At 40.1% G+C, this 144,179-nt stretch overlaps 2 protein-coding genes across 2 annotated transcripts; one reads left to right on the plus strand and one right to left on the minus strand.

The window, feature by feature from the left end:
- Positions 1 to 12,632: 12,632 nt before the first annotated feature.
- On the minus strand, positions 12,633 to 25,844 carry FANCB (FA complementation group B). Its single transcript, XM_009821995.2, has 8 exons — positions 24,909 to 25,844; positions 23,913 to 24,065; positions 23,319 to 23,411; positions 18,663 to 18,791; positions 17,627 to 17,793; positions 15,041 to 15,495; positions 13,954 to 14,191; positions 12,633 to 13,053 (listed from the first exon to the last, which is right to left on the minus strand). The coding sequence occupies exons 1-8, from the start codon at positions 25,842 to 25,844 to the stop codon at positions 12,633 to 12,635; spliced, it is 2,592 nt and encodes an 863-aa protein (XP_009820297.2).
- Positions 25,845 to 27,271: 1,427 nt separating this feature from the next.
- On the plus strand, positions 27,272 to 62,435 carry MOSPD2 (motile sperm domain containing 2). The gene is made up of 15 exons (XM_059815757.1): positions 27,272 to 27,320; positions 27,535 to 27,601; positions 37,402 to 37,557; positions 38,316 to 38,402; positions 41,007 to 41,161; positions 44,944 to 45,004; positions 46,218 to 46,256; positions 46,981 to 47,105; positions 49,542 to 49,712; positions 52,523 to 52,635; positions 56,168 to 56,264; positions 57,093 to 57,189; positions 57,838 to 57,967; positions 59,798 to 59,900; positions 60,419 to 62,435. Exons 1-15 carry the CDS (start codon positions 27,312 to 27,314, stop codon positions 60,563 to 60,565), a joined length of 1,557 nt encoding a protein of 518 aa, XP_059671740.1. The 5' UTR covers positions 27,272 to 27,311; the 3' UTR covers positions 60,566 to 62,435.
- Positions 62,436 to 144,179: the final 81,744 nt, after the last annotated feature.

The following is a 144,179-nucleotide window of genomic DNA, read 5'->3' on the forward strand; positions in this document are numbered from 1 at the left end:
TTTTGATTCAGGTTTGAATCACAAAGTCTCTTATCTGGGTCATTCCCAGCCCGGCAACAGCTTCAAAGCATGACCATGCCAGGGCTACCCAGGTTTGTGCGTCCTGGTCCTCCGTGTGCAAAGAGATGAATACTCAGCTTTTACCCTGGGCCATCAGTAAAGTACTCCCAAACTAGGATCTGCCGGTTAATTTGGCAAACTTTTTTTGGTAGCTATTACTGCAGGCAAGAAACTGAGACTGATAGAGAAAACCAAGGATTTTTATGAATCGGATTGTGTCGAGGGGAAAAAGAATCAAAATAACTCACAACACAAACCTGATGCTTTGTTACCAAGCTCAATGATGCTTCCAGAGATATAAATAAACCAGCGGTATAATACCCTGCCACTGTCACTTTAGCAGTACGCGGAGCTATTTATATGCACGGGAGCACTATTTCTGCCACCACATACCCCAGAGTGTTACCTCTGGCTGTGACATTGCAGCCACAGTGAAAGGCACCTCCCTGCAGGCTGGGGACATGGGGCACTCGAGGCCAGTGCAGCCCATGGCAGCTGCTGGTGGGGGGCAGAGCATCCCCAGTGCCACCGAGTCCAAAATCACGGTGAGCCTCTCCCAAGGAAGAGAGGATGCAAAAAGGCTTGGGCTAACAAAGCTCCAGTTCAACAAGCCCCAGGCAGACCCCTTCACCCTGATTTCTGCTATTATCAGTCCATAATGACTTTTCTCTCCTTGACCTTTTAGGTCGGGGCTGGGAGGGTGCAGACAAGCGACTGAGAATTCAGCAGTCGAAACTCCCAGCCCTGTCGCACCCTCCAGCTCCAGCCTGATGGAGAGGCACTCCAGAAACCCCACTTGCTCGGGGCAGAAATCTCAACTGGCCAGCATTGCACTTGTTTTTTTTGGAGCCATCCTGCCTGTTCCTCTGGTGGGTTGCAAAACACTTACTGGGCAAAGCAAACAGGAACTACAGCGAGAGGTCACCCTGAGGTCTGCCAGTCACTGAAAGTGCTTTTGGGGTTTGGTTTCATGCCACGCAAGGCCGTGCCATGCCACCACCTCCAACAACATAGACTGTGTCAGTGCTAACCAAAACAGGACCACAGGTCAGGTGCTCCCTCTTGCTTCTGCATCGGTAAGGCCTCTTCCTCCCAGACTGGTGGAGCCGCAGGTAAACTGCCTCCCAGGACTGGCCCTCGGTCCCCCCGACCTGTGCCCTGGGACCATGGGCGAGGAGCGCCCGCTGGCCTCAGCCAAAACTGTGCTGGGAAGCGCAGCGCTGACGCATGCTCGACCCTGGACAAGCACCATCCCCATGGCCAGGGATCGCCGGGGATCCCTGAGGAGCAACTGCAAGGCTGCTCCCAGCAGTGCCCACCTCCTCCATAGCAGAGCGCAGGCTCCGCAGGGGAGCACAGCGAGACCGGACTGGCAAGGCGGGACGTGGAAAGTGGTTTTGTGGTCACCTGAAACTTCCTGCCTGCGCAGCCACAAAAGGTCGTATTAAAAATTCTCTGTGCAGTTTTAAGAAAGACATCCACTGTACATAGGCACAAACAACCCCACTTAAGGCACCGTCTTATGTACCCACAGAGGCCAACTGCAGACGGATGCGGTTCAGCAAACAGCATCTTAGCCTACCGTTGATTATTAATCAGCAGATATGCTGTAGGCTAAATTCAAGTAAACATCACAGGGAGATTTAAAAACAATTTTATTTCTTCCAAGAGTATTTGAAGGGCGATATTTTGCCAACTTCAAATAATATAATGAAATCACTTTTTCTTTTGGAAATAATATTTCATTTTTCAGGTATCAAATGAACTTCTCTATTCTTTCTTCAGTGATACAGTCTTGTTTTTAAGAGCATACAAACTCAACTCAGTTTTTTTTTCCTTTGGAAAACACAAATTTCCAAATGGTTTTGTAATTGCAGTATGTTACAAATGGAGAAGCTCAGCACAGTTTACCGAGGTAGGATTTGCTCTGATTCGGAATAGATTGATAAGGAGTTCCAGCACGAAGGTGAGGTAAATCAATGCACATCACCTGCAATAAAGTTAAGACTTGTAAACGAATAAGGGAAAAGATAAACCCTGTTTAAAAGTATAAGAAACAGCTGAGGAATTTATATGCTGCTTCTTTTTTCAGTAAGTGATATAAGGTAACAATGCTGTTTAGCACCGACAGATGTCTTTGAAGCATTTTATCAGGATCAGCCATCTTGTAGAAGCTTCTTAAGATAAATAACAGGTTCTGTACTAACATCACTATCTACACAAGACCACAGAAGTATACAAAGAATGCCCCAAAGCAAGCAAGCTGATTCTCAAACTGCTGCCTCACAAATCACCAAAATCACCTCAGAGTACACTACAACTAGGTCGCTGGTGGCCTAATGCTTGTGTTCTTCATCTTTCAAATTCATGAGAGAAATAGCTTAACTACATTAATTATTTCAATATCACTTTTTCACTTAATAGTACCTGTCACAGAGAAGTTGTGTAACTTTTGACTAGGAGGGTAATGGCCAGAAAACTCCTTATGTTTTGGTTGGCACACTCAAAACAATTTGGTAATTCCTTCTGGAGATGTTAGGTCGAGTATCAGCAAGGACTATTTAGCTTTTGAGTTACTCTTTGTGTCTCTAAAACTTTATGTTAGAAGTTGGAAACATGAACTCCTCAGCCTTTCTTTATTCCTTTGCTATAATATTAAAAGAACTTCAACCTAAAAGAAAAAAAAATACACATAGTATTTCTACTATATCTTGAAAAAGGAATGGTGTTTCCTTGCCCTGAAATTATATGTAACTTTAATGATTTCTTATAGTTCACGACTGAAATCTGAGGTTTTTTTCCAGCACACCTTTGGCATCCAAAGCACATATATTACATATATTTTAGTATTTGTTCATTCAATCCTCAAAATGCGCAGTTTGCCATGAAGATTTACAACCTGAAATATCATTATCAATGACTACAACAAGCTGTATTGTTACCGTGTTGAATATGGGCACATTATTGGCCAGCTTTATTGCAAACAATTTCAAATAAAATTGAAGCATCACATCTGTTGCCAGTGTAAATAAAAAATAAGTAAGAACAGAGACTCAAATAAACAGTGACTAACTGCAAAATAAATGCAAGTCTAAATTTATTGTTGTGATTATAATTTATTAGCTCTCTGCCTTTAACTTTGGAAATTCAGCCAAGTTGTATCTACTAAAAAATTACACTAACTCCTGATAAAAGCCTGGGCAAAGGGGTAGAATATTTTTGAATCTGGGTCTGTGAAACCCATTAAGCCCCACTGCTGAGACGAAAAGCAGGTTCTGAATCATGACGAGAATGTCCAGACCTCGGGAGCTCTCAGAAAGCTTTGCCACTGTCTTAGGTGAGGCCAGGATTTAACCCAGGGAGCGTGCGAGGTCTAAAAAGGAGTTCAGGATAGGGAAAGGGGAGGCAGTGGAGAACAGGAGCATTGTGTTGCATCCCAAGAAGTGTAAAAGTTGACATTCAGAGGGGAAGGACAGTTATAGCTGTACACAGATGAATTGCCACCTCCCAGACATATGAAAACAAAATGCTGACTTGTCAAAGGTTTTGTGATTTTAAAAGCAAAGATTGTTAGTTTTTAGGCATGAAGAAAAAAATAAATTCCACAGCTGCAATACTAGCATGGGAGGTACGTGTGGTGGGTTGGACAACCCATGTTAAGAGGGCATTAAAAATAGTACTGGGCAAGGTGATAGCACATGAACGGCACATGGCAGTGTGAGAAGTGAGTTCTCCCCAGATTAGCTGGTACAATTACATGTGTATGAGCTGTCTAATATGCCACAAATTCCAGTAAGTTAAAAAAAAAATAATGCACTGCAGATGGTGTTGAAGTAATCGTTATTATAACCTCAGGCTATCCACAGTCACTTAAAACTTTCAAATCCTGGATCATTGATACTGTAAATGTGATATTGTTCAGACATGCTACTAATTTAGAGAAGGTTAATGTGGATTTTTAAAGAATCCAATTCTCTCCAAGTGTTTTCAACAGCCACTAAGAAAGTACTTCGTGTAGAAGGACGCCATTTCAAAATGACAGGACTCCTCTGTTCTTCATCCTCTTTTTGCCTACGTGTCAATTTATCAAGGAAATACACACTAGTTTGCACAAATTCCTACCTCTTTGGTGGGAAAATAGAGTAGGGATTTATTCTTTCCCCAAGCCTTTTCAGTATTTTTTTTTTTTTCAGAGAAGATTATACAGTTTGTGTTATTTCAGTGGATTATCTAGTTATAACTTCAGAAGACAATATATTCATGTTTGGGGAAATGCAATAAGCAGGGATCATTTATTCATCTTCTTTGATTATTTCTGCCAAGTCTATTTCATTGTCTAATCCTAACAAAAGGGAAAAGTTTTAAAATTAGCAATGTCTTTCTGAAGTAAAACACCCCAGTAATAAAGTACCATATATTTTACAGACTCTAGGTGAAATGTATCAGTCATCAAGCAATAATATAGGCATTCAGAGCACGTTTTAAAAAAGTCACCTACTTTGAAAAGAATGAAACTGATATATTCTTTCCTTAAAATTACTAAAAGCTAACCTCTAGCTAAAAAAATACCACGTGTGTTGAAAAAGGTGGTGTGCACTACTGAGGTACTTTGCGTTGGAATATTTCACTTAGTTTTGCAGTGAGATGGAAACACTGAGCTATTACCTCAGGAATATAATTTTTTTCATTTCTGCATTTATACAGGCACTCCTCTGGCAAAGTGGCAGGTAAAATATACTGCATTGCACATGACTTGACACCACATGGAGTAAAATGAAATTATAAATTCTTGAGCATTTTAGTTAAATAATCACAACTGAAATGCTGTGTTTGAGTAACTAAATACAAATCATGTACTTTGAGAAAGTTAGGGACATCTTTAGGGAAAAATAATCCCAACAAAACCATCAGCATTAGGCAATCGGTGATTATCCCCCACTGGAACCTGTAATTTCAGCTCTGCTGAGGTGGCAATTACTGTTAGTCGTAGGATGCTGGTTGTATTTATCTTCCTGTCATTAATTCATGGACAGCCTTTGGATGGGACGGTGAAAGACAACCCCACTCCCACATACAACATGCCCTCTACACTGACTTTCCATCATGGGTAAGAATTCATAATCTAATGAATGTGATCACAAATGTGAATTAATTCTTACCCATGCTGCATATTCTAAGAAAGTTCATGGGATCTTCAAATCCAACAGCTGCTCTCAGTGATTATTTTAGACTATGCTGACAAACAAAAAAAGAAGCTGACAAACAGGGAAGAGTGCTGAACTGGTCTGACTGTCTCCTATCATTTCTTCTTACAGTTGTGTTGAAAAATATACATTCCTACAATGTTACATGATTTTCTCTGATTTCTCTGATGCAACTATCTTGTGCAACTGATTTGGGGGGATTAAAGAAGTTGGTACATGTTATCTGCATTTATCTGCACCTGGATGATTTGATGATTAAGAAATTTCATACTACTTTGGAAAAAGAAAGGAGAAAGATTCTGCCAAAACCCCCAGAAATTCACTTGCCTCTGGATTGCTACAAAGCTTGTGTATTAAAAATTCACATCCAAATATAGATTAAAAACTGCAGTAGTATACTAACACATCCAATGGGTGCTGGATTTTCTTAAATGAGGTTGAGAAGAGGCAAAATTAAAGCAAAGGTTTAGAATGTTGTAGGCAGGATTAAAATCCACTGCCAATAAGAATAGCTGAATTAAGAATAAGCCTTAACTGCAGAAAGCTTAGGAAAAAAAATCCATCAGCTCATTTTCATAAACAGTCATTAAATACTCAGCCGGGGAAGGGGGGCGGTGTCAGGGGTGTGGACAGGAAATGTTTTTTCTGTGTTACTCAATTAATTGCTTGAGTGCCCCAGGCACTTAAAAGCTTCATCAAGGTGCGCTTTGCATCAGGGACCTGACTTGCATTTGCAAATTATCTGATTTAGCAGAGTTATATCCCTTGGAAAAGAAAATGTACCTGTTTCCTATATGATAAAGCAAGGCAAAGTTAATTTTTGCATTTTAGAAGTGATTGTCTTTCTGGTCTTCAGCATCTGATCACTGGGGTGAGAGGGGGAGGGAAAGCGTGAAGGCTCTCAAAATACACCGTGGTAAAGCCTGTGCGGAGGGAATAGCACAGACTGTACAGAAACAGCAGACTCCCACCAACCCTGAATTTTAGAAGTTTTTGACAGCTTCTGCTTTTCCGCTCACTCTCAAGAACATTTCAAAGGCAGGATTACAAAAGAAGACATCACGTGCTCGGTTGAAAACTGTAACTGGGGCTCTGGGGAGAGGAAAGGGGGCAGGTACGGGGACAGCACACACTGTTTTGAAGGACTCATTACAAAGCACTTACCTTTATACCTCTCTGCGCAGGTAAGGATCGCAGCTGGGCAAATGATTCACCACCTCTCCATTTAGACAAGAAGGAGGAGGATTAGTTAACCTGAGACTGCTTTGCCAACCTGTGGATCTGACCTAAATACCACAGTTAAGCAACAGGGTTTTGTGAATGTAGGACTTCAGGCAGGAACCGGACTGATATAAACCTGACACTTTGGCAGTCTTTGCTCTAACCAAGTGATTTATAAACATGCAACTGCCATCTTGCACCTATGAATTATGAATTTCTCAATACATTCAAGCAGTAAGGTTGTCACATACCAGAAACCTGCAGTCACAGAAAAGACCAAAGTAGTATCACCTCCTTAAAGCAATAATTAATATGACTAAACAGCAGCATTAAACCTCCTACTCTTTTGCCTTTCCCCTGGGAGGATTTGTTACAGCTTTTCTGTTGGCTAGAAACTCCTACTACGTACTGATCAAGAAGATCACCTTGTTCCCACCCAGTGGCATACCTAGAGTGCAGAGAAGAGAGTACTGAAAAAAAACCAACCAAAAACCGAAAGAAACTCAAACCACCACCAACAAAATGCTCAAACCCATGCCTTTACATCTATTCAGAATTTTAAATCCTTGCATCGACAGTTACCTTCCACTTGTTTAAAACTTCATCTCTCCCAGGGAAGTAGAGAAGGGAGGAGAGGAAAACTACCACTATTTGGATACTCCTTTTGCTGACCCTATCATCTTTGTTAATAGTCTCTAATGAATAACTCACTCATGGATAAACATGCTAGCATTATTATTTTGTCTTAGCAGAGTCAGCATGATTCAGAAGAGAGCAGTCATAAGACTGTCACAGTTCCCAAATTGTCAAGAGCTGTGGGAAAACAAAAATTAGTAGCTGAGAGAGAAGGCTTAACTCTCACTACCATGAACAACCTGGCAGCCTGTTTGTTGATCTGAATATATACATACACACACACAAACTTAAAAAGGAAATATTGCCATCCAACAGAGACTAGAGCAGACAGGTTGCTCCTGCCTGAGAGGCCTGAGAACAACAGAGAAAAATCATTACAATAAGTAAATTTATTTATCATACCAACTTGACTGGAAAAACCGAGTCCTTTGACACACAATTCCTCTTCTTAGGGCCTTAAATAATGTTGACTTTAAAAGAGCTAAGATGGACGTAAGAGTGCACTTAGGCATGATAGCTCATGCTTCCTATGCCAGATTTCCCTTTTGCATCCCAGTCTTTTGAAATGGGTGGTTATAGAGCCATCGCAAGGTACACGTCTACACGCTGATCACTGCCCTGGGCCAGAAGACTGGAACCATTCTTACAAATACCTGCCAGAAACCACTGACATTTGCTGGTTTTCAGAAAGCAAAACTGTTTTCTTGACCCTTTGGGGTCAAGACAAGTTGGCTCTGGGCATAATTTTACTACCTTGTCAAAAGTATATATGTGATAAAGGCCCTTTCTGTGTGAGTTTGTGTGAAGGGGTTCTGCAGCTCTGGTTAGAGGAATGGTTACCAGCAAGCAGCGGACTGAGGAAAAGAAGATTACATGCTGAGGAGCAGCATGTGAAAGTCTCCCAGGATCTGGTAAGCTCTGGAAACCAGTTGTCCTGTTAAATCCACCAGAACTGATAAGTTCAGAACACCAGGAGCCTGGTGGCTGCTTACAAAGCCACTACCCACGTTAGTATCAACCATGGGTTGCATTAATGTGGATCATGTACAAGCAGGTAGCAGTTGCTATATGCAGACAAAAAAACTACAGGATTACATATACACACCTGATGAAGCAAAGGGTTCTTCGGGGGACTTTCTAAACTACTACAAATCGTGCCTGACAAATTTGGTGGCTTTCTACGATGGGGTTACTGCGTTGGTGGATAAGGGAAGAGCAACTGACATCACCTACCTGCACTTGTGCAAAGCATTTGACACTGTCCCACATGACATCCTTGTCTCTAAATTGGAGAGGCATGTATGTGATGGATGGACCACTCGGACAATAAGGAATTGGCTGGAAGGTCACACTCAAAGAGTTGCAGTCAACGGCTAGATGTCCAAGTAGTGACAAGTGGCGTTCCTCAGAGGTTGGTATCGGGACTAGGGCTGTTTAACATCTTTGTCAGCGACATGGACAGTGGGATCGAGTGCACCCTCAGCAAGTTTGCTGATGACACCAAGTGTGTGGTGCGGTCAACACGCTGGAGAGAAGGGATGTCACCCAGAGGGACCTTGACAGGCTGAAGAGGTGGGCCTGTGCAAACCTCATGAAGTTCAACAAGGCCAAGGGCAAGGTCCTGTACCTGGGTCGGGGCAATCCGAAGCACAAATAGAGGCTGGACAGAGAATGGATTGAGAGCAGCCCTGAGGAGAAGGACTTGGGGGTGTTGGTTGATGAGAAGCTCAACATGAGCCAGCAATGGGCACTTGCAGCCCAGAAAGCCAAACAAATCCTGGGCTGCATCAAAAGAAGCATGACCAGCAGGTCGAGGAAGGTGATTCTCCTCCTCTACTCTGCTCTGGTGAGACTCCACCTAGAGTACTGCATCCTGCTCTGGGGCCCCCAACATAAGAAGGACATGGACCTGTTGGAGAAGAGTCCAGAGGAAGGCCACAAAGATAATCAGAGGGCTGGAGCACCTCTCCTATGAGGACAGGCTGAGGGAGTTGAGGTTGTTCAGCCTGGAGAAGAGAAAGCTCCGGGGAGACCTTACAGCAGCCTTCCAGTGCCTGAAGAGGGCCTACAAGAAAGCTGGAGAGGGGCTTTTTACAAGGGCATGTAGGGATAGGACAAGGGGTAATGGCTTTAAGCTGAAAAAGAGGATTTAGATTAGATATAAGGAAGAAATTCTTCACCATGAGGGTGGTGATGCACTGGAACACGTTGCCCAGAGAAGTTGTGGATGCCCCAGCCCTGGAAGTGTTCAAGGCCAGGTTGGACGGGGCTTTGAGCAACCTGGTCTAGTGGAAACTGTCCCTGCCCATGGCAGGGGGTTTGGAACTAGGTAATCTTTAAGGTCCCTTCCAACCCAAACCATTCTGATTAATTCTGTGGTACCTACGTAGGAGCTAGAGGTCCCAGGGACTGGGATTGGCCTCCCAGTTGTTGCTCCAGCAGGGTAATTATGAGTGCGTGAGTAAGTGAATATGTTGTGTGAATAGTTATCTGCTGTTAGTAACGGCTTTAGTAACAAAAAGCCTTCTGTTGGTTGTGATCTGTAGCTCTCCCAGCTTGATCTGCTATCATGGAAAAGGGAATTTACAGAATCAAGCATCCAACTATTTTATCAGTTATTTCTTGTTAATACTAATACCCAGTAACTAGGACTGCTGCTGCCACTAACTAATTTCATTTCTCAAATGACTTGCTCAAAAAAGTGCTTGCAGAACTCACTCTATGCAAGAACTCATTTCCAAAACTTTCTTGGAAGTCCAGAAAATGGGACTCCAACTGTTCATGACAGAAACACAGTGAGCCAACTTAACCAGTTTTCCTAGTCGGTGCAATTTAGACTCTCCATTTGAACACCAGCGTGTGCTGACATAAATCATCACGATAGATCAAATAAACTGAAGGTTAACACCTTTAGCTGCTTTTACTTCAAAAGGAAAGTTTAGGAAAGCAAGTATCTCTAAACAAGATTTCTGCTGCTGCCACTTGAAGATGAGATTCTAGAGTCTGAACCTTTGTTCAAATCTGCTCCATTTTTCCATGATTCCTGGCCAAAAAAACCCCTGTACCAGCATAAACCTTCCAAGTATTTCCAGCAGACCTTTAGATTTTGGCACGTAAAAGTATCTCCCATGCACTTTCAATACACCTAGCAATTGCATCACTATCATTGATAATTTTGCCATGTCATTATGCATTACTAGTCAGTTGGAGAACTACTCCCAGGAATCTTAGAGCTGTGAGGAAAGCTTTTAATGATCTCATCTGATGATATGCAAACTAAGCATTCATGCCTTTGGAAAGACTCTTTAGTAGGAACATGTTGTTGTATGCGTTATTATTCTACTCTAATTTCACTTCTACACTTTGGTGATTTCAGTGTTTGCTGCTTCCAAGTAACAACTCCATGGAGTTAGAAACTGGCAACTTCTGTCCTTAGCAGCTTCTCTTCATTTGTCCCACTCTACTACTTCAATAAATGGATGCAAACACAAGTGGAAGTTTCTCTTTAAAGAGAGATAGACAGATGACGGTTAGTTACAACACGACACCAGGCAGCTGCAGTAGTGCTAATAAAAATCAACCGCTGGACTGTTTACACCACTTTGCATAAACTCCTTCAAGGGCCCTGAGCTGAAGAGTAGCTTTGTTGCTCTGACAGTTTCTGCTCAGCTGGTTTACCAAGGTCTTGCCCTTAGCTGCAATGCTACAGGATTGCACTTTTAGATTTTTCACTTCATTTAAGTGTTTATAATTCAGGAACTTTCTTCTGGAAATTCCAGTGACAACTGACTGCCAAGCCCTGACAATGAGCTCTTAAGCTGCGACTGTGGGCTGAACAGAACTGCAGCATAACAAAGAAAGTTGGTTTTTTTTAACAATTCTTTCTCATCCAGTAAATTCTGAGTTTCAAATACCCGTGACAATTTCTTAAGGCATTCTTAACATGTCAATGCAAAATTTCCCTTCTATATAGCCAAAAAAGGAGACATTTAATACTTTGAGTATCTCAAAAGTGAGACTACATCACTAAACTGGGGTGAGCTTATAAAGCAGAGTGTTCTCTCATTTACTGTTTTTCTAGCTAGCGTTTTGCATTTAGATGTGCATTGGTTTACTCCTGTTGCCAGTATGAGAAGACACCTTGGACTGAAAATCACCACTCCAATACTCCTGGAGGACATACGTACAGAAGTTGAACTTTCTGATGAAAAAAAGATACAGAATTATTCTGAAATGTCAGTGTTCCTTTGAGTCAATAAATATCTTCCATTCTTCCTGCCAAACTTTTATTGTCAGAGTGCATGCTGCAGATGTTACCTGTTAAAACTTTGTTTACAGGAAAAGTGAAAAGCAAAATTTTGACAACTTTAGAAAAATGGTGATAAACACTAGGAATGTCTTGCTTACATAAAGCAGAGATAAAAGGAAGAAAATTCTTGTGATTTGGGATTTTCTAAGCTTTCTGCCCCTCACAAAGCTGAAAAATGGTGGAAAAAAATAATTAAAAAGTAACTACCTCAGCAAGTAGTACCCACAAGATCACAGGCAGTTCTTTTCCCGGATGCATAGGCGGTGTCTTCTTCAAGCCAGAGAAGGGAGGAATAAAAGACAAAGAGTTGCCCATTGTTTAACATACTTGAGAGAGGCCAAAACCACTGAGCAGCTAGTATCAGCAGACAACCATTTATGACTCAGGGAATAAGCAAACAAATCTCCTGACATGGAAGCTAGGTTAATGTCCAAGGAAGGACAGTTTCCTCCAGGATTTACCAGCGAGACTAGCCCTACCACTAGATTCTGGGTGGGAATGGACCTCTCAAACCTAAAGGCATTTTATTACAGAATGAATCTTCATGAGTTCTTGAATTTTGTAAGAGGTCTGATCTGGTTCTCCAGGTCCAATAAATACTCCAAAATCTCTCAGATCTGAGGGTGGACTCTACAAGATAGGGCTGCGAGGTACAATCAGAGTTTTCTTCCTCAAGTGGTATCATTAAAGGTTATTTAAAAGGCTTGATATATCACAAAGATAATCTGCCTCTTCTGTGAATTTGTGAAACCCCATACTCAAATTATGAATTAAAATTGGTTGCTTAACTTAGATCCTTTCTATAGCTGTCTTAAGATTTCTAAAAAAACTTAAGTTTTACCTGTGTGAACTGTGTGATCTTTCAAGTTTAATAGGACTATTTTAAACAGTACTTGCTTGTTAATTTTTTTCTAATATAGTTCATTTATAGTTCAAGAATTATGATTTTGGAATAGGACTTATTAGAAAATACCTTAAAAATAATCTTTTCGAAATCTGTAACAAAACAATGGCTCAGCTATCTTTAATATTAAATTCTTGCCAAACCAGCTACAAGTCATGAAGCAAAATACTAATATTTACCTGCAGAAATAACTGAGCTATAGAATAAAAAGTAATATAAATACCCATGAAAATATAAATATTATTTAATAGCATAATTTTAATAAAACTTTATTCAAAATAAATTTAGTAAATAGTTTCTAGGACTTGCTCAGTCTCCACGCAATCATATCTGAACTGAGCTGAGCTTCTGCTATTTTCAAAGCAATTTCCTGGTATAGGGTACCATTCATTGTTTGATTCATACTTAGCACACTCTCTTCCCGTTCGTTCTGAAGCTTCTTTCTGAATTGCTGAACCCCTTCCTCACTGTCCAGTAAAGAAGCCACAGGAGCATCGCTGATTTTCTTGCCAGGCTTATTCCCCCATGTCAAACTGTTTTCAGCTTTACTTTCTTTTGAGAAGAAAGAACTCCTTGAGGTGATAATTTCTTTTTCCAAAGCCAATGCTAACTGTTCAGTAAGTACACCTTTGCTTCCAGATCTCAGGAGTTCTACATCACAGCTTGGTGGGAGAACTCTAGTAAGGCTATGGAGGCACTGGAACAAGACAGTCAGATTTCTGTAAAATAAGATTATTATTATTAAAGCTACATTATATCTTCAAAATTCTATAGTGGAAAATAAAACAAAGCTACTTCAAATCAAACTGGGAAAAACTTATGCTGATTATGGTTTTAAGTATTATGTGTACTGTACATACAAGAGTAAGCAAGGACTTTCTAATGGCATGCACACTAGCCACTGTACGTCAAAAGAACTGACACTAAGCAAACTTCAGCAACGTATATATTCTGTGCTAAAATACATGTCCATGATTAGGGTTACATGTGCATCACTTGTTTCTTTAAGAAGCAATTAATTGTATGTGAAGGCTACATATAATAGCACAAAGGAAATGTGTTGTCCGGTCTACATTTAAGGGCAGAAAAAAAGTCACTTATATTCATAGCATGTCATTGTCAATAGGTATGTACAACATGGCTATTAGGTGGCCCACAGCTTGTCTTTTTTTAAATGGTCACTGGAGAAGAAAAGTTGCATTTAAAATCAGACATTCAAAATTATTAAAAAAAAAAAAATCAAGATAAAATAGTGCTGGTAATCATCAGGGAACGTACTCTCCCGGATACCGGTGTAGCATATACGACAGAATGACACATTCCTCATTCTAAGAGGAATGTAGAGTTTGTCCAAAGTCTTATTTCCAGTGTTTGCCCAGACAAACTCCTTGGAGTTTGTAATTCAATGTTCTAGCCTAGACAAAATTAAGCAATGCAGTTCAGGTTCTGCCATAGTTCTGATTTGAAAATAATTCTGTTATTGCTGATGGTTATCATATTATTATATTGGAAGCCTATTGGTTATGATTTTGGCTGTTGCTTATGGTACCAGTAAGAAATAAAGATAAAAAAGTGTGTATGCAAGATGAATATACTCTACACTTTTTGAGCAATTTTACCTGCAAAATAACGTTAGAACTCCTTCAAATGGATTTTTCAGGGTCCAGTTAAAAACTGTACCATACACATTTCCTGCTTTATGACAGAATATGTTGTCATGGCATTCCTTAAATGGCGTGCACTCCATTTCTCCCAGTAACCATGAATTTACTGGAGTCAATGTGCAGTCAGAAGACACAATCTGAAAGGAGAATCTGACAGATACTGCAAGGACAGCAAGTATATCTTCCATGGAACCTGCAAGAAAACACAGCAAAAAGATATTTGACCTAAATATTTTGATCATGTTGCATGCATTAAATGTGCCTAGATTTTTGGTTCACACTCCCAGTTTTACGTGAAGAGTTTGCACCTGCATTCAGGCATTTTTTGGGAATTTTCTTCTTACCTAAATTCTTATACCTACTTCTGTCAAGCCAAACAGTTAGCTGACTAACAGACCCCCACCTATATAATGAAAGCTCTAAAGATAAATGTCACCTTGCAAAAGAAAACTATTACTAGCCTCCTGTGACAGTAAGATGACATGTTGGCTTTAGCCAATGATATAGCATTAAAGGAAGAAAGAAATTAAAATTAATCACAAATGATCAAAGGGATGTTTCACTACATGAGCGGAAGCCCAGTTCAAGATCAATTCAATCAGGAATATTAAAAGAAAGGAAAATAAATGACCTTAATAGATGTGTAGATGAGGAAAAGATTCAATTACTTTGGTATTATTTAAGAGGTAATATTATGTCAGAAAAAAACAATCTATGTATCTAATCAACAGTATCTTATTTATAGAAAAAACATAGGCTTCAGCATTCTGTACTCAGACTTATCTTCAAAATTAACCTTTCCAGATAGACTTCAGCACCAATGCTGGCACAAAACCTTACAGCAACTCACTTAACATTTTTTGCATTTTGAAAAATGTTCCATCTTGTATTTCACCCAGCTTTTAATTCCCAACAGGTCTATGCAGTTCGTATTCAAAGAGACAGATGTGATTACACCGTGAAAACTTAGCTTGGCATCACCTAGAGTAAACAGACGAATCAATCATATATTTATGAATCCATATTATATCAATCCATTTACCTGTACAGTAACTATTGTCCCTTAGCATCTTTACTGAATATTTTCCATTTGAAATATCTTCCAGACTTAATAAAATTTTCCCACAGGGTACAGTAATCTTTTTGCTCTCCTGTAGACTATCATTCTGATGTTTTCGTTTCTTCGCATGTAGAAGAACTATGCAACATACACGATGAAATGCCAATAATGGTGAAAGGCTGGTAACAGCAATGACTGTCTTTGCTCCATCCAGCTGAACCCCTGAATGTCTCTTAGGAAACTCTTTTTTCAAATCATTCTTGCTATGCAAGTCCAATTTCATCTTTTTTGGAGGAGGCTCAATTTGACACGAGGAGACAGCCAATGCTGAGAAGGCTTTGTTCAGCTTAATGATTTTATTTTGACACTCAATAATCGGAGAAATCGAAGAGAAGTCTTGATCCATCACTAAAGATAAACTGACATCACTCAGTGACCTGTGAAAATCCATATAAGATGACTGCACTCCCAGTTTGTATTTTGCCTTCTGACAAATAACGAGAACTTTGCAGATATATACAGACATTTAAGACTACCACAAACTTCAGTATCATTCCAAGTTAAGTCATAGACTGTGCAAAGAGTGTAAATCCTTCAAATGACTATTTCATCTAAGCTCAGTATAAAGATTTTCAAAATGTGGAGTGAATTTTCTAAGAGCTTCTAGTAGTTAGATGCCTCATTTCAACTGAAAGAATTTGGATGTCTAATTCACCCAGAAAATGTTGAGAATTCCATATAACCCACGTAGATACTCTATGACATTTATAATTTCTTAAGAAAGACTTAACTTTCTTTTAATAAAAAATTACAGAAGGCATCAATTCTGCCCTCTTGGACAACTAAAAGCTCTTCTGATGTTCTATAGTTTTATAAATATTCAAGCAAAATTGAATGTAGAGAGTAAAATAAAAGGTTTAAAATACTATTACCTTAAACATGCAATAATTTCCTGAAATGTATGAAGTACTTTATTTATTTAACACAGGGTTCTTTCAATGAAATCCTAATATTAGTGTTTCAGATCCTCTCTTAAAGAATATTTTATCCTGTCAATCAATTCAGTCTCAAGATGACAATGACATCTGAAAGTCTTACGAATGTCTATTTTTTTTTCACAGAGAAGTATCACCACCTCATAATTGAATCGAAAACATCACTGCAATCTTGCATTAGTAGGAAGCACAAAAATAATCAATAAAGACCTACAGTGTTGGGTGTGGAGAGAAAGAAAGCCTTTCTCCCCAAAAACACAGGTCGTTGTGTATAGTACTGAACGGGAGCCCAGAAGACCGAGGTTCTGCTGCTAGCCTACCAGGTAACCTTTGACAAATGACTTGATCTTCACAGATCTTTTCTCAATTGTAAAAATGGGGGAGAGGACGATATTGCTGCTGATTTTTAAAGAATGGTTCCAAATCTGAGGATTTCAGAAGCTATACAGGAATTAAGTATTTCATTTTCAGAAACAAAGTCATCATCATCAAAGCTAAAAGAATAAACACTGGAAAGGCAAAAACAATCTCTTGCCTCAGTGGCTCTTAACAGAGGCTGTCAAGAAGATGAGGTCAACTTTCTTGTAAAGTTATAGCAATCTGGCAGTTGAGAAATAATATACCCGCAGCTCCAGCAGAACGGCCAAAGGGCGTAACAGGTCAGCTCCTTCACAGCCACTTGAATGATTTTCAGTGGCATCAATAGTCTTTAAGCTTACCCTAACACAGTCTCAGCTACACTGCTTGTGGGAATATAGGTCAAAAGGTAAGTTCTGATTCCATCAAAGTTTACATTACACAATGCACATCGTAAATTTACATTTCATGTAATCCTGTTTTATGTAATCCTGTTTTTTTAAACTGTGTTCCAAATTAGTTCCCTCCCTGTAAGGGGGAAATTACATTAGTAGTATTTACAACTAGAACTGAGCAATTAAAATGAATAGAATAAAAAAATCATTTTAAAGACAATAATAAGAATAAACAAATCCTTTTGAAGGTTTAAGTATTGTATGGCTGATTGTTCCACATAATTTACACAACACATAAGCTTAGCAAATATTTTTTCTGATTGGATACTTGACTGTAGCATAGTTCAATTCAAAAGCTGAGTATTAAGTTGATCGGAGAATTTAAAATATTTTCTTCTGCACTTCTTTAAGCAAATCACTCTTTAGGAATGGCACGATGTTAACAGTAGGGCTTCAGGAACTGTATAACTAAGACAGAGCTTTATCTACACCACATACTGATGTCAGCATAGCTATGTCAACAAGTATTATAAAGAACCATAATTTTTGTCAAAGAAAACTGTTGTAAAAAGCCTCCAGTAATGATGTGATACAACTGATTTTTGGCTATACAACACATTTTTTTGCACATTGCTAGAGAGAGACAAACAGCAGCAACGATACTGACAAAGACACACACTTGAAACACTTTATATACAGATGTTCAAAATGAGAAAGTTCAAAGCTGAAAAAAATCACTCTTGCTATTGCAGATCTTAACCTGCAAATTCAGTTTCTATAAAATAACTCAATGAAATTATTAGATAAATTTATATACTTACAAGTAAAATGATTCAGTTAGTTTTACTCCAACTACCAAGCTGTCACCCACAACACGCTGCCACAATTTCTCTATGAAGTGCTCTGGGACTTTAGACGCCAATGATGTCTCTTTACTAAGAGAATGAGGAGGATTTTCTACATCATCCCAGAGAGACACAAGACCTTCCTTACAGAAAAACGTGGTTTTTTAGATAAGTGGAGACATTAGTTCTTTTTATACTGCATTACTTCGTGTTTTACTGCAAATGATGGCTGGAAGTGCTTTTAAGATACATAAAATAAATAGTTTATTGTCTACAATAGATTCAAAAGATAGAATTGCATTTTCTTAAAACACATGGTATCATAAAAAGCACAACTTATTCTCTCCTTGTAAACATCACATGTATAAATCTTGAACTGCCATACAATTAATTGTCCAAAGAAGATTCAAGGTATTAGAATTTATTTTATATTACTGCATTAATTGCTCGAAATTTTGTTGTTTAAACCTGGCTGACTTGAAAGGGACCACAACATTAAATGAAAGGGAGATCAACTCCATTTCAAGTCAATTAGGAGGCTTCTTCTGAGCAACATATTAAGACAACATTTTCCCAACCTCCATCACCTTCTCAGCCCACAGTTCATTCTGCCCCCATTATAAAATCAATTTTGCTTACACAGATCTATGACAGCTCATTTCTCGTAACACGTTAGATCACAGACAGATATTCAATATCTAGGCAACTGTGCCAATTAAGACTGTACACTCCCCCTACTGTTTGTCACTTACTCTTTGTTAGAGGTTACTCCTCCATACAATTGAGTTGTCAGGAGGTATTGTGCAAATCAATTTCAAGTAAAGACAACTAAATTTACTCTTATCTACATACATCGACAGGTTAAATTAATGAATCACACTTAAAAAGCAGATTAATGAGTTTTGATAGTGGCAATCCCTACTGGTGAAAGTAGCAAGTGGTTGAGGCAAACACCTTCTACAAATGGCTTGGCAGAATTCAGAAGTGATCTGTACCCTCTTCTGCATTTTACCTCTTTTGCAGTTGGTAGAATATGGGTTCTTTCTTCAACAAGATCTATTAATGCTCTGCAAGATTCAAGAATAACCCTCTTTTTGAGTCCTAAATGCTGCTGTAGCTCTCGAACAGAGGTGCAACCAGCCTGTAAAAGACAAAAATGATCATTAGACATATGCTTAGGTCTACTGCAAATAAGAACTGATATTGAAGCTACCAAGATATCTTTTCAGCTTTCCATTTTTATGCAAGTATCATAAGTCCAGATCCTGGCACTCCTCAAGTAATGCTTCTAAAAAATGTTCAAGTCACGTTACTCTGCTGCCAAAATATGAATTTAAGAATCTTGGCCTCTCAATATTAAACCTAGAGTTTAAGATAAACTTCTAAGGTAAGTTTTATCAAATTATGTAGATACTCAGCCCTTTCATTATTATTCCTGCTTCACTTTTCCATTGATACCAGTTTTGATTTATTCTCAAGACTTGTATTGATTATTGGTCAAGTAAATATACTGAAGAGTTGACAGTTTACAAACAGACATAGATGCAGGTTATGTCTCAGTTAAAAACAAAAGACAAAACAAAAAAAAGAAAGAAGCATGCCAGCACCAGCTTCTTAGATTTTAAGAAAGCTCCTCAAAAGCTGTTCTCTGGAGAGCAAGATCCTGAGAAGTCCAATGCCACGAAGGAGAGAACAAAGCTCACTATTGGAATGCAAAAACAAACTGCCCACCCCCCCAAAAAACCCCCAAAACAAAATCAGCATCAATCATAACCAACTGACAAGCCTGAATAAAAAGCAGTTGTGTAAGCGAAGTGATGCACTCTGCTCAAGCTGCAAGCTGCAATGGCAAAGGGCATTTAGAGCAAGTAGCACTCATGCTAAGTTCTGTAAAAAATTTATTTGCCACCTATCAAACCATGCATCCTAAGTACCAGATTCCAAGCAATTAATTAATTTTTCAAATTAATCCAGTGCCAGACTTGAGTCAGGAGAAGAAAAGGAAGAGTTAAGAACAAAGATGATTCTACAATGCCTTCCTAATCTAGGTCATCAGAATACCAAACCATTACTTACTCCCATTGGTGAGCAACTCCTGAATAAACTGAGAAACAGAAAGCAAATGGGGAAGCACAGACTGAGAAGCAGTCAAAATGGCCAAAGATTCACTGATGTATGCTTGCTGACCAATCTGACTTTTGCAAGCCCTTTTTCCTCATAAAGCAACACAAGAAAGAGACCTGAAATTTACCACATGGCAAACTCAAGGCTGGGTAGTGCCTCCCCTCAACCCTCTCTGGAACAAGTGACATGGACATCCTTTCTGCCATATGCCAAGATGTACTGCACAACAAACATCAGCAGAAGTCACAATCTTTGCACTGTGAAACTAAGAAAATAAAACTACATCACCTTAAAATAGAAAATAAACATCAACAAAAAAACAGGGCAGTCCAGAGCCAAACACAATAGAGCTGTGAGTAAATCCAGCATGAAGAGCAGAACAGATGAATCACTGTCAAAAGCAAAGCAAATTAAGGCAGAGGCTTAGTAGTAAGTAGAACAGCCAAGTGCTTTGACACATTGCAATTAAAGTTGCAGTATTCATAAGTAAATAATTTAATACTCATACATACAGAGCTAAAACTACTGAGCCAAGAACTGTGGCACTTTTACAAAGGAAGATTCATGATTGACAAGACTAAAAAATATTGGGAAAAGCAAAGGTCAAATGGAAAAAGTAGACGAAAAAGTCAGAGGGAAACATAACTCAGAAATCTATAAACTGAAGCTGCTCATATGGTAAATAATTGGTTCTATGTTTTTCAAGTGACTAAAATTGCTTATGAAAAAATATCGAAAAGAAAATGGGCCAATCCACAGCAACAGACGGAAAAATAAATACTTAAAACTTACACTAAAAATAGTACTGAAAATCAATTGTACAGAACATGTCTTAAATAACTTTCTACCCACCACCAAATCAGCATTATCAGAATGAGAACACAACAATTAGACATCGCGGCAATTCAATAAATCAGCAGTAAGGATTAAAAAAATACCTGCCCCAAAACAGGCAAACCAAGTCAAAGGAAGCAAATTAATCATAGGTAAAAGAATTTGGCATTATAATCCTTACAAAACTGTTAAATACTTGGGGGGAGAACAGGCCAGTGGACATAAAAAGAGACTTCTGACTCGAGGTATTTCTGCCAGGACAGCCTAAAACCGTGAGTAACCTCAGCTATTGTAATGTAACTGCAGTACTCTGCCAAAGGAAGTCTTCTTCAGAAGATACTAAAACAGGTGTTAAAGAAAAAAAATCTTCAGAGGAGAAAAGGCTGGATTCAGGCCCAAAACACTGTATACAAGATAAAAACAGAACAATTCAAAAATGCACAGAGTGATATATTTTTCAATTTTACTACCTGCAAAGTGCAACTTACATGTATTACTGTGTAAAACTTAAATGCAGCCTACTTATATGCAGGGAACCATAATTCAGTTGTGCCGAAGTTCTCACATGGCTAAAAAGCAGCTATACAGATGTGAAGTAAGAGGTAAGCAACAGAGGTATGAAAAAAAGCTGCATCCGCTATTTCATTTTGCCCTCCATAGAGACTGTCAAAACAGGATTTGATTGCAAATTTCTAGAATACCTGAATTTTGATGATAAATATCAAGAGGCACCACTCCAAGGCTAAATAACCTTTGGAAATTCCCAAGCTAAGCAGGATCCATGCACTATTGCATTAAAGCAATCATCAGATGACAAAAACCAGCAAGAGTACTTCACTGTTTAGCGAAACACACAGAACAATGGAGATCTCAACAAGGAAGCAACAGTAAGGTTAATAAGAAGTATCTGCACCTACTTCCAAATTCATCAGCATGACAATTTCAAAGATTTACAGCATTAAAACATAGGAAGATTTTCAACTTGCTTACAATGCTTGTGCTATTACGTGGCTTTGAAAAATCAGAGATCAAAAAGATCTTAAAATAAATAAATAAATAAATTAGGTCTTACAAAGAATTCCGTGTTTGTAAGAAGAACTTTATCAGCAGATGATTCATGAAATCTTCAGCCAGTGGCTTGTTTCCAGCAGAACCAGTAGAATTTGCAAAACAGACTATTAATTTGATCCTAACACAGATTCAGAGCTGTACAGCTGAAAGCCAGTTGGTGTATTAAAAGAACAAAGTCATAGAACATATGTCAATGGCAGGGTGGACAATCTTCATTACAACAGTGGAAGGAGCAGCCAACGAGAGAAATTGAAATTAGTTTCTGTTTTGTAGAGGAGGAAAGTAATGTAATGACTAGGGGAAGAATGCAGCAAAGAAATCAGTTTTAAAATATATGACTACCCAAAAGAATCCAGAAACAAAAAAAAAAAAGCATTTGGAAGGAAGCTTGCACTTCTGCATGTAAAAGCCAATAGGCCTCTAATGTACAAACTGAAGAACTGTAAAAATGCAGGGTTGGAAGGGACCTCAAGAGGTCCTCAAAATTAATCTGACTTCTACTTTCTTTTGCCTTCCAGGAAGGGAAAAAACCTATTGTCCAGTGTTCTCCAAACAACAGCTTTTATTTTTTGGAATATGTGTAATATCTCTTTAGACATCTCTTTTGTAATTAGAACTAGGAAAGTCGTAGTACTCCTTTTCTTCCAGTACTAAACTTTTGCTTCATTTTTAAAGGCTGGAGATAAAACTGCCACAATATCCTACTTAAGTTTTCACTAATTCTCAGCTGACAGCAATAATTACCTCCTATCTCATACTTAAAGCACTCTTGGCAAACTAACAATAGCCTCACATCATTGACTCAGTTTGAGATTTATGCCATCTCCTAAAGCTTTTTTTTTTTTTAAAATAATCTTCTTATTTTGTCAATTCTTACCCATTTGTTATAGGCCAGCGCACAACACCGCAAAAGAACATCTTGGAGAGTATTCTAGGTGTTTACTAACAGGATGAAAGGTAGAAAGAAAGACAATGATACACTCCCATTGATTACTTGGAGTCTGGCAAGTTCCTCCCAGCTTGTTTTATAAATGATGCTAATTAAAAGGATACATTTTAGCTTCACCTACTCTACTTTGCCAAATTATCCTTATAAAACTGCTAGTAACAGGAGGAAAAACATCAGCAGGTGGTGAAACAACCATGGTCACTAATTTGGGCAAAAGTAAAAGCCAACTTGACTGAAGTCTGTGGACAAAGAAATAGACCATAACACTCTTCTTTATTTTCAGGATTAACTGCTACTCATTGGCACTCACTGGGAACTTGGCACTACACTATCTCAAAGTATGTAATGTGGAGCAAAAGAAGTAAACATTCTAATTTTATTAAACTGGTATTTAAACATCTGTGAGTAAAATGACTGTTATGAACCTTTGATAGGATAGCTTCAACACTATCTCAAAAACGTAACCATAATTAAATTAGACCCTTCCAATTACCCAAATGCATTTCTAACAACTGAAAGAACTGAAATACAGACTACCACTGATTGAAGAATGGATACTTAACAATGTTGTCTTCTCCCTGAACAACTTCTCCAATAAAAACAGTAACATTAGCATCACCCTTTAGATAATGTAATGATACAGAAAAATAATTTGGAGAAAATTTGGATGCAGAACTGTTGAGTACAAACCTGTAATCTTGTTTCAAGGGCTTGGACAGTAAGCAAACCATTCTCTTGCAATCCTTCTGCAGCAGGAACATTTTGTTTATAGTTGATACCACTCTAAAAAACCAAAACAAAACGGTGAATTAATTCAAAAGCTGAAAGTAAGGTACAGGCTATTACACAGCATTATAAAAATCTGGGGGGAAATACAGAAAACCAGCAGAATCACAGGATGTGTTTTAAAAGAAAAATATTACCTTCTGAAAGTGATTAGAGTTTGATAGTACATAATGGAAAGACCCAATTATAAGCACTATGGCCTTAATTAAGAGTTCTTAGCCAAAAGGTAAGCATTGTAGCAAACCTGTTACATACGTGAAACATTTTCAACCACGAGTTTAATTTCCCAAAAGAATGTTGATGCTATCAAGGAAGTAGAATAATCTCTTCAGATAACTTATCTTATGATTACTGTGGGGAATATTGTGTTCAAACTTGAGGGCATTTCAACAGCACACATCCAATTTCACATTGCACCAATACTTTCATGATTTGTTGAGGTTTTCTTAATTTAGTAAGCACAGACTGAATAGCTGAGAAAAGGCAAGCTGAACTTACTGCATAGTTGACCTCTCCAAGATCCGTTATTTTGAATGTACTTAACACATCTGTATTGGAGTCATCCTTAAAAAGCAGTAACAGTTGCTCACTTCCAGAGCCAATAAAATCATCCACCAGAACAGACTTCACATTTTGCCATTTGGAAGACACCTACAGCAAAAGAGGTTTTAAAATACATATATTTGAATAAAACTTGTATTTGAGATTTCATTTTGGTGAAGCTTGCTTTTTATAAAAAGGCAGCTGATTCAGGTGTACGGAATACAGTATTTTAAGAAGTTTCAAGCTTTCACTCTTACTCCATCATTTAGAGTCTATGTAACTCTGGGAAAAATTAGCCATTTCTCTTTAAAGATCACTTTCCAGAATACAGGTTGCAGAGAAGATGACAACTTTTCAGTGTACTCAAACAGCTGAATAGCTAAATGCTGTAACACTTATTTAGAACCAGTAATACTTGCAGATCAGTTAAAGACATTATACCTTTGACATTCAGAAATATTTTTGTTGCATTGCACACTTAAATATGTTTGAGAGGAAAAACGAAATTTATACAAAAATGCTGATGACTAAATAGGACAAACTTTCATTTCCTGAGTTATGCAAGTCTTCTTGACAGAATATTACAAAGCCCTAGCAGTTAACTTTCTCTTTCCTGACTTTAGGAAACAAAAGTGAAGCCTCCTCTTGTCATTTTCATGAAACAATACTTTTTGTTACTAGGTAGTGAGACTCAAAAGGCTTTTAAATTCCAGTGAGAAGTTTATGCTTTGCAAAGTTATCAGTTTACTCTCACTTTAATACAAATTATGTAGACACACTCTTAACTGTACATTAGACAGGTTATTTTAACAGAAGCAACAATAACAAAAAACCCCCAAACTATAGAACTTAAACGCGTAGCTTTTCAGTTGCAGAAACTTACAATAAGACAATATATATTAAAAAAAAAAGATACAGGAGTAAAAGGGAGCTGTTTAAAGCCACAAATACCTGTAAGCTGTCTCTCTTCTGTATAACACAGATATTTCCAGAGGCAAAAGACACAATAAATAGTAAATCATTGCTACTGGTTACAGCTGTTTTTACTGAATATGGTTTCTCATAAGGAAGCTCACAAACACCTTTAGGGAGACCATCTTGGAACCAAATAAGCTGATTCTTGTGGGTTATGGCGACAAGTGATATTCGCAGCTGTTTTTTCAATATCTCATTCTTGCAGATGTAGACAGAAGATACCACTCTGCTGTAAGCATGAGGCATAAAGCATGTGCCAGTTAGCATTTTTTGCGTTTCAATTGCATATCCAAAGAACTCACTACCCCAGATGGCTCTGTCTGAAGTGGAAAAGTCATCCTCATCTTCACTCTCTGGCAGGCAAGCAGTTCTTATCCCTAAGACAACAGTGCCTTCATCCTCAATTTCACCTGTCCACACAACAGAAGAAAGCTGAACAGGAGCACTTAGAACCGTGCAGGTGTTGGCAGAGATGTAGAACAGCTTGTTGGCATGCCTCCACAAGACTGAAGGGCCAGTAAACAACCTGATGTCTTCTTTCAGCTCATAATCCAATTTAAAATGAAAGGACTGCTCAAATTGATTTGAGCTGTGAAGCAAGAATAAAAGGTATTCGACAACATTGTTCCGTTTTTTCTTTTTCATCAAAACGCAGGGAAGAATAATCCCTGTTCTGGAATCCTTTGCGCAGCTACAACAAATTATTTCAATTTTTAAGTGACTGGCACGCATGCTGAATATTCCAGAAGACTTCTGAACAAACAGCTTAGTGTCTCTGTTGAATGCCATTCTTCTGACACATAAGTTCATTGTTTTATCAGCGGCTCCCTCCACGTGTTTTGTTTTTGACAGCTGAAATACAAGGACTTCACCATTGTAGGACAAGAATTGTTCTTGTTCACCTAGAAGCATATTTATTTATCTTTATATGTATTCCTCTACAAGAAAACTGTATGCATCTCCATTTTTGTCAGGATTATTTCTCTGCGGAAATTTTATCTATCTGGATGTTTTCCGTCTACAAAAGCAAACAACAAAAGAAATTAAATTGCTTTGGGACTAGCTGAACTGATCCTTAAGAATACGAAAAACTATACATTGCAAAGCAATGACATAGACTAATTTGATAATATGAGACCAGTATGTGCTTTAATCTCACTGATTAAATTGAAGTTCAGCAACTTTGTACCGAGAGACTTAAGTAACAGAAACATTTCAGAAATGTATTCTAGCATTTATTTACCAAAGCATGAATTCGCTGCACATTAACAGCTACACGGCATAATACAAACTGAAAGAAACCAAACTAAACACGCGCTCTTTGTGTGATTGAATTGAAGGTGTCAGCTCCACAAATATACTGAGCGGACTGGAAAGCAACGGTGCTTTGAATTCTCAAATTTAAGAGCCTTCTCTCAGGTCTAGGGCTTTATTAATAAATATAATTAATTCTTGGTTAAAATTATAAAGCCTTTTTAAGGAGAAAGTTCTCTGAAAAAGAGTCCAGTCATATCCGCTAATATCTGCGGCTGCCTCCCGCCCCCAGACAAGACCCCGAGGACCCGGAGCGAATCGCAGCCGTCTCACCACGTTTCGCTCCGTTTTGGGGGCACGAAGCGACGCCCCTCGCCTGCCTCAGACGCCCCGGCGGGGCAGTCTCCCTCCGCCCTCTGAGGGGGCCCGGGCAGCTGAGGCGCCGCAGCAGCCGCCCCCGCGCCCCTCACAGCCTCGGCCGGGCCTCACCGCCCCCTTCCCCGCGCCGAGCGGCTGCCACGGCGCTGGCGGCCCAAGAGCTGAGGCGGCAGCGGGCCGCGGCCCGGCTTCCTCCCCGAGAGCCGCTGACAGCTGTTAACACCCTCCCGCCCAGCCCGGCCCGGCAGGGGCCACACAAGCTCCTGCGGAGAGAACCGGCCCAGAGAGGAACAGCGACAGCAGGCAAAGGCTTACCCAGCTCCCGAGGCCGCCCCGCTCCCGCCCCGGCTTCAGGACAGGTGAGGGGGGGGGGGGGGAGAGAGGGAGAAAGGAGGGAAGCGAGCGAAGCGCGCGCCCGCTCCGAAACTCCCGCCACACAGAGCATGACGGGAGGGGAAGCGGGGGGGGGGGGGGGGGGCGCGAACGAAACCGGCACGGGGGCGGGGTCAGGAACTAGGCCCCGGGAAAGGGGCGGGGCTGGCAGGGCGGGGCTTATGAGTGGTGGGCCGCGCCGACGCCTCCGCGCTTGCTGCGGGGGAAGCGGGCTGCCGAGAGGCCCCGCCCCCTCACCCTGCGCCCCGCCCCCTGCCGGGGTCACGCGACGCCTCCATCCCCATTTCTCTCTGCGCCTCGCGCTCGCGGGCCCTGCTGGGGCTGTGCGGCCGTTGTGGGTGGCTCCGCTGGACCATGGCTGAGGTGAGTCTCTGCCTGCCTGCCCTCTTCCCGCCCGCCTGCCTGCCCGCCCGCTCGTCGACCCTCCCCTCCCCAACCGCCGCCGCACACAGGCTTGCGGTTGGAGGTCGGGCGGTGGTGATGGCCGGGCCGGTCGTACAGGCGAGGGGCTGGGGCTGCCTCGGGTCCCGGCCTTTCCCTTCCTTTCACGCCCCTCCCGTTTCTTGTTTCCCCTCAGCAACGACAGGACAAGGCCGCGCTGATAAGCGAGATTAGGCGGCGTTTCGAGGCGGAGTACCTGCCAGGTGAGCGCCTCGGTGGTGGAGCCGCGGGTGGGCTGGGAGCCGTGGGCCTGGCTCCCTGGATGCGGTCTCTGGGGCTTGCCCGGTGTCGCTTTTCCCCTGTGGGCTTCCTGTATCCCCGCTTTCCCAGGTGGGTGTTTCTGCCTTTACTTCAGGTGGCCGAAGCTGCCGGCCGGGGATGGTGCACGAAGCATGATTTCTCTGTTGGCTTTGGGTGCTGTCTTCTGGGTTGCTCTCCTGGGCAGCAAGGCATGTTGAGGAAAAGGTCTGGGTCCTTCTGACCCACAGCTCTGTTTGGTTGGCTGTAGTGTGGGGTCTGGGACACTGCTGTGCTTGTTGCTTTTTGGACATAAAACATGGAAGAAAAAAAATAATAAATTTTGACCTCGACCAGTTTGTCAAGGAAAAAGTTGCTTTTCTAGAGTAACTTGCACTTTAAGTTCATGATGGCCTTAATTAAAATTATGCTGTGTGTCCAACTCAGTTCTTAAATGCAGATGCTTTTGAACTTGTAAATGAAGGCCAGGAGGTGCTGGGGGTGCCTAGGGGAAAGGGAATACCGGGGTAAGCCTGGAGGGGTTTCATTTCATTTCAAGGTTGATTTGCATTGCTTATGATAGAAGAATATACAGTAGTAGAGTATGCTAACAACTGCAGTAAGCAGTATGTTTTATCATCACTGTCTAAAGCCTTTCTATTAAAAACGTGCTCCTATCCAATTTTTAATGCAAATAGAGTAGAAGCCCAGTAGTTCAGGAGTTGCATGCATCTCCTTTAATATAAGCCTCAATCCTGCAAACACATGCCTTGCTTTGATGTTCCTGATCAGAATTATTGAGGTTACCTAGTTCCTGCTTTTATGTAAGGGTTGCATGCTTCTATGACTTCTTTGTGATTGGCTATAGCACTTTTCTTGAGGTTCTTGAGTGTAGTACAACTTTGTTTTATATGGTTGCCCTGCTAACTTGCATAAAAGAAATTACTTTGGCCTTGGTTAGAGATGATCTGTATTTCTGGCAAGATGACAAAATTATTAAAATAGTCTCTTGAAGAAGAGAAAGCTTATTTTGCCATTTGATATTTCTATGTGAATAAAGATGTCTTCGGCAGTCTTAAAGCTCAGGCTCAAGAGAGTGGAGGATCATCCTAAATTATAAATTCTTTTGGCTGTTAAATTTTTCAGTTAATGTGTATATTTTCCTACAATAGGTGATTCATCTTGCTTTGTATTCTATTATCCCAGAATCACACTCATAAAAAATAACTTTGGAAAACCTAGAACTACTTTGGGACAGTTGCTGCTGAAAGGGAGTATTACCTTTTTCAATTGAACTATCCCTTACAATCTTGGAATTCCACAGGTTGCTGTAGTTGTAATAAAGCCTCTGTTGGGCTGGTTGTTACAGCCATTAAAATAATTGAATACTGTTGCAAGGTAAGCTGTAATCCTGTTTGCAGTATTTTGAACATGTTTTGTCAGTAAGCCCATTTTTGGGTCTTGGTTTAGGTCTCCTAGCCCTTTCAAGAAAATAGGGTTAGGATTTTTTTGAGTTTACATTCTTAAGTGCCTCCCTTGAATTTAGGAACGCCACAAGCAAATTAATGTCATGCCCACTTCAAGTGTGAAAAACAGAGGGTTTTAGTTTTATTGTGGTCCTTCAGCCTTTACTGTGTATGTTCTAAAACGTATTTTTACGCTTCCTCTTAACTGAAAAGGGGTGTGGAGGTGCATGTGTGTATGCAGACACCCCCAAACATGTGACTTAGTGTTGTAAAGGTACAAATCATTACTTCATATCCAGCAATTTTAGTCTACTTTGAAAACTAAGGGCATTGTCAAGGCACATTAAGAAACTGATACTTTCTGTGCAAATTTAGTGTGGTCATAGAATTGTGGGCCTCTACAGAATGAACCTAATTCCATTTAGAGGTGAGCTGTGAGTGTTACAATTTGAGTGACATTTTTGGGCATTTTTTTTTTCTGGAGGGTGCAGCTGCCACTGTTTTATTTTCCCTCTGAGGAAAACAGTGTTCCTGATTATTTGAGAAGCTTGGTGTTTGTGTTATGAAGGGATTCTTCCATATTATGGAACTCATAGTTACATGGTTTTCCCCCCCTGCCCCATGCAGTAAGAATTGTTAATGTTTGCAAATGCTGTGATGGTCTTGCAGTAATGTTTATTTTTGCTGTGCAATGAAAACTTAAAGAGCCTTTGAAATCCTGGTTTTTAGTTAAAATTATCTATTGGCAGAATACAATTTTTAGATTACATAAGAATATACACAAATATATTAATATATAGCTGGTTCAGAAAAAATCTAATATTATCTGTGACATCTAATACATGGTGGAATATTTGACATAAAAGTTACAACCAAGTAATATAGTACAGTCTTGATAATTTTCAAGGTAGGATGGGAAAAGTTTTGTTCAGTGATTGGAAGCGCCAGAAATCTGTTTTCTGAATTACACAGTTGTTTCATTTATGAGATTAAGTCAAAGAATAGTTTTAATAGTCAGATACAGTTTGGGAAATACAGTGTCAGAGACCCTTACTGGCTCATTTGCCCAATGTTTGCATGAGAACTTTCTTGCTGAAGTTGTTGAGCAAATGTGGCCATTGAGGGGTTTTAGAAGGAAAGCTTGGGCAATGTGAGATCTTGTCTGCAAAGCAGTATTTAATGTTAACTGAGATCTTGTGGTGGTGTTTTTTTCTCCTCAGTAAATTTCTAACTGTATTTGAAAGACGGCTTCTGTTCTTGTGAGGAATGTATGTCCCTAGTAGTTAAACACCTTGCATTTCAGTATTGGAAATACGCCTTTTAAAAGATCCTGTTAGTCCAATAGACTAGCAAATGCTGTCTGATGGGATGGGCGGACAGCACTTTATCTCTGCGGTTTTGGGCCTAATTTCTGTTTTGTCTGTTAGGATTCTTTGTGAGAGTTGGTGATGTAAATGACTTGGGTCATGGCAGTAACAATGAAAACAAAGGATTATTTTCCAGTACTGACTGGTACTAACAATGTTTTCTAGCAAACAGCCTTGGTTTTTTCTTCAGTGCATTTTCATTCCTTAGAGGATTTCTAAAATTAGCTTTTATTTCTGGGCTATTACTTTCCATTTTAATGTTACAGTGGAAATCATTTGTAATCAAATCATGCTAGATTTTTTTTTCCAATCAACAAGTCGTTTCCACACTTCCTTTGCATATTTACTATTTCTTATTGCCTGTATTCCCTGCCCCTCCCCATTTGCATCTTCTTCCTTTCTCCTTTAGGCAAAGCTTAATTTTTCAGAAGAAGACTTTTGCAAGAGAGGTTTCCCACTCTGATTTAAAAGATTAAATTTCATCATGACTTTCTTTAAGCCAGTAACAAAACGTGTTTTATTAATAATATTGACCAATTGCAAATAAAATTTTAGACGTATGGGGCATCCTCAAAAAAACATAGTGATATGACTATTGTAGAAAACTCTTAAGGTAATGTTTTGAATACCTGCTTATGTCTGTTTATGCTCTGAAAAATCTATTTTCCCTGATTCTTGGCTTTCAGGCTGAGAAATGCTGGAAGGATAAGGTAGGAAGCCTATGGGTAAGGTAAAAAACATACTTTTATAGAAAGCTATGTGATATTGATGCTTGAGCTTTCTATTGAAAGTAGTTTTTATTGTCTCTGAGAGTGTTCAGTTTTGCTAAAAGTTTAAAATTATCACATCTTGCAGAGGCAGATATTTGTTTATTGCTGCTTGATTTTGTTGAAATAACTCCTTATTGGGGGGAAGGCTCTGCAGAGGGATCTGGACAGGCTGGATTGATGGGCCGAGGACAATTGATGAGGTTCAACAAGGCCAAGTGCCGGGTCCTGCACTTTGGTCACAACAACCGCATGCAACGCTACAGGCTTGGGGACGAGTGGCTGGAAAGCTCCCCCGCAGAAAAGGACCTGGGGGTGTTGATTGACAGCCGGCTGAAGATGAGCCAGCAGTGTGCCCAGGTGGCCAAGAAGGCCAACAGCATCCTGGCCTGTATCAGAAACAGTGTGGCCAGCAGGTGTAAGGAGGTGATCGTGCCCCTGTACTCGGCACTGGTGAGGCCGCGCCTCAAATCCTGTGTTCAGTTTTGGGCTCCTCACTACAAGAAGGACATTGAGGTGCTGGAGCGTGTCCAGAGAAGGGCAACAAAGCTGGTGAGGGGTCTGGAGCACAAGTCTTATGAGGAGCGGCTGAGGGAGCTGGGGTTGTTCAGTCTGGAGAAGAGGAGGCTGAGGGGAGACCTTATCGCTCTCTACAATTACCTGCAAGGAGGTTGCAGAGAGGTGGGTGTTGGTCTCTTCTCCCAAGTGACTAGTGACAGGACAAGAGGAAATGGCCTCAAGTTGCGCCAGGGGAGGTTCAGGCTGGATATTAGGAAAAATTTCTTTACTGAGAGAGTGGTGAGACACTGGAACAAGCTGCCCAGGGAAGTGGTGGAGTCACCGTCCCTGGAGGTGTTCAAGGAACGTGTGGACGAGGCATTGTGGGACATGGTTTAATGGGCATGGTGGTGTTAGTTGATGGTTGGACTTGATGATCTTACAGGTCTTTTCCAACCTTAGTGATTCTGTGAAATAACTTTGTTTTTTTCATCCTTGTCCCTGTATGGCTACTGACCTTCTTAAATTGTTTTCAGTCTTGAAGATTTCCCCGTACAACAATGCAAGGCACATACCTGAATAGTTATAGTACTTAGCTTAACATGTTAGGAATCAATGGCTGATTAAAATGGGTTTTCTCTTTCTAGCCAAGGCCAGAGGAAGAATTATGACCATTTCAGACCAAAGACTTCTTGGCTGAAATAGCTTAAGGCAGTAGTTAAACTGAGAGGCTTTGTGTTATGGAACACTTGACATACCTTGCCAAGTTCTTTTTTCCAATCTTTTGTATAATGAAGTGCTGTTTTTTTCTCTATTCAAAGGTATGTAGTTGCTATCCCTACTTAGCTTTGTGTATGACTTGTTCTGTAATATTTCTTTTTTACACAAGAGCTGTTCCTGAAGGGAGGAGCCATTCTTATAGGTTGTGAATTCTGAACTAATCTGGATTATTTTAGTGTGGGATTTAGCTGTGCTGCTTGTTTTCCAGTCCTGTCTGTCTTCTATATTCTTGTTGAATATTCTCAAATTTCTATTTTTCCTAAAGCATGAATGCCAGAAGAAAACAGCACTGTAGCATCGGTCTTCTGGTAATGTAGATGGTACTGAAAAAACCTGTGAAGAAGGGATGTTACAATTCGTGCATCAAAGAATTTGTGCATTCTTCCAGTGAAAGTGTTGCAGTGAAATTTGTGTTCGTTTAGTTTTGCATGATTCTGGAGTTCTTTCAGAGCTGTCGTCTTGTGATACAGGGTCCTCTACATGGGAAGATTGTAATTAAGTCATATAGTTTCACCATAAGTTTCTTAGCCTGAAGAAGACAACTATTATTAGGGCAGAATGTGGTCACAGAAAGAACAGAACTTCTCACTTAAGCAAGAAAAAAGGAAGGCGAGTAATAGGAAGAAGCTGCTGTTCAAACAGAACTTTTTCTGTCTTCTCCCTTGACTCCAAATGTTCAATGAGGAAATGAAAGTAACTTTAAGTAGCTACTTCTAAAATAAGGTTAAATAAAATTATGAACTTTGAAATCTTTGAAGTTCTGTCTGAGACCTGGTCAATCTTCTTGCTCACTTAAATTTTCCTGAAGGCCTTTTAGCTGAGGGATTGAAGAGAACCAATTTTGGCCTCTTCTCCTTGCTGTTGTCAATGTTACTCCCTCATATATAACTTAGAATTTGGTTTTAAGACTCTCTGGTAAATATCAAATTTGCTAAGCAGGTTATGCTTTCTCTCGCTTTTTGGGATATTAGTCTTGATTAGTGTCTACCAGTTCTAGACTAGTGTCTACAGCTTACCAGTTCAATAGAAAAGTCTTGCAGCATCCCAGTTTTGCCTCTTCCACTGGCTGTGGAGCTATTCTGGGATACAGTAAAGTTTGACTCTCTTGGACTGAGAGAGGAACCAGGTTTCCAAGCTTCTGGACAGCTGTTTCACAAAAGTCTGGCACTGCTGTTACATATGTGGCTTTCACTAGCTCTTTCTGAACAGAAGTAGTTGTGAATGCTGTTCCTTGTGTTACTTTCGTGGCAAGCAGGGAGTGTTCCAAAGACCTTATGAAATTCTGTTTGTTATGGACTTAATTATAGAGCTGTCCATTTCCCTGAGTGTAGAGGGTGACTAAACTTAGTGTCTCAGCATCTTAGTGGCAGTTCTGCAGGTGTGAAGAAACAGGGGCTTAATTTTCTAGTGAGAAAAGCATCAGTATATGTTTACAGGTATCTTAAGCTGCTAGGCTTCGAGATTGTCTGAGGTAAGATACTTCAGTTCATAGCTTTACCTGAATTTCTGTTTGCGTGCCCCTCAACTTCTGTTTCCTTTTGGCCTCTTAATTGTTGTGCAGGATGTGTTTAACTTGTGTTAGGAATCCCAAAGATCTATTTTCTTTCAACTAATTCTATTTTAACTCCAGAAATTTCTAATAATCAGTAACTACACTGAAGTGCTCTGAGTGATTTAAAATTAGAAACATTCGGATTATTTCACAGTATAGTTTGAAAACAAGTTTCCAGATGTCTGTAGAATTACGGGAAATGCACAAATTTGAAGAGGAAGTCCTTGTCTGAATTGACATACTTTCAGTGACTGGATTATTGGAAGGACTCCAGCAATTTTGTATCACTCTGCTTTATGTGTGAGAGAAAACACATTTCTTTTGGGTTCATAATCTCATTCTAAATTTTATTTATGTTGTAGCAAGAATTGGATAAATTGGGTAATGTTAAAACAATAATCAGTACTCCTGTTATTCTATCAGTCTTGTTAAGCTTACCTGATTGAAATACTGGCATTCTGCAAGTGCCTGTGGAGGCGAAATTTGACTAGTTGATCCTGGTTTAATGTGTGTTGTAGTATATACGTAAATTCAGATTACATCTGTCATCTTGTTGAGTTGCTGAAGAGAAGAAAAATATTTTAATTCTTTTTCAGCTGTCCCTATCTCTGAATCCAGCTGGCTTTTCATTGTGATGTTGAAAGTTTGGTTAAAATGTTTTCTACATTCCTCTCTCGCTTTCATTTTCTTAATAGAAATTTAACCTTATTTTTTCAATATTATCTAAGTTCAGAGTTTAGGAAATTAGTGGCCCAGAAATGTCTTCTGAGCATGTTCCAAATAATATGTGATTTTTTTCTTTTTAAATTATTGTTTTGATACCAGAGGCTATTTTGTTATTCTGATGGTTCTGCTCCGAAATAGCTACTGAGAGCAAGGAGAGCCTCAGAAAGCAGTGTGAAATGTTATCCTCTTTAGTTTTCACCTGGTGGTGTGTGGTTTTTTCTTTAATTACGCAGTACTGATATCCCTTATACAAATAGAATATACATGTGACTGATCTCAGAAGAATACTTGGCTGATTGATTAACTGCAGTCACTCTTAGCTGGAAGCCAGTGTATGTTAGAGATTATCAAACCAAGTTGAAGTAAGGTAGCTCAGGCACTAGAGACATGCAATACTGATGTTAAAGTAAATCTTTGCTCTTGCAAAGCCCTAGTTTGCTGTGGCTATGAGTAGTTATAAATGGCTTGAATAGACAGTATGTTGTATTGAATAATCCATACCCTAGAACAGCTAATACACAATGGCTAAGAGAAGCCAGTACTTCTCTTTAGCTGACTGTGGATGTGCTAGCTTAGTTACTGTACATGATAGTATCTCTGAATGGGATTTAGATTGGAATGCATGTTGCAAGAAGAGAGGCTGTGAAATCTTTCTACCTTTTTGAGGGTAGACAACTTGACTGAAAAAAGGTACTTGGCGACCTGTTTGAACTTGGAAGTTAGCCTTGCTGTGAGCAGCAGTTAGGACTGAGGTGACCTGCAGAAATCCTCTCCAATGTTATTTTTTATGATTCTAACTTGAAACTAGGTACTGTTATTGTTTCTCAGGCAAGACTGTCCAAATCATAAATCATTGGGGGAATAATCAAATTTCAAATGAGCAGTTGAGACTACAAAATTTAATACCCAAAATATTTGCAGCTTGTTTCCTCTGTGGTTGACCTAGAACCACAAAGAAGTTAAACAGTGTTTCAGTCGTATGCTGAGTGTTCACTTTACTGGACTTAGTCAGAATATAGGGAATGAGCTGTCTGGTGCAAGTATGGAAATGATGAGAGAAGGAACTGAAAGAGCAAGAGAGTTTTCGCTGGATTGGAGGCTTGTGGGCAGAGAGGAGCAAGTAGGGGACTAAGGTTATGGAAAGTGGAATTTGGCTGTAGGCTTGGCTAAGGAACAAGATAAGGTAGTGGGATGGGATCAAGGGAAGGAAAAATTTGAAACCTAATGAAGAAGGAACGGAGTAGATAATGCATGTGAGAAGCAGTTGGATGTAAAGAGATGCGTTGGAGGAGTGCAACTATAATTCTTAGTGAATGGGTGCATTAAAATGGGTATATTCTTACAGTTATAGACTAATTAGTGACAGGCATATAAATTGAAAGACAAGTAAAATAGGTCATATCTTTGCATGTAGGCCAGTAAAACTAAAAATATTAGCAGAATTTAATGGTGTATTTTTTTAACACCTACCTCAGAGTTGAGATGTGTGGTTGAAATACGCATCCCTAAACCATCCAGTCACAGTTCAAAATAGTTATTTTAATTATGATGGGCCTGAAAGTAGTTATTTTGAGTTTATTGCTTCTGACAGAGGAATAGTCTTTCCAGTACGGGAAAACTAACATCTATTTTATTAACAACCAGTCTTAATTTTTTTTCGTGATAAGCACAAATAAATTTAAGTGAAGAGTTTAAAAGCTTTTGTTTTTTTAGTAGTTAGCAAAGAGATGTGTGTCAATGTCTGTTGCTTTCAGAAGCTTGTTTCTATCATGGGCTTTTACTTGATTTAGATGCAGATTTCTCAGACAAAGAAGAACATTGATCTAAAAACGGAGCCTTTGTTTAATCATATCTACAGTGACAATAGGTCCACTTAAGTGTTTGTATTTTACAAACTTTCCTGTTTAAAAAATAAATAATTAAAAAATAATAAGGAGCAGCAACAACTCCTGTTTCATCTGAAGTACTTCCTAAAGCATGTTATCCTGTTGCTAACCTGATACAAGAAAAGTTTGAGGCTTGGGGGTTTTGTAAAGCTCTAGAGTTGCATGTAGTTTGTGTTCAGTAAGGTAACAATTTATAACAAGTGTAGAATGTGTAATCTTTTTAAAGAAAACAATTTTGTTTAATGCAATGATGTATAGTGCGTGGTCAAAAATAGTTATTTTAACATCTATTCTCTGACATTTCGTGGTCCGACATGCTGTTATCCAAGTTTGAGAACTCAAGCTTGAACTAGTGATGCTTAATATATACATTCATCAGTACACAGATTCTTAGGCTATATCCTAATTTATGTTAATTATAGAAACCTGTTTTTAGAAAAATTACACCTGCACTACACACACCTTGTTTTCTAATGTTCTTTCCTTGAGTAAGAATCACAGAAAATATTTTTCTAGTGAGAGTAATCTTGTAGTGTTCCTAAGTATCGTCACAGTAGATAGACTTTTTAACCAATTTCTCATGCGAAGCTTTGTATGCTTAAGTTTGAGACTGCAAAATAAATCTTATGTACCTAGTAGATGCTTATATTGAAACTTGACAAATCTCCTTTTCATGTTTTCATAGCAAGTGCTATATTCTTATAATAATTAATTTATTTGCTAGATAAATCAGATAAGTATGATTCTAGAGATGTGGAAAGACTTCAGCAAGATGATAAATGGGTTGAAAACTATCTGATTTGGCGTCACGATGTTGTGGATGATACGTTAAAGATGATTGATGACAGCTTTCAGTGGAGGAAAGAATATACAGTTAATGGTAAGCTATGTTTATATAATGATTTTGATGGTGTGTGTTGCTTTCCTATTGAACTACAACTGACTTTTATAGTTTCATTAAGCACCTTTTGAAGGTTTTGTTGGTACCACAGAGCTGAGCAAGAACTTTCTTACTCAGTTTAAAAAAACCAAACTATTGCTCTTTATGTTGACCAGTGCTGTCTCACTGTTTTGTTGTAGTTCCATATGTCTATTGAAAGGTTGTTTAAGAGGAAGGAAGGAGGGCAGCTATCTCTTGTTTTGTCTTTGTGCATTTGCTAGAATAGTCCTTAAAAAAACCAGAAAACAACAACAAAACCCCCTAAAAAACAGGGCTCTGTTCATCATAGCAGCATTGGTCTGACACATGAGGTAGAATAGATCTCTTTTTTTTTTGTGGCGTGAGAAATTTTGAAGGTGAGTTTTTATCTACAGGACTTCATTCTGGATTAAAGGATAGAGCAAGAGGGCTTGCAGATATGAGCAAAAATAAACATTTGCAGCACTTTTTCTCTTATATCAATTTCTTATTCTTGTTTCTTCCTAAATAGATCCTACTCTACAGCATGAGAGAAAGAAGATAGTAAAGTTTTCAAATGAGCTCAGTATTTGCAGTAGTTTACAAAGGCCTTGGAAGGTGGTTTATAAAGACACTTTTGTATTTTGTTGATAGACTTTGGCACTTTTAGTGACTTCTGTTAAGTTACAATGTGATTTATTAATATGATTACTGAAATAATCTTTCATTTGGCTTTGCAGACTTGACAGAATCTGTCCTTCCAAAATGGTTATTTGAAAATGGTTCTCTCTTTCTGCATGGATATGATAAAGAGGGCTATAAATTATGTAAGTTGCACAGAATATAATATTTTCAGTCATCAATCATTATTTCTTGTTTCCAGCCTTTTAGCATCTATTTTGAAAAATGAATGTTTTAAAAATAGAAGGTACATATTGGCAACTGTTTTAACTAAAAATGATGAGAAGTTAGTAACTTTATGTATCTCTTTGGATCACAGAAGTGGAGTGAAGAAACTTTATCAGGAGTTTTCAAAAATCATAAACCTTTATCCTAATTATAATGCAGTTTTTAGCTTTCCTGTTGAAGTGTTTTGTTACTGTATCTTAGTGTGGTGAGTATATGGCTAGTATAAATGTTCATTATTACAGTGCATTGTCATTGCTTTTTCTAGCAGCCCACATTCTTGCATGCTTGCAGTGGTTCACAGGAGGTCTGCAATGTTTTTCCTGTTTTGTTTTATCATTTTTTCTGATGTCATTGGAATGTTCAGTAACAGTGTGGACAGCTGAGAATTGTTGGAGAATGAACTCAAGTTGTGTGATTAACTTTTAGTAATTAAAGAATAGGATTTGTAGGGAAAGAGTAAATGTTGCCTGAAATACTCCTGAGGTTTTTTAATACTGTGTAATAAATAGGCAATGTTATTTTCTGTAAATGAACCTGTTGTAACATATCATATATTTACTTTTAATTAAGCTTAAATCCTGTGGGGCAAAAGAGGCTTTCAAAACAAATCACTCATGAGGCTTTCCAAGCAAAGATCTTGAACCTTGAAAAAACCAAAAATTTAAATCTGAAATTCTGCTTTTCCTTGGTTTACAAGGGCTAGTTTTTACTTCCAGAAGTATACTAACAATCCAATCTTTTATGGGAATGACTGTGTCTTAAACACTGTTGTACTAATTTTCAAAAAAAAAAAAAAACAAAGAAACCCCAAAAAACAACCAAACAAATAACATGAGCGGAAAACCTCAGCTTTTATTCTATGGCTGTGTTTGGTCAAACTGTCCCTTTTCTTATCACTGTAAGATATCAGTACTGTATGGAAAAAAATTGCTGCTTTGTTATGCTTCATGATTTTCTTTTAACCTCCAAGGTAAGTATTCAAGGATGAGTGGTGGTGATACCTTTTTATAGCCTTTAGAAAGCTGAGCATGATTATACTGGGTGGTTGAATTTGAGATTGGGGGGGTATAGATAGGGGAAAGAAGTAGAAAAAACATTACTTTCTTGCATCAGTGCTTGGACTGAGAAAATTATGCAATTGTTTCACAAGAATATCTAAGTTAGGTAAATAATGATTTCTGATTTTATTGTCACTGAAACATAACTAATGTCTCAATTTTCCATGCCTGAAGTGTTTCTTCTGTGAATGTTAATTGAGTCAGAATATCTGGCTTGGTATGCAAATTCAGATTGTATTATAGTTAAGAGTTCCTGGTTAGTCAACATCTGAGAAATGTATTTCTTGGGCCACACAGTCCATTCTCATTCTGTTATGTAAAATACACATTTTGAAGTATAAAGAAGTTTTCAAGAGTTGTTGGTTACTTTCACAAGAGTCCTGTGTTTGAATAGGGCTATCTTTTTTGAAATTCTGAACTTAGAGTATTTAGTTAATATGCTATGTTTGGAAAAAAAAGGTTTGTTTCTTTACATGAGCCATAAAATATTTTTTATTTGCAATTGGAAATAAAAGACATGGGGAAGTCTTTTATTTCCAATTTTCAGGGAGAAAAATATTAGAGTATATCTACAATTATTTTCAGGGCTCTTCCAATTTTGGTATTGTAGAGGTACCAGAAATGAAGGCTGCTCTTCACACTGCTGCCTGGGATACTTCTTTTCTCACTTCATTATATAATCAGTAATTTGGTTTCAGACTTTTTTACAAAGATTGTTACTTTGAAATATGCTACTTCTCATGGAAAAACTTGTCTCTGCATGACTACTTTCTTATTGCAGAAGGGTATACAAATCCAGATTATATCGTAGTTAAGAGTTCCTGGTTAGTCAACATCTGAGAAACGTATTTCTTGGGCCACATGGTCCTTTCTCATTCTGTTATGTAAAATAGACATAGATGGGCTTTCATTTATATAATGTTGCTCATCTGGATTTTTTTCACTTAATTTTAGAAGGGTCTGTTGCTTTTTATGTAGTTCATAGTGTGTGTATAACCAGTTTTTCAAAACATACCAACTACAATGCTGTAGAAAACTGAAGCAGAAGAAGAAACAAATTTCACAACCACAATACTTAAGATATTATGTTCTGCATATATTCTTTCTCAGGACCACATGATTTAATTAGAAATTATGAAATAATAATCTAGATAAGAAGTAGCCTTTAAATACATGAAAAGTATTTTTTCCGTGCTACTGTCTTCTGTGCTGTGATTCTTTATATTTTAAATTTTTAACCAGTTCCGCTATAAAAATATGAGCAGGGAAAGGGGTGTGTGTAGAAAGCTATGCAGTTGTTTTTCTGGCTGTTCAGTGGCCACAGTATCAGTAGAACTGTAGAATACAAACATCAGAGGTGTTAATAAATTTTAGTGCATCCTGTGTAGTTACTTGCATAGTGTTTTCTGTTAATTTGGATCTGTTGTTTCACTTTTGTGTGTGTTTTTTCTTTCTTCTCACAAGTTTGGTTCAGAGTGAAACATCACACAAGAGATCCTAAACAGCAACTTGAGAAAAAGAAACTGGTAGCTTTTTGGTTAGAACATTATGCCAAGAGAGATCATGGAAAGCCCTTAACAGTGGTATTTGACATGGCTGAAACTGGAATCAGTCACATAGTAAGTATTTTGATTGTTTTTTTCTGATTGCTTTCTGAATTGTTTAACCTATGTCCCCATAAAAACAGGAGTCCCTGTGCAGTCCTTGACACCTAAATAACTTAACAATTGCTCACATCAGAGATATATAGGGCTTCTTCCTGTGACATGAGTAGTTTCCAAAATCTTTTGTTACATATTAAATTGTCTTGTACAGAATACTGAAAACTTGCTTTTAGTTTGGTGACTGAGCCAAAGTGACTTGTCACTTGCCACCACAAAGTGTTTTGTCAGTTGTCATGGATGATAGTAGCAGAACTTAGTTTTTAAGCATCCAAAAGGCAATAGGCTGAGCCATCTTTTATTGTGAGTACAGTTGCTGCTGTTTCTTCAACAGCTCTATTTCCATTGTCATCATCTTTTTTGGACGAATCAGTAAGTCAAGGGTGAAGGATGGAAAAATGGGGTAATAGTGAAGCATTAAAACCTTAGATGCAGTGGCCAAGATCTTCGAGAATGATGATCTGTTCTGACAAGGCAGCATCTTCAGTTGACAATTCTGATCCTGGTCCTGCCTCTCCATCCTCCATGCTATGTCCCTGTATATTTAAATTGTGTTAATTTCTTAAGTGCCTGCATGCATCTCTTGCCACCCATTGAATTTTGTTGTGAAGAGAAGTTGCAAAAGAGCAATTCATCAAGTATGCATTGCTTTCAGTATTCATCTTAACCAAATATAGCCCAAGTCTGTTTTTTCTCTTACTAACAAAACTTGTTATTACAATGATGAGTCTTAATATGGTGAAGAAATGTACATGTTGTTGCTGTGTACAGATACAGAAAAAATGAGGGTGTCTGAATTTAAAACAGATGTGATGGACTTCTGAACTGTAGGCCTGTCTGTCAGACTCAAGTTTATACTTCAGGAAGAATGTCTTCACCCCCTTTTTCAGTTTCTTGTCCAAACTGTCAGGTTTACTGAAGACTGCTTCCTCCAAGCTTGACCTTATATAAATGAGAGATTCCAACTTTTCAGAAGAGGAGAAATTTCTTTTAGCAAAAGTTTCTATGCATTTCTAGATGTTCTTTAGGACTTACAAAACCAAGGAGGAGCAGTATAGCTCAGTCACTTCTGTAAAAGTGATGATTATTCAAAAGGTTGCCATTAGATAAGAAAATTCTAATGGTTTTAAGACTAGGATTTCACTTTGCCTTGGACATAATTGTAGAACTGAATTGTTAAAGATGACAAGAGGAATTACACTAGTTCTGGAAACTATTCCAGAAAACTATTTCCCATTTGTACAATAATTTACAAAATTCAAAGTTTTGTCAACTTTAAAAACATTTCGAAATTAGTACTTGAAAATCCATGTTCCTAGGTATTTGGAAAAAAGTATTAAAAAAAAAAACCTCCATACCAATTAGTCATATGTCAAGTCAGTGGTCTACTTTGGGAATTACTTAGACATTTATTGTAGTTATACATAGGATCAGGTAATTCCCTGCCTGAATTAAACTTCAGGGAATGTTCAAGTTTAGGTGCTCACTGGAATTAAGCAAATTATTCATGTATGTTACATGAAACTTAAATGTGTTTAAGAACTGTTCCTGAAGTGATGGTCTTAACTGTTCTTAAGCCCTGTGCCTATATAGAAAAGTGGAAGATACAGAAAAGTGAAAATATAGATGAAGAGAATGATAGAGAGCTTTCTGAGTTCAGTAGAGAAAAGTACAGTTTTAGTTAGCAACCACTTTCAGGAGCAGAATCTAAGCTGCTTTAGATTGCAAGATGGCGATCTTGCCTATCATTACGTATTTATATATTCACCCTAATAACAAAAAATCTCATAGATTGTCTATAGGTAAAAAAGAAATATCTTATTTCTATGAAGTATTGAAATTTTTCTTACCAAGTGCCATGCTGCATTGTTACTTTTACAGGAGTGGCTAAAACGTGTATCTTGTTCTTTCTGTTTTTGTTGATATGGCAGGAATGCAGTTAAATAGAAGCGGGAAAAAAAAGCTTTCTTTCTGCCTTTTGCAGGCAAGATGTTGCATTAGGACCTTGCAGCTGTGCAGTACAGGGCCACAAGCTTTTGAGCAGATACTTAGACAAATAAATATGGTGTAATTCAGTTTTGCAAGGCAGGATTGGTGCTCTTACCTGTATATCCATACTCCTAAAGCTAACACTGGAGCCACGGTTTTATATAAGAATAAAGGATTGTAATAATTTCCTTGATGTGAAAAAGCAATGTGATTTGGGGTTTATGGAGCATATCCTGAAGCAACTTCTTTCCAGTGTCTTTGAGACTCCCAGAGACACAATCTCAGCAAGTGCTGTCCATAAGTGTCCCATTGTACAGTCTTGCTTTGTGTAGTTAGTATGTTTATCACAGAATAGGAACACTTTCTTAACGGCTGTTTGTAGCCATGTAGAATAATTGATAAATTTTATCCTAAAAGAACTTGCATTTCTGATACCTTTTCCAGAACAGGCTTCATTTGTTTGTTCCGTTGCTATAGACATCTACTATGTCAGCCAGGTAATTCTGATAGCTCATGGCTTGTTGCACCAGTTCAGGTAACTAGAATAGATGCAGTTGTTAAATGATCTGCTGAAATCCGTAGTTCTAATTCCAGACTTTCATCAAAATAGTGAATGCATCCTCCTGATACTGATAGTGCCACTTCTGGATAGGCAGCGGCATAAAGAGCAGCATCCTTGTTAATGCACAGGAGATTCTAATTGCTTGGAAATCTATCACTGTGTTTATGCTATTAAATGAAAGATACTGCATTTGGTACAAGCAACAGCCAGTTGAGATAAATGCTTCTATTAAAGGCTACTTTCTGCCTACTGCCTGAAGATACCAAGCTTTCAGTTACTTTCCAAATACTGAAGCTACTAATAAAGCTTTCAGGTTGTGTGTAATCCTTTTACACAGGGTGTTGTTTTTTCTGTCTGCAAATGTTGTAATAGCATGTTTACATCACTTCAAGAGCCCGTTCCTCATAGCATTTTTACTGACAGGCTTTGGATCCTCCATCAGCAATATATTTTGTACTATTTCTGAAAGTCTCCTCTGTAGTGCTTTATTGTGGTAAGGCATCTCTTTATTATCTATACCTGTTTCATAAAATGCCTTTTTTGCCCTTTACTGTTAGTCAGTTCTATTATACCTGGATTTTGCAATGGAGACTTGGCTGTACTATTTCTGTGCGACTGCTCATTGGATGGAAGCACCCTGAAAATGGGTGGTATACAAGCAGTTCTTTTGAGTGCTACCTCTCCCCACAATTTCTCTCTGTATCACAAACTAATACTAAAACCAAAAATTCTCTTAAGAGGAAAACTTACTTTTTTTCTCTGGAAGGTCCTGAGTGTAGTAGTATATTGAACAATATACAATATAAGTTATTCAATGGAAATTTCAGTATGTTTAGTCCTCTCCCTTGTAAGGCCTTAAGATAATCTGTCAAGCTTTTCTAGTGCTAAAGGTTTTTTTTTTCCTGTATCTTTTCTACATAGCTTAAATCCTGTTGATACTCTGCCGTAGTTTGGATTCCTAACTTACTGCATTGATAACAAAACGAAGTTTGACCACAATCCTGTAGCAATCTAATGAAGTGAAAAGCATTGCATTGAGTTTGGGTGATGTTTCTAGTATGTGTAAAACTTGAATATAGATGATTACAACATAAGTGTCTTGTGCTGTTAAATAAATGCCTTAGATTAACTAAGCCTGTATTGTTAATGTTTTGATTTATTTTGTGTTTACCCTGTGCTTTTATTTTAGGACTTGGATTTTGTTCGGTTTATTGTCAACTGTTTTACAGATTATTACCCAAACTTCCTCAGTAAGTATTGTACATCTTAAGCACTGTAAACTTGTGTAATAAGAGCATTTCTTAATCTTGCAGATGATGGGAGACACTTAAGGCTTTTTGCATGTGCTTTATGTGGTAACTACATGGGAACAGATTCAGAATACTTTTGTGTCTGTAACTTTGTATTGTAAATAAACTTTACATTCATCGAAAATCAACTGGCTTTTCATGAAAGAAGAATCTTAAGACATGTTTTTACAGATTAAAAATTGATATAAGCATCTAGTAGAACTGAATTGGCTGGGTTTTTTCTTTTTGCTCCTTGTTACTTGGGTAGAAGCTTTGCAGGCTTGCATGACAGTTTGTATCCTTTAGGAGTCTTCAGGGGACAAAGAATGAATGGCTATAGAAAATTTTAGGGAGCAATAGTTTACTCTGAACAGCTTAAGGCATGTTTGTGTGAACACTTGGAAAAACCTGCATACTTGCCTGCTAATTTTTTTATGGATAGGCAAACACTGAATAGTTTTTGCCAGCTCATCTTCCATGAGTTATAAATTTTAGGTGAAAATGTGTCTGTGAGTATTGAAATTCTGTACAGCAACTGCTTAAACTCCAAATATGAGATTTCAGCTTGCTGATTAAAGTTCAAAACTTTGATCAAATATCAAACTTAAAGGCAAGTGCAACATTGTGTTTTGTTTTTTTGACATTCAAGAGAAAAATTTGGGGACATTCTGAGTCAAAGTACTAACTTTTCAGACTTCTCTGCTAAAACAAGGAAAGCTTGGAAAAAATGTGGGTTTACAAAGACTCTTGCTGTTTGCTTCTTTGGGAAGAAGAGGTGCTGAATATACCTGTTAAACTTTCTTTTCCATTCAATAGTTGCTTTTCTAGGTCAGATTGAGATCTTGCCTTTCTCTGCCTTATTTGGGGTGATTACTTACTAGTAACAGTAAGTCTGAAAAGTAGTATCCCAGAGAAGTATATAAACAGTGTATAACTTTGGATTTTATTAACTGTTTTCCAAGTAAACAGCCAATATCTTTATATAGTAATAGAAATAGGTTTATATGTGTTAAAAACAATTATACAAAATTGCTTCTACAAGGACGTGAACACGGAGGTTTCTAAAAATGAGTATTCACTTTTTACATGACCATTGTTGCTGTGCTTCCTCTTAAACAGAAAAATACATAGCAATTGGTATTCAGATTATTTCCTTTTCTTTTTGCCTTTTCAGCAAAGATAGTGATCTTTGAAATGCCATGGATAATGAATGGTGAGTTGTTGTTTGGTTTTGATTTTCTTTTTGTTCATGATTTAGGAATACTATCATCAACAAATGATTGACACTTATAACCAGCCAAAAACGAGAATACACAATTTAAGATAGATGCCTGACACTGGACACTGATATTGTTACATGTGTTTTGATGTGTGTACTTCAGTAATTATCTTATAATGTACAAGATAAACATGTTGTTCCTGTAGTTTTACTGTATGAATACATATTTGTATCATGGCTTTATATTTTTCTGTATATTCATGTTTTACAATCACTGAAATAACTATGGCTGTTTGAAAATACTCTGTAGATCTAAACAAGTGCCCTTTAAAGCAGCAAAACATTTCAACTAGGAAGAGTGTATACATATCTTTCCCAAACTCCCTCACTCAGATTTGGAAATACAATTGCTTTTACCCCCTTAGTATTTCCTGGGCTAAATTCCAAGACAACAAAATCGTCATTTGTTAAATCAAAGATACTCTTTCCATGAAAGTCTGTGGTCTTATCTGCATTCATCTATAGAAAAGTGTATGTCCGTAAAATACTTTCTCTGTAAATAATAGTATTTTCCTTGCATTGTTTATCCCCATTATAATAGGTACTTTCAGATCAGATCCTGCCATATGTAGCTCACTTGTTTTCCATAAGGTCTACCAATACACTGCAAAAAAACCCCTTCGTGACAACTTATGTATACTTTTTGGTTTTTTTAAAGCTGCTTTTAAAATTGTGAAGGGTTGGCTTGGCCCAGATGCAATAAGCATGTTAAAGTTCACGAACAAGAGTGATGTACAGGAATACATTAATGGAGAGTATCTGCCACCTCACATGGGTGGAACTGTAAGTATATTAACATTTCATGGTCCTTTTGTGATATTGAGACATGCCTGTATAAATTACATATGTGGGGTTGAGAGTTGGCACTTCATGGATGTGAAATTTCTTGAAATTGTTCTGCCAATGATAATTTGTAAATCACATTTATAAAATGGATTAACTTCATGAGAATTTGATATCTGGCAGTCTTAAGTACAGAAATAACTTTTCTGAATCATTCATCTACTTCCAAGTCACTGGAAACCGCTTAGTTTTTCAGACCTTTAAAAATAAAATTCCATTTTAAGTGTCATTCCTTCGTCTGCTCTTTCCTTTTTCCCCACCTGAAGAATTAGAGATTAGGTGTTAGTTTATGAAACAAGTTCTGTGAACAGAAAATTAGGTCTCATGGCCCTCTGAGATTTTTTTCATCCTGCTCCAAAGCTATGATTCAGTGAAGACAATCATACTGCAATTATTTTTCCTTTGTCTCTAGGGCTGCTTTTTAAGACATGGCTGTAGAAGATTCTTTTTTAAGAGTATATTAGAGTTCTAAAGAGCATGCTACAATCTGGTATTGCTTTGACAGAACCTGGATCCTATTCTAGTGCAATCTAAATAGCAAAGCACCACAAGCATCTTGAACAACAGGTTTCATTTTTCACAAAGCTGGTAAATCAGTTTGCATAATCTTTATAGTAGAATTTGCTGAAAGAGGATGTTTTTTCTTTAAAATTTTTGTAGACCATTTATGGTAATGGAATAAGCCCACTGTAGTGGAGTTATTTTTACTTGTTCTTTTCCATTTTTTCCTAAAGTGTTGTTGGAGTTATGGCTGTAACAATATGGAGAAAAGGAAGACTCTGCTTCAGCAACAGTAGGAGAGGCCATATTCCTTTGTATACAAACTCAGGGTAGAGTTCTGGTAGGCAGAACTTACGAAACTTATTTTGGGAACATGAAGACTAAGGGTACTTTGTTTTTTATTTGACTAAAGTAGCAGCCTTTAAAAAGTGCGTTTGCACAAGACTCTTGAAAAGAAGATGGTATCCTCTTTCTTCATGGTGAATTGCTGCCCAAACTCCCCAGTCTCATATAAGAACTTTCTCACGTTAGAGAAGGCTGAAGTTGCTGAACTTCAGGAGTGGGCATTGAGGGAAGGGCTGATGTCTGAAGTGGCTTCAGTAAGGATTTGAATAGGGTATAGCAGTGGTTCTGGGCCTCGCTCCCACAATGCTGTCCTAGTGTTGCAATAAAGAGGAAAGTTCTTTTCTTCCTCCTTAGAGCTGAGTAACTCCTGCCTGCTTTTTGACCATCTTACCTGATAGCTAAATATGTTTTTAAAGAAAGAAGCTTGTGGCTTTGCTAAATATCCTCCTGAAGTGTCTGGTTGAGCACACAATCTTAGTGGCCAAGTGAAATGTTCAGCAAAATTAGCATCTCTTTGTTAAGGTTGGTTTGTCATATGCCCTTCATCATATGCTGGAAGGGAGTGAAAAGGCTTTTTATCAGTTTGGCTAAGGATAAGCTGGCTATTTCTGCCTTGTATTTGCAAGTGGAGGACATCAATATTTTGTAAGCGTAGTGTTTCTAACAGTCTGGAGTCTTTTCTAATAGTGAATTAGTCTGTTCTTGATACTTAAAGCTTGTCCTTTAGGTCCTTAATAGGATATTGCTTGAGCCAGTTTCATTCACCTAAAGGTCTGTGACTATGGCTTCAGCCTGAAGAATAGGAGAGATTTAGGCCTTGATTATAGATTAGCAGGAAGTATGCTGTTTTGTTTGGAGTTTCATTGAATGGCCTCATCTAAGGTTTTTCCTTTGGTTTTTTTTCCTAACATCACGTTATTCTTTGATGTTTTGAGAAGATATACTTGCTTATGGAGAGCTCTCTTGAAACATTTTTTTTTCTCCCTGCTGGTAGCGTATTTTGGGTTAAATAGGTTAAACTTGAGGGATTGTTTGGGGTTGTTTTGTGGCTTTGGTTTTTGTTGCGGTTTTTTGTTTTGTTTTTTAACTGTGGCTATTATAAAACTAAAATACAAAGAACAACTGAAGTTTTTCATCACTTTTAGAACATTTTTTAGAAATAGCTGTTGTAAGTTTTATACCACGTTTCCTAGAACTTAGAACAAAACTTCAACATTAAGAGTCTGAGTGTTGATCCTTGATAGACCAGATTCTGCAGTTCTGCTGTGACTATAAATAACAACAGTAGTTACAACTTAGTGGTTTCATTGGGTGACTGTATTTATTTGTTTATTAATAATGATAAAATAAAAAGTACTGGTAGTGTCAGCTTTGTGCACAGGGGCCAACTTAAAATGGATAAATGAAGCATATGTCATGTGAAACAAAAAACCCTAATTGATAGTATTTCCATTTAAAAAAAAAATCGTAGAGAAGGCACTTCTCATCCTCCTAAATAACTGGTCCTTTAAAAATCTCCTTATGTCTTAGGATTCTTTCAAGTACAGCTATCCTCCATTGGTTGATGATGATTTTCAAACTCCTTTATGTGAAAATGGGCCCATTACTAGTGAAGATGAGCATGAAAGTAAAGAAGAGATAGAGGCGGACACCAAGGAGATTGGGGAGCTGAATGAAGAACAAAACCTTAATCAGAAAAAGGTATCTAACTCTGAAGGTTGAGGCAAGACTAGTTAAATGGTTACAAAGTGGGACAGGAGGCATGTAATTTTTCTTTCTTGTCAGGTTTTTACTTTATGTGCTGATTTTTACTTTTTTTTTCTGCCCTCCAGTTTGACAAAACACCCCAGTAAAACTGAAAATTATACTTGCAGTTTCAGCCTTGCTTCGTAGTCTATTAAGACCAGTTTCATGCTTCTGAATGAGTAAAATGTGGACCGAATATTTAGTGTATCTCTGGAATATAGTGAATTGTACAGTAAAATTTAAAAGGTTTCTGTGTTTTGTTTTCAAAGGTTATGTCTTTCTAGTTAGTTTATTTTTAATCTTGGGATGTCTAGTGGTGTACATATTAAAATACATTTAGTTTTCTCAGATGCTTAAGTCAGTATGTACATGAGGAAATGTTAACAGTTTAACATCCAGCAGAGTATAAATATTTATGTGTTTTCTTAATTTATGGATAAAATCTCAACATATAAAAGTTTTCATTTAGTCTCAGGAGAAATTGTATCCCTATCCATCAATCCTGTTTTACAATATAATCTTCCTGCAGTGGTGGTTATCCAGAAATATAAAGGCATTGTTTTACACAAGTCCATATGAAGTGATATTTAGAAATATGCAATGATAGTAAGTGGGGATATCACTCTTGAAAATAGCAGGAAAAATCCAAAATTCACCACTTTAGTGCCATAATTAATTTTGGAATATGAATTGCAAAATTCTGTTTGATAGAGTAGAATACTTTAATATTACACTTTCAGTTTCATTTACTGTTCTAAGTTTTTGTCAGAATAATTTGAAACACATAGAACTTTACGTAGTCTAGCTGTTCTCTGCAACTTGGCCAGCTAGTCAAAAAAAGATAATTTCGCTGACTTTAAGGTCAAAAGGAAGCATTACATAACCATGGTGACCTCCTGACCATAGACTCAGTAGCTTGTTTTGGTTGTAGCACATCTTCCAAGCTCTGATTCTCAGATACAGAAACATGGAGAATTCCTGTTCACTGTGTGACTTGGCTTTGGTGCTTAATAGCCTCCGTGTTTGTTTTTAATTTGCTTGGCTGACTTCAGCTTTCTACTTACAGTATGTTTTTTCACTTTTTTCCCACTCTTAAAAATAATGATTTGGATTATGGTATTTTCTCTTACATGGTGTAATCAAGCTGCTACTCAATCTGTTCAATGAACTAAGATTTACATTTATGCTCATCATGTATCAATTAATCTTAAGGCATGTTTAAGGCCTTACCTTTAACATACACCTAAAATTTCAGACCATATCTCATTGTTGTTGGTACTATTTCCGTAAAAAGTAAATTTTTTTGCTTCGACTCACTATTCTCTCTGTGCACATATTTAAGAATAATACTTGGTGTTTCTTCCACAGCAAGTACACCATTGTTTGCCACTTCAATGTTATGTCCTTTTCCAAAATGTGTTTTTTCAGAAATACTCCCTTATTGTCTCAGAATGGTTGGCATTTCTTATTTTTAAGTTAAATATTTTTAATGGACTGTATCTAAATAGAAATAGTTTTTAATAAAGCCAGCTTCCAAACTAACAAATTGCAAGTGATCTTTGAGATATCATTGTCTTCATTACTATTTACTGCACTCCCAATCTTTATATGGAGACTCTTGTCATCACTAAGAATTCCTCTGATTTATTTTATGCATGTATGCCTTCTCTTATCCTATAGAAGGGCCTATTTCTTTGCACAGAGTAGAGGAAGCCATAAGTGATAAACTTGGTTAGTAAGTGCCTGTCTTGTAGATGCCTGCATTTGGCAAGAAGGACTCCACCTTTAATGTGTACTATAGTAATATTTTCTCTGGTAATTTTAATTAGATTTATGTAGAATCATGTCCAACACATAACTAGTGCAGTGTATTTACACACTAAGCTTTTACTATAACTGTAATTATAAAAAATGAAATAAAATTGCTGTGTGGTTTCTATAAAATTTTGTATTCCTTTCATTCCCATACTTCAAATTTACATAAGCTGAATTCTTTGTTTTCTCTCTGTATTTTAAGTGGAATAAAACCAAGGCTAAGCAAACTGTTCAGCTAGCTGATCTTGAGTCATGGTGTCACTAATTCTGTCAGTCTTCTGTATCCTCTCCCCCCCTGTTTAGCACTTAATTCTAGAGTTCTTTCATTTTTTTATAACAACATATCCAGGCCTGCTGACATGTATTTTCTTAATGTAATTGAGGAAAACCCTCAGAAACTAAGTTATCTGCAGTTTTGGGTGCACCAATCCAATCAGAATTACTTCTTTTAAATTCTCCAATACTTCAGAGTTCCATCCAGAAGCAGTGAAGATATGTTTAGCAACTCTGCAATATTATGAAGTGTGAAATTGTTATTGTGTCTTCTGTTCAGTGTTGCAGTGATTGTATTGGGGTGTCTGTTTTAATTGAAAAGTTTTACAGTGGAAGAATAACATCAGTGCTTTATAATCTTAAATATTTGAGGTACTATAACTTTACATGTCTGCAGTTTTGAAAAATAATCAACTTGGATATCAGGAAATTACATGGAAAAAAACAAAGCAGAAGCTTTGTTTCATGCATGTTAATATATTGTGTAACTTCTATAAGAAACAATTTTATTCAGTGGACTTCAAGCAGCTTCAGGGAATGAATACATATTAAACTTGTTCTGTAATATATAAATTGTTGACATAAACTTCCTCATATTCTTTGAAACACCTGCATGATTCTGTAACGTGTGTAACCCAGGTTTCTAGTTAATCACTATAACTATCATTTTTACTCAGATGAATTCAATAGAACAAATTTCCAAATCAGAGGAAACTGACAAAACAGAGTTCAAACCAAAAAATGCAAAGAAAGCATTAACCACTTTTAAAGGATCTTTATTACATATCAGGTAATAATAATTTTCTTTAATTTTTTTTACAATATGCCTTGGACACTTGAGTACTGAACTAGCTCAGACTATTAGAGGAAAACAATAGTTATAAACATCCTTCTAAGAATGATTTTTACAAAGCTGAAACAGTTTTTCTAGTTTTACATGTTTTTAGTGAATCTTTGGTGTCGTTATTGGCATGCTTTTTGTACTAATTAGTAGGTGTATATTACATAAATTGTAGAAGTGTTTCATGGTTTCATTTATATTGAGAAACTGTCTGTCATTTGGTTTTAGTTAAGCCTGTGCTTATCTGTAATGAGAACAATGGTTTGACATTGTTTATGATTTCATTGGCTTAAAAACCAATGTGTTTACTAAGACAGCTTTCACTGTTGTATCTTGCTTAAATCCTTTTAACTTAAGATGGTCTAAGTGTCTACACTAGTAGTTTGTACCAATTAAACTTTATTTTGTGTGGGAAGTGCTTTGTATAAATGGCATCTACTCCGAAGATGTTGTCATCCAAGGTGCTTACATCTTGCAGTGTATCTGCTTTTATCATTAAACTATGAAAAAAATCAATTAGCCAATATATTTTTTTTACTGTGTTTCAGGTTAAGATGCTTGTTTAGAAATTGATTTAGATGTTAACTTTTATTTTCACTTCCAGTTTGCTATTAGATGAATGAAGAAAATACCTAATTTATAGGTAATTCCTTAGCTAATTTTGTAAGTGCTGTACTGAATTAGTTTTGGAATGAATTTCAATATTGACATGCTCATTAGCATAAAAAAATATTTTGTACATGTCATTTTCCTGGTTTTCAAATGAAAATTAGTCATTTATGTGCAAAACCCTCCTCTGTATAGACTTAATTTCTTGTGTGGTAGGACAAAGGCATAGACTGCAGAACTGATTTTTAAAAATGTCTTAAAATTTTCTGTCCCAAAGACAAAAGAAGTTGTGTTCTTCTGTCCACTTTTTTAAAAAAAAAAACAACCCACAAACAATCAAAAAAACCCCCAACCAAACAAAAAAAAATACACTGACCAAAAACCCCTCACAAACTGTACCTTTTTTTCTCTTAAAATATTTGAAGTTCTACCATTGGAATCGAAGTGTTGGAGTTCATGTAAATTACATGAAAGAATAAACTTAGTCAAGTATAGAGGTGTGCTAATACTTGTAGTCATGCTGTTGTGGAAAAATAAAACACTGGTGTGTCCATTGTCCTTGCTGTTTGTTTTGGTTTTTTAAGTAAACTCTTGAGAGTATGCAGAGTTGTTGCTCTTTGATTAATATTCTAACTCTGTAGAAGCTAGAACTAGTTTTTATTTCCCTGGAATCTTTCTCAGGACACTGAACAGAAATTTATTGAACTGGTAATATATAGTGCCACTTTGACCAGTCACAGGCACCTATCTCAAAGACTATAAGCTCTGCCAGTATAATTAGCTTGTATTCTTGCTGATACCAGCATTGCCTTGTGAGGGGAGCAGCCTGGAGCCTGACCAGGAAGCTGAGGCACAGCAGCTCAGGCACCATGAAATCGCCAAGGACCTGCAGCCTTTCTGTGCCTCTCTAACTGCTGCTGCAGAAGAATCAGTGAGGCCTCCTTAGACCCCCTGCAGGGGTATTCCTTACCTATCACTGTGTAGTACTTGTTGGCTTTGGCATGTGATCAATAGTGGGTTCCTGTGCTCTTCTGTTTCTCATATTTGTATTCATACATACTAGTCATCTGTCTCTTTGTGGTTTAGACTGTGGTTGCATTTGCCTTGCATACCCTACTATGAAAGACCGGTCTTTATTGGCCTATCCTCAATAAATTAATATATTTGGTAAGACAAAAAGCAGCAATTTACTTGCGCTGTCTGGCAGAAGGTTAACTTGTGTATTTTGAGATGAGAATTTCTAGTACAAGCTGGAATGATTACCCCACACACATCAGAGTAAAAGTGGTGTTTCTGTAAAAATTAAAAAGCTTGCATGTTAATTTAAAATAAAACACTCCACCCTCCCAACAACTACATGCCACCTACCCCTGACACTATGGAACTGGTTGATTTCACAGACAACAGGCATACAGCAGGGGCCCTCAAGCCCTGTTTCTATTTATTTATTTTTCAATAGCTGCAGTTAGTGAGCTCTTTTTGTGGCTTGTTTTGATGCTAGTTAATGGGTTTCCTGTTTCATTTATGGTTCATCTTGCAATTGCTGTAACGCACAGCTGCAATAGTACAGTATTAAGATAACCAAGATACTTTGTAACTACAATCCTTCCTTTCCCTACTGTTGTTAGTCACTTAAGTTGAGAATTTGGGAACAGGAAAAAAATGAGGAGAAAGGGATACAGTTACCCTATTGATCTGTTTTAAATCCATCAGTTTCTTGCTTTCTGCCTCACTTACACACTTCCTTCTTCCCCACCAAAAAGAAAAAGAAATTTCTTGTCATGTGGGCTGTCTAATGCATTGTAAAATGCGGCATACTCCCCCATCCCCAGTCATCAGTGGATTCCTAGCATGGGCGTTCAGGCTTGCCTTACAGCACCAAGGAGTTTTTCTTCTCAGCTAATATACTGGTTTGTTTAAGTGATAGGAGAAAGAAGGATTGGTACTATGAAAGGAGGTGTTTTTAGGAGGAGGTCAAACTAACATGAAATTAGCATTCTAAAAAGGGGGGGGGGAAAAGTAATGTTTCTTGAAAAAGGCTTTCTGTCCAAAGAATATGCAGTTCTGTAGTACTGCGTAGTATGGCAGTTCTTTGTGTACTCCCAATGTGACACACTGAAAGAAAACAGTTTTTCACTTGTTACTTGAGTTTCTTCTCAACTTGTAGTATACAAGCATGCTGTAATTTTTGCCTAGTAGTGTTCATTTCAATGCTTATTCTAAAATGAGTTGTGTTAGTTTGATATGGTTTAAAAGATTTCATGCATGACTCTCCTAATTGCTCAAGAATATTAAAAACAAGCAATAACTTTATTTATGCATGTGTCACTAGAAGTATGTGAAGACTGACTCATAAGTACAAGTGAATTTAGTTGTAGTGGTTAAAATGATTGGCACTCACAGATACTTCCCAGCTCCTCGTATGCGTGCGCTATACCCGTTACAAGGATAGATGTATGAGCTGGAAGTTACTCCCTGCCTGTGACACCTTATACTCTTTAATATTAGCATAAATTAAAATTAATGATGCTTTCCCTTAACATACCACTGTAAGATGTAGTGGCTGAAGTGACTGTATAAATCTGTTGGCTATTCCTCCTGTTGCAGATGGTTATGCTCTGCCAGATGGAAGAAGTCAAAGGCAGTAATCAGCTGAGGCAGCTAGGTCCACTTGTGGTCATGAGTCAACCCTAAGCTTCACTACAAAATTTCTGCATTTTGTTTTTTCAGCTTTTTGGATGAAAAACTGTTTATAGTGACTGTAGCTGCAGGGTTGAAAGTATTATATTTTCTTGTAGGTGTGGACAGATTTTTCTATGGTATATTGTAAAGATAATTTGAAGAAACTAATTCTTTTTAAACTTCTTACTAGCCCAGCAGAAGAACTGTATTTTGGATCCAAAGAAACTGGAGAGAAAAAATGTTTGATAGTTCTCACAAATGTCACTAAAAACGTAGTGGCTTTTAAGGTAAGTATGTTATGTGTGACCTGGTTTACTTTACTAAATGTGTAACTTGTTTTGAGTAAGAAGAAATACTATCAAACTCGCTTTTTAGTCTCAATTTTTTTAATCTGTTGTGATGTTTGAAGCAGATCAAAGAAATCTTCTGGCTGAATTTATGCCTATTATGTACCACCCCAAAGGGTCTAATCAGTAATACAGATCTTCTGGAGCACTGACTGAAAAAGAGCTATGGTGATGGTTCGTTCTTTTAGTGAGAGTCTAATACTTCCCAAAAAAGAAAGGCTTGAGGATTAAAAAGTGATCTTTTTAGATTTTTTTAAAATCCTTTAGATCTTTTTAAATCTTGGCTGGGAATAAGTCAATAATGCTCCAAAATGATGCAGCTCCATCTGCAAATCTCAACATCAAAGGAATGAATGCAGTTATATTTGCTTCAGAAATACTGAGTTGATTTGCATTGTGATTTGGTTTTTCACCACATCTTTTGTGTTCTCTGCACACACAAATAACTAAAGTTTCCATACTTTCATATTAAGAATTTTAACAGATAGTCTGTTTAATGTTCTTAGTTCTTTCTGTGTACGTATATAAGAGAGAAAAATAGCATATGCCAGAAAAGAAAGAATAGAAGTGGTTGAGAGAGAGGGAAAAAGTGAAATACCAGTGTCTGATTAATCCTACAGAATAAAGTATTTTAAAGACTATGTATTGCCATGTCTTAATATTTGAGCTTTTGGGGTTTTTAGTTATTACAGAATGAGGGAGGTTATGAAACAATCATAGCTTGTGCATGCATCTACTATATGCTTGCTTGATATTTCTTGTTTATAGGTGAGAACAACTGCTCCTGAAAAATACAGAGTTAAACCCAGTAACAGCAGCTGTGAACCTGGCACATCATTGGATATAATAGTCTCTCTTCATGGTGGTAAGTAAAATCTTACAGTAGAATTTTGAAGAAGCCTGGGCAAGTTTTATTAACAGGCTGACTGTTCTAGATACTAACCTTTGTATGTGCTTGTTGGGGCGTAAGGCTGACTGACACCTATGTCTGGTTGACTTTTGTATGAGAGTGTTACGATTTGTAAAAAAATGTGGATGTCGGACAGCATTTGAGTAACTGCTTGTACTGTTTTACTATTCCACTTAGGCATAAGCAACTGTTGTCTGCAGCCCGTTCTGTTTCTTGTCTTAAAAAAACAGTTGCAGTGACAGCTGTCTCACTTGTGCTCTATTACAGTGAGAGTTTATCTGCGATAAGTCAGTTTCCTAAATTGTTGCAAGGACAAGTGAATTTGTTGGAGAATGCATTCTTTACAAAATTCTGGGCTGTACTTGAATCGTTCAGATGAAACAATTCTGTTATAATGTAGAATTTTGGGAAAACTGTAATCAAAACTGTTGAACTTAAGAGAATGATTTCATCATTTTTATTTCCAGTAAGTCAGTGTCTGATGTCCTGCAATGAAACAAGCTCTTGTTTTAAAACACTTTAGTTGAAAAACATTTCTATGCATTTTGCTTGCATAAAATGACTATATTACATACCTTTGCTTTTTTTTTTCTTTGAGGGCAGGTTTTGCAGCTTCTCTGCAGGATCGTTTCCTTATAATGGCAGCAGAAATGGACCAGTCTTCTGGAGCGGGTGTACCAGAACTGGCTCAGTTTTGGAAAGAAGTCCCTAGGACCAAAGTGATGGAACATAGGTGAAGATACGGTTTTCTGTTGACACGGGTTTTCTTAGCCATTATCATTTAGCTGATTTATAGCACTTGCATTTCCTAATCAGTGAAGGATTCTCCAAATCAAATTATGTTCTTACTGACTGAAGTATATTGCTGAGACTTCCACTCTGTTTTAACTGATTAGAAGTGGTTTTAATGCATAAAATGTCATGGTATTCTGCACATGCTTTTCTTTTTATTGTTGTTGTTCTTGTGCTGATTAAGAGTTAAGTGGAAAAAATGTGAATGGCTGTGACAATACACATGGTCAGTAGATTTTTTTTTTTTAAATTAAGAATGTGCTACTTGAGTTTCCTGAAAAGAAACAAGCAAGGAAAGAGATACCAAATGCAAAACTGTTTTCTAGACAATATTAAGGAATATTTCCTGTCTGCCACAAAAAATCATAACTTCTGTAAAACCTATCACATGTTCATATGTGTATTTTTCCATATTTAGTGGTGAAAAAATACCACTAGGAAAATACATTTCCCTATACACTCTTTTAAATAAACCTGTTACTCTTCTCTTTCACCTGTTCACATCTAGTTGTGTCACTGTACATTTCTAGGAGAAGTTCATTGTAGTTCTCTTCCATCTAGAAGTCTTAGAATCATGATACCAAGATGCTGTTTCATCTTTAAAAAAAAAAAGTAATTTGACTGTATTTTCACTTTAGATTGTCCCTTTATTTTTTCCTTTGGGAGCTGCCTTTACACCCACATGGCCAAAATTAACATGGAAAAACTATTTTTGAGACTTGATGCCTAAGTCTTGCTCTACCTTTGCTTTGAATGCTTATTCCTTACTTCCCTATTAAACAAAATCTACATCATGTGAGTGACCTTAAGCTTCCTTGCATAAATGTTGGATTTTTTTGAAGACAGACCCTGAAACAATAGGGAGAGATTATTTGAATACATTAAATTTATCACCTGCAAAGTGTGCCATGCATGTACATTACTGATCAATACAAAACTGACCTTTACTTTTTATTAAACCTAGATGGACAATATAATTATTGTCTCTTTAATATTATATGTTCAAGTGCTTTATCTGAGGAATCTACTTAGATTTTATTACATGTATTTATCTGGGGTTTTTTTTGTTTTGTCTTGCTGAAGAAGTTTTAGCATTTCTCTTTCCTTAAAATAGAAAAATGCCACAGCCTCAATTTAGCCATTTCTTTAGGAAATAAATTCATTCTCACACTAATTGACTTGCATGTTGTCAGAGGAGCTTCTGCTGTATTTTGTAAATTGCTTAGGATTCCACTACCTTCAGTTGTGGCTTGAAATTCTGTTCCTGCATATTCAACTGGGTAAGAGAGAGGGAACATGAAAAACATTGTTGCTAAGGTTTAAAATGGAAAGAAAACCTTTAGATTCTGTTTGCTGTTCAATAAATTGTTGCATCTCTGGTAGTAAGTATTTGACTGAATCATCCAGTGAATCCTGTGCTATGAATGTAAAATGATGAAGGTATATTTTAACTGAGCATGTAGATAATTTTGATCTTGCTGTCTATATCAAAAGCTGTCAAAGTGTAATTGGTGGACTGAGGAAGCCTTTTCAGACTGTCATTGCAATAGTCCCTGCTCATTGCAGGGGGATTGGACTAGATGACCTTTTAAAGGTCCCTTCCAACCCAGATGATTCTATGATTCTGTGATTCTAATAGTCATTTAGAAAATTAATCAACCAGAACAGATGATAAAGCTCATATAATAACTGTTAGAGGGACTGTTTACTATTAATTATACATTACATTAAACTTTTTATTTTTAGTGCATACTTTTTTCCCGTTTCACAGGCTCAGGTGTCATGTCGTAGAAAGTAGTAAGCCTTCTTCTCTGACGTTAAAAGAGAATGCATTTAATATTCCAGCAAAAACCAATGAAGATTTACATATACAGGTAATAGTGTATTCTTTTATGCTGAATCTTGAACGAAATTATAAAATATATTAGAGAGAAAAAGAATTTGTACTAAACCTCTTTGGTACTTTGTAAATTATACTATTTGAAAAGCTCAGCAGTTGAAAGTAACTAAATCAGTGATAGTGATTTAACTATTTTGTTGATTGGTAATGATTTGATAAAATACTACTTTCAATGCAGTTTGCTCTTTCCTCTTGTATATACTACAGGTCTGGGGTATCAATGAGCCTCAGCGATATCTTTTGCTTCGTAGTGTAAAGATGTCACCTGCTTGATATAGGCAATATAGGTTATCCATAACTCTTAAGATTCAAAGCTGCTTTAGTGGAACAGATTCCTGAAGTATGTAGTGATAGAAAAGGGATTGCTAAGAGAAGTTTTTTGGTTTGGGTTTTTTTTTTACAATGCTTGTACTTATTGGCTAAATAGTTCTGTATTAACAAGTACTTTCATGGGCAGGAATTCTAATTTAATGAAAGTATTTCTATTTTCAGCTAACTCATTTACTGCAAATTAATAAGAGACTTCAAGAGCAGATTGATCGCTGCCTCTGGTTCCAGCAGTTGTCAGTTGTTTTATCATTACTATCGGTTGCTGTTGTTGCCTTCTGCTTCTACCTGGTGTATACCCAGAGAAGCTAAAAAGAATTGCTTTGCACTGGATGTGCTGCGTATCATGATTGGTTGGAGTGGAAGAGATTGCAGTGCTGTGCTCAGATTCTGGAACTGCTAAAATGAGGTTTGTGAGCCCACAACAATGACCGATGATACAATTTGTTGAAAAAAAAAAAAAGAAGAAATGAATGACCAGCAAAGGAAGTTACTGAAAGATGACACTTAGATCAGTGCATGAGGAAGATGTTAGAGCTAGGACTTATTTCTACTGTACAACTCAATAAATACTACTGAACTAGAAGGAGGAAACCAAATACAACAACATAATTTAAAACTGTTTAGGTTTTTATTCCTCTATTCAACTACTTTAAATAGAATATTTCATTTCATCATACTCATTCTTACATCCTGAATTACTTTCATAGAAGGTGCAAGCAGTCAACTTAAGTGTATTCTAAAGGTTAACTTGTTCATTCAGGAAAATTTACCGAAACTATGTAGTACCGGCAGATTTTTTTATATAATCTATGGACATGCACATATAAAGGAAGATATTTGTTGTTAGTAATTATTTTGGTAATTCAGGCTCATTGCTTTCCTTGGTTAAATTCCTTATTTTTGTTCTTTTTCTGAATGCAAAGTTACTGTAAATATTTCCTACCAAATAACACACACAGCCATATTGACCAGGAATATAACCCTTGTTTGATTCCAAAGATAGTAATGAAATAATCATGATGACACACTATTCCTATTCTTTCCTTTTTTATGATTTTTTTTTGAAAGCAACTTTTAGTCAAATTACAGGAGTGTGAGAGTTGACCTTTGATAACCTATTGGTTCATAAAAAGGCTAGTAAATAGTCAATGTAAGAACTTACTCTGAGATGTGCAATATGCTTAAATTACAGATGAATTTATGAAAAAAGCAAGTTAGGAAGATTAAATATCATTGAAGGCAACATAAAAGTGTTATATCTGCCATTTCTCAGAAACTGTTGTAGAAATGGTGTATGAAGCTAGCAAGAACTTATGCTAACAAGGATACTTTGTACTCATTGCTGTAAATATGTATATTAAAATGATAAACACTTCAAAGGAGACTGATGGTATCTTTCATACATGTAAAATTTTCACTCTTGATGAAGTCTAAAAATTTAAAACTTTCTTTACTAGAATTAATTTTTGCTACAGAATGGCTTTGTAACAGATCATTTAGTTTTGTCTGCTGACTTCAATAGGTAAGAAGAGATTATTGAGGAAAAGTAAAGGTGATACTCTGCTTCTGTCTTTTTACTTACAGAATCTCTCCAGTGTGTTGTAGATGTAGTATCATTTCTAGGAAATAGAAAAAGGCAGTTTAAAAAAATGCATTAGTAAGCTGATGAACTAATAAAGCAGCATATCATTCAATATGTACTAAAAAAATTAACATGTAAAAGGCAAGTCTATGGAACTCTTTGGTGCACAGTCTTCTGTCCTTTCTTAATTTATATTTTTTACCACATCTACAATTTCTTTATTTTTTACTAATCTCATTTCTGTTCAGTTTGCTTCTAAGTATTTTGTTTTCTTAATGAGTTGGCAACTTATATTGTTCACTGCTTACTATGACGCTGTTACTTAGGTTATTTTCATGTGCGTGCAACTCAAATGCTTTGCTTCCAACAAAATGGGTTGTTGTCTTGTTGAGAAAGATAATGAAGTAATTTCTAACCTTAACATCATAACCATACTATTAAAATGCCGACTCCTTAATTTGAGTGGCTTGAATAGCACTTTAATGTGAAATTGCAAGAAATATAGAGTCTTTGCCAATATGAATATTTTAATGTTTGGGTGCTTTCGTATATTTTCAGTATTTTATTACTATGTTGGTATTTTCTTTGTATGATGAATCGGATGAACATCTTTTTCTATTTTAATATGTTTTAGAAAAATACAGTTACAAAATAAATACGAGGAAATATGCAGTCTTGAATGTTTAGTTTTTTAAAAATAGCTACATCTCCTGCGGTTTTGGTTCTCTTGTTAGTTTGCAATACTTAATATGAAGGAGGGGTCAATATGGTAATGGCCGATAGTCTGTTGTATAATAGAAGTTGTGATGATAACTTGTCAGACAAATGTGAAATAGATGATCATGAATTCTTAGACAGAGTGCCTAACATAATAAGATAGCACATGATATTGGCATGTAAATGCTACTGTGGCACAAATAGTGTAAATCCACACAATACAAATACATCTATATCTTGGTAAAACTAACTATTATTTAAACATCACACAGTAAATGGAAAAATATATATAAGCAAAAAAAAAGTAACAGCATGTTTTCTTAAATAGAAATTGACAGTAGTCTACTTTGTATTTTTCTTGTGTAAGAACATCATTGTTTCTGTCATCACAAAACATGGTGACCCATCAGTATTTTCCCAGTCTTCACTTGTTAGTAGTTTCAGATATCGTTTGCCTTCTCTTGGGGAATCACACTTCAGCCAGTCCATTTTGCAAAGTTTTGTGTCTAACACAGGCTGAAGTTACAGAGTGCACAGCAGTAACGTGATTTGGCATGATACCCGAAATTGAGAGAACAGACAAAAGATTGTTTTGAATTTTTTTTTTCTTCCCACAGTACATGAAACTCAGTTTATAAACCTGGGGCATTTTAGGACTCTCTTGGGTTGACCCTGGCTGGATGCCAGGTGTCCACCAAAGCTGCTCTATCGCTCCCCTTCCTCAGCTGGACAGGGGAGAGAAAATATAATGAAAGGCTCATGGGTTGAGATAAGGACAGGGAGAGATCACCCACCAATTACCGTCATGGGCAAAACAGACTCGACTTGTGGAAATTAGTTTAATTTATTACCAATCAAACCAGAGTAGGATAATGAGAAATAAAACCAAATCTAAAAAATATCTTCCCCCCACCCCTCCCTTCTTCCCGGGCTCAACTTCACTCCTGATTTCTCTACCTCCTCTCCCAAAGTGACGCAGGGGGATGGGGAATGGGGGTTGCGGTCAGTTCATCACACATTGTCTCTGCTGCTCTTTCTTCCTCAGGGGGAGGACTCCTCACGCTTCCCCTGCTCCAGCGTGGGGTCCCTCCCATGGGAGTCAGTCCTCCATGAACTTCTCCAACGTGGGTCCTTCCCACAGGCTGCAGTTCTTCACCAACTGCTCCAGCATGGATCCTTTCCATGGGGTGCAGTCCTTCAGGAACAGACTGCTCCAGTGTGGGTCCCCCATGGGGTCACAAGTCCTGCCAGCAAACCTGCTCCAGCGTGGGCTCCTGTCTCCACGGGTCCACAGGTCCTGCCAGGAGCCTGCTCCAGCATGGGCTTCCCACGGGGTCACAGCCTCCTTCAGGTGCATACACCTGATCCTGCATGGGGTCTTCCATGGGCTGCAGGTGGATATCTGCTCCACCATGGACCTCCGTGGACTGCAGGAGGACAGTCTGCCTCAGCATGGTCTTCACCACGGACTGCAGGGGAATCTGCTCCGGCACCTCGAGCACCTCCTCCCCCTCCTTCTTCACTGACCTTGGTGTCTGCAGAGTTGTTTCTCTCACATATTCTCACTCCTCCCTCGGGCTGCAGTTGCGCGGGGTTTTTTTCCCCCTTCTTAAATATGTTATCCCAGAGGCACTACCACTGTTGCTGATGGGCTCGGCCTTGGCCAGCGGTGGGTCCATCTTGGAGCCGGCTGGCATTGGTTCTACCGGACATACGGGAAGCTTCTAGCAGCTTCTCACAGAAGCCACCCCTGTAGCTGTGCCCCCAGCTACCAAAACCTTGCCACGCAAACCCAATAGAAGAACTTAAACAATTCACAAAACAGGATTTGATTACATGAACTATCAAAATACAAGATTTATTTTTCCTTTCTCTCATTGTAGATTAGCAGTTAATCTTGGCTTCTACAGACAATTAAGAGACAGCAATGACTGTAATCCTAAAAATGAGCAATTTGTGCTTCAAAAGAGCTCATATTCTTTCCCTAGCAAGCAATTTTTGTGCCCTATTCTTAGATTCAGTTTTTTACTTTATTAAGAAGGAAAATATTAGATTTAATACTTCATAGATAGTGCTTTGTTCATCATCTCTACTTCCAGAATCTTACTGTGGGATAGCTCTGAATTGTAGGAATAGGTGGTGTTCCAGTGACACCATTTACATTGGCACTGATGTTGTTCACCCTAAAATTATCTACAGTGGTTTAATCATAGAATTGTTTAGGTTGGAAAAGTCCAACTGTTAACCTAACACTGCTAAGTTCACCACTAAACCGTGTCCCTAAGTGCCTCATCCACACATCTTTTAAAAACCTCCAGGAATGGTGACTCAACCACCTCCCTGGGCACCCCGTTCCAGTGTCTGACAACCCTTCCAGTGAAGAAGTTTTTCCTAATATCCAGCCTAAACCTTCCCCTGGCGCAACTTGCGGCCATTTCCTCTTGTCCTATCACTTGCCACCTGGGAGAAGAGACCAACACCCACCTCTCTGCAACCCCCTTTCAGGTAATTGTAGAGAGCGATAAGGTCTCCCCTCAGCCTCCTCTTCTCCAGACTGAACAACCCCAGTTCCCTCAGCTGCTCCTCATAAGACTTGTGCTCCAGACCCCTCACCAGCTTCGTTGCCCTTCTTTGGACACACTCCAGCACCTCAATGTCCTTCTTGTAGTGAGGGGCCCAAAACTGAACACAGTATTCGAGGTGCGGCCTCACCAGCGCCGAGTACAGGGGCACGATCACCTCCCTGCTCCTGCTGGCCACACTATTTCTGATACAGGCCAGGATGCTGTTGGCCTTCTTGGCTCATATTCAGCCAGCTGACAACACCCCCAGGTCCTTTTCCACCAGGCAGCTTTCCAGCCACTCATCCCCAAGCCTGTAGCATTACAGTATATTTGAATGCTCAAAAAGGTATCCAAAGAGAATCAAAAGTTTATTTTACACAGGAAGTATATATTTTTTTTAATAGTGAAAACAGGATTTTTTGCATAAGGACAGTCATAGTGAGGTTTTTTAATTACATTAAAAAACTAAAAATCTTAAGGAAAACCACATTGGAGTAAGCTAATTTGAAGAAAAGTTCTTGATTATAAAATTTTAACATATCAAATAATTGTCCCCCTTCTTTGGAAAATAGACACTTACAGACAAGTATAATATGATTTAGACACTTTGTTAAAAAAAAAGGGACAGGCAGCAGGGCCAGGAACAGGGTTTTTTAATTGCCTTTCTATTTCATCAGTGATTCCCTGCCTTAACTGAATTATTTCTAATGTCTGTGTTCAAGTTCTCTCAAACATTTGTCCCTGCTTCCACATATTCGTTTATATGGCAGTTGTTGACTGTATGGGGTTTTGCGGAGAGCATTTTAAGTCACTGTGCTGTCTTGGGGACCCTCATACTTTCTGTGTAGTTGGACTAGCAGCATAAAGGTATAAATGCTGTTCTGTTAATAAAGGAGAGTGTTAGTTCTTTCTTTGTCTATGGCTTTATTGTGAAAGCGGACATTCAGTCAGAATAATAGAACAAATTTGAATATTGATCAAACAACATTGTTCTGCAAAATGCATCACAGGTGGCTGTAAGAATCCACTGGTTTAGATCTTGTAGTAGTTCCGTAGGGTACTGTATCCGAGACACAAAGTTGTCTGTGTTTACAGTATATGTATATGTTCAGGAAGAGCTAATCGGTTCCAATTAGCCAGGAAGAGCAGGCTGAGTGCTCTTTTCTGTGGTTAAAGAAGACATCTTAAGTCAGTTTCTAGAGTGCAGGACTTATCGTTCCCTATTTCCTGGAAGATGGCTACTGAAGAATTACTGACTTGGTATTATGGCAGTTCCTACATTTCCATTATGTATGTGTTAACGCATGTAAGTGATTGTAAGTTGATGATTCAAATTAACCATGCTTTTCAATATGCCTATTTCTTGGGCACACTTCAGCATCAGCAGCTCCTGGCTCCGTTTCCTGCAGCTGGTGAGAAGTGTAACCTCCCATTTTCAGTTTTCTCAGTCGTTTCAGTCCCACTTTTCAATTCGGACCTCACTATTCTTGCTTTTGCCACTTTTATAGTGAATGCCTACAGTAGTACACATAGACCCAATTTGAAAAATAAAGTGCAAAAAATCCCCCTCCAAAAACATGGCAGTGGTGAGAGGTTTTCCTTCTTTGTAGAGGAGGTGAGTGAAGTTCTATGTGCCGGCCTTGGCTGAGACTGATTTAGGTAGTTTCCTAGCAGATCTGTGCAATTACTACTTTGGTACTTCTGAGCAGAAGTACTGAAATCCCCGAGTTGTGTGAGCAAAGAGTAAGCAGCTTGCCAGATTTTTACCAGTAGGTATCTCAGCTCCTGGTTTACTTCATTCACAATACTGGTGCATCACCCTACCTACTTGGCATGCTCTAAGTCACTTCTGTTTCCTAAACGTAGTCCAAAGTATAGCAGTAGCCCACCCAAAGGACTGCTATGTTCTTCCTTATGCCAGTTCAGGGTCTCTTGATCTGTTAGTGATACTTCCTCTGTTCTATTTTAATGCTTTTGGTATCAGTTGTGCTGTATTAGCACTGTATTGGAGTTGGCTGAAATGTAGGAAAACTTAAATATGAGAAAAATGTCTGTAACTTCTGTTTATTTACCTTCATTTTCTTTGGTCAGCAATAGAATGTATTCATTATTTTACTGTCATTCGGGAGTTTTTCACAAAATATTTTTGGAGGTTTTTCTTCCTGTTAAAAATATCTTGTTAGAAGGATGGTAAATTATGTGTTTCGTTCATCTTGATTAGCCCATGAGATATGCCAACACTTGATGGTGATTCAGCTGGCAAGGAGCAGCGATTTCCTCAAAAGTATTCTAGGAATTTTTTTTTTTTTCATTTTTCAAAAACATTAAGTCACTGTGCCTCTTTTTTCTTTAGTCTTGATCAGACTTTGCTGCTGAAATAAAAACATCTACACAAATTACTTGACTGAGGAGCAAAAGACTTGGCCTATTGGAACTTACCAGAAGGAAGAGATAGTTGAATATGTATTTTCTGTTACATACCCAACTATAAATAACAGGTTGCATCTACTGATGTTATTCCATTACATACGTGTGTACTGTGAAGTAGCCACACAATAAACTTAGCCTTGTTGTTTGATGAGAAAGTAAGAGATAAAGATTCATTCCACAAATCAGTTTTATCCAGACAGTCAGGAGTGCAAGGTGAAGCAATGCTACATAATGATGTACTCTTCGCGCAGGGGGTTATCTAAGTGGTCTCTCTAGAGCACATGTTCCCCAAATTTTGGGCCCAGGAGAAGGAACAAAACCAATCTTGATAGATTTTGGTTCAGAGCCAATGTGGTTTCCCTAGATTTGCAAATAAACGCTTCAGACACAAGAACGCAAATCCAAGTCTCCAGTATCAGTCCCACAATGACCGCCATTCCATTTTGTGTTTATGATGAAATCTGAATTAAGGTATCCTTTGGGTAATGATGATGTAGTCTAACAAATCCTCTGTGGTGTTTAATCATTCAAAACTACAACTTTCTTGTATTTCCTCAGCCCTGTATCTGTTAAAATCATTGCCAGTTTAATTTCTGACAGCTTGGAGCTATATCTGAACACCTGCTCTTCAAGCCCCAGGGAAAATGTCAGAAATGAGGAACATCATTTAAATAAATATAGATGACAACAGTAGTGTGAAAAAGAAGCATAAACAGAATTTGTTAAGCTTTTATGTTCTAGAATGCTACAATTGATAAATTGCTGAAAGGAAAAGTGAATCTGGGCAAACACCACAGATGCTTCATTAATCTAGCACTTACAGATTGATGCTTAACCTGCTGGCATCTGAATTACCATAATCCCCATGCCCTGTAGTGCATTCTCCTGTACACAACTAGCATTTACCATATTTTCCTTTTTCTTATGATTTTTTCAAAATTTTAACTTGCAGCTGATGGTGATGTCTCACAAAAAGATTTTGTAGTTCTTTTTAAAGGAAAGTAGTATTTTCTTCTTGAGTTCACAGTTTGATGGGCTTTGTTCTGCAAAAAGGATGTATAAACATGGATTCTCAGTCCAGTCTGGAATTTGGTGGGAAACCTCAGAAAAGCAATGCTCATTCATGCTGTTGCAATTTTTATATACGATCCTGAACAAGTATGTGTTGATGTATATGTAATCCCAGATATTGCTCTTCTAGCAGACATTGTGATTGACATGATGCTTCTTCCTACCCCTCATCTTGGAGTTTGGAGTAGGTATGAAGTCATTTATTTCTAGCCTTTCAGTGTACTGAAAGTACACTCCAATATTCCTGTGCTGGCTGTCCTGTACTGGTACATGGATGGGGAATATGGGGAACCAGTACAGCCAGGCTGTTCTGAGAGTCTTCAGAGAGAGCATCCATTTACTCCAGCAAGTTTCCAAATTGAGGAGAAATTGCAAAAGCATCAGAGGAAGAGTATCTAATTCTTTTCACTACTTTGGGCCCATGCATCTGCTTGAAACCTTGGGAAGTATAACATGACAAATAAAAGGTGAGGTAGTCAAGGAAGGAGCTGTATCTTGGTTTTGTCTGCTCTAAGCTGCACATTGAAAAAAGAAGGTAGTCAAATAGATTTTGTGCTCTGTCCATTTTCAATGAGATTTACCTTCCATTAACCATATCACTTTGGAAATATATCTGAAGTCCCTTAGTCACATAGATGCCATCTTACAGCAGTCTGGCCCAATGAACAATAAAGCTTGCAGATATGGAACATTAAAACACAGGAATACACCTCCTTTTCAAATTCTCCTTGGAATTATTTACTGTAATTGAAAATACGATGTTTTTGTTAATCCCTGGAAAACTCAAGAATGTGTGGAAAAGCCACCCCATGTTTGCAGGAGATTCACAGGCAAGAATCATAGGATCATAGAATATCTCGAGTTGGAAGGGACCCATAAGGATCATCGAGTCCAACTCCCTGCTCCTTGCAGAACTACCTAAAATTAAACCATATGACTAAGAGCATTGTCCCGATGCTCCTTGAACTCTGATGGACTTGGTGCTGTGACCACTTCCCTGGGGAGCCTGTTCCAGTGACCAAAATGAACTTGCTCGTTCTGTAATGTCTGTTCAACTTTGTCCCTGTTTGTCTTCAGTACTATCCTTGCAGTGTTTGAGCACTTTACTGTCTTTTTCTATATTTGTCATAAAAGAAGTCCTGTAAAATAGGTTGGTCCTATTGCCATTAAACACAGGGAAAACTGGGGTCCAAAATGATCACATTTGTGACTCCAACTATAATGACTATGATCTGTTTAAAACCAAAAGAAACCAAAAAAATAACATGAAATTACGCATCAAAACAGTTTGCCAACTTGTAGACCAGGCAGATTTACTTATTTTAATCTACTCACGGATCAAAATAGAGCTGGGACAAATTGTTAGAGAAGATGGAAGCTTTCTTCTCTGTTACAAAAAAAAGAACATTTATAACTCAGAAGTAGTTTCTTTCCTTGAACGTCATTTTGGATGAGTTAGAGAGGATAACAAGAGCCAGTGCTGTGCAACATGTGACGTGGTGTCTTCTCATGTGCTTCTGTGCTCTACCAAAGTGAGTTACTATTGAGTAGCACTGAGAAACTACAGCACGTGGCATGTCACAGACTGCATTTCAGGTGATATTCATGTGTTTTGGCGTATATTGCAGGGTTTGACTTTTTTATATGAATGGCAGCAACAACTTTCAATTATCACTTTTCACGATGTTGAGACAAGGATATTTGCTGTATGTATTGCTCAGATGACAAGAGCAGTGGGAAGTTGCATACAATTAAAAAGCATTTTATTGTTTTGTGACATACTCTACTTATACTTTGAAGAACTTTCCAAGTGAGTTACTTTGCAGTTTGATTGTAATGTAATACATGTTAAAATTTTTGTTTGCATCTTGTATAGTATTTCAAAAAATAGAGTTCAAGTTTTCAGGAACATTTTAAAAGGTTGAATTTTATATCAACATTGCAAAGGAATGTTAACACCAGGAAAGTTTTTCAAAGCAAGTACATAATTCCTTCTAACACTGCAATATGGATGACTGCTGTAGAGGGCAGATAAATTCAGTTAATTAAGGTGTTAGGATTTTGAGAACTCTTATAGTTACAAAAGAAGGAGAGGTTTTAAGATCTCAATACAAATGTTACCAACTTTACTGAAAAATGCGCCTTCCAGCATTTATTTTGAACAGTGAGTGTGATGAAGAAAAAACAATAGGAGGGTTTAACATAGACAATGCAGCAATTCCAGCTCTGAGGGCCCTATGAGAGGCAGAATCCTTGGGACTCCATAGGGTCTTCTCTAAAAGAAAGAGAAAGATAATTTTTTCAAGGTCTGCTGCTGTTATTTTTAACTGAACTGCATAAATACAGCACAATTTACATCATCTTCACATGCTCTCATTGCTTTGATGTGACAGGGTGCTAGTGGCTCTCATAGCATGCAAGGTTTTTTGCCCTACAGCTCATACTACTGGATTAGGGAGAACCTTGCAACATCTGTTTTCTGGGCTGTATATAATTTAGCAGTAGAAATGTGGAATTGGAAAGTCATATAATCAAAACTCTCCCAAGCAAGCTGGAGCAGAGAAAGACACCAGTGAGTCAGCTGGGAGTAAGGCAAGATTTTTTTTCCCTCCCATTTGGGCTTGATCATCCCCACTTTATTTTCCAAGTCTGATTTCCAAATCTCAACATCCAGGTTGTACCGAATCATGTACTGACCCATCAGCACGGAAGAAACATGCAATATTTGTAGCAGGACTGTTTTGTTAGCAGTGTAATGTGCGATCTTCTGGTTTGTCAGCAGACCTGGGCATTTCAAAAAACCATCTGGCTAAAGTGAAGCCTTCCAGTTTGGCTATTGCTAGTTGATCGTGTACCATTCCTCAGTAAATCCATTCTCAGTCCTCAGCTCCCCATCACTCTACGAAGTATTGCAGATAGAAACCACTTCGAATTTTGCAAGCAGAATTAAGAATATTAGGCCAAATTGTCATATATGTGTTGGTGACTCAATATTCGCAACTTCATCTCTGCTGTTTGAATGGTGGCCAGATTTCTTTTCCACACATGGTAGTCCCCAACGTTGTGGTTCAGGTTCTCTTAACTTCTCTTTTTAAGTACATCTGAGCTTGCAAAGAAGAAAGGAAAAATGCAGTCATCTTCCAGTTGGATTAGATGCTCTCTTTTGGGTGAAAACCTCATGGCTATGTTACAATGCACTCTACCAGAAAGCAGTCAATTTCCAAGATTTCTGTTTGAAGTGTTCTCACCGCCAAAATTCAGGGAGCCATACATACGCTTACCAAAGCATCTGTTTATTTGGTAGAGTTTTCTAGATCTGAGTCATGCTTTAGCAAAGCAGGGTTGCAGTCTTTTGCTAATGAAGCATTCTCGTATTTGCATTAGGTTACTGCTTATGAATCATCAGGAATGGGAGAGGTGCACAGATAAGCCTCTGAAGAAAATAAAATGCTAACTCAATTTGTAATACGAGACTCTTTAGGACAGATGTTTGAAATATGCCTACGGTGCATCCACCTTCCCGAGGACAGACTACAGGCAGCTGTCTGGAGGAATGAAACCTTTCCCTCCTTGCTTTGCTCAGTGTGCTTTGAAAAGGTGCAGGAGAGGGATGTCAGGGCACTCAGGTTTGAATACTTTCCCTGTGACAGTACTGTAAGTTCTTTCTCGTATAAGGAGACATTGATATTAAGTGAAATTATGCAGTTATCTCAAATCTCAAATGAAACATGATTCTATTTCCTGTTTGTTATCACTTCCAGCAGCACAGCAGCCATTCTAGATGCTTGCAATTGTATGTTCTTCAATGACTTTCTTGCAAGTCTTTCAACCTCATCTGCTCTGATCAGTGCTTCATTTTATGTTGCTGCAGCTATTTCTCAGCTTGAGGTAGTGGCTGCTTCACCCACAAGCACCTTTCTTCCCTGGCCCAGAACATGGAGACAGCTGATACCCAGGCACTCACAAAAACAAACACAGCTAGGCTGGGTGATTTTTGGGCTGGTACCGGAGGCAGTCTGTCAGCATAGGAAGTTTTTCTGCAAACCCATGTTGTGTTGGCCATCTTGGCTTTTGTATAATTATTGTAAGTAAGTCCATCAGTCCTGCTTCTAATTGTACCAGCACTACTCCAACTGACTGTGGCTCTTCTGTGTGTTGCGCTTTGACAGTTGATCTGTGGCCTGGGACAAAACTGTGAAACGTAAATTTAAACAACTGTGAAATGAAAAAAAAAGGTTTCTCATATAGTAACAATGACTGATGAACATGTGCTAAGCCAAAAAATGGTTCCTTCTCCTAGTAAAAATAATAATAATAAAATATTCAAACAGATATCTTCCAGACCTTGGGAGAAAAGGAGGCCCAAAAAACATTCAGAGCAGCTTTACCTGAAGTTTGCAGTCTATTGCCCACATGGAGTTACAAATTCCTTGTTTTAAAGAGTTTGAAACCAGCCAGCTTTCACCACAGCCTTGAAGTGGATGGTCTGCTCAGCCCCCAGAGCACCCGCGCCACCCTTCTGCACAGCCCACAGAGCTGTGACTGCTGGATCCGATAACTCCCTGAACACCTAAATGAAGAAAGAGATTAAAATATTTGTGATGGATTGTAATCTTGGTTTCACCGGCTGGTTTTGAGCATGTTCTCTAAAATTTGGTTTGTTCTAAAAAAAAAGTGTATCCAAGAGGAGGAGTAGCTTGCTGATGCTGGTTTGCTTGACCGCTGTCCACTGGGGCAGGTGTTACCCTCTAGAGAGATGGTGCCAACTCTGAGAACAGCAGTGCATGTGCCACAGGGGTCTTCTGGACTGCAAAAGGGGACAGGCATGAAGGGAGAGAAACCAGAACCAGAGACCGGACACTCCTCAGGAGAGGAATGAAACAACACAACTGGGAGGGGCAGGAAGGAAACATTCCTTTGTTTGATGGGATGCAAAGAAAACCACGAAAAAAGTTGCTCCAGTGAGAGAGAGACTGGAGGAAAGGACCTGCCCTGCAAGCCAGTGACTCAGGGAAGGGAGTCATTGATGAACCTTTTGTTTTCATCTGTATCGCCTAAAACCTCTTCCTCTTCTGTTTATGCTGTAATAAACCAATAGAGCCTGAAAATCCTGAAAACAGTGGTTCTTGGGATAGTGACCATATGGAGAAGACATACACAGATTTGTGTCAAAGCTCTGGGTGATTTGGTATTCAGTCATGACATGCGAGATGAGTTAAGCACAGTGCAAGAGGGACTCCTACTTTCCTTTGAGTCTACAGGTATTTTTCCAAGCACTGTTTTGCCTGCATATGTGAAATTTGCATTTGAAAGCCACCCACTAGCAGATGTGCTAGCTTGGCCTTTGCTTATCAAGGACCATGCGCAGGGAGTACGTGACACCTGTTTGATGGCCTCGTGAAGGACTGAGGCAGAGGCCTCCAGCCTCGCACAAGTGGGGCACAGGAGTGACAGACACATTCTTATGTTTGCTGCGTGCAAGCGTAAGGTAGCTTTGCTGTTCTCCTGGAGCAAATGAAACACCCTCCAGGAAGCAGCAGTCACAAAAAAAATGTGGAAATTGCTTTGGTAGCCAAATTGAAAATTGCTTTGAACCATGCTGTGAAAGTGTTGCCTTGACTAGCAAAGTCAACCATAAGTCATCTGTATGTAATGATGGGCAGGTATACATGTGAATGCCCTTGAAGGTAAATTTGGCAGCTCCCAAAGCAAAATATGTTAAGGGTTTTCAACTAGGTTCATAAATGTTGATGATCTTTCCTGCCAACCTGTCTGGGCCAGCGGGCGGGACACCTGGCTTACTCTGCTCTGAAAACACAGCCTCGCTTAACCGGAGGGATAGCTGCTCTTGTGTTGTCTCCCAAACAAATTTCAGTCTGGAAGCACGATGGTGCTTCAAATACAGCTCTGTCATGCCAGAAAAAATGGCCTTCATACATTTAGAACACTGGCCAATTTTTAGGATGAATAGTGAATTGATCGTCAGGAGCAGTAAAAGGAGAAATAGGGGAATATTTAGTGATCAAATTGCCAGTTTTGTCAGTATTTCCCTGACATCAGCAAAGAGACCGGCTAGATACAAAACCTGTTTGTAGATGACTACAATTTTGGTGGCAATGTATCAGCTAAGGAAAACCAAGTCATACAAAACTGTAAGTATTGCAAATTGGATTGACACAGGAGCCTTCTACCTATCTCAGCTAAAAAGAAATTAGTAGTAACTAGTAGTAACTACCAGACCTGGTTGTGCCTATACTGATGGTATTCACATCCAGCTACTGATATGAATGGGAGTTTTCAATTTTAAAATAAATGAAAATAAAGTACAAAAAAGCCTCACTTGTTGAAAAGAGATACATGCCTGAAACTGATGCTCTTCTTTACTTACTTGGTACCAAAAAGTAATCTCAACCATCTTCTTTGAACGGATGACCAAACCTGTAAGCAAATGATATTTCAATTATTTTATTCCATATTAAAATATTAGGTTAAATATTTTTTAGTTAAAATCAGTTGAGTAAAATTTCTAAATGGGTGTATTTCTTCTCCAGGAAATGTACAGAGTTCTGCACATGAAAATGAGTTGCAAAGTCTCTATCTAGAGGCTTACCTCTTCGGGGTAAGGATCTATATTTTCTTCGAGGCTAGGGATACATTGTGCTGTTACTTATGATAGGGTTTCCTTCCCCAATGTATCTGAAATCTCATAGCACACTCTGCCAGAAGCTGTGGGAGAAACTGATAGACAATTCCCAATATAGTTTGGTACATAGTGCTGGAGAATAATGGAGTCAAAATATTATTGAGTTAGAGAAAATATTTGATTGGTGTAAGTCAGTATGTTGCTAGGATTTGGACCTGAAGGGCCCTGGGTAAAGATGGTACTCCAGGAGTTTTTGAAGGGTGGAAAACAATTTTAGGTTATTGAATGTAAAGGAATTAAATTGCCTAGAAGCTGAAACAACAATAATAAGCACCTCTGTCACTGAAGGGACACTTGGTGATGCTGAAGCAAAAGGCTGGCACACTTGCTGCAGGCTGCGAAGGAGGACCGGGGCGAACGGCACTGGTTGTGTCTTTGCCGGCCGCACCTGTAGCTCAGGAGACAGAAGGCAGTGTGGAACAAGGAGCCCAGCAGAAACCAGGCAGGGTTTTGCCTGCAATCTTTCTTCTAATAGCTCTGCGTCAGACTTACGTAAATTGTACTGTAATTGCCAGTTACGATAGTCTTCAAACACTGAGGGTGATCAAACATATCAGCTTAAGAATACAAGGCTGACATTACAAGGAAGTGATTTACCCTGCCTTGGTAAGCTGGTGCCTGTTGGAAGAAGGGAGCGCTTCCAGACCGTTACGTTGCATCTCACATTGCTGCTGTAGTGAAAAGCAGCAATTTTCCCAAATCCATGCTGAAGCAAATCTGAACTGTCCTATCAGATCTGCTTTGCAACCTGATTGTATAGGAAAAGCAATAAAAAAAAAAAGACTTAAGTCTTAATAAATAAAACAAAAAAGACAAGATTGAGCTCTACCAATACCGTATCTTAGAAACATTATAGGTAGGTATTGTGTATAATAGCCATTTGATTACCACAAAAGAGAAAATATTTTTGCAGGTGATGAAGTTTTCAAGCAGTGAAGTAGAACCTCGCAGTTTTAATGCTCCTCAGCTCCCCTTCCCACAAGCCTGGTAAACGACTGGGACTGCACTTGCAGGTACACTAGTAATATAATGATGTCTACTGGTCTGTCAGCACAAATCAGAGATTTCTTGGCTGTGGATAATCACTATTCATAATTTATAACAATTGTGATGCTCCTGAGTGCAGACCTGCTTATTCTTCAGTGTGAGACTGAAAACTCTGGTATGATGGAAGAATTGTTGGGTCTCCCATCGCTCAGCGCTCTGACCGCGGGCTCTGACATGTTTGAAGAACGGGGAAAATCTCTGGAAGGCATGACAGCCAGAACTGTTATTTAACTTAATTGATCTAAATGAGACAGATGGGATTTGCACAGATGGGATACCCAGCATCGTTGGCAAAAATGACTCAGTTGCTTTGTTGGAAATGTTTTAGACCCAAAACAGAGCAATGCTCTTGCAATATCCACCAGGAGACTCCTTGTGCCAAGCAAGTGAGTTTCGCGTATGTTTTAAATACTGCTCTCTGCTGTGTCAACAAAGACTGTGTGAAGGCATTTCATTTCAGAGAGATTTGTAAAAATGACAAGCTGGGGAAGAGAGTGCTCCTTTGCAGTGTTTGTTTGCTGTCAAAGAAAAAAGCCCTCAGAAAGTCTGGAAACTAAGAAAACCAGTGCTAAAGTTTCTGATGGAGAGTGAACGTGCTGAAGTCTGCAAGCCTCTTGAAGATGAAGAGTGGATAAGCAAGCTGGCTTTCCTCACAGATATTTCTTTTTTTCTTTGTGAGCTCAGTATGAGTCTCCAGGGGAAAGATTGCCTTTTGCCGTGCTGCAGAAGGTATTTTCTTCTCTCATGAAAAACATGCAGACTTCCACATAGCAATATAAACCACTTTCTTATTTTATAACAGGTAATGACAGGAGGCATAATCTGTAGGAAATGAAACTTCTCTCTTAAGTTCATGTAGATCCAAGCCTGTGGACTTTGAGGCAGTAAAGAATAATTTCTGCTCGCTGCCTCAGATGCTGAAGCTGACAGGCGCAGGGTGCCGAGATGGAGGGGCCATCCATCTGGTATGGCATGGCCATCCCCGGGAGCCTCGTTTACAACATCAGGAGTGAGTACGTGCAGGTTTTACTATATGGAAAGCTGGCCCACCAGCAAAGGCACTGGTCTTTGGTCTATGGATGTCGGGAGTTTCCCGAAGATGTCGGGAGTTCCCCGATGCCAGGAGTTGACCGACGGTTCGCGGCTGAAGGAACAGATGCGTCCGACTCAATATGAGTGATAAAGCATAGTCCGTCTTTATTATTCAAGCAACACATATTTATACAGTTAGACCTAATACGCGCCTACTTGTCAGATCCTAATTGGCTGAGCCTAAAAGTTACTTTTGTTTATGTTCTTCTACTTGCAGTTTGAGCCTAACAGTTACTTTTGTTTATGTTCTTCTACTTGCAGTTTGAGCAGCTGTATAACTCCCTTCTACTTTGATCATAACTTCTTGTTATCTACATCCTCATTTCTCAAGGACGCCCAGTCCTTGCCACGTAGCCCTTATTTATTGCTTCGTTTGTAATTTTCCACAAGCCCGTCTTTGTCTCTCTCAGAACAAGCTCTGATCCATCAGCTGCACAGGACCACCCCAGGGGCCCGCATCCTGCCCTGCACAGGACCACCCCAGGGGCCCGCATCCTGCCTTCCCACATATGGAGACCACATTAAAGTCCATCCTCCACTCCAGAGGGCCTGAAGTTCCCCTAGCCTCTCTGTGCCTCCTCTCAGACTAGTAATTCCCTGTTGCAGGGGCTGGGGGGATCAATGCCTAAGGACTGAGCCACTCATGGGCTGTGGTAAAGGGCTTGCACACACCTCCATGGTGATGCTAAGGCGCAGAAATCTGGCTGCAAATAAACAAGAAAGAATAAATGCCCTACGTGGAGGCTGCCCACAGGTAGAGCATGGACCCTGCTGGCCCTTGCTCCCTGGGGACTCACAGGACGCATGTCCCAGGTGGCAGGAGGGCGGCCGTCCCCTCCCGTCCGCCCTGCAGCATCAGCGCAGGAAGCGCAGGGGCAATGGAGACCCCCCTCCCATCCTGGTCCTGCGCATTGTGTGGCAGCTTTTATCCACCATGCCATGGGGTCTGCCCCAGGGAAAGCATCTTTGGGGTGTTTTTGTGCTATTTCAGCTTTTTGGAACGCAACATGCCCTTACCCATAGACTCCTTTTTTCTTCCCGAGGGAAGATTTTTAGGATTTCTGAAGTAATTGCTCAACTTAACTCCTTTTTTTTCTCTTTTCATGGTATACACATTCGTATAGGTTTTATACCTGACTTAAACATCCATAAAAACAAACCCTTACAAGCAATGAAGTTGGTATCTATAGGTATCTATCTCTCCTTAGGATGAGTTTAGAACTAGGTACTGTTTGCCTGTGTAAATGAAGTCTTTGAGACTATCAATCAATCAACCTTATTTTAGGAGGTGCTAGAGAGCACAGACCTTTAAGCTTCAGAGAGAAGCTGAGAGTGAAACATAGACCATGCAAGATAGCTTTGCTCAGTCAGTTAATTTCCATGTTTTAACAGGGGTAGAAATAGCATGATTTATTTTTTTTACCATATTTATTTGCACCACTCTTTGCCATAATGTTGCATCTCTGCACACTGTGACAAGGCCCATGATGGCATTACCTGGAGTTTTGCTGCTGAAGAATTTGGGTTTACTCAAGTGAGTGAAGTTGTGTATCATCAACAAACTTCAGTTGATTAAAAAAATAATAATAACTTGCTGCAGTTATTGGAAACTAAAATTGGATTACTGTAAGAAAGCACCTGGTTTTCTTTGTCTTTAGGAGACATATACATGGGCAGGGCTGGACACACCATGGTATGGATGCACCAACTGTGGTATTACACTGTTGCCATGTTGTACAACTCCTAATTTGCACAAGCCCAAGGCTGTGCTCCTCTCATGGTGCCTTCAAATGGCAGTAGCAGCCGTGACCTCTGCCAGCAGCTCTGGCAGGGGCTTGCTGGGGACAGGGAGCAGCAGCAATGGAGGGCCGCAGCTCTCGGGTGAGGCTGCCCACCGAGTTACTGACACCGACGAGTAGCGTTGTTCCCATCATGCCTGGACGGGTGGAGGTGTCCCTGACGGCCAGGTACCACGTGCACATCCCGCCCCACACTCACAGGAGGTGGCTGCACCTCTTCCCATGTCAGACGTCCCCTGTGCTCCTGGTGGAGGCAGGAGGCAAGAGGGAGCTCCCATTTCTCCTGCAAACAGCATCGCCTGTGACCAGCACCGCTGGTGCCTGTGCCAGGACAGAGCAGCGCATGGATGTCTTCAGGCCCAGGAGGGAGGCTGATGTATCTCAGCATGCTTTGTTGCTACTGGAGCTGGGGGTGCTCTGCACCTCCGAGTAATTCCGCTTACCCTGTCTTACATTTGTCACCGAAGGAGTCTCCTTCCCCTTCTAACCCCCCAAAAACCCCTGCTGTTCTCATATTAACTCATAGTTTTCCAGAAAACAAGAGTAACATCTGGGCTGTTACATACATGCTGTTTATGACTATACGTACACATATGCACGCATCTGTCTGTCTATCTACCTGTTTGTCTTTCTGTCTAGCTATCTTTTTATCTATACACTTCTATTTGCATAAGTACTTTATTTTTACCCATTTCGTCAGACTCTGCAGCGTAAATGTCAGTGATTTCTGGCAGTGTCTTTCAGCAGAGAAAGAAAAGTTTGGAAATGGCAGTCTCTCTGTATATGCTTTTGCCCTGACATGACTCTCTATTTCTGCTGTTATTATATGAGAAAAGCATTCAAATCCCTTTTCAAGAGACTCATAATTGAGACTCACATTAGATTGCTGCTAAGAGGTGCAGAAATATGCAAAGTACACCAGACACAAAACATGACCTTTTCTCGCTCTTGTCAGATGTAAACCAGCCTCTCCCCAAGCAGCTGGAGAGCTTTGTAGACCGGCGCAAAAATGTGTGCCACCAGCTTCAGCGGGTTTCCACTGTGTCTCTGCTCAGTGTTTCCCCTGGGAACCTGCGCCAAGGCTGGTGGGAACAGGTCCCCTCAGCATTTTAATGGCAACAGGGTTGCAGTGATGCTGGGTAGGGGGTCAAGCGATGCCTGCGGCTTTGGAGACAGTCACAATTCTCCTCTCGTAACATGCTTGTGCCTGCTGTTGAAGCCCTATATTGCATGAGCTGCTCTTTCAAGAGGCAGCAAGGAGCACAAGGGAGAGAAATGCTGTTAGCAGAATGGCTTTAGCAATGAGACAAGTTCAAAGGCATCATGGGGTTTTAGGTCAAGGTGAAAATACTTTCACTTCAAAGGATGAGATGGTGGACAGGGTGGGGAGAGGGAATCGTGGCAAGAGCAGTAGCCAAGGAGTCCAGCACAGGAAGCAGTCAATGGTGAGGCCCTTTCGGACACAGGGATGCAGACTGAGACTGGTGGTTACTCAGCTGGCAGCAGGATAAAGGAGGTACCTGGAAAAAATCTGGGGGAAAAAAATGGCCAAGAAGAAAAATGGCGCAGGGAAATACCAGAGCAGGGCTGGTCAGGGATTGGATATAATGACTGACCTCCCATTGAGATTCACAGTTGGTGCCAGTATTATTACAGATGTTGCAGGGAAACCCAACGCAATCAGCAGAAAAACATATGCTATTGAATTAGTGTCTGCTTTTGAATTAGTGATTTCTGTCTGAACTTCCCTTTCCAGAGGAATTTTTTGCGTCAGCCAGACAGCTGTAAACGTGCTGAAGTCGATCCCTCCTGTTTCAGGCAGACCCCCTCAGAGCAGCAGCCCCCAGCCCACCTGTGCACCAGGGGCCTCACGCCACCGCCAGCTGCTGACCCATCTTTCCTGCAGGAGCTGATGGGACCTGCGGTCCCGATTCCGGGTGCATCCCTCCAAGAACGCATCAGCACCACACACCTGGGAGAAATAGATCCTGTGTCTCACATCGTAAACAATTCTGGGGATATCTCACCCTATTTTATAACTCTTCTGCCAACACCCTGTCCACCTGTCCGTCTGTCAAAAAAGGCATTAATTTACTTTAAAAATAGCAAATCGCACCTTCTTCTTGTAAGGTTGTTGAATGTTCTGGATGATTTCTTTTCCTCCACCCCCCAGATAAAGGTATTGTTCTTATTTAACAGAGAGGAAATCTGAGAAGCAGGATTGTGAATGGACAGACCACCAGACTGGCATAAAGCAACAGCCCACCCACCCAACCATCCATCCATCTTTCTTCCTCTGTGTTTCTTCCACATCCTTCCCTCCAGTAATGGCCACTATTCCCACTTGATACTGTAACCACGCTCAAGCCCTGTAGTGCTTTACCCCTGCGTCAGGACAGGTTACTGTGACTTTCCCGTGTTGCCAAGAGCGCAGTGCCTCAGTGCCTCAGAGGGCCCAGGGTGCTGGGGAGGAGATGCAGCTGTCACTGCGTCACCCTGACCCGAGGAGCACATGCATGTGCTCAGCTGGTACCCCCAGGTCCAAGCAGTGAGAGAGTAGCAGAGGGTCTGTACTGAGGGTCAGACCCGGTATAAACCACCATGATTGCAAAGATGCTGGCCACAGAAGACCATGCTCTGGTGTGTGACCATGGTTCCAGTCTTGCAGCACCTTCCTTTCCTCCTCCTACAAAATGCAAGGGTGACATTGTCAAGAAGTCTGCCCTGTTTGTGCGGAGGGTGACAGTGGCAATCCAGCCAGATGTACGAGTCCTTGGTTAATCAAACTGATGGAGAGATCAGCGATGGGAACCGTCACCTCTGAAGCATGGAAGGCAGCAAAGTTGCCTGCTTCCACTGTTACAGATGGCGTACATGATGCGCAATACAACATTTGTGACCAATGGACTGTATACAACTAATCCAATGAAGTCAGGACTGCACTAAACTCCAGCCCTCAAGCCATGCCTGTGTCCCTCATCCCCTTCCTCTCTCTGTATAAACACAAAAAATCAGGGAGTTTCTTCACACTGCTGCAGGCTTTGCTGCCTTGCCATGGACAGCTCGCTGCCCACTGCATGGTCTGCTGCTCCCAGAGCTGGCAGGAGCTGAAGCCCTGCAGGGCAGTGAGGGGCTATGAGACAGGAACCAAGAATTAGTAAGCAGTGGAAAAGACCCTGGTAAATTCTCATTTTGAATTAGAAAACTAGTTTAGGTCAATAAATCAGTCTGGTACATAGGTATAAGCACAAGTGTGGGGTTTTCTTTCCACAGGAGGGCCCAAAACAAGTTATGTGGAACCCAAGGAAGGAAAACGCAGCAAGTTCAAATACTGTATGAAGAAAGGCTTGAGCCACATAGAGTCTCTTCACATTAGTATGTATTACAAATAGTACTGAACATCTCTTGATTATTTTGCCTTATTTAAGAGGTGGTTCAAATTCCCTTATTTCAATACCTCAAACATGACACTTATATGAGATGATTTCTTTCCAGCTGCATGGGTTCATTTATAATTTACGTTTTCATCAAATTGAAATATCATCCAAGTTCATACAAATTTAATAACAGTGTGGAGGCAAAATAAAAATCAAAACATTGAGAAAGGGCAAGATTATGGTTCTAGGGGTTACGGTCTCTTCTCTGACAACTTGACATCGTTATTTACGAAGCCATGCTCATCCTATTATCTGAATGTATTTGGATGCTATGGTTACTTGACAGTCTTAATCAGACACAGGTGGCTCCAAGCAGTAACTGCAAACATATATAAAAACAGTCAACCAAGCAAAGAAAACCAACCTGTTTTTCCCATAATCTATAACACAGGAGTAATAAGGCATCCAGCTGATTATTAAAAATAACAAATAAAAAAAGCACATTTATATCTTGACTTCCTTATTCTATGTTGGCTTAGTGTGTTCTTATTAAATTTACATGACAGAGTCAACATAAGAGGCTAATTGGTTGTAAAGAATGTAGTGCCCATTGTTTACTGCAAAGACCATTGCTCTTTCCATATGGTTTTGCAGAACATGGGAGGCACAGGACAGAGCACCAGCAACTTTTACACATAGGCTACTACATAGATAGTTTCTGAAGGCAGTTACTCATTTTATGTCCTCTAGAAGTAACCAGATATGAAGGTTAAAAACAGTATTTACTAGTATGTTGTCTCCATCTGAGGCTAAAGTTTTAGTGAGCTAAGTGATTCAGAGCGAAATAATAAATCTGAAAACGAAGGGCAAGTCCAGCCAGAGCTTAACACAACCATTGTTGTCTGCCAAAATGTAAAACAGTGAATTTGTTATTTTATCTTAGATCTTGAATCTAAATACGGATGTAGAAGTGCATTTAGAATATTAGTGATCCAGGCCAATGATAGCCACAAACATGAGAGGAGCTGAAGAGGTCTATGAAAGTGGCCAAAAGTCAGGCCAGGTACAGTGTTAGGGGAGCCCTTGGCTATTGCAGAGGACCTCTGACTACTGAATTGCTTTTCCCAAGCCCTGCTGCCAGAGAGAGATTGGGTCAGCCTTCATGAGTAAATCCGCGAGCATCCCTTGGGAGGACTCTGAATAGTTGGCCATATGAGCTAGCAGCACCCAACCATGGTACAGCACTCACCCTACTGATTCAGAGCAGGACAGAGCAGGTGGGGGGAATTCACACCCATCACTGTGGTCTGTCTCTTGAGTCTGATATTCATGTGACCTCCTGGCTTTTCCCTAGCACAGCTCCCAAGGTACTTACAGGAGTCCTTCCTGCCCTCTTCATGCCAAAGGGAATTACTCTCCTCTGTGTGGGTTCATACAATATAGAAGAGTATGTCCCCCTAAAGCAACATGAAGGCTCTCTCACTAACATGACTTCACTAGTGCCTTTCCTGTAGGCTTGAAGAACATTTTGATCTCAGAGTCCCGGCAAGGTTGTGAGATTTCAGGAAGTTGGTCTTCGTATTGCTATTTGCTATGACACAAGCAGCTTTCTAGTAAGAATTCAACTCATTCTCGCCTTATACTGTTAACTCAAGCTAAGAGGCCTTCCCTGCACTGTGTAGCACTGAGACACATACAGCCTTCAAAAGCCTTCAAGGATGAGCAGAGACAAATCTCGGGAGAGTATGAAAAGCACTCTGCTTTCCTCCTCCAGCAGAGATGAGTGGTGAACTCCTCAAGTTGCAAGATTTGTTTTCTATCTTTCTTCCTCCTTCTCCTCCCCTCACCATTGCCCGTACATAAGTAAGAAGACTTCATATGTTGGGGATGTACTGGGGAGGTGTGAGCAGCCTCGTCCAATCCTCTCTGCAAATTTTTTAGTCTAGGATGTCAAGATCAGGTATTATAACTGGCCACTGAGCAGCAATGCTTCACCCTTGGTAACATTGCCATTACACAACTGCTCCCTCTTCCTGGATTAAAATCCTAGCACTGCCACCAGCAAAAATTACGAGGGAATGCAAATATAACAGATATGTGCAGAAACAGGTATGTGAGCTTTTCTCCGTTGCTTCAGAAAAGCAAGAAAACTGGAGACATCTTTGGGAAGGATTTCAAGTGCTGCCTCCAGGCCCACAGCCATCAGGGCAGGATAGATGACGTGTGTGATATCTCCCTAGCAAAGGGATGACCTTCATTTGACAGGAGTCAGCAATGGTCTCACAGCCAGAAAACCCAAATCTCATAGAAGTCGCTCTGATATCAGTAGAAACTCAGAGAAAGTGCAATAGTAGTTCTCCGTTTTGAATGAAGCTGGAAGTCATGCCATGTGTACCTTATTTTTATTCTGCCAACTTAAGGGGACATGTCTTTTTTTTTATTCTTCTGTGATTCTGTATGTTTTGGAGATATGTATATATCCTGTATGCTGCATGGTCTTTTCTCCCATGTGACAAGTGATAGGACAAGAGGAAATGGTCACAAGTTGCACCAGGGGAAGTTTAGACTGGATATTAGGAAAAATTTTTTTACTGAAAGGGTTGTCAGACACTGGAAGGGGGTGCCCAGGGAGGTGGTTGTGTCACCATCCATGGAGGTTTTTAAAAGATGTGTGGATGAGGCACTTAGGGACATGGTTTAGTGATGGACTTGGCAATGTTAGGCTAAGAGTTGGACTTGATGATCTTAAAGGTCTTTTCCAACCTGAATGATTCTATGATTCTATGGCTTAACTGCACTTTACTGTTGGTTTTTGCAGTAGAAAATCCATGACTTCTTCCATGCTGGAACTTGATCAAGCAGGTTGCTTTACTCTCTAGAGAATATTTTCATCAGGGGGTGTTGCCCAAATGTATCTTTCAACAGCAGGAAGTTGTATTTTGACCAAACCTGATTTAGAAAGACATGACATGATTGAGTCTATCTTGCTTCTGTAGCCTAAACAGGCTCACAACTTTTCTCGCCCTGATTGTCCAGTGATGTTTTGCCCTTGGTTGGCAAGTATGATACTTTGAGAAGAATGTATCTAGCTAAAAACAAACCGAATACAAGCTATGATTTCCTCTACCTCCTTGTGTATTTTTCCCTTAAAGGCTGTGTTCAAGGCTCTTTCTTAAACAGAAGTGTTTATAACATCATAATGACCCTGTCTAAGCATGGCAAAGGGTGGGAAAATTACAGCAGAGGCCTTTGCACTGATACTTGAAAGTTATTTCACATTACTGTTCTAGTGGATTCTTTGTCACTTGGAAGTTCAGGAACATAAGGTTCATTTTCTTTAGGAATGGCTTCTATGGTCGTTGTCAGCTATTTGCTGCTACCTGGCAATCTTTAGTCTTTGCTAGACAGACTTTCTTTTGAGCTAGGCTTCAGAAGAACCTCCTCCTACTGAGATATATCCAGCTACTTACCAGTGTTTTAAAAATCTTTATGTCTTTTCAATGAGGTTTTTCCTCTTGCTTTCTGTAATAATAAAAGTTGTGGCTCATAGCACTTTTTGGTGAAATTAGTGACCACTCAATATATTTTTTGCATTGCTTGTTTTCCATTGACAATCCCATTATTGTTCTCTGGATAAGGCAGTTGCAGGGTTATCACTATAGTCATTAATTTCACCCCCTAAAGTGAGGATTTACTGGGAAACACTGAACACCGAAAACCTGTCAATTGAAGAGCTGTTTTCTGTACAGTGCTGGACCACAGCAGTCTCTCCTCAGGTTTGACTCCAGCGTCAGAGTGAGGTGCAGAGCCTGGCTGCTCGGAGGAGGAGGTTTCAGGGCAGAGGGAAGGATGCTGTGGGAAGCGGTCCAAGACAGGAAAGGAGTCACAAGCAATGTGCTAGGCCACCTGCGATGAAATAAGTTTAACTGGAAAATATTTTTACTATTAATGTGGACAAAACACACTAGAGCAGCTAGGGCAGCAGAAGCTGTGGGAAGTCAATGGATATGGCCAGAGCTGCCTCCTGCATCCACCAGCTGGGTTGGGAGGGAGACGGGGCACTGAACTGACACCTCATAGAGCAGCCATCAATAAAATCAGTCCCCTGTGGGTCTCGATATGGCTTTCACCAGCGTTTCCCTGCATTTAACACTCAATTTTTTATAGTGAAAATGAAATAGGGGGTGTTAAATGGCTCCCAATTTAGCTCTTATAATAGAAGTGTCAGACTTCAAAGGAGGCATTAAAAGCACGGCTAAAAGCAGCCTCTGGGCTCAGAGTTGGTGGGGAAAGAAGAAAGGAAAAGAAATATAACAGGGGTGTGTGTGTGTGTGTGTGTGTGTAAGCACCACAGAATGACAAATGTGTCAAATGCAGTGGGGACAAGGACAGTCATTCTCTTGCTGATACTCATAATGTGTCAGAATTTGATGTTGATGAGTGAAAGCAAAACATATTTAATGTTCTATTCATAAATAGTTGTCACTGACTCAAGAATTAAATCCATAAAAAGACATGAAAAGTATCTATTGGATAAGAAGAATATTTGAAACTCAAATTTTAACATAAAGGTGCAATTGTGGTACTTACTTGAGCTTGTTCGTAATGATACTTTTAATGATCTTTTTAATGATCCTTCAGTATTTATATTGGCTGGCTGACAGCCTGTGACTTGTATTTACACAACTAAGTCTGACAGTATATTGCTTTTCTTTGGTGTCCACATTTTGCTCAGGCAGAAGTCACAGGTAACCAGAGATATTAACAAGCTAGTGGCTAAACGAGTTAACACTCTTCTAAAATAGGGCTTCAAAAGGAGTAAAGTGATGTAAATCATGTAATACACTTACATTTTCTTAGTTTTTTGGATAAAATTGTGGAAAATTCCATATTCTGATGCATATGTCTCATACCTCAGACATGTCACAGCCTTTTAAAAGTACTGGTTTTGATGCAAGTTATCAGGTAACAAATACAGAATCAGAGATTAATAATATGTGAAAAAGGGATGCCAGCAAGGGAAAGGAGGCTATAGAATAAACTTCTTGTTATCACATGGACATGTGTATAACCCCCTCTGGTCATGAAAAGTGGGGGATAAGACTAGTCCAGGTACCCTATACACTGCATGTGTGGAAATACAGAAAATGACTAAACATTTTATGCATGCATATTTATGTGCAGAATTAGGGAAAGTTTAGGAAAGAAATGGTTTATAAGGCTCTCATTTGCTACTGATATAAGGTCTGGACTGCCAATAAATATATGCAGTTGACATGACTAGCCCAGACAGCATTATAGGCTGGGGCCAAACTACTCAGACAAAGAGTTAGGATGGTTTTACACACCATTTTTAAAAATAACAGGGGAAAACTGAGGAAAAATTCATTGGGCATGGGGTAACAGCGCTCTTGTAGAAAAGAATAGACACAGGGTATCAGTAAGGCTTTGTCTTGTGTTCCTGTCTTAATTTTAATTGATTTGTATAAGATACAACAGCTTTCAATTCTGGAAGAGAAGGAACTCATAGGACGCTTTGAAAATGGCATTGGGTCAAAAAAGAAGAAGGCAATGTCATCAAGAGATCAGACCAGAGGGCTGCACATCAGGAACATCTGCACCTATTACCGTGTCTCCTTGTGAGACCTCGCTGAGGTTATTTCATCTCTGTGTTCCAGCTCCCACCTTTCCCGGATATCACCTTTGTCACTAGACTTTTTTGAAACCTTTTGAAAAGTGCAAAACTTTAATCAATTGAAACTTGATAAGAATTCTTCTCTTTTAGGAAACACATTTGTAAGAGACAGTGAAGTCAGGTCTTCCCACCATGAGAAATTGTGAGCATTTAGTCTAGTCAGTCAGTATGGTCAGAAGAAGGTTTATTTCAAGTTGTCAAGATCTACAAAGAAGGGCTCCCAAATTCATGGGTATCAAAGAGAGCAAGTTCCCTTGTCATACCAAGAGTATCTATCTCCAGCTCTGTAGTACAAAAACAGAGGAGAAACAGCTCCAAAGTCTTGCCAGCAGCTTGATGGTGAAAGCACTGCGGCGACCCCTTCCCCTGACTTCTCCAGGGAGAAGGACTGGGCTGTGGGCTCAGCTCTACAAACTGCTTAGGCATTTTACAGTCACTGGTGGTTTTTAGATTCACAAGCTTGAAGTAGAAGCATAATTTAAAGCTGAACTCCATTTTCAGTGCCTAATTGGAGGTGAATCTCCCAATCTTTTCTGATGATGCCAGTCTTGTCCACTGTCCTGTTGGCATGAAAGTTGTGCAGATGACTCTCATGGGTGATAAAGTAGTACAAAGTCTATCTAACCTTGAAACAAGTGAGAATGATAGTTGTGCAAAGTATTTCTATGATATTCTACAATGTAGGAACTTTGCAAAATTATGTACTGTGGCAATAATGCAATCTTCAAACATTGAGTAAAAGATGGCAGAAAGTAAAATCTAGGCTTAACAACCGAATTGCACCACAGTAAAAAGCATATTTAAGACAGCTAACATCAGCTCTGCTCTCCTTTATTAAGTAACTTTACACATAACAGGAAAACCTCTTCAATATGGACAGGCTTGGGGCATCAACCGCCTCTCTAGGAAGCATGTTCCAGTGTTTAACCACCCTCTCGGTAAAGAAATGCTTCCTAATGTTCAGTTTAAACCTCCCATGGCACAGCGTTGAACCATTCCTATGCGTCATACCACTGGATACCAGGGAGAAGAGCTCAGCACCTCCCTGACCCCTCCGCCTCCTCAGGAAGCTGTAGAGAGCAATAAGGTCGCCCCTAAGCCTCCTTTTCTCCAAACTAGACAAGCCCAAAGTCCTCAGCCGCTCCTCATAGGACATTCCTTCCAGCCCTTTCACCAGCTTTGTTGCCCTCCTCTGGATGCATTCAAGGACCTTCACAACCTTCTTAAATAGTGGGGCCCAGAACTGCACACAGTACTCAAGGTGAGGCTGCACCAATGTTAAATACAGTGGGATAATCACCTCTTTTGACCGGCTGGTTATGCTGTGTTTGATGCACCCCAGGATGCGGTTTGCCCTCTTGGCAATAAAGGAGAAAAGGACTGAGATGAGCCTAGAGATGTGACATACCTTGTCCCAGATCAAAGGAAGAGGCAGGAACAGTTTCTAGGAGATGGACTCTTGCAGATTATCGCAGCCAATGGAGCTGTAGTTACTTGCTGTCTCTAACCACCTGCCCCACAGATCCCTGGTTCCTAGACTAGAGTCCTGTTCACTGCACTCTTCTGCATACCAAGCAGCCGTTGCCTTTTGTGGTTTACACAGATAAGTAATTGGTTCAATGTCTTCTACAGCCCAAAAGACAGACTCATAATCTGAAAATCAGCCATTTGATTTCAGATAATGGCATAGAAATGCAAGTTTCAAAGCTCAAACTTTTGCCCTCTCTTTATTAGCTACATTGTGAAAAATGCCATAATTTCTTCTATTTTTTTACCCTTCATGACTTGTTGCTTGGAGATACCCACTGTCCTACATGTGGATGAATGTCTGTTTACTAAGATTCACAATAAATCTTTGACAGTACTGCAAATTAAGGAACTGCATTTATTATTATCGAAGGCTATTAGTTTTTATAGTATTGAGAGATGACGAAGGAGCAGGCTAATCTGTGCTGCTACAGAGTCATGTAGCTCACAAACCATAAACAGCATCACAACTGGAAGTGAATACCTTCTGGAGCAGAAACAGTGTGCGAGGTGCAGAACAAAGGTTGCAACCTGTGCTCATTAAAGCCATGCAATCTCTTTGGAAAAGAGAGAGAATGCATTTCTTAATGGAAAGAATTGTTTCATAATGGAATTTTTTACAGAGTGAGATTTCAAACTACAGGTGGTGAGGTGCTTGCACAAATCTTGAGCAAGGCAGTTGGCTTTGTTAATCACAAAGGCTGGGAGGCATGCTGGATAATTTGGAGAGTATCGCTCCTTCTTCTTGACAACTGAACATAAATGAAGTGATATCACTTCATTATTTTATTATATAACTAGTAATAAGAACACCAAATAACCCATGGTAATATAAACAAAAGTTTTGCTACTTCCCACATTTTAGCTGTCATGCAGTTTTAACTCTTATCTGTGAAAATCTGTTTATTCCCTAAAGAAAGAACAGGATTTGACACCAGCAATAAAATCTGTATTTCCCAATATTTTCTACTCAAGACGCCTGACCCTAGATTTGTCAATAACTGCCCTTAGGTGTAGCATCAAGATTAGTTAAATTTTCCATCTGAACTTTTTTTTTCCTAAGAAGCCTTACTTTCCCTTATATGCTAGTTTGTGGCTGACAGTGATCCTTGACATTGATTGTCAGGTTGATTTATATTAACAGGATCAGAGGGAGAGTTTTCCTAGGCAGTTCCCTGTGGGATATGTCACTGACTATTGTAACAACAACTGCTATCATTTTTAGGAGCTGCTTTCACCAGGCCTATAGCAAAGATGGTAAATAACAATGACTGCACACTGTAATGTCAGTGTTTCTTGACTGCAGGTCTTTGCCATCACAAAACTATGCCTGTGAAAAGCCTTAATGACTTCAGTAAAAACACCTTCAAGTAACTTTGCCCAGTGTTGAGGATAAAGAAAAGGAGACAGAGAGAGAGAGAACAAACTTTGTGGAACTTTGGACTAGATTAATTAACTTGTCAAAGACTCACTCATACGTAATAACAAAGAACTTAAAATTAATTTCACTTCTAATGTCAAATATTGGAAATTGCATGCACCGCTCATCACGTCACTATGCATCTAAGTGTTAAGCTTAATTAATTGTTTATATACTGATCTCTTTAAAAAAATCCAGGCAGTCATTACATGAACTTAATTTGAGAATGGAGAGACAAATGTCTCACCCATTCCTGGCTCCTTAATATTCCTGAGAGGTAGATTAGATGTTACAAAAACTCACAAAAGTATTATAAGGCCTTTGATACTGAGAGATCAGACAGACCACAGTTCATTGGTAGCATGCAATGGTAGACACGTATTCCATGTCTAGTAGAAGTAGTATCTGATATACACAACTAGGGGCATGCAAATTTTGTTAATATTGGATATTTTCCTCAACCATGTGCAAGTGTGAAGTCATGGTCAGGAAAATAGAAAATGCATGTGAGAATGAACTACTGGACTTGAGACAAATGACAGGAAACTTTTATAACAGGAAGCTCACCCAATAGCAAAATTGCAACCTGTGGTAAAGGCATATTTAAGATTTTGAAAAATAAACTCATAGGATTTTTTTTTAAATATCCGTGTAACTGTATTGCCATTGGTTTTAAAGGAATTGATCTAAAAACATTTACATTTACCCTTAGACCGTCACAACTCTAACGACACTATTGCTAATTGTTTTTTATATTTATGTATTTATTTTTTTATCGTATATTATAGTGATGATGCTTTGGTTTTGGTTATGTTGTGAGGTGCAACACAAACGTGTGCAGGAAACCACTTTGAAGTGCTCTTGTGTAATCGGCGCCCAGACAACAAGGCGCATAGATGATGGGGCAGCTGCTCTGCCTGGCCCCTGGTCCCAGTGTCCTTGGTGGGGAAGCACAGCTGATCAGGGGGAGCTGGGGCTCCAGCACAGCTGCCTGGCATGCAAGCAACATTTTGAAGGCAGGGTGAAGCAAGGCTGTGAAGCCAGGCAAGCATGGCCATCCAAGGAGGCTGGGTCTTACTTCCACGAGTGGCAGAGCTACCCAGCATGGCTGGGCTGTGATCACAGCAGCATCTGCTGCTCATGGCCATAGTATCACCTGCCCAGGGACACCAAACTGTTGGCAAGACTCCATTGCCTACATGGAGGTGACTGGTGCTGTTGGAGATGAGCCAAGGTATCCAGGATTTTGCGGCGTGAAATGGGGAGACATGACATAGGGCATGTGGGACACCCATGTTCTCATGAAGAAAGAGCTGGGTGCCAGCCAGGGACCCCTTGAGGCCTGTGTTTTGGCAACTAAATTGCACCCTGTGTATCAGGATATAGACTTCAAGCACTACTGATTGAAGCTGGACAAGTAGCTGAAGATACACATGAGAAATTATGTCCTGTTACAGGCCAGCTGACTCCCTGGGTCTCCATCTGCATAGGATTTTGTGAGGAGGGAGGAGGAGAAACGGTCTTCTAAACATACAGAAACCCCACACATAATAAGGGTCTTTTAAAACAGTAATAGCATGCTTATGCTTGCATAACTAGAGTTCTCCATGGCAGACATCCATTGACACCCTGTAATAACTAGGTACAATAAGATACCACGGTGATTAAGTGGAAACATTAGGACTGAGTCCCACTGCTCTTGTCTTGTAAGTCTTTGTTCATTTACGGGCTTCTGCCTTCTCTAATATTTCCTATATCAGAAGATGTTTGAATATTGTTAGGCCCTTCAGTGAGAGAAGCAGCATAGCCAAGGGAGCAACAAATAAATGCTATCAACGAACAGAAGCTTTTCCACTAGCGGGAGCAGACCGGGATGTCCCCGGGGGCCACACAGCAATGCTCTCAGCTCTCGCCTCCAGCCATGCTTATCAGGATGTGCTGGCCTCGTTTTCCTCCCTCTCTCATGGAAATTTCGTGAAAATTTTGTGTCGTGGAAAATGTCATTAAACGAATTTATCATCTTGAAAGAACTATGTTGGTCTGAGTCCTCAATGATAATGTCACCTGCGGAGTTTTCAAGAATTTCATCTAAATAATTTCAAAAGAGTATTTGGCGTCTGCATAATGGGATTGGTGCATTAGAGTGGAAAATGTCTAAACCAAACTGCAGACAGTTTGTGACTTGATGACTAAATGACAGTAGTTAGTATGGTAATAAGCTGCCTTCTGGTAATTCTTTACAGTAAGTGGCAAAACATTCCTAATTTCTCCTCTGTAGTGTAACAGTTGCATTAGTCACAATTAATTACACAGTTTCTCCCGTGAGTGTCAGACTTACATTAATTGTATAATGATTTATTTGGCTTCCCACCACGCAGTAGCTGAGGTGGTGTGCAACAGTTTAAAGCCATAAGTAGAAAAAGGCACTACAATTTGTCTACAAAGTGCTTTTGTCTTAGGTAGCAGAGAAATGTTGGTATGTGGGGGGTGTATGGCTTGTGCCTCCCGGCTGCCCTGAGGAAGGCACACACTTCCATGAACCAAGTACATGTTCATGTACAGTTTATCACTGTAACAACAGCCAGTACAGCAGCACCCCTTATCATCCACATGCATTAGCATGCAGAGTTCGCTATGGAAAGGGCGTACACCCTGTACCACAACAGGGGAGGAGGATGTCTTGTCCTCCAGAGAGATTTCCTCTGAGTCTCCATTTCACAAGCAATATTATCTCCTGATAATATTTTTACTGCAGTAAAAAGTGGTATGTGTCTTTGTGCTGGTTTTGGCTGGGGTGGAGTTAGTTTTCTTCATAGTAGCTAGTATGGGGCTGTGTTTTGGATTTGTGCTGGAAACAGTGCTGATAAAACAGGGATGTTTTAGTTACTTCTGAGCCGTGCTTAGACAGAATCAAGGCTTTTTCTGATTCTCACACGGCCCCACCAGCGAGTAGGCTGGGGGTGCACAAGAAGTTGGGAGGGGACACAGCCAGGACAGCTGACCCCAACTGACCAAAGGGGTATTCCATGCCATATGACATTGTGCTCAGCATATAAAGCGAGGGAAAGAAGAAGGAAGGGGGGGACGTTCGGAGTGATGGTGTTTGACTTCCCAAGTAACCGTTATGGGTGATGGAGCCCTGCTTTCCTGCAGATGGCTGAACACCTGCCTGCCGATGGGAAGGAGTGAATGAATTCCTTGTTTTGCTTTGCTTGCATGCGCAGCTTTTGCTTTACCTATTAAACTTTCTTTATCTCAACCCACAAGTTTTCTCACTTTTACCCTTCCGATTCTCTCCCCCATCCCACCAGGGAGGGGGGTGAGTGAGCAGCTGTGTGGTGCTTAGTTGCCGGCTGGGGTTAAACCATGACAGTCTTGTATTACATTTACAGCATGCAGTGATAGTTTTCATTTGAAAGATACCGTACATGGAAAAGCAGTCTCCTTTTGGTACCATACGTATTCTTTCAGCACCCAAAGGCTACCATGTACTCCAGCCAGTGCCATCGACCTGGTCTCCAATCCACAGGGACTCCCACTGGGCTTTTAAAACTTCTATACCAGTCCAGAGTGAGAGTACTGAAGCAGCTTTTTCTTGAATATTGTCCACATTAGCTATGCAGCGGTCATTCATCCCAAACAATTAGATAAGAAAGATGAAAACTGAAATCTTTTTTTACTAAACCATACATTTATTGATTTATCATATTTGGGAAATATTCAACAAGGAAGTTTCCAGTGCAGGGCTTTTTTCCTTCTGTAGTCCAGATCACTGTTGCTGGAAGAAACTTCCACATGGGTCAGCAAGTTGCCTTACCATTGCTGAGCTCTCACTCTCTCTTCACATCAGGGTTGCGGGAACCGGCTCTTTGTTGTAAGAGATGTTTGGAGCCCTAGGCCTTTTCCCCAGTTGTCATTAGGCCATGTGAACAATGATTCAATTTCTTATTCACCTGAGAAACAAGCATCTAGTCTAAATAATAGCAGTGGCACAAACCCACCACAACTTTATTTACATTGTTGAACTGGTTCCCCTTCAGTTGAAAGTCAAAGAGTTTTCTTGGTTATTAACTCACAGGATGCTTACAGCAGGATCCCCAAATCTACTCCTGCTTTGGTCTTAAGCAACTGCCTATAGATAGATCTTTGCCATGCAAATTTTATGTTGGGGAAGGAGTATGGAAAGAAAAGTTTTGGTGTTGGTTACACATGCAGAATAAGGAAGTAAGGATTTTCGAAGTGGTGTAATACGGAGAAGCCAACAGACCTTTGGTGGGGTTCAAGACTCAGCTGTTACTGAGAGTGAGCAGACAGAAAGTTTTCATGTATTCTCTTTGGAAAGACTGTTTGGTTTAGGGAACCTAACCTAGTCTTTGCACCAACCCTCATCTAAAATCCTCTCATCTTTAATGTGGTTTAGCATCATTTTGCCTCTCTTCATCCTCTGCACTTCCCAAATATGAATTAACTTGTGTACAGCAAGGGCCATGCTGTTAATTGCAGCCATCTAGCATTGCTGGAATAATATAACTGAGCAAGATGTATTATTTAACCCTGCTTTCCCTTTTTCTAATCTTGCAACATTACTGTTTGGTTTTACCTAACAAAGTCAAACCCAACACTATTCCATTTTTTATGTTGCCAAAATTTATGAGGAGTCACCAAGAAACTTGCTCTTCAAGTCCTTTTATCCTGAATACTGACCTGAATCCTGCAAAAATCAAGCCACATTTCCCATGCCTGCTGACAGCAGTACTAGTTTTAAATGATCCGGTAAAAAAGCAGTGCTATAACCTCCATGGACCGAACTGAGAAACATAGCCATAAATCATTGAAGGCTTAATGCCCAGTATCTTTGAAACACTACTGAAAAGAAAAGCTGCTCCCATAGCTCAACCAGCCTTCAAGAATTCAGCCAAAAATAATAAAAACAACCCCTCTCAGACTTGTTGGTTTAAGATCTTTTCAAAAGCCTCAATACTTTAAGGCTTATAGTAAGTATCTGAACACCCTGGGTAAAGATCTAATGAGTCTTTCGACTCCAGTCAGAGTCAGGATAGGGGCTGGGAGGGATCAACTAGGTTAGCTAACAGTGTCGCACAATTAGACTTAAGGGAGGTGTTTTTTGGGATTATAGCCTTTGCATAATCTGAGGGACTCAGCCCACACCAAAACACTTAACTTCGGTTGTCATGAGCCTATTCCTAACCCTAATGAATGCTGTAGCAACACTTACCAACAATAAAACTGAATCCCAGCCTTTTCCCAAATGTTAAAACTAACTTTAAAGCTGTAGTTCAGTGACTCTAACAGATGCAAAATTATTCCTACACCAGGTGACCCTGCTGCAATTAGTCCTCATTTTATCCCAGTGGCCTTCATATCACAATCCAGTGGCCTCTGTCAGACTCTGGATATTTATTTGTCTCACTCTCATCAACATTTATCACCCAGCTTTGCCCCATGGTGCTTGCTGCATCATGGATGGAAAACTAACTCTTTAGTCCCTTTCTGTTAACTGTGAGTTTAACGGTACCTCTGACTATGCCCGCGTCCTAAGCTTATCCATAATAGCCAAAGACAATAAAAAAATCCCAAATAACCATCAGTCTTTTTGCCCTGCCCAGCCTTGCAGGATCAGACAATGAAACTGCCTCTTCAGACAATTTGGTCCCAGAACTGAATCCTAGTCTAACACCATAAACACACGATCCTTAATAACCACAAAATGACCCATAAACCTTGATTTCTGACCAACTTCTAACTATATTCTTCGTCCTAGCCATGTGATGTGTCAGATGCAGCAATAAGACTCATCAGTAAAATATTCTCAGCCTAACCAGCTCCAACCAATATTAGCATACCACTCCTTTGACACAGTGAAAATAAAAACACGTGCCATTCTCCCTTTTACTAGTTCAGGCGGCAAAGCAGGATCTTCGCTTCCTGCTTTCCCACACCGTAAGCCCTGCTTTAACCCTTAGCTTAGCAGTATAGCGCAGCATCTTTGGTCTGCCTGTCCTTTGCTCCTTGCTAACCCCAGCCCTCATTGTGGCTGCATGGGACTGAAATAGTTTCACAATTTCCCTGATGACAGCAAACTTTCTTCTGGCAAGTCCTCACCCTAAACCAAGCCTATCTTTAACACTCTGGTGACTATCAGTGCTAAGCAGATGCCATTTTTCCCTGCCAGTGTCTGACATGCCAGGTAACAATAGTTAATCTAGCTCCTTTGACCCTTGTTCTCCCAAAACCTGACCACCCTGCAGTGACTTCATAGGAAGTCATTCACCTTGAAAGAATCTCACTACATTCCATCACTTCTCTTGGGAAGCTATAAACTGTATTCTTCAATTTCTGCTGTCCTAAACCTTTGCTTTTAAAGCTAAATCTAACCTTTCCTCTAACACCAGAGTCTAGCAATCCTTGCAAAAAATGAAAGTAACATTATATCATAAAATTTTATCACAACCAGACATTCTGATGGACAATGTAGAGTCCAGAAATAATCCTGCATTTTCTGCCTTTGCCATTAAAAATTCTCCCTCTAGTAACAACTTTAAATCTAAATATATGAGCCTATACATAGCAGGCCTGCAGGCCATGCAGGGTCCACCATCAGTCTTACATTTGCACCTTTTTCTGTCCATCACCCTCATCCTATTCCCAACCTTCACTTTGGGCATAACAATGGTACAGGGTCCCTGAACTGCTCTAGTCCTGGCCACCGGCCAGAAGATATTCACCATTTCCGACATCATGTCTTTTAAGCTCTAACAATGAGCTGAATTCCTCTGCCTGTGATGTCCAAGCCCTAACCAATGCTAGCAGCAGTAGCAAGGGCCTTTGATTCTTACTAATTCCCTGGGACTATAAAGAAAATACTGGCCTTTCTAAATGCAAATTCAAGTCTCATCAGTTCCTGCCTTGGTAGCAGCAGTGGGTAGTGCAATACCTAGAATTTAGGATCTAGTCTAGGCTAAGCATCCAAAGCAGACTCAGATCCCACACCCAGAAGATCAGTCTACAGGTTTTGGGCTGTTGGGACCGTGGGCACTCTTCACATGAACTTGGGCTATGAGGCACCCAGGGCTGCGAGATGGATAGACAGATGACTCTGTGTGTGTGTGTGTGTGTGTGTGTGTCTGTGTGTATACACCCGTGATGCAAACATAAATGTTAAAGGAGTACATTTTGGGTGGTTTGGAAAGCTGCCTGGGGCCTAGGTGACTAAATTCTGCCTAAGCCTCCCTGCAGGGAGAAATTCTGTTAAGCAAGATCTTACTCACTGTGCCTAAAGTTACGTCTCTCATCCACACTAGAAAAACAGGTTTATTTCCTTTTTGTCAGTGCTACAATGTCTTCCCCCAATAGTTTTGATTTGCCTCCACCATATCTGACATATGTGTTTTCACCTTTCCTTCCTTGGGACTGCAGAAGCTTTCTTGCCATATGCCAGGTGTCAATGTGCATCACCCCTATCCTGAGGAAGACACGTATTTGAACTGGCAGTGTAGAGAAGTGACATCAGGCACAGGTAATCTATGTGTCATGGCTTTGGGATGTCACCTGCCAGATGATGTTCCTTAATGAAGTCCATTCATTCTTACCAGATGGGCCACTGAGGCAGACATCAGCATCTTCTGCAGATGTAGCTTGATATTCAAGCCCAGTGATCATCTGGGAGAACAGGGATTTTTAATATCTGAGAAGGAAGAAAACAGCTAAGCCCAGTTCTTGCTGAAGTCTGTGGCAGTCAGCAATGACCCTGGAGTCTGGACTGAAACCTGTGTTATTACCTTTTTAAAAAATAAATAAAAAATACATAAAATGTGTCATTCAATCAGTTTTAGAAAACTCTGAAACTCATTAAATCAAAATAGTGCTGTGGAAATAAGGGATTTTGGTCTTCATGACAGCAGGTAGCTTCTCTTGAATGATGGAGATATTTGCCAGGGTGAAGTGGGTTATTTTTATTATAAGTCTCTTTCCATTAGTACATTCCCTGCTGGCTTGGAGGATTATACCAATTTGTTTTGCTACAAAATCAATAAAAAGAAAAGCTAAAATGACAATTAAATCCAAGAAAGCCCAGCTGGAAAGCATGCAAAATTCCTCTTTTCTAATTAAAGTCTGTGCAAACCACAGCTTTACAGAGGCATTAGGGAGGGAATAAAAGGAGCATGTTCCCACTAACACATTTACTGTAGCTGCCTTTCAGGCCAAGCAAATTACTGCAGAATGTTAACCCAGCAATTTAACAAGCAGCAAGGCCTGCAGGGTCTCCCTTATTTTGGGAAGGGGAGGGGAAAGGCGAGACTGAGTATGTAGGGGGCATATGTACACCATCTCTTGCTGTTGGGTGTGAAAACCCTGCGATGTGCCCTAAAGACCAATGAAGTTAGTAGGACCTGACTTCAACGGGCTTTGGATGATGTCTATAATGCGATCAGGAAGGTGCAGTATATGGCAGTTAATGTCTCCCTCTTTAGTCTATGCAGTAGCAACTGGCTGCTAGAACTGCTGTTTTGGAGCCAACATTCAAGAAAGTGGGTGTCTGAATAGGAAAAAAACACAATGGCTTTCGTCAACCACACCATGGCAGGCTGCTGCCTTCATCTTCTCATGTTGCTTCCCCTGCAGCCACTAAGGAAAGCTGCTGGCACTCTTTAAAAGCCGAACAAATAAAGAAAACCTGCAACAGCCACAACAAAACCAAAGAAATCTCACCGCATAAGAGAGTAAAATTCAAACAGGCGCAACTGTGAAACAAGACGAGGAAAGAAAATGTGATGTGTGGAAAAAGACCGATGAACTACACGGATAAAACTTTCAACTACCGCAAATTAAATGTGAAAGGAGAAAGATCAAAGGAGGATACAGGACCTATATTCCTGGGGAACTTGTAATACTGAATCTATTGACAAAAGCCACAGGCCATCCTTCCATATCAGTACCTTATGGTAGGTACTGATACACCAGTGAGCAATGCCAGATTGCTTTCCCTCACCTTAGACCCAACTTTACTTCTTGCTTCTGCACCAAAACACAGTGTCTTGACTGCTGGCTATCACCAGTCTTACATGGTTAGAAGACACCATTATTAATGTTAGGCTCTATTGCTAAAGCTTCTGTTCACCTTTAGCAGACAGGCAGAATGAGATGCAGTTTCCATATGGCTAATGCATTTTATATATGCTATCAAGTGCCAGACTGGAGCTGCAAATCATGAAGTGAATGCACAATGCCTCTCCGTGATGCTGCTGCCCTTTGAATAGTCAACATTTTTAAACAGTGAAATGAATGGATCCACTTGAAAGTTAGCCCTACAGATTGCTAAAGTTTTCACCTCAGTCAGAGAGGTATTTTACACCAGTAATTTTACAGTGGAAATGCTCCAGCCACAGTGCGAACAACACTTTCCCACTGGAAATGTTAGATCTTGATAGCTCCTGAAAACCAGGATTTTGGCCTCTAAAAGAAGGAATAAGCACACTTGTTCATTCTGACATGGGCTATTAAACTGCATGCACTGACGCCGCAACGCCTGACCACTCATGCCTGGAGACAAGGGAGCCAAAGCGAAGTCTGCTTTAGAAGGACACAGCTATGAACGGTGTGGGCTCATCTCTTGGGCATGTCCTCTCCACTGGACATGCAGCTCTGCTGGATAATGCAACCTTGGCAGCCACAGGAGAAATACCCTAAATTGGTAGAGGTAAAGCTGTCTCTCAGAACAAGGTTTTTTAAACTGACAGAAGTACTCTTCTGTCAGCATAATTAGATATACACTGGGGGGGTTGCTGGCATGGCTGTCATGACAGGGAGAAGGAAGATTATTTTTCCACTGTTTTCATTGATATTGAGCTGTTGGCAAATTTCAGTGAAGACCACATTTAGGATAGCAAGATTATACTTTGCTTGAGGGATCCTCAAAAAGGAATGCCTGAGGCATAATATTGGGATTGATGCTGATGAGCAAGTCAAGACAAAAATTGTACTGAACCCTGTGAGCTCCAATAGAGTGCATTTGCTGCTCATCCTTCTCTAATAATGTTCTGGCACAAACCACCTCTCCCCAATCCAATATGCTGGTCTATGCATAACTCCAGTAGTTAACCTTGACGGTCTGAAGAACATGGCTTTAAATTTGATATCGTGTTCATTTTTATCCTTTGCTGTCGAAAAATATTAAATCTTCCCTCAGCCACTTGCCTTGCTTGGTGAAAGACAGATGGTTGTGCTGGATCATTCCGCAGCAGAGCAGATGTTGTAATCGAGGATCCAAGAATTCTGCCAAATTAATTAGACTCTTCCACTGATCTGGATAAAAACACCAGCGCACTGGCATTTCAAAGGGGTCTTGGTTTTAATTTATACCACCCTGCCAGGTTCTCCCCTGTGAAATATAGGTATGATGGCATGTTCTTCAAGGGCATCGTATCACATGACTTTGAAATAGGGTAGAAAGGTGGTAAGCGGATATCAACTTTTTAATACACCACCCTAAAATGTATATAGAGAAATAATCTTGAACTAGTACGGTAGAAAGATCTATGACATATATGGTCCCATATCCAATATATTTTTGTATCCTGGAGAACAAAACTTCCTTGTGTCTAGTATTTTAGCTTAATTCTTTGTCAGATAAACTTCCCACAAACAAATCCATGAAATATAAAATATGTACATTTTTTGCAGCATTTCACAATCTTATTCATAAGGCCCCTAGGTAGTGCTCAGGGTTTGTACACATTTTTTTGCCTTATTGGAGAACTGTTTCAAAACTTCTTGATTCTTGATATGGGGGAACACATGCGTGAGGAACACAGCAAGTCTTTAAAAAGAAGGTTTTGGATACAGTCAGTAAGGTATGGATGAGTATGGTATTGCTGAGCTGCACACTATAAAATAGTGTTCCTCTTTGTGGACCTTATTTCTCTTTGGTGCAACACCAAAGCAAATTCTCTCTGCAAAGCATCAGTATCCTCAGAAAGATACCAAAAGGGTTTGAAAAAAACATGGTTCTGAAAATATAACTCTTCAATAAGAAACTCACTGAGAAAAAATCCCTATGGTTTCTCTGATTAGCTCCTTGCACTGTTAAAAAGGATCTCTGCACATAGATAAGTTTAAAAATGCATATACTATGGCAAAAGGAAGGACTTCATTGTACAATTGGACTTGCATGTGTTCTTTAACGTATTTTTCTTCCTTAAGACTTAAACACCTATTTTGATTACTATAGAAAAAATTACATTGTCCAGTACTGTCTTAATATTTAATGTTAGAGCACAGAAATAATGTTGGTTATTTTATAAACCACTTTTTCATTACCATATTATTCTAAAATACTAGAAAGCAATAAGCAAAAAGCCCATGGCTGACATTTTTTGTACCAGAGCAATGTTCTTTCTGTTTAGAAATGGAAACTAATGTGCTACATCTTCAACTGGTGCAAAGCTGTGCAGCTCTATTAATTTTAATAGATGTCAATTTATACAAACTAAAATCTGACACCATGGCTCTTTGTCAAGCTGCATAACAGTCTAAGTAAGGCTGTTTTCATGGCAGCCAGTGCTTAGGTAGTTTCAGAAGTTATGGCATCAAAGGCATGTCTAGAAAACACAAAAGCTAGTATTGTAAGGGTTACTAAAATTCACAAACTTTACCGAGTTTTATGACGCTGTAGCTTATTAATCTTTGTGTTTATTCAGTATGTATGTCCCAGCTGATTTTCTAGGGAAGGTAAAAGCAGTCAGGTATTTCTTGAGAAAGTGAATTAGCAGAAAATATCCTTTCCCCTGACTATGACAAAACTAAGCAGGGACAGCTTCCTTGCTCCTCAGGTCTGAGCCAGCCTCTGCAGCCAGTGCCTGAAAGAGCTCCGTCGTGCCATCCCCTTTGGGTATTCTCCCAGTGCTTTGCTTGTCCTCTCATGGTATCCACTAAGCTTCCCTGCAAGTGGCTTCATCCACGCAGTTCCCAACCCCTGCCTTTGCAGGTGGTGCTCGTGGAAGTTCCTGCCCTTCTCCCCGAGACACTTTGTGCTCAGACCCGCGTGGCTGCAGTACTGTTCTTCAGTTCAGACTCCATAAGGGAAAAAGTACTTAATTTCTTCTTAATTCAGCCAGAAGGAAAGTTCTTGCTTCCATCAGCTTATGTCTAAGGCCTATTATAGCCCAGGCATCAAGGCACACTAGCTGTCTACTGCTAAGGCCTTCAGGACCACAGTGCTGGTTTACTTGAACACCTGTGTGTTGTCCATGGTAGAGTCCACTTCTGTGCCTACGCTTTGGCCATCTGTATAGATGCACTGTGCTGTTCCTTTTATCCAATAACAAAGATGGCTCAGCTGGCTGCGCATTGGAATTTGCCTCCAACCATAAGTGCTGGTTAAACTTGACTCTGAATCCACAGCTGCTTCATATCCTCCCGACATACCAGCAACCAGTCATGATTTGGTGCTAAACGGGGCTAATGATGAGATTATTCTCCTCTCCTCCCTCTGGTAAAAAAGCTGTGGGCCAGCCATCGGCCAGGCTGCCACTGCACACATGCGTGAGGCCCTAGCATCTTCTGTGTTAGCTCTTCCTAACAAAAGACACTTGCCATTTCTTCGTCCTCGGGGAAGGTGTGCCTTCAAATCCACTTCCAGCTTGAAGGAAGAGGAGCCATACACCTTACAGAGGCGTATTCTTATTTTTTTGAGACAGTAGGTCTGAGTCTAGTTCCTGCACTATTCCTCAGGTTATTCCTCAGCAGCATGAGATCAGCATGTCATCCAATATGGGGTATTTCAGGATGAGGTAACAATTTTCCAGCTACTCACCCTGTGTCTTAGCCGTTAAAACAACCCTCTGGGCAGCTGATCGATCTCCTTGATATTTTTGCTGTGCTAACTCCTCAGGGGGAAGCCTTCTATGACAACACGCAGTTCAACAAAGTTAGTTGCTCTGTCCCACTGACCTTTTTACTATATAATGGCTGGTGGATTTCAGTGTTTAATGCAAATGAACACAGCAGAAAACTTAGCTGCTGAAGTCTGCCTAGAGATGGAAGGCTCTGAAACTAAAGTCTCCAGTACAGCAAGCAAACAACGCAGAGGGAAGGTTTGTTGACCTAGGCAAGAAGCCGGTGGCAGGATGAGGTGATGCTGCTGAAGCATCCCAGCACTTCAGACAAGCAAAAGGCATCCACCTCACCGGTGAAAGGCAGCCGTTCAGTGTGGGCAACCACAGAGACAGTCACAGCAGTCTTTTCCTCTCATTGCCCACCGTGTTTTCTGTTAAACACATGTCCTGGGTGTACTGATTGTGAACAGATCATATGTAAATCAATGGATTTTTTTCATATATGGACATGCAATGGTCCTTTATTTTAACTCCTTACTTTGCTGTAAAATATTTGACCAATGCCAGCTAAGAGCAATAACATGTTTTCTTACCCTTCCCTGGCTCTGTTATACGATTATTATATCTTCAGGGAAACTGGCAGCTTCTGGAGGCTTGCTAAAAATAGGAACTTGCTTTAAACATATATCAGAAAATATTAGCACAGTGTGAGGGGCTTTCTTCCTCCCATACTTCCAATTGTAACTAGCAGATCCTTCCTGGTACCATATTTTGGAGCAATATATCACACCTTCATCTTCGTAAAGGAAAATCTGCACTTACTTAAGCACCAGTGACTTACAGTACTAATCCATGATCAAAATGCCATGGAACTGATAATGCCCTGGTGTCATGGCATAATCCATCACTGGAGCACGTGCACTGTCAAAGTGTTTCTACAATGTCCCTTAATAAGCAGAGAGGATTACTGCCTTCCAAAAGCAAGTAAATTTTACATTTTTTGAGAAAACATGGGGCTTTTTTCCCTGAAATCATGAAAACTTTCAGGGAGATGCAGAATTTATATTACATCACTATTTATTTTATGAGGTAATTTCAGGCTCATTTTAAAATGAGCTGTTCCAAAATCCAGATCTGGCATTAAAGGTAAACATAAATATTTGAAAAACAGATAATTAAAAATGTAGAGGAAATTGTCAGAGCTTCGTATAGTGAAAGATGTGAGAAGCTGTGTTCTCTCCCTATTTCTCTTACTTCATATATTATCATCCTTATCCGAATGCCTGAGAACATAGACACTTTCAACCCGACATCAGTCTTGTGCGGTGGGGATTGTTAGTCCTATTTTATTCTTTTTCACTTTCTAGGTCAGAAGAAACTCTGGCAGGTACTTTAAAACAGAAGCCCTAAAGACTGGAATGTGCTTTCTTTTATCATTCATTCTGGATACATCTATAAAACAGAAAAAATAGCCAAGTCCTGAATCCCAGCTTGGAGACAAGCTTACTTCACTTCCCCTCACATTTTCCTGTTGTGGGACATCCATTGCAGTGGCTTGTGCAGGGATACCCCAGCCTGCTCCAAGCAAGGCCACCGAGTACCAGAAACAGCCCAGCCAGCATAGCAGAGGGTTCCCTTCTGGCCAATTTGCTCTGCTCGAGTAAGCTGCTCCCGCCACCCAAACCGGTTTGGGTATCTCTGCATTATACTTTGTCCCTTATTAGTTTTTACGCCTGACACATCCGTCTTCTCCCTCAGCTAGTGAGTCACGCTGTTTTGCATTCTGTGCTTGGTTTTGCTTATGCTGGCTTTACTCAGTTGCAATTCAATTTACTTCAGTGGCATTACTCCTGAGGCTAACAAGGGATGGAGATAAAGGTATCTTTACCATCAAGATATCTTTACCATCAAGATGAATGCCGATATGGATCCACAGCCTCCTAATACGGCAGCTGTGGAAATGTCATAAATTAGGCTGACTATTCTCAAACCATGTTTATCAAAAATGCTGAGGTATCCATAAGCAATGTTTGGTTCCTCAACTTCTTAAGGAGAAAGAGGCACCCATAGAGGTGTGCTGCTTCCCTGGATAACTTCAATTAAACAGCATATCCAGCTGCTCCGAATTCCTATCACTGACAGGGGATTTTAAGACTGCTTAACTGAGTCTCGTACTGAGTTTCTAGCATGCCTGGGATAAAGGATGCCCTCCAGTCCAAAGGTTTCTGTCTGCACACGGGGTTTTCTGAACTGGTGAAAGCAGTGTCTGCATTTCTGCTGTGTCCAAATCAGAGAGCACTAAGCTGTGTGGGAAAAGGAGATCCTCAATCCTCCCGCACCAATGAGCAGATACTAAAATCTTGTATGATAATGGCTTCCTGGGCATAGAAGCTTACTGGTTCCGGTACAGAAGGACAAAAAGAAAACAGATCCACCAGCCCACGTTTGTGCCTGTCAGGGGACTGCAGAAGGGTGCAATGAGCCAGGCATCCCTCTGCAGGTCCCTGGTCCTGCGGGCTGTCAGGGTGGGTGGCTGCAGGCATGGAGACGTCCTCAGCATTGAGATGTGTTGTTGTGCTTTTATAATATGACAACAGCTCTGGGTCCCTGGGACTGAAAGGTCTAACTGACATGTTAGAGTTGGTTCCTACTCAGAGGAAATTCCCACTGGAGGTGAACAAAAGAGAGACTGTAGGAAGCAAAAGGCAGGACAGGGGTGAGGAGTGACTCTGGCACAGCCTGGACTAGGACTAAGGCAACCTGAACTCCTGTTTCCACTCACTTGGGTAAATATTCAGCTTTCTTCACGTGACTCTTCCAGACAGGTGATGCTGCAGCACCAAACAGACACCAGTGGTTTGCCTTTTCTTCCTCTAAAGCACTGGCTAGCTTTAGAAATATTCATCGCTTGCATCGTAACATATAGCACACTGCCAAAATAATTATCTGCTGATTTAAAAGCAAAGAAGACCCTTTATTATTCTTTTCTTCTGACAGCCAGAGCTAGGAACTAACACATTACTATTCTGCAAGAAGAACTGAGGAAATTAGGAGAATATTTGCAATTTCAAAGAAGCCCCAAAAAGACTTCTTGATTTTTTTTTTTCCCCCACAGGCCTAATAAGTGCTTGCAATAATCAGAAGTGCATTTTATCACTTGTGTTATGTTCTCTCAAAAGAGGACAGAAATCATATATGCTCCATGGCCACCTTTTTATGACAATATTTACTATTGTGCATGCATACACATGAGGGTATAGAGACTGGCTAGTCTATCGACAGTACAAGGGAAAGACTTGGGCTTCATTGCTGAGCTCCCAGCAAGCTACTGGCTGGCACTGGGAATTTGTTTCTCCTCTCTGCAGTTTTTCTTTTTCTCCTCAAAGCCTCACCTAGACAAAGCAATTAATGATTATTTAATGATGAGTGGTTTTAAATCCAGTGGTTCATCTTTTAATCTCCAGAGCAAAATCATGCCTTATATGAAGAACAACTCCAATAGGGATGAATAGACTCAGTGAGCTCTAAACAACGGAGTTAACCAACCTATTAACATCTTGTCCAAAGTGGAGAATTTCATGTGAATAGCACAGGGCGTGAAAATTCAGCAATCTTTGGCCAATGGCTTCAAACAAATGTGAAACTTGGGTGATTTGCAACCTAACTGAGGCCAGGTGAGGGATCTGGGAGCACATCCTCAGAGCCTGTGTGTTGTGCCTTGGGGAATTTCACACCAGTGACAAACCCTTCCCCTTATAGCCCAAACACCTAATTTCTATACATTGCATACATAATTTTCCATAGCATCAGAAAAACAGACTTTGTACCACTCATCTCTTTCTCACAAACTCTAAGGTTTTTTTTCAATCTTTTCTCCTATGAATACTTTTTCAGCTGAGGTCTCCATAAAGTCAGTTTAATTTTATCTAGTGAATTTCTTCGTTTGGATCCATCTGTCTTGCACACTGCAGTGCAGTGAACAGATAGCTAGACTAGCTTTGTGTCAGCTGTGCCCAGTACAGCAGTTTAGCCACTGGAACAAAGAATGCTACACAAAGTTACTCTGCTGAAAGTCTGAGTGAGTATGACTATGTCACACTGAAATTTATTTCAGACACACTTTCTCCTGTCATCTCTTTCCCTGTGCATTTTGGGTTTGCTTTGTCAGATCTCGTTAGCTGTTATTACAGAAGTCATATTAACTTATGCTGAAAATTAGGCCCTTGTAGAGCTAGAACGTCCCAGAACTACCACCAGCAATACTAAGAAAATTGCCTGCAAACATAACACCAAACAACATTATTCTATTTGTAAAACTAGATTCAGATAGATCAGATAGATAGATAGATAGATTCAGAGCTTTTAGAGGCATGTTAACATTGGGTGAATCCTCTTGTGTGGCAACACAGTACAAAAACCAGCTAATTTATTTTCCCTGGAAAAGCTCTCCCGAACCTACATTACTTGAGTTAGAGTGTTAGCAATGGATGTTCTTAATTTGAAGTTGAGATACCTTTGATCATACAACAAAATGAGATCCTCGAAGATGAAAGACCTCTCTGCTGCTAGATAACTGGCAGAGCCTGTGAAAATAACGATTACTTGCATTTAGCTACAAAAAAGGGACTCCAGGCTTGGAGTGAATGAATAATGATATCCATAAAATTCACACAAATGCCTCTAATGACCTCTGAGATTTCCAACGTGAAGTATCTTTTGAAAAGTTGGAGATAGATAGGTTGGCACGAAGGGTGGGTAGAAAGGACACCCTGCAAACTGTCCACCATCTGTTTGACTTGGTAGGCACTGCAGGGTCAACAGGACACAGGTGAGGAGGGGAGCAGAAAGCCAAAGTGGCTGCCCACAAGGGGATTTAGGCCAATATGCTTACAGATTTCACCTCCTCATTTATTGATAACCTGGAAATGTTTGCTTTGCAGTAGGTAGTTAGGCCTTCAACTTGTGGATCTGCTAATAGCACAGCCATCCGGAAAACGGCTCTGCTGTTCTGCTTGGCAATCCTTCCCTCCTTGCGTGCAACCACTCTCTTCCCCATTACCGCCTCTTGCTGAGGGGATCCTGTTAGTGAGGCAGGGACGCTGGCTAGGAAATGGGGTAATGATATGAAATTACTATCATCAGGAGCAGCTGTGTGGTGCCAGGAGAGCACCGCTGTCAAGCAGACCAGTCTGAGGCATGGCACGGCTCACCCTGCCTCTGCCATCGCACCCGTGCCTGCTGTACTCCTGGGGCAGTGCAGCCTGGCACATGGGCTCTCACATAGCTGCCCCTGATGTTTGAAGCAGCGCTGTGAACTGGAAACTATTTACAATGAAGACTTCTTCCTGCTTTTAATGAAACAATCAGAGTTTTCCGCTCTGCTGTTATTTGAGTAGAAAGTCCTTTCCTGACCTGGCTGGATGCCATGCAAGTGTTTGTGCCCACTGCAGAGTTTCATGATAGGAAACATTTTGCTCAAGAATTCATCCATTCCTCTTGTTTATTCCTCCTCCATCATCATAACCCTTTATTCATGATATTTTTGTTTTCCTCTGAGATGCCCAGCACAGAACTTGTGGTTCATGAAAACGGGCAAAAAGAGAGCTTGTAGCCAGATTTGGGACCTACCCTTTGAGGACTATAGCCTTTCATTTGGTGTTATTTTGGCAATCCTCAGGCTCCTGTGAGCTGTTGTACCTTTTCTCTAAGATTCTGGAGTCTCCAACCCCAGCTTATGGAAGGGTTTGTGAGGACGCCCTGAGATGGCAGCTTTGTTGGTATTTTTTGTAGTTGCTGCACTGGAAGAGTGTCCCCTGGGATAAATCAGAGGATTTTACGATACTTCTACTGTCTCCAGCCCATCTACTGGCAAATAAAATATAGTATGAGCCTAATGCTAGCAATCCAGAAAAATAATGGAAAAGTGCAGAAGACTTAAAAAGGCAAGGGCCTTCTTGTCCTGAAAACAGCCCTGTTGATCTGTAACAAAGAAAGACAAACTGAAAGCTGCAGAGGAACCAAAAGGATAGGTGATTTCTGGATTGCCATCACACCTCCCAGTGTATCCCTGAAAGGACAGAAGCACTGCCTCACTCTTTTTTATCTGTCAGAGGGGATTAATTTCTAGTATTCCTCTTGCACTCCTTTCAGTACTCTGTCTCTGCCATGGAAATATGTGGATCCACACATGCTGGCTTAATGTACCAACATATACCACTATAGCATATATAGACACATATACCATGTGGTATAAAATATAGACTACTCAGAATACCCAAAATCAGATATGCTTGGGGAGTGGCACAAGGTATTCCCTCCCAGAAGCTGGATCCTGATGCTGCTGAATGCTCTACCGTCCCAGGAAGGCTCAGGCTGAAGACTCCGCACACCAGCTCTTATGCGCTGAAGGATTAAAGGCCTAGTAGCAGTATTTCATGTGCTATCAATACAAGATGGTTTTGGCATTGACTTCGCTCTCACCCAACAATACTTTATTTAGTAGTGGCAGCCTCCCTCCTATTAATATAGGCAATCATGGCAAATGAATCACGAGTTTCTGCATGAATGTATTTATCATTCTTGGTCTTTAATAGTTAAAAATAGATGGGCATGTTTTGTATTCCACAGGCATGAAGTAGGTAGATGATGACTGAATGCAGCTGGGAATTCATCTCACCTAGTTCAAGCAAGATGTATTATTCATGTGTAGTCAATGAGAAGGATGAGTAGTCAAGCTTGAGAGTCCATTAAAAAAACAAATGCAGATCCGTGCAAGCTAAATTGGTTGGAGCTACTTTGTGTTTTTCCAGACTGTGGCTACAATGAGTGGCTCTGACTGAAGTCAAAACTCGTGATCCTTCCGAGGAGCCTTTGGGACTGGAAGGCTGGTGACAGTGGGAGACAGAGAGTCCTTGCACATAACAAAAACTGTAAAGAGAGTAAGGCATGACTGCCCATCGTTGCCTGAAGCCATTAAATTTAAATGAAGTGTAAATAAAGTTAAACCTAAAGGATTAAAGAAGGTCAAGAACAGTCAATTTAATATTGGCAACAGAGCAGACGCATTCAGGCGGCGTCAGGTTTTGAAGATATCTATGAGGATCAGGAGTCACAGAAAATCCACACCAGCGGCAATGACTGTTTTTCTTCTCTCTCGTTTTCGACTGAGATTCATTTTGCACAAGCCTCAGCTTTTCTGGCATCTCTGAGAAATGTCCACTGGCACAGAAACACAAACACCGACTTCTGGGTAACGTAGGAAGCAGTGGCTGCTTGCCTCCTGGAAGGGGCTGTAGGTGGTCGGTGAGACACCGGGTCAGGCCTGACGCCTCCCTGGAATGGCCAGCTCTAACAGAGCAGGAGGTTCCCTTTGCCTGCCTTCAGCTGCCTGACTGTCAGACAGCCAGGGCTCAGTCTGGGCACTCCTGAGCAGCTGTTGGGTGCCTCTATGTACCACTGTTTGTTGGTACCTGCTCATGTGTGACACCTGTGTCAATGCTATGGTCTGTGAGTTGTGTGCCATCCAGGATGAGATTCAGCTGTCTACACAAAGGTGTCCGATGCCACCTGAGATGCTGTAGCATGTCCTGACTGGCCTCTGGCTGCCGCTCCAGGAGATCACAGGCACCCTGAAGGTCCTGTGCCATACCTGCTAGCCCAGCAGAGATGTCTTGGATGCCCTAAAGTGCCTGAATTAGATGCCTAGGTGTAGGTAGCCGATCCACTCCCCTCTATCTACGCCAGTTGCTCTGGGATCCTTCCTCTGTGCTCTGCAGCAACTTCCAGGACATGCTTTATCTGATCCAAAGACAAGATGGGATGGGTGACATCTGTAAGGTGGGTGCCACGTACAGAGACTGGACTGACCCATAAAGGATCACCTTCTCCAGCTGAATGGCAATTATCACCCTGTTCACTCTCAGGATACAGAAAGGGGGCATATTTGCCAGGAGTTGCAGAGAAGCACAGCAAGCCTTGAAAAACAGCCAAAAGATGAGATGTCAGGAAATTTTTAAACTTTTCTATATCCATGATATACCAAAGGTCAAAGCTGGATCTCGCTGTAGGTTAATTCCTATGTTAACTTTGTGTGGAGGGAGTTTATTTTGAGAATAGATCTGGCAGATGGGTGCATATTGTCATCAGTCTGCTTTAATGCTTAAATTCAGATTAGCAGAGAAAAAAAATCCCTCCCTGGTTCATAGAAAGACCTGAAATATGCTCATAATATTATGGCTCTCTGTATGTTCTTCTATCAGCAGTTAAGAAATTTCCTTCTCTTCCCCTCCTTAGAAAACTACAAATCCTAAATAAATCCTGGACCAGAAGTCACCCTGTGTCACAACAGCTGGCCATATAGGAAACATAATTGGATTCACTTTACACTCCCTTGAGGAGTAAGGAATAAGAAATTCAAAATATAATTAAACTGAATTAATCTGTTTGGTATTAGCTTTAGCTGAAATAGGATGCTATGTCTGATCAGATAGACTCTAGGCTGTCTCAAATCAGCCACCTGTTGTGTCGAGTAAATGATAGACTCTGAAATCCCGAGTATGGTAGATGCTGTGCTCAGCACACACTCTGATTAGGAAACCCTTCAGGGACGAGGGATGTGCTTTTCACAGGGATCCTGTGATGGCTGCAGAGTGAACATGAACACCATGTGTGCCACCTGCCAGCTCGTCGCCGCAGACCTCCGACTGTTCTAGCCACACACCCAACCCAGCTCCTCACCTACTGCCCAAGTTCCCTTTATCCAGGCAGCTGGGCAAAGAAAAAGGCATTAACACAACCGTACTGCTGGCCACAAACAACAAGGGGGGCTTCATTCTCCAGCAGCAGGAACCCTAGGTGCCCTCACCACAGTGCCTTTCTATGCAATATCTGTACATCATCAAACTAGATGGATATCTGCAGCAGGTTGGTTGGGACCTGGAGCACATGATGTGTGTGAGAAGAGGCTGAGGGAAATGGGTTTGTGTAGCCTGGAAAAGAGCAGGCTGTGGGGGGAACTGGTTGCAGTTTTCTACCTCCTGAAGGGGAAAGATGGTGGTGCATGGTCAAGAGGTAACAGCCACAGGTTGCAGCAAGAGAAAACCCTGCTTGGATATAAGGAGAAAAGTGTTTACGATGGCTTGGCACTGGAACAGCTTACACAGAGGAGTTGTGTCATCTCCATCCCTGAAGATTTGCATACCTCACTTGGACAAGGCCCTGAGCAGCCTGACATAGCTTTGAAGTTGGCTCTGCTTTAAGCAGGTGGCTGGACTTGTTCACCTCAGGAGGCTCCTTCCAAAATTAATCTTTTTGTAACTTGATGATTTATTTATGCACACCCACACATACACTCAGTGAAATGGTTACATATATTCTAAATTATTTCACTGAGTGTTTGATGATTTAATGCATAGTGATGTCTTAAATACCCTCTTACCTGTATAACCATCCATATTCTCATCATGTGTTTGCCATTCCCAGAGCTAGACCAGTTTGCAACTGATCTCTGATCTTTCTCATAAGTTGCAAAATTATATATGGCCATCTGCAGAGCAGACTTGATTCAGCTGAATGATAGGCTTGTTTGTCTTAGCCTGTCGGCATCAGCAGTATCCAGCACTGCTCCATAATAATCAGCCCAGTTGAGCAGCAGTAGCAGACAGCCTCCCTGTTACTCATCACATATTTACTTTGTGATCAGCATGCACAGACGTAAAGCATGAACATGCAGCTGAAATGGGCTTGATCAGCTGTTCTGTGGGTGACTGGATGGGAACTTGCATCATGAGACCTGACACCTTCAGCAATGCCTTTGGGTGACTGCAATGCTCAAGTAGTGAAATACCTATGGAAGAGGAAGACTTATCCTTTGACCCTGCTTGTTAGCTGAGACGATAGATTTTGGCATCCCCCTGTCTGTGAATAGTTACTTGTAAAATATCTATTATTTACTTTGTGTTTTGAGAGGTGGAGAGAGCAGGATGGGATGACAATTTCACACATCCTTTGTATGCTAATAAGGAAATATCAAGATTTTCTGCTGGCAGATACTAACAATTAAAAATCTGGAGTAAGATATTATCAAGAAATGTTTCAAAGAAAATGCCTGTGTCAATTTTTGAGGCAACTGCATGGATCCAGGTAAAACACTTGCTCAATAGGAACAATCCACAGCTCAAATGTCTGTTCACCCACTTGAGAATGTGAAGCAAGATACTCTCAAGACTCATACAGTGATTTTCCAGAAGATTTTTTTTCTCAGTAAATTTGTTAAGTATAAAATGCCTAGGTGAAACATACTAGAATTCCTAAAAAGAAAGACGGAAGGAGTACCCACAGCTTGCTTCTTTGCAAAATGGATGAATATAAGAAGCAGAGTTTCATTTTCTTTGCTTTCCTATGAAGTACGGCTACAGTATTGTAGTACTTAAAGGCAGGTACAAAGAGGATGGAGGCTCTCTCTACACAAGGAGCGACATGGAAAAGAGAAGGGGCAACAGGTGCAAGTTGTACAAAGGGAGGCTTCACCTTGATATAAGAATGAATTTTTTTTACAGTGAGAACAATCACTGACTGGAACAACCTCCTCAACGACATGGTAGAGTCCCCATCACTGGAGGTTTTCAAGATGCAATTGGACAGGGCGCTAGATAATCTCATCTAGGATTCCTTTCCCATGAAAGGATGGATCACATGATCTTTCAAGTTCCCTTCCAGCCTGGGCTGTTCCATGATTTTACAATTCTACTAACTCAGAGAAAAGTAAGTCAGCAGCAGTGTGTACCTACTGAGGCTAAGGATACTAAAATACACTCTGCATTTTGAAGCGAAGTCTAATAAACAAGGCATAATCTGGCTTTCTTCTAGTGAGTAATATTCTGTTTATCAAACACAAGATGTTTGATCCTCTCTGCTCACTGAATTTAAGAAAATAAAAAGATGAGGGTCAGATGAGCAACTGTTGAGATAGAAATTGGTAACAGCAGGACACTTGAGTATAGAATCTCATTTTAATGTAGGTGATGCATTTTCATTGGAATAAAAACTGCTTAAACACGAGTATTTCTATTCTCAGAAAGAAAGAACAGTCAATACAGAAAATTAATTCCAGCAAGATAATTTACTTCCAGGGAATAATGGAATTATTGAATTTCTAATGAAAAGATGTAATTAATTTTTCAAGAACTTTTCCTGGATATAAATCATGTTTTGTAGCTTACTGGTAGTCTGATCACTAGCCCTCGACTTTAGACTTGCCTTCACATGCCCAAATTACATCTCCAGTTTTTGTCTCTGTGATCCTTTGGAGGTTCCTCTGATGCTTAGGAGGTTCAATTATTAGCTGTTGCTCAATATGGCTAAAACCAACCTCAGTCCTCTTTCTCAGAAGCCCTCCTCCACGATTCCCTTTCTCAGTTATTATATGATCAGCAGATACTCCTGTTACCTGCTAACTTCTCCAAGCCAAATCTCACCCGAGGCTCTCACTCCCGGCTTTATTTCAGCATCGTGGGCTCTTGTTGCAGAACATACCTGAATCTGGCTGCTGCCACCCATCCACACGGCTAATGCTGCTCTCCTTTCTCAGCATCTGCAATACACTCTTCTCACTCTTGCACCCCCAGCCTTGCTCTGTCTGTATACACACAGAAATGGTGTTGCAAAAATGATTTTACCCCATGTTTTGATCTTGTTGCCAAACCATTTGTATCTGCCAGGGTGCAGAGGACTGAGGTTGGGCTGAGGCATTGGGCTGGGGGTCAGGATGTGAGGTTAGGCATGGAGTCGGGGCTGCCAGCCTTAGGCAGGACCTGGGTGAGGGCCAGAACCAAATAACAGCTCATGCACAGGGGGCCATACCCCTGTTCCTGCAGCTTTTTCTCAGACACAAAGAACAGCATTTTTGTCCCCAAGTTCAAGGTCCCTTCTGGTCTACCTCACTTCTGTATTACCTCTCACTGAGAATTAAGAAGCTGATTTCCAAACCTGAGCTTCTATAATTCAGTTATTATTATTGTCTTTTGAAACAATACTTTTTCCTTTTACCTACACAACTCTCCAGACATGAGATGCTCTGTCTGTACCAAGCCACACTGTGGCTTTTCTCCTAGAAATCCCTCCTTAATTTTCTGTTGTGGCCTGAACTATACTTGATGGATTTTTGACTACCAGTGTGCTAGCATCACTGTCTGATATGTTGACCAATATTGACTTATTTTATCTTAGTATTCTCCAGACTGTCTACATTTCTATATTATCACTTGTCCCATGTTACAAAGTCCTTGGGCTAGATCTAAGCTCTTTTCTATCTTTGTTTGTATAGCATTTATCACAGTAGAGTCCTCCTCCGTGATCAGTTTTCCTAAACATTTGGGTTGTATAAGTAATAATGTTTTATTGCAAATGCTAGCAAAGCAGCTCTTTGAATGAAAGCCAGGCATGAAATACAGGCAAGTCATTCTCAGAGATACAGTTCCGACATTTCAAACAGGTAATGCTCAGGCGTGGGTCGTATGCTTGTGATTCTTCAAAGCAATTTAGTTGTGGAGATTTATACACCTCTTAGTCCTACTTCTCCTCCAATCTGACGATCATGGAGCACTAGCTGAAGACATTGATAGCAGCTGGGAAGCCCAGCTGAGATTGGGTCAAGTGTCAAATAGATACACTGACTGAAATCCTGGTGTCGACAAGTCAAAAAATTGTCTTTGAGCACCGCGAAGCCAAGATTTCACATACAGAAATTCAAGCCAGCAATGTCATGAAAAATTGTAGAAGATGAATTAGCTAAAGGTGTCACTGAAAAAAGGACTACATCAACTGCCCTTTTGGAACCTAATTAGAAAAACTAAATTTCCAAATGCCCTGTGCCAAGGAGTGCCTGGGAGCCATTTAGAGGCTGGAGGCTGGAGCTGGGGTAATGGAGGAACATACGTTTAAAAGAGTGTGTTTAAAGTATTTAAAGTGTTTAAAGGTGAGTGAAACCAAAGTCTCGCTTTCCAAGTGCTCAGAACTTTGGATGCCTAACTTCCATGGAAATCCTGGAGAGATTGGAGTGTAGGCACTTCCGAAAATTTTGTTGGCTGCCTACTTAAAAACTTAGCCCTTTGCTAGACAGCCATCACTGAAAATTGCTATTACAGCAATTTGGAAAGGTTGTCCCTAAATTGCTTTATAGCCTGAAAGAGGGGGGAAAAAAACAATACAGAGGATGACTGTCAGGATTATTTTGCCCAGCCATTCAGAGATCAGCGTCACTTGCATCAAAAAAGATGTGTCTGAGAACTGCCATAGGGTGAGTCCACCATCTGCAATGACCAGGACTGTGTGTTTGTTGGGCATGGAAGATCAGCCTGGGAAACAGATACTGGTGTTCCTGCACTTGGATGGGACAAAGGTGCGTTCCTGGCTGTGTTAATGCACTGTATTAATTTGATGATAATTATGTCCTGATGATAATACACTCAGTTCACTTTACTGTTCCTTGTGGCATAAAATCTAGATGCATGCTGCAGCAGAGCAGTGCAATAATGAGAGATCTTTGTTGTTATAGGTAATTTCATACACTCCCATATAAGGGAATTACTGTCTTGGGACTTTCTGCTCATTTTATACTCTTTAAATCTAGTATTTAATATAGTATCTAGTTTAAAATAAGACACTAAGAGGTGATGCAGATTTTAGGGGAAAATCAGATTTGAAGATCTGGAGGGTGCATTAACATTTAAGGTCTTCAGATACTCTGTTGCCGGCTATATGGAATTCACTCATGACAATGTCAGTAAAACATGTCATCTCACTCTGTTGTTCATTGCTTGATAGGAGTTCAGTCCTGAATAAAGGCTAACTAGAAACTGAAAGAAGCCTCCCATTTCAGATTAAGGCCCTGTAGAGAAATCTTCAAGAGAAAGCGTCTGGTGAAACCCTTGCTAAAATTTAAAGTGGACGTGGCCTGGCTCCCAGCCTGACGATCTTGCCAGCGGTTGCGCAGGGCTCTTACGCCTCTGCCCAGCCCCTGGGTGAGCAGCAAAGCCTGCAGGCTCCTGGCCGTGGGGCAGATGCGACCAGCACTGCTGGGGCTGAGAGGGACAGCCTGAGAGCAATGGGCTGCTGCTAGACACGGACCACGGACGGGCGTCCAGGAGGGTGAAGGATTTTCATGATACTTCCTCTGGACATCACTCGAGAGTTTTTAGCACTGAGTTAACTTGCTTGGTTATTCGTATTAAAAGACTCTTATTGCTATCACTATTAAAATAGCTGCTTCTCAAGACTGAGTGTCAAATACATGTTGCAGGCTCCTTCTTCTAGCCGTGTAAGTAGGCAAAGGCCTCCTTTGCCAGCTGTCTAAGCCCATGGAGAATGGCATTTCTACCCTGACAGACATAGCTTTCTCTACATTAAAGGCAGCAACTACTAGTTTCAAAAGAAAAGGGATATGACTGCATTTCCCCTGCCTGGGCTTTCTGAGGTGAGCAGGCACTGGTTTAACTGGCTGGTGTGCCAACCCCTCATTTTTCTTCTCCAGCAGCCTCAGACTCCAGGCAGAACTGAGGCACAGAGCAGCCATCATCTGTGTCCACGGGTACAAACATAAACCCTGCCTGAGTACCAAGAAATCATTACTGGATTTCTGACTGCCTCAACTCCCTGCCCTTGATGTGTCTGGGGAAGAAAATCGGACCAAAAATCTGACAAGCGTGTGTAGGGGTTTGAACAGGAAAGCCAAAGGTATCCCTGCATTTGCTGGTGCTTTAATGTATCACCTTTTCCCTGCACAGCAGCAGATGCACTGATAAACATTACAGCTGGGCTATGGATGCACCTGGTATGGGAGGCTTCCATCTACTCAGCTAAATCCCAACTATGCTTTTATTCCACCCCCGCCTTCACTACAAGACATATACATCTAAGCTGTAACCACTTGGGCAGACTTGTGCCTGAAGCATTGACCTGATAGAAACCTCAGCTGGAATTGGACTATGTCCAATGACAGCTGGATATTTCTTTTTTATTTATACATGCTTTTTATCTTGTTTGTTGCTTGGTTTTTGCTCAGCTGAATTATTTCTATTTTCCATCCTCTGGAGAAACATCCATCGGCTGCAGCGACATCTTGCTTAAAGGAAGGTGGTGCTGAGCAGAAATTACAGCTGCTGTGGGGAATGGTGTGTTACTGTGCCCAGCTGCTGATTGCAGCCAGCAAGTTATTTCCATGCAGGTTTCTGTATTTAGGTCAGTGGGAACCTGCGATTACCAGAGAAGGTGTGAGAGCTGGTTTTCTTCAGTCTTAATAAGAGAAGGAGAAGGGGTGCAGGAAGGTCTTATTGTTGTCTTCAGCCATCTAATGGTAGGTTATAGAGAAGACTGAGCCAGTCTCTGCTTGGAGATGGGGGTGGTGGGACAAGATGCAATGAGCACAAGTTGTAGCAAAGGAAAGTCTGATTCTGTAGGAAGAAGCATTTTGCACCACAAGATTTGCTGGACATTGAAACAGGTTGCCCGGATAGTTTGCAGGAATCTCCACCCACAGAGACTGTCAAAACTTGACTGGGCAAGCCCCTCAGCAGCCTGATCTAAGTCTGCCCATTTTGTGCAGGGGGTTGGACTACCCAGCCTTCAGAGTCCCTCCCAACATAAACGATCCTGTGAATCTCTCTTTACAATTTTCCCTGTGTTTTTTCAGCCAGAGATGATCAGTCCTGCTTTGCAAGATACAAAGGAGAAGATAAGCTCTCCTTCCAATAAAGCTGTACAGGCACAGATTTATCTTGGGTGAGCGTCCAAGGTAGCACTGGGGGAATTTTATACAAGTGAATGCTTTTTGACTTGGCAGGTATAGTTTCTCAAGACGCCCCTCCCAGTGACATATTTGTCACAATCACCTCTGACTTGCAAGAGCCTTTTGCAATCAGCTGCTTCTGGGAGCCATGAGACCTTCACCCGGGATACACCACTGCCAGGAAAAAACCTGTGTATTTTCCAGCTTCCAGGTCTGAAGTTACTGCGCACGCGTTGAACCATTGCATGCCTCCCTTGTGCACACCTCAGGGAAAATGTACAGTAATTGGAGGCTAAACCTTTCACTGGGGGCTAACATACACTGGCTTTGGGCATGGAAAGTGAACAAGAGTTACCGCAGCTCAAATATATGTGTGACAAGCATGTGGTTTGTGAGTTTGAGGCCAATATTCATACCTCCTTACATCTTTCTGAGGTGTCTGTGCCAAGATTCTGTGGAAAGATTATTTAAAAAAAAATTATTCTATAGTTGGTATTTTTTTTTTATAACTTGGTAAGAATTTTAGTGCCCCAGAATTTTAAGGTAGACTTTTTAGATGGTTTAACTTTTTTAGATAATTTCCATACCTTTGTCATACTGCTACAGGTTGGAGGTTGTAGGCATGGCAGGTTAAGTTGCTTGAAAAGTCATTTTTGCTTTCACAGGGTTGGACAGTTGACTGTGGCCAACATATGCCATATGGGATAATTGGCTTCATCCTGTTCTCTAAAACAGATTTAAATCTGTTATTGGGAGGGTACTAAACGAAGTGAAATAAAACAGAGTACTGGACATTTTCATACTTAATTCTAACATTCATCACAACAATTTCCATTTACTTCTCTCCATTTGTATGCTGTTTTTTTTTTTTTTTTGACAAAATGTCCAAAGATCAAACTGTAGGTACCTTGCTGTGATCTGACATCCTAAAGAAATCCCCAGTCAATGGACTGCTAGGACAACTTAACTAGAAATTATAATTTTTAATCTCTTCAGGCTAAGGATAAAAACAAACTGACCTTTTGAGAAATTTATTCAATCATTCTTATAGCACATACTTAAAGCCAAATTCCTCTACCAAATATATGACTACATCTCTGCCTAAATTCCAGGCGTCCTCTTTTTCAGGTCAATTAACTCACCTCTGGATCTCCCTGTTTCTCTCTGTTGGCTGCAGAGAAGGCTGGAGATGACCCCCTTTCTACCTGAGGTGCCGAAACTTAGGGTGGATGGATTTGGATATTGGTCCTCCACCTCTGAAGACTGCCTCCATTTCTTGTACCACCTACCCACAGGGGTAGCAGAAACCATAGGGCCAGGTGGAAGTGCCCCCAGGTGATCCTCTGGGAGGGCAGGGAGTCTCAGTGGGGCTTCCCCACAGGAAGGGGGTGCACGGTTAAGGAAGTGACATGGGGAGGGAATCCCAGAAAGCATTGCAGAGAGGGGGCACATCTGAAATGGTGGAGTTGAGAGGGGGAGTGGGGTGTCCGTCATGGGGTGCCAAATGTCAAACTGCAGCTCCATTTGTGCATGGTGGACATAGTTAAACCTGTATATCTAGGTTGGACTTATCCAGTTCTGCACCCAAGAAAAGTACAAAGCATGTTTTCAGTAGGACATGATGCTCAACATCTAAATACGTGCATGTAGTAATGTGGCATTTCATGGGAACAGAATTGCCTCATGACCAAACAACATGAGCTAACATCACACCACGGAGTGCCAGTGTGAACTGTATAGTACTTTAAAGGGTTACCTCTGGAATCAACAACTTTTAAAAAAAGGATAACTATTACACAGAGTCAGGTTTATATTTTTTTTTATTTTTTATTTCCTTCAGACAGTGGAAAAAAAATCAGATGAGGTGACAACATCCACTAGATTGTGACTGCAGTCTCCTCTCTTCTCTCTCCAAGTCTTGGGAAAAAACCCAAAACAGATCATTCAAGCAGAACAGCTTTCTCAGCAACCAAAGTCTTTTGTCTATAACATGCTTTCCACGTTATAGATTTTACTTTCCTCTGTCGTGTTTGAAACAGTTAGAAAATAGGTGACTGATATAATGTGCCTTAGGAACTTGGCAAGTTAATGAATTCAGAGAACATCATGATTTTATGTGTTTGGGTGTTTTTAATTTTAAGTCAAATACTGCTAGGTGCTCCCAGACATAATTAGGAAATTTTTGGCTTCAGGATTTTGCATTTTACTTTGAATAGATCATGAAAAGTAATCTTGAGACTGCACAGTAACCTTGCATTGTAGTAATGGGCTTAAGGTGAGGCTGAGCAAGAAGATGGAAGATGTATATAACATAAGCTGCAGAGCTCATATGGTCTAAGCCTCTAAAGGTTTATCAGTGGCAGAAATAACTTTTCAAACCCAGGAGGGGTGTCTGCAAATGCATACATCAATACTGTGTACCAGATAGTGCACTGGGTAATTTGAAAGTCACAACTGCTTTCTGAAATTCTGTGCATTCAAAAGCTACACCTCATTAATATTTATATTGGAGTCTGATAAGGCCTGCAAATATTTAGGGTTTAATTAGGAAACATTTTAATTAAGGAAATGTGTTTTTAAGTGCTGTTTTGAGTTCATCTGGCATAGAATGGACAAAGGTTGATGTTTCTAATTATTCAGGCTGAATGAGCACACTGATTCACAGAGAATTTCAGGAGGACAGTGCAGTATAAACCTAGCTGATTGCTCATGGATACCACAGTAGATGAATGTCACTCAAAAATGACATCTGAAATCTTTTTCATGCTTAGAATTTGTATTTAATCATTGTATCAGTGTCCCAATATCAAATATGTCTGAGGAACATGTATCTGAAATTGTCTTTTGCGTGACATCAGCTAATAAAGGAAGGTCCATAACATGGTTCTGCAAGGTAAAGTCTACCCAAAGTGCCATTTCTAAGAATAGCCTCAAATCTAGCAGTGCTGTTAAGAGCAACAGGTCACTGAGAACCCTGACTGTCACAGCTATCAAAGTAATGGCCATTACCCACATTTACTGTGTATGGCATTCCTCATAATGCCTAAATTACTGGCACTGCCCTTTCTGTGGTTACAAATAAGAGCACCTGTAGGAAATGGGCTTGTGGGACGTGACTGAGAACAAGGACGTCTTCGGCCTTTGATGTTGCAGAAATCTGAAAGAAAAATAACCCCTGTGAATGGGGTCTTCTGTGTCTAATTCTGGACACTGTAGGACACAGATTTTCCCTTTGCCCCTACACACTTGTCCCAAAATACCCAATAAGTCAGATCCATAAATATACAAAAGTAGTGGATTCCTATTTCATTTTCTGATCCCTGGTTAAAGTCATGGAGATTAGGGCATAAATATCTTCTGTGGATCTTGCTGGGATCTTCTCAGATGTATTGAATGTATGCAGAAAGCACATTAGAAAAGAAGAATGTACTTATTCCTTCTAGTTAATTCCCTTGGTAATGATGTGCCCAAAATTACATTTACTGGGTTCTATTAGAAAACTTATCTTACCCCTTTTCTTCATTTTTAGTCACAACAGAAAGCCTATAAAGAGTGGTAATAGCTGCCATTTTTCAAGAGGCTAAACCAGAAACAATTAGGGACCTTGTAAGATGCCTACTAACTTCAAACCAGCATATTATTGTTGCATTATATCCTACAGCCCCTATTTGAAATATGCTACATCCACTGAGCTGAATAAGTTGAGCATAAGAATATAAATCTCACAGATTTCTGTGTAGTATGGACTTTCCTGTTGTGAAATGAAGGTTAGATGCATGCCATGAAATAAAATACTTCCACAGGTAGGAGTAGTTCTTCCAGTGAAGTCCACCTCACAGAGTAAGAAGTGGTGAAGATTGCTGATTCTTTTTTAAGGTAAGGGCAGCATAAGAGGATATTTAATTTAACATTAAGAAAAAAGCAGTTGTGATTTAATAATAATATTATAATTTAACAGAGATGAACATGTCCCTAAAATGGTGGGTGAAATGACAAATGTTTGCTTGGAGGACTTCCCAAGCACTTTGTTTATAAAAGTCAAATGAAAAAGAGTAGTATCCCAAAATGTGGTTAGAATAAGCATACAAGAATATGCCAGTGTTAGGGGGCATTGTGCTATCATCATGAGGATGGCCACATTAACATTATCAGCCAAAGAATGGCCATCAGATAGAAAGTGTGGCAGGAGTGGTGTGTTGGAAACACCTTGTGCTGTAGGTGATGCTGCTGTCATTTATGTTCTTGCAATGAGGTACTCCTCTTTTAATAACTGGGGTCCTCACTCTGTGTTTAAAGATAAGGAAAGGAAACCTCCAAAAAGCAGTTATTGAATTCTTCTAGACTTAGAAAGTTCAGCCAAACGTTTACTGAGGAACGCTGCCTGCAACACAAGAGCTGAAAGCTTGTGAATTATGGCTTAAAAGTATCAAGGCCCACAGCATACACTGGAGTGAGAGGTACAAATTTCCTTGTTTTCCATGAAATTATGATCAGCTCCTTGACCTCTGGTCCCCCAAACTGTGAAGGGAATGAACAGCCACAGACAGGAGATTAAAACCAGTCCTGTCAGCCAGGCTCATCCTATTCTGTGCCCCAGAAGAGTATATTAGAACTTTTTTCCATTACCGGGTCCTGAAACACGATTTCATGGAGGTATGGAATCCCACATAGAAGGTATGGGCATATTGCCTAACCAGTTTTTCTCAGGAAATCCAGATCATAGCAAGACACACGAGGACAAAGAAATTCTTATCAGCCTGCTCCACATCCCAGCCCAGGCACCACAGCATGACCTCCCTGTTACAGAGGTAAGTAGGGAGGACACCCACTCTTTCTCCAGAAAAACATGGGACAAGATGTTTTCTCCATTTCAAAAAAGTAGCAGGGACTCCCCTTCCCACTGAGCAGTGAGGTGGCAGGTTTCATTTGGAAATCCTTTCTCAGCTGCACAGCAAGTTGCCCACAGCCCTGTGACTTGCTTGCGCTGCAGCTGAGGTGTAACTGCTCATCAGTGAGGCATTACCTTACAAATCAAATCTCATCGTAAGCTTTGACACCATACCGCATACGTAGTAAGAAGCAGATAGCAATAAATGATTCTCCGCACTCTGTACATCCCACTGGCAAGCTACCTTTGGGAAAAGCTGTTCTAGTAGACAACTATATTAAAGATAGGGAACTATAAAGAAGACTTACAGTTACTTTTTGTTCCGTAAATCACCACAATAAAATATATAGATTGGCAAATGTGCCATATGTGTGTGTGCTAAGAAACTAAGAAACATTTAGTTTTCTGTGTTCTGCACCTTTACATTTTCTGGGTCTGGAGCCATTTGAGATAGCTATCATTTCACCATTTGGCTGGGCTAATCATTAGCATGTAGAGAAAACAAACACAGCTCTCTCTTGGACACTTGACTTTGCCTTTGATATTTCATTGCTTTTCTTTCATCCAGAGTACGTTATTTGGGCATAGATTGGTGGGGTTTTGAGCATGCAAAAATATATTGGCAAGAATGAACATTCTTACTGGAAAGTATGTTTTGTTTACATGGTGGCAGTGATAAGGATGTGAAAGGAACATGCGGCACAGAGAAAGAACTCATAAATATTATACATTAATCCCTTGAAACACTGAAGCTATGTTTTAGAGGTCATGCCAATATATTCACCTTCACTGAGGCATGAGACTGTTCATTAACCACTCTATTATAGAATCATAGAATCGTTCAGGTTGGAAAAGACCTTTAAGATCATCAAGTCCAACCTAACACTGCCAAGTCCACCACTAAACCATGTCCCTAAGCGCCTCATCCACACATCTTTTAAAAACCTCCAGGGATGGTGACTCAAACACTGCCCTGGGCAGACTGTTCCAATGCCTGACAACCCTTCCAGTGAAGAAGTTTTTCCTAATATCCAATCTAAACCTCCCCTGGTGCAACTTGAGGCCATTTCCTCTTGTCCTATCGCTTGTCACTTGGGAGAAGAGACCAGCACCCACCTCTCTACAACCTCCTTTCAGGTATTTGTAGAGAGAACAAACTGCAGTAGTGGTAAATTCTGTTAATGCCCACTCCCTTATTTATTTATGTGACTTAAACTTTCATTCCCCTACCTGAGGCTTACAGGTGTCTCAAAAATACTCTCTATATATTCAGCAGCCCTATTTAGAGCTCGCATGTTTAATGCATGGAATTGCCCATGTCCTGTCTCCTCTGTTTTATTTACAACACATAGAGAGTAGTCAGACTGCCCGTCTAGGAAAGGTGAGATCTGGAGTTCAGCCCTGGCTAAGATAAATATTTAGTATGCAACAGTCACATACAATATTCACGTCTTAATTATTTAATCTTTAAAGGACAGAGGGACTGTAAGCCAGGTCTCCCATGCAAGTCTTCCAGCAGTCAGGCTTCGTGGTCTGCGCATTCCTTCTCTCTGACTTGTACAACAGATAACCATTTCCACAGCAGCAGATTAGCATTAGCAGGGTAAGTTTTGGACTAGCTCATCCCAAATGCCTGGCCACTTAGATTGGAGCTATACTGACAAACTAAACAGGGCCAGGGGAGTCAGTCTTCAAGGACTTTTTCCATGGGCAGTTTGGATGTAGCACCCCTGTCTTTGGAAAGGTTGGAAAGTGTAGCTGTGACCTCCAGAGCTGTGCTATGCCAGGTTTTGGACAATTTTATTCATTAGTAAAGTTGCAGTCATGACACCCTGGGCTCGCTTATGGATAAGGGTGAGGTTCTGATCCTGCTCATTATCTTCTAGACATCCTGCTGCATCCCTCACATCTTGGGTTAATGTTGTGACGTGTTCTTGTCTTTCTGCTGTGTTTTGCAAACAGAGACTGCATAATGTGCAGATTTCTGTTGGGCTGCATGATGTCATGATAATGCAAGACTCTCATTTTGACAGATCATCCCCTTGCAGGGAGCAACTCTTTAGTCTTTAAACAGAGCAGTTCTGGCCTATCAGCTAGGTAGATAACAAAACACAGACCACAGGTAGAAGTAACCCTTATCTGATTTAAAACCAAGCAAAAGAAATAGTCTCATAGATGAATGCTGAAAGCTTGACTAGTTCTTAAAGCTCTGAGTTCACTGGTACAATGCTAAGGTGGCTGGATGGAGTCTCTGGCTTCTCATTATCTTAACATAATGTTGTATTACTCTAGTGCACAATCTGTTGTTGCTAAGATAACTCTTCATGATGTGAGCTGCTGTTTTTTTTTTAATAATGCTGCATTTGCAGCTGCTATTGGTATATTAAAACAACACAGGGTCACAAAAACCGCTCATACAAACAAACATAATCTAAACATATATCAAGCACTCTCAAAATTGGTACAAAATGATCTGATGGTAGCTGATGTCATTACATTTGCACCCTTTTGGACAACTAACCAGGTAATGTTATATGACAGGCTGACTGTGTGTGTCATCAAGAGGAAAAGTTGACTTATTCTAATTAGCACTGCAGAGAAAAACAGAAAGCAGAACCAGAAGTAGCATTTTTAAAGGGAACTGGCAGTCTTCTGGTGTACCCTCAATGCTGTGCAAACTGTGTCTTAAAAATCTTGTTATAAACATTTCCTATTTATAGTGGGGAATTAGGATTTATAGTTTATTTATAATTATGATTTATGATACATAATGTCAAATGTTAAAGAAATGAGAGTGTTTCTGAATTCTTAATCTTTTTATCCGTTAGATTGGGAAGTTTTTCTAATACATAGTATTGATTGATGTTGTTTGTCTATTTGATGACTAACTCCTGAAATCAATTTGGAGCTAACTTACTGCAAATTGGTTTTGAAAGTAGATCAAAGAAGGATTTTAGAATTACTTTCTTCTATTTTCTGTCATGCTTGTCCCGTAATCTGAATAAAGAGGATTTCAGAAGACAACGGTGATTTAAAATGGATCGTTGGTAGATACTACATCTAATAGATAGATATAAGTTGATCCTGCATCTCATTTGGACTCTGAGGAAAAGATCCATTTTCATCATATATTCTATAGGTAACAGTAAGATAGAGACCGCATTTCAGAGTAAGAAAGTGTGATGCATCTAATTTGTGGGATTTTTTTCTGCTTCTGAAGAGTGGGAGTTAAAAAAAGTAGTGATAATTGAGATTAAAGGTGCAGCAGGTACTACTCATGACATTACACAATCTGAGAAGAGTAGGGTTTTTCCAGACAAAAGTGCATTTAGAATAATGCACAGGCTGTAATTATACAGATCCTTTTCCTAATGCAGTGCTCCCACCAACATTGTAACTTCATTATACACTGACACACTTAATGAATGTACCTATTGCTCACAGAAGCCGTCACTTTGGTGCTGAGCCCCACGGAATTGGCTTGAAAACCTACCTCTGAGTGGCTTGAATAATCTTGAGAGAAAGTGCGGGTTCACACCCTGGTGTCCTTAAAGCGAGGCCAGCTGTCAATCTAAACTTTGAGGCATGGGCTGTTGCAAGCCAGGAGTGTGGTGGAGGGTGATAAACCTGTGTTTGCATTTCAGATGACACTTTTATATAAAAGGAACACCTATGAATAGTTTATGGAGGGTTAATTAATGTTACCAGCATGCTACAGATGTAAATAGATAGATACATGCACCCCAACAGAAGGCAGTGGGTGGGGATGAGCTATCGTTTTAGACAGCCTGTTCACCCGATGGACTTACTCCAGCTGGCTACAGCAATTTATTAAAATGTCTATTAATAATGTAGAAAGATATAAGCTAAATTTATATACTCCAGGTGACTACAGCATTCCCTACAGAGGTTTGGGTATATGTTTGGATCACCTCAGCATGAGTTGGGAGTAAAACTCAGGTCCCCTGACAGGGATGCCAGGGCTGCTGCTATAAAAGCAGAGGGCAAGTGCAGGTGTCTTACTGGAGAAATGGGCTGTAAGAGCCCAGATGCATGAACACAAATGTCTTTCAGTACTCTTACCTGCAGCAAGGCTGTGGAGGAGCACTGACTTCTGGTCTCTGGACTGCTGCAGTGTTTTAGCTAGTAAAAACCCATGGGCAATTCATGGAGCTATGACTGGAGGGATTTCAGTCAGTCCCTGCACCACTACGGTACAGACATGTTCTTCCTCTCACTGACTGACCTAGGGTGGTACAACAGGAGAGAGGGAGTATGAACTCACCCCAAAATAGTCTCTGGCTTCTTCTTCCTTAGCAGATAAGAGATATGGGTGTGAACTGCCCGAGGGTGAGGACGAAACTGAATCCAGTTTTTCTGGTGTATGCAAGGACACCTTACCTCACAGGCCATTTGTAAAAGGCAAGCACTGTTCTTTTCAAAGAGCAGAGCACAGTCTTACTCAGTATTCATTTGCTTTGGGAGACATTTCGAGTCAGGGCTTACTGTCTTCATCTCTGTCCCTCCACGGTAGAGAAGACTGGTGTTTCAATTTTCAGCCACATCTTAAAGATGAGCACCATGCAGCCCTCCCTGCCCACTGGGCTGCTCTGGATCTCCATCCTGCAGTGCCCACAGTATCAGGTCAGCAGTAGCGCTGCTTGACATAAAATCGCCTCTCTAGATTAAATCCAGTTCCCTTGGTCTCAGGGTGTGCTTATTTCCTACATGTCACAGGGTAGGCCTGCTAGCTACAGGGGAAGTGGAGATGGGCAGGTGTGGGTGTATGGGGCAGAGAGGCAAAGGGAATGCAGACAGAGGAAAACAGGCTCTGCTAGCCCGGATCACCACTGCTCTCCCAGAACACAGCAGCTCCTGGTTCTCTGGCTTTTCAGCAAAGCTGAGGTGAACATGTTTAGAAACCTTTTTTCTAAACGAACGAAGAGTAACTGGAAAAGTATACTTTTAAATGAATACGACAATTTTACTCTTTCACAGCAGCTTTTTTCTGGATATTGCTAAAAGTTGTCCTGTGAAGTCTACCTACATAATTAACCTCTTGCCCACTTCAGTTTTCCTTTTGTAAGCGTGCATCTGCTGCTGATACACATGGGTAGGATTAATCCCATTAAAAATGTTATGCTAATTAGAATTTGCCATTGACCTTTTGTTTTCACATAGACTGTGGCTTGCAGGAATCTTTGTCACATTATAATTCTTCTGCTTCGTGATGGCTGTACTGTTCCTTTCAACAAACTAGCTGAAAAGTTGTCTCTCCTTTCCATGGGATATACTTCGGTTCCCTGCTCTAAGCAGGGCTCCAATCTTTCATTCTTTTCTGAGGATTACAGAGAGACTAGAGACAAGATTTTCCTGAGTCCGTGTTTTCTGTGTGCTACTCTGTTAGAGACAAATGCAAAGAGAACACATCCAAATCACAAATCCACCTGGCATCGTCTCACTCCCTGACCTGTCTTGTGTGAGTCTTCCCCCCCTTCTCTTATCACTGCGGCATCTCTATGCCTTATGTGAATGGACTTCTTGCTGGAAAAAAACTTAAAGCTCCATCTACAGTACATGTTGGGATTTACAACGGAAATTTACAGTAGGAATTGTAGAAAAAGGCCCACTGGCAGAGGAAAAATGCACAGGCTGGGGGGAATAAAAGAGGTTTTTTTATTATTTGCATTTCTTTGCTTCAAAAATAAAAAGGAGGTGCCAATATTTCCAAATGAGAATCAACAGGCAATTTAGCACTCAGCACACTGTAAAAAAACCACATGGTGTCAAAGCATGACAAAAACCAAGGCAGACACTATTCAGAGAAGTGAGTAAATTACTGGGAATGTCTCTGTAAAGTATAAATGTAGTCCACAAAGCAAGAGTGACTGCTGCTTAAAAAAAGCAGCAGGAATTTTTATCTTTCTTGTTATACTACATACTGCTTCACCAGGCGCTATACTAGTCTGTTTTTATTACACATCATCTGTGTGTGGGAGTTTATACATGTGGAGAGCTTGTAGCATTCGACTAGACTTGAGTGAATGATACCTTGCTGGTATAAATGAGAAAAGCAATTGTCACAGGGGAAGTCTGGTTTTGGGGGGAAGCAGGAAAAGAGGGAAATATATTTTGAAGAAAATAAATCAATCGACCAAAATTCAAGATACAGTTGCTAGGAGCCAGATCTTGATCTCATCATCAACAATGTGAGTTAGGAATAAGAACAGTAGTTTAACTAATAAATCCTGATGACATTAAAGAGTTACTGCAGATTTTTATGCCACCACTACTGAGCTCACAAATTGACCACTCATGTTAAAATCTTTAGAAACAGGAGAGGCCTCGGTTCTCTTCACAATCGCAGTAAGTGTCCTGCCCAGCCACACTGTGCTAATTAAAGATGAGAGCCCTTGTGATAAAATTTTCAAACAAGTTGTGTCAAGTTGATCACAGACAACACAGAGCTTGTTCTCTAGCAAAGGAATGCCTATTAAGTTTTGCCAGTGTATACAATCATTCTGTAAGTACAAGCAACTGCCTTGTTTTCAAAGAACAATAAAGAACTTGCACCCATTGGAGAGCTAAGCAAAACATGGTAAACTTTAATTATTTTGTGATTATCTAAAAACTAATTATCCTTGAGAGACCTTAAAGGTTTCTCTGGGAAGACTGACTACTGGGCAATATAGCCAGTATAGTCAGTGCAGAAGACATCAGATAGGAAAACATATACTTTAGAGGACATAATCAATATTTCAAGATTCCCTCTGTACTTAAAATTTTGCCAAGAATTCTTTTGCAGGTAATGAGCCATTCTGCACATGTTCATTGCTATTCTAATTCTTGCTTTTGTTTCATTTTTAATGGCTAACAAAGCAATTTGGCTATCTTCTCTGTATTACTGGTGTGAGCCTTAAGAAATTCCAGAATTATTCCAGCTCACATCAGCATAAACATACAGAACTCAACCCTTAGCATCTGAAAATTTATGGCAAGTAATTCAGTTGGTGTCAACTGGTATTACTCAATGGAATTGATGAATTCAGGTATATGTCCACATACACATGATTTCCATAAATGTTTGGATTGTCAGACCTTACATTTCCTTATTTACTAGTATTAATATTTGGTATCAAATAAATGTATTACTTGTTCAATCTTTTATTGTCTTTAAATCTCACTGTGTATTATGGATGTGCTTATTAAAAACACAGGTGTGAATTTCACCCTCAATAGAAGAAATGGTTTAAGGTGTCTCCTGTTTTGATTCCAAGGAGTTAAATTAGAAGCTCTCAGTAAAATTTGCAAAGGTGCCTAAATGGCTTAGGAATTTACATCTCACTTACTTAAAAAAAAATTATTTGGATCTTTGGGATGTGTCCTGCGACACTCATGTAGGCACTTTGAAAATTTTACCTTAGGTAATTCTGACTAAGATTCTGCTGACAGACCTCTGTGGTATTTGTGGTCTAGTGAAAGAAGTGTGTAGGACACAACTGAAAATAGCATCAAAAATACAAACAAACAAAAGCCAAACAAAGACAAAAGTCAGACTTGCAACATCTCTGTGAAACAAGACCACGATTTCCTGACCAGCTGAAATGTGGAGGGTGGAGTATTCAGAAAGTAGAAAATCAAAAAAGAAAGCTTTTCATGGGTGAGATTTTCTCTCACAAAATGGTCTGCACAGTGAAATAATAGGACATTCACTGTGTTAGCCCAGCAGCACCACCTTGTGTATGTGCGCTCACTTTACTCCATGTATTACCTGTAAAGACCTAGCAATGTTTGCAGGTTTCAGTGTACATAATGCTGTAGCAGCATATAATATCTTGCATATAAAAAATGAAGCATATGTCAGTCCTAGAGGAACTGATACACTTGTTATAGCCATTAACCTTCACCTGTACACAGTAATGATATGTGCATTTTTCATTTCATTTCCAGGACTGTATTAAAGATAGGCTACTATGGGGCTCAGAAAACCTTTTCACAGGTGTAGTATGAGCATCTCTGAAGAGTTCTGTGATATACTTATAATGAAAGTTGAAACTACTTCTGTTAAGAGTCTATTGTCATCATAAAATAAGTTTGATCCATAAATAATTCGTGAACCACTGTATGAAATTTCTTCCAAATTTCAGTAAGGCTGGAGAAATTTACCCCATGAGTACAGAACTGGGTGTCCATGAAAGTTAGAAGGTGTTTCTAGATCAAGATTTAAAACTTTAAGTACTGTGCTCCTTTTCTTTTTCTGTTTTCAGCACTCATCTAGCCCAGCTTGAACTTCCTACCTTTAGAGTTGGATTAAAGATGCTAGCTGCAGACTGAGGACATACCTTAAAGCCCTGTGAAAACCATGTTTTCAGTATTAGTCAACCTGAAAATAGAAGGGCCTAAAAGGGGCAAGACTAAGAATACAAAATGTGATGAGAACTCACACACATTTAAAATGAGAAACATCTTTGTTCCTATTTCTGCACCATTAACTATTTTGGGTTAATATGCTCTCAGTTACTCATTATTAAGGTGTTTCACCCCTCAAGAGGATTCCAGGGTCAGGATTTTGACTTGACAGGGACATCCCTGAGTCAGCTGCAAAAGGCAAGAGATATAGCATATTCCTGAGCTTGACACCTCTTCTCGCCTGCACCTAGGTGAATTCTGAGCAGTTTCTGGTCTGTAGGGTTTATAACTTGCTCTGCAAAAGCCCATATTTGCAAAGATGCTTAATGTAAGTTGTCTAAAATATTTTATCAAATATAAACATACACCTTGTAAATGTTGCACCACTTCAGCACCCAGAATTTGTAGTCCTGAACATGCCCTGCATGCCTGCCTTCGTTGCTTGAGGTAGAGGTAACTCTGGAAAAAACACTGCTTAAACTGTGTTCAGAATCATGAAAGTATAAAAGGCATGAAAGTATAAAAAGCATGAAAGTAAGCCCTGCTGCTTACAGATCTTCTCAGCAGGAAAATTATTTTGGGTGATGTAACTACAAGAAATCATATTTAAAAGATGTGTTCTTAAAGTAAGTACATAGCCAGTAACTAGCTGATTTTCTACTATGATTTAGTTCTCTACAAATTAGGGTAACATACCACTGGTTCCATCACACTCATGTATGCTGAATATTCTGCCACATTTTTGACAGTGCTGCCTGCTGCTAAATCAGTATTTGCTGTTGGGTAATACACTTTCTTCTTCACATTTAGACTCCCTGCATGACTGTTTCATTCAGATACTCTACAGAAACAAAACTCTGCGTATTTCTGTGGTGCTTTCACAAGGCACTTCTAGGGCTCACAAATGGCTTATGACAGTAAATTCCATTCCTGCTTTGCACCCAGACCAGAAGGTAGGTTGTGCAGCTCACAGCACTACCATACCCCAGCAATAATTCTTGCTTGATTTCTGTGTTAAGAAAGTTCATTTTGTTTCAAGCTAAAGATCTCTACAGTCCACCAAACATTTAGGACTTGTATTCAAGTGCTTTATGGAGTGCTAATGTTAAACCCGTGCTGACTGTGTGGCTGGCAAATAGCTATGACAGGCTGTGCTCTCACCCCTGCTGTGACTGCACCTCAGATGAACTCATCTGAGTTAGCTTAAGCTAGCTGCCTGGAGTGGTGGTAGCCAGGGAGCTGCAGTGATTTGGTAAATACTAAGTACATCCTGAGCAAACACTTGGGCAATTAGACCATGCTGGGGTCTATACAGCTGCACCGATGGCTTTAGCTGACTGTATCTACCTAATTATTAGCTCCAGTTGTACCCCTTGTAGTCACAGAGCTGAGTGCTGAACAAACATTTCTTAGCCAACACAGTTTAGCATTTACCCAGTGAAAGTGGCAGTTTACTACAGACTCTTCTGTCAGCAAACTCAAGCCAATTAGACCTAGAAACTCTTCCAAGCAAGTCCATTTTGTCTTTCCTGTTATTGAATAAACTCAATAGTGTTATCATTGCAAGGAAAATACAACCACTTGCTATTAAGGAAAGAGATGAAATTAAACCTACATTAGTCACTGCAGAGGTGGATACTTGTGTCTGAAATCAAATACTAGTAATTTCTAGTGAGAAGCAGGTGATTACCACAAATTTACAACAGACGCTTCCTTTCATGTCAATATAGCTTGCATTTCTTCTTCTTTCCTGAGCTGCACTGTTGGCTAGAGCTAAAAATGGGCATTTGTCGGTGACAGATTTAAATTGCTATTCTTTCTGTATTGACATTAAAGACTTTTGACATGATAGATTAAATCATCAGTGCTGTTCCTCTGATCAAAGATAAACTCAATAGCAAGGAAACCTGTGCATACTTGTTTCTCTGTTATCACTCAAGGCCCAGCTCACACTGTTTACTCATGCCCATTTAAACATTGAAAATCACAACCTCTTTAGTTGAAGGCATGTCTGCCTGCCTACAGTCTGTACCACACTTTATATGAGGAAACTGAGTATCCATATAATTAAAAGTTATTCAGAGTCAGCTACAGAAGATAAAAGAGCATTCTGGAGGATGTGGGAATCAGGTATGCTTTGACTATTGCCATACAAAGCAAGAAGCCTGGCTAGCAAGTGCTGCTGCATTTCTTGCGTTTGCTTCCTGTGTTGCCTTGGCTGTCGGAGCACTAACCGCTACCTCACTGCTTGGGTTGGCTTTGACAAGCTTTTGGATTAAAAGTACTCTGACCACTACTATATCCCAGGGTGCACAAGGAAACTCAGAAGCACCCACTCCTGTGAGGTTTTCTAGTCAGTTTTCAGGGTCCACTTGATTGTTTTATAACAGAAAACATATAATGCTGTTGCAGGTGTTGAGGATTGGCTTTGCTGAGTCAAGGACTCTATAAACGGCATGTTCCTGAACCCCCATAGTTCCATAGTAGTTGTGGTGCTCTTGACCAAAATGTGTTTGTGACCCTTATTTCATTGATCCCCTTCTTTTAGGCAGCATTGCTAGATACAGAACCATTTCATTCTGCAACAATTGCAACTGTAGGTAAATTTTTAAACTATTTCCAAAAGTATGAAGGTCTAGAAGATGGTAGCTAGATTGCATTTATGAAGGCAAAATCACTCCTGACCAACCTGATAGCCTTCTATGACAAATTACTAGCTTGGTGGACAAGAGGAGAGCAGTGGATATTGTTTATCCTGACTTTAGCGAGGCTTTCAACACTGTTTCCCATAACATCCTCACATGCAAACTAATGAAGTACAGACTAGATATATGTACAGTGAGGTGGACTGAAAACTGGCTGGACTGCTGGGCTTGGAGGTTTGTGATCAGCAGCACAAAGTCCAGACAGAGACCAGTCACTGTTGGTGCCTCCCAGGGGTCAACATTGGGACCAACACTGTTTAACAACTTCATTAATGACCTGGATGAAGGGACAGAGTGCATCTCACAGAGTTTGCAGATGATACAAAATTGTGAGGAGCGGTCATTGTATCAGATGGGTGTGCTGCCATTCAAAGGGACCTTGACAGGCTGGAGAACTGGCCAGTGAGGAATCTCATGAAGTTCAACGAAAGCAAATGGCAAGAAATACCCCAGGCACCAGCACATGCTGGGGGCTGATAAGCTGCAGTGCAGCTTTCTGGAAAAAGGCTCTGGGGTCCTGGTGGAGATCAGGTTGGCCATGAGCCAGCAATGCACCCATGCAAGAATTTTACTGTAGAGAGTTACACATCCCAGGAATCTTCCTGGGCTCTGCTTAATTTACCAGAAGAGAGGTAGTCCACTATGCCAAACACACCACATCTAGTGAAATATATGTTATGGTGCTCATGGCTGATCATTTGCTTGAAGTGTCCTCTAGTAGAACTGTTTTAGGGAAGAGAGAATAATAATCTAATATAAAGTCATAGTTTTCTAAAAGCAAAACTAAATGCACAGCTGCAGTTTTGCAAAGGGACTTTTTTCCTTCACTGCTAATGTTTTCTTTGTATTAATTTAATCCCTTTTTTTGTGCATAAGGGAACAGCCTGAGTTCCTTCCACAACACCCCTTTTTATATGAGACAGTGTAAGACATGTATAGGCCACACCTTAATTTTTTCCAGTCCCTGACTTTCTGTGCCTTCTCAACACACTTTTCTATGGCAAATTAGAAATAAGCATCCTGTGGCCTTTCAGAAAAAAATAATCTGATACTGGGTGGTCTCTTACAGAAGTACAGTAAAGCTACAAACACAGTCTCCCAGCAACCTTGGCAGGTAGTAGCTCTGAGTCCTGCTTGTACAGATAGGTGTAAGCAGCTACACATCCACTTCACGTTTGCACCAAGGCAAACCTGAGTTGAATAAATGCTCACAGTGAGGGAGTACAGTCCTGCAGGCATAGTTGTGAATTGCTTTGTTTCTGCAGATTGTTGAAGAAACTGTATTAGTCATACACAGTGGTGGATGGAGGAAGGAGAAGCCAGCAGGAAGAATGGGAACAGATATGAGCTGCCACCAGGACACCTTATCTGTCCACAGTCCTTTGTTTTTCTCTGAATTGAGGCCAGGAACAAAAACCAAGATACTAGGGGCTAAATGAGTAGTCCTGGTGGCCAACTGCACCCCACAAAGCACAGACCCAGTATCCCTTTTGTAGAGCAAGACAAAAGGCCAGACAGAAGAGAGTCCATAGATGATCAATCCTTTCTGTGTAACTCAGCCTCCTTGGTCAAAGAGTAGAACTGCTACTAAAATAGGGTGACAAAGAAACCTAGGAGCTATAAGATACAATGGGTAGGAGAATTTGGCAGGACTTTAGGACAGCTAAATGTATGTAATGAACATTGTGTCTAAGCTCCCATTTTGTTCAACTGAGAGCAATTCGAATACAGTTGTGTAGAGGTGATTGGGCAGTATGCCGTTTCTCCTTGAGCTCCTGCTGCCTCTCGAGAAGGACATAAGTCTCTGTTACTATCATACCTACCTGCCTGTGATGCCCTAGAACACCTCTGGTGGCACTGGATATCTGATTGGGCAGCTGGATTTCTTCCCGGGTGCAGACTGTGACAGGAGTCAAGAGAGACATTCAGCTGAGCCAGTGCAGGTGTCTACCTAAGGGTGGGCTGTGCTGATTGGCAGGACTGGAGGGGTGAACCAGCTGCTCCCAAGCAAGATGTGGTGCCGTGTGAGATGTCTTCAGGTGTCTGAGACATCTGCATGGGCTGGCAGGTTTGTCACACGACCTGTGGAAGATCCTTGCTTCCTTAGAAAGGCAGCTGTAGCTCAGCTGGGATACTCTAGGACATCTCAAACACATATGTGGACAACTGGACCCTACTCCCAGTATTACTCTCAGAGAGAGAGTGCTGTTGGCAAGCATACAGTTGGTTGCACAATGAAAATGATCTTTCTTTTTCTCTTCTGTAATCCTTCTTCAGCTAATGGTGTCTCTACAGGTAATATTTGCATAAACATGTGTCAACCTCCAGGGCATCTGCAAAATCTTTGCTTTGGCTCTTCTCTTATGTATGTCACTTAGTTACAGGTAGCTTTTTCTATTCCCCACCAGCTGGCTGGAGACCTGGGAAAGAGAAGAGGGAACAGACAACAGAGCAAAATTTTGTATTTATGGTATAAATTGCTATGAATTGCCATATGAAAAAACATGCACTTTGGAACTGCAGAAAGGCCTGGTGTTGGCTCACCAATGCCTCATGACTGAGCACATGGATAATGAGTGCCACTGTGCTGCCAGCCACTCATACGGAAACTGGGACTTAGGGTGGAAAGAAAAAGAATTTTAAAAAGAGTTAAAAAAGAGTTGCCCCCCAAGAGAGGTACGCTGGGGAGCAAGGATGCAGTGCCTTGCTCTGAGGGGCAGAGTGCGCCTCTGCAGCCTCCCCTGCCACACTATGGTTCAATCAAGTCATTCTCCTCAAAGTGGTGGAGATTTGTACTTGTTTGTTTCTTTTTTGCACATATTTGTAGAAGACGGATGCAAGTGAGGTGCTGTTCTGTGGAGTAAGCAGAAAATTCAGTAAATGAACATCTCAAAGCCCAAACTATGAATGCAGAAATCAGTGCCTCATGTCTTACCTCTTCCCTTCTAGCCAACTGTATTTCATCTGCAATGTATGATTTGCTACCCCTCATTTTCATTTCCAGGCTCTCTTGTCCTAACCTAATGAAATGAGAGCAACAGGTGCCTTTTAGTCTACTTAAGTGGCATCTAAAGCTGCATTTTAAAGAAAAAGACACTAAATTTTGGTCAAAATTGCCATAATGATGATATTTTAATCTAGGAAATTGCCATCTGTGGTAAATTACTCCGTGCTTTGACACTGTACTTTAGCTGTGAAACAGTTTACATTGCCAAATGCAAAATGTCATTGAATACTTATCTTCTTCTTGGATTCTTTTTTTAACTAAATCTTGCTTTTAATTTAGATTCATTTTGCATTGACATTTCAAAGTGGAAGGTGCTTGGAGACCAGTTTTAGTACTACAGCTATAATTTACTTTGGATGCTGTTACAGTCTCTCCATGTCAGAAACTTGGTTTCCAGAAAATACTTCAGGACTTTACATCTGCTGTGCAGATGGGTGGCAGGCTTCATGCCTGTGCAAGAGTTACTGACACCCATAAGACTCTGCACACTGCAGAAGATGTGCACTCACAGACATGCCACTGCTTGGAAAACCAGTAACAACCACAGGTCTTGCTGTTTGGCATGAGAAGAGGAAGATTTTGATTGCTTCTTCATTTTTGCAATTCCCTTCATGGTTTCTGCTGTTTCAAACCTTTCACATAAGCTGTACTCAAATTCTCAGAAAAAAAACCTTATTCACAATTCAAATAAAGGGAGTTTTCTCTGGGGACTGTGCTCAAGTTATGGTAGAACTCAGGAAAAAAAGGTATTGATATTTAACCTCTGGAGCCACTCAGTGTTATTGCTGACCTTATCTTTTGCAGATTTGTGCTGTGCAAAACACTACTGGTTACTTTTGTTCTTTGTTGGCATAAAAAAATGCTGCAGAGCTTTTTTACTTCCCTGTCATTTGTCATCTCCTGTCTCCTTTCCACTCCCTGAAATCCATCCTTTCCCTATCTGTCCAAACCAGTAAAATGGCTATTCATCTCCTTTCTCAAGGGCACTAGATCTTCAAATGAGCCTTTCCCTGCCTTCCTCTAGACCTGGACAAAAAGGAATATCTTAATTTAATGAAAAAAATTGAAATTTCAGCATTCATTTAATTTCACATTTGAATGAATAAAAGATGTGCATCTGAAAAAAACCCAAAAGTGGCACATTAGGCAGGCAGTAGCCCTGCTAGCAGCATACCCACCTTCTCAGGAAAAGTCTGTACCTGCTTGACAGCTTTAGATGCTCATCCTATAATAACAGAGTTGTTGGTTTGCTGGTGTGCTGGTTTTGACTGGGATAGAGTTAATTTTCTTCATAGTAAATAGTTTGAGGCTATGTTTTGGATTTGTGCTGGAAATAGTGCTGATAACACAGGGATGTTTTAGTTACTGCTGACCAGTGCTGACATACAGTCAAGGCCTTTTCTGCTTCTCACACCACCCCACCAGCACAAGAAGTTGGGAGGGGACACAGCCGGGACGGCTGACCCCAGCTGACCAAAGGGGTATTCCATGCCATATGACATTGTGCTCAGTAATATAAAGCTGAGGGAAGAAGAAGGAAGGGGGGGGACGTTCGGAGTGATGGTGTTTGACTTCCCAAGTAACCGTTATGGGTGATGGAGCCCTGCTTTCCTGGAGATGGCTGAACACCTGCCTGCCCATGGGAAGGAGTGAATGAATTCCTTGTTTTGCTCTGCTTGCATCTGTGGCTTTTGCTTTACCTATTAAACTTTCTTTTTCTCAACCCATGAGTTTTCTCACTTTTACCCTTCCAATTTTCTCCCCCATTCCACTGGGGCGGAATGAGTGAGCAGCTGTGTGGGCCTTAGTTGCCAGCTGGGCTTAAACCACAAGAGCTGGAAACTCTGGCTGGAGTTTGGGTATTTGTATGTGATTACAATTCTTTTTCTTCTCTTGTGTTAGTATTTTTGAACTTGGTAGAGGAAACCTAAGGAGATTAGTCTTTGTGCCTTAAGTTAAATGGGATGAGTATAGGCCACACATTAGATACGTAGTTTGGGAAAGAGGCCAGTCTGTTTTGTATTTGACCAGTGCCTAACAACTTATTAAGTCCTGTGCAAGACTGGAGGGAGGTTTGCAAGCGCTGTGGTAGCACAGATGACAAGAATACATACAAGTGCTGACATAAACATACACGAGCATGTTATATTCTTCACATATGTCTAAATCACACTGCTTTGAACAGATTTGTGATTTGTATGTGATGTGATGTGTATATACAAACAATATAATCTTTCCTTTCAATCTGAGTTCTCAAAACAGTTAGGTGGCTTATACTGGAAGCTCAAACTTGCTTTTAGTATATTGATCTGTACAAGCACTTCTGCTAACAGAAGATGAGCTGGTGATTTAGATTTATTTTCACATTCATCAGGTATATTTTGTAAAGCTCTCTCTTCAGGAATTCTCTGCAAATGCAGCTGATTTTCCTAAGAAAAAGCGTAACAACTACTTGGATGTCAATAAAAATGTCTTTGAATGGAGCTAAAACCACAGTGACATAAACTCTGACTGTAAGTAATTAATTGCAAAATAACATGACAAGTGCCCTATCCAAGACCACTTGCCAGCAAATGCTTAGACAAGGGAGATAGATACCTATTTTTTTCCTGGTACTGCAAATCAGTGGTTCCATCACTCAAGACCAGAGCACACTTTATATTTTCACAAAAAGTTAGAGTTAAAATGCTATAATGAGGTTGTTGGAAAGAGTCCTGTTGACTTCAATGGACCTTGGGTCAAGTACCTTGGCCCCAGACCAACAAAGCATTTCAAGGAGACTTCGTATGTTCAGATACGTATTGTACTTTAAAGGATTTATTAGATTTAGGTTTCCAAAGGCTATTCTATAACTCATAGTTATTTATCTTATGTTACTGCTTCAGAGTTCTTGTAAAGAAACAGGTTTCAGCTGATCAAGAGACTCTATGTATGCAGAACAAAAAGTTCTCACTGAATTGAAACCAAAGGCCAAGAACATATCCCACTAAATAACCCCATTGACTGACTGAATTCTTCACTCTGTGACATTTTCTTTTGCCCAAGCATCTAAAGGGTCTTGTTTCAGTCTGTGTGTAAGAGAGGGCTACCTAGGATTTGGGATTGGTAGACAGCATCCATAACCCTGTGGCAGTTCTTCCATGTGGTAATATACCATAGAGTAAACCCACTAAAATGGCTGTCTCTCCATGTTGTGAAAATGATGGATTTCATTAAAAATCAAGCAAAGGAAATTTAAAATTTACATGTTAACATTGACGATCTGCAAAAAATAGCAAAACAGAATAGATCATAAACCCTAAGTCTCTTTGTAATCAGCCCCAGTTACTGGTAATTTTAGCTTGGTTTCATTTTTTTCAGTACTTCAGTGGCATCAGACAACACAGAAAACAGGGGCAGAGCAGAAACACATCTCTGCACTGGTCAAGAAATGAAATCACTTAGATAGATAACAGAGACCTGCCTCACTTCTGTTTTCGGTAGTTAAGCTCAAAACTGAGAATCTCAGCCTTGTACTCAGCTGTGACCTGGAAAGTTGAAATCACCCAAAATCCATAAGCATGTAAACGTATGTAAGGTGAGATACATCGCTCAGTGCATTCACAGTGTGCTTGGTAGTATATCACATATGACATGATAGCACACGTCTAGATAACTCCCACTCTTGCCATCTCGGCTATAAGAAAATAGTTTCCTAAATCGCCTCTCACTGATGTTTTTACATGTGTTTGTGCTCCTAGTCAGTCTTAGAGCAAAACCAAAATGGTGAGACTCCACAAAAGGATATTTTTCAGCCAAGGAATGTGGATATTCACTCTTGCACTGATATACAAGAGCTCCTGTCCAATTGCTCCTTCAGGGGTTTGAACACATGCTGTCACCTACCTACCTGGCTTTGCTAACCCAGCAGTAAGGCTTTTATCAACCCATTCTGTTCATCATTACTCCACTCTCCTCTTCCGGGGAAGATTAAATTGCTATTAGATCAGAGAATGTAAATTACCTTCACATTTCTTTTCTTCTTCACGTGTCCTATACACTGATCCCACACCTCAACCAATGTGGTTTTTTGAAGAAGGAGCAGGTCACAGAGAGGTTCGTCTAACAGAAAGCCAGACTACAAGAAGACACGGAAGGCTGGACTGCAATGACATGTGCGCTACTGAGAGATATTGCACTGGATGTACAATCGCACGCGCTAACAGTCTGTCCTTGGCACAATAAAATAAAATGCAGTAACTTTGGAGGAATTCAGAGATACATCATGCTTAGACCATGATGTATCCTAATGCTTAAGGCATGTGAGAAATAAGTTTAAAACCCCTCTAGCAGAAGACGAATTCTACCCATATTGCTCAGAAATGCTGGATAAACTTTCTGCTGCATTATGAAACAAAAACTAGTGGCAATGTGACTGTATCGTCACTCTGTGGATGAGATTCAGCTGAGTCCACATAAGTTTCTGGTGCTATACCAAATGCCTGGGGTTATTCTACATGCTTCCCAGGTGGTACACCAGAAAGGTCCAGGTCTCCCAGAGATCCTTTGTCAAATTTGGACCCACATGGATGTCTTGGATATCACTGGACATATAAAATAGCCCTGGGGCCTGTGTTGAGGCAATTGAAGAATATCCTCTTGTCCTCTGAGATTGGACTTTTGTAGTTGTCTAATAACATGAGAATTTTCAGGTTGTAAATATGAATGAATGTAAGTTCTTCATCGGGATGAAGGAAACAGCCTTGTCCCAAACTTTGGCATCAGTTTTAGTAAGTGTCACTTGTAAGTATTTGACTTGGAGCTGGGACTTTCATCGGGTGACCAGGTACACAAACAGAAGTATAGGTAATGTGCCATCTTGTGATGTGTAAATCAAACAAACTTGAACCCGCTTCAAAACAATCCCCAGGAGTAGCAAGTAAGACATTATTCTTATTGATGACTATTAATTTTAGCCTGTTGCATTCATGTAAGGGCAAATGACGCCTGGTTATACATACATCGCATGCCCAGGCAAGCACACAGCAATGCACAGTGAGGGAGCTGTTATTGTTGGGAAGGTTGAATTTAAGGTACAGCCTTATTCCTTCCAATGAAAAATCTTTTTTTTCCAGAGCCTGACTTCTTTTTCTTTTTTATGTTAACTTTTAAGGACAGTGGGCCTAATTCTGAGCACATTAAAGCAGGTGTAAAAAAGAAATAATTTCACTGGGTTGAATTTTTTTTCACTTACACATTGAAGCCAACGCCTCTTC

Source organism: Gavia stellata, chromosome 1, assembly GCF_030936135.1.
Source record: "Gavia stellata isolate bGavSte3 chromosome 1, bGavSte3.hap2, whole genome shotgun sequence".
NCBI lineage: Eukaryota > Metazoa > Chordata > Aves > Gaviiformes > Gaviidae > Gavia > Gavia stellata.

What these genes read in the sequence shown, in the direction of transcription:
- FANCB (XM_009821995.2), bottom strand. Translation starts at nt 25,844, where the DNA reads ATGCTTCTAGGTGAACAAGAACAATTCTTGTCCTACAATGGTGAAGTC. An exon ending in CCCTTGAAACAAGATTACAG is followed by an intron (nt 18,792 to 23,318) that starts GTTTGTACTCAA and finishes TGTCTTTTACAG; the next exon opens with GCTGGTTGCACCTCTGTTCG. An exon ending in GTTCTAACGTTATTTTGCAG is followed by an intron (nt 13,054 to 13,953) that starts GTAAAATTGCTC and finishes CTTATTTTACAG; the next exon opens with AAATCTGACTGTCTTGTTCC.
- MOSPD2 (XM_059815757.1), top strand. An exon ending in CACCTCACATGGGTGGAACT is followed by an intron (nt 47,106 to 49,541) that starts GTAAGTATATTA and finishes CTTATGTCTTAG; the next exon opens with GATTCTTTCAAGTACAGCTA. An exon ending in GGATCTTTATTACATATCAG is followed by an intron (nt 52,636 to 56,167) that starts GTAATAATAATT and finishes ACTTCTTACTAG; the next exon opens with CCCAGCAGAAGAACTGTATT.